The sequence below is a fragment of the Oncorhynchus mykiss genome, chromosome 12 (assembly GCF_013265735.2).
Source record: "Oncorhynchus mykiss isolate Arlee chromosome 12, USDA_OmykA_1.1, whole genome shotgun sequence".
Taxonomy (NCBI): Eukaryota; Metazoa; Chordata; class Actinopteri; order Salmoniformes; family Salmonidae; genus Oncorhynchus; species Oncorhynchus mykiss.
In genome coordinates this window covers 58847605-58991783 of record NC_048576.1, presented here as the reverse complement: position 1 = coordinate 58991783, position 144179 = coordinate 58847605, and the positions used below count along the sequence as shown (strand labels likewise).

Sequence of the window (144179 nt, the reverse complement as noted above, 5' to 3'; positions counted from 1 at the left end):
TTATCGCCTCTAAAATGTAAATTAAACACTATAAAGAGTTTATATAATGTGTGATTACATACCTATTTGAAGGTTTGTGTTGAATTGGAATTGGGTTTTTAGGACGGTCCTAAAGTGATATTCAGAAGTAAACAGTTTTTTTGAGAGTTGTGATCGCTTGCAGTGATGACGCAAAATATGACTAGGTATCCCCCCGTTACCCCCGTCACTGTCCATTTCTTGTTTTTAAACGATGAGAGAAGTGCTATACCTGGTGGAGAGAGATTGTAAGACAGAAATAGTTGCTTTATGCGTGCTGTACGCTACGGCATGACACGTCACGATGTAACGGAGGGTCAGTTTTTTCAACTTTTCTCCAAAACTATAGAGCCATTACCATGTCGATCAACGCTTAAATAGAAACGTAGTTCATACCCCTGATTTTGACATCAACACAGTCACTACAGTCCCATTAGTTTTCTTTGCAGCCTCGTTTGAATGTCGCGGTTGCGCACATTTGTATGGAATGGGGTGAGTTTACGTTAGGGATCAATACAATTAGTGGGGTGGTTCAAATGTGAATTGTTGTGTATTTTGTTGTAGGTGGTACAGAATCTGATTCCACCAGCATGTGCTTCCAACCCCTAGCTCTGCACAAGTTGATGGTAAGTTGGCAAACATATTCACAAGCTGATGGCTAAAATAGCTAAATTTACAGTAGGTATGGCATAAACATGAACTATGTAGTGTTTGTTTGGAATTGTCTTACAGATGGTTAGAGGTAGCCTGGGGACCACAGAGTACCTTCCAGACCATGTAATCAATTTAGTCTACCCCATTTCTCTTTTTAGCCTTTCTCTATGTAAAACTCAGGTTATATGGAGTCCTTCCACAGTGCCCTGCTCAAAAATACCCCAAAGCAGCTCCATTTTGTTTACACGAGCATGAAGGAGGGGACACACCTTGCGGCTATGGAGCACAACAATATTGTGGGACAGAAACCAGCAAGGGACACTGAATGGTATAAAATCAAGACTACAACAATAATCACAACCACCTCATTCTTCTCTCTGCAGATTCTCAAAACAGAATACAGACATGCCTACAAAAATCCCCTGCCAAGGGCTACTATTGATACAAATGATCTGTAAAGGTCAATGGGCTGGGTTGTGCTTAGAGACAGTAAATGTATTGTGTACGAGAGCGATTCAGAAGTGTCACTTCTTCGCAATCTCCCCTACTGACGTCTGAAGACTTTTCAGCCCTTCTGCAGCCACCAGCCCATTCACTTCGTTGACTGATCTTTCCTCTCAAAAGCTTTACCCACAAAACGTGTAAAATGCAAACACCACAACCACGTCTTTCCAGTACCAGCCAATCTTCTGCACGAGGTCCAAACAGCTGGTGGTTAAGAAGGTCTATGAACCCTACACCACTTCCTGCAGAATCTTATCCAGCTGGCCATACACTGCAGATAGGACAAGACCATTTGCCACAAGCAAAGAGCAGCTTTCCCAGCCAGGGATGGCAAACACCATTGCCAGTGTACTGCAACCGGATAAAGGACAGTTAAATAAATATGGATATTTTCTATCAATCTTTGAAATTTGTCTGCCTTTATGGATTCACAGAATATATTTATATAAGCTGTACAGGCCTCTGTAGCTTCAAACAGATGTTAGACATTCAGATACAGCGCATTCGGAAAGTATTCAGACCCCTTGACTTTTTACACATTTTGTTATGTTACAGCTTTATTCTAAAATGGATTAAATAAAACATTTTCCTCATCAATCATCACACAATAGCTATAATGACGGAGCAAAACAGGTTTTTAGAAATGTTTGCTAATTTAGAAAATATATATATTATAATAATACCTTATTTACATACGAATTCATACCCTTTGCTATGAGCATGGAAATTGAGCTCAGGTCCATCCTGTTTCCATTGATGTTTCTACAACTTGATTGGAGTCCACCTGTGGTAAATTCAATTGATTGGACATGATTTGGAAAGCCACACACCTGTCTATATAAGGTTCCACAGTTGAAAGTGTATGTCAGAGCAAAAACCAAGCCATGAGGTCGAAGGAATTGTCCGTAGAGCACAGAGACAGTATTGTGTCGAGGCACAGATCTGGGGAGGGGTACCAAAACATTCTGCAGAATTGAAGGTCTCCAAGAACACAGTGGCCTCCATCGTCCTTAAATGGAAGAAGTTTGGAACCACCAAGACTCATCCTAGAGCTGGCCGCCCAGCCAAACTGAGCCATCAGGGGAGAAGGGCCTTGGTCAGGGAGGTGACCAAGAACCCGATGGTCACCCTGAAAGAGCTCCAGAGTTCCTCTGTAGAGATGGGGGAACCTTCCAGAAGGACAACCATCTCTGCAGCAATCCACCAATCAGGCCTTTATGGTAGGTTGGCCAGACGGAAGGCACTCAGTAAAAGGCACATGACAGCCAGCTTGGAGTTTTCCCAAAGGCACCTAAAGACTCTGACCATGAGAATCAAGATTCTCTGGTCTGATGAAACCAAATTTGTAACACATTATATGTTGTAATTCATAACGTGTTGTACAAATTGCAACGATGTTACAATGAAACAGTCAGAGGTCACCAAGTGCAACACAGCTTCAGTGTGTAAATCAGCTAGAAAGATGTGTTGGCATCGAGTAATTGTCACTGGCCCCCTCCCAGTTAGGGGGAGTGATGAGCTCCACAGCAGTCTCACAACTCAATCGCTGGTTGAAAACTGTTTTCTGCCCCTCCCAAAAGATAGAATTTGTAGATAATTGGCCCTCTTTCTGGGACTCACCCACAAACAGGACCAAGCCTGGCCTGTTGAGGAGTGACGGACTCCATCCTAGCTGGAGGGGTGCTCTCATCTTATCTACGAACATAGACAGGGCTCTAACTCCCCTAGCTCCACAATGAGATAGGGTGCACGCATCCCGCAAAACATTTATGATAGCAAATTTTAATTTACAAAAAAAACCTGCGTTTTCGTCTTTTGAGCTTTAGTCATGAAATCTATGCAGCCTACTCAATCACTTTTTATTGCATTGTTTACAGGCCTCCTGGGCCATATACAGCTTTCCTCACTGAGTTCCCTGAATTCCTATCGGACCTTGTAGTCATGGTAGATAATATTAATATTTTTGGTGACTTTAATATTCACATAGAAAAGTCCACAGACCCACTCCAAAAGGCTTTTGGAGTCATTATCAACTCAGTGGGTTTTGTCCAACATGTCTCCGGACCTACTCACTGCCACAGTCATACTCTGGACCTAGTTTTGTCCCCGTGGAATAAATGTTGTGGATCTTAATGTTTTTCCTCGTAATCCTGGACTATCGGACCACCATTTTATTACGTTTGCAATCGCAACAAGTAATCTGTTCAGACCCCAACCAAGGATCATCAAAAGTCGTGCTATAAATTCTCGGACAACACAAATATTCCTAGATGCCCTTCCAGACTCCATCCGCCTACCCAAGGACGTCAGAAACAAAAATCAGTTAACCACCTAACTGAGGAACACTATTTAACCTTGCACAATACTCTAGATTGCAGTCGCACCCCTAAAAACAAAAAACCTTTGTCATAAGAAACTAGCTCCCTAGTATACAGAAAATACCCGAGCTCTGAAGCAAGCTAACAGAAAATTGGAACGGAAATGGCGCTACACCAAACTGGTGTTTTCTTCCGACTAGCTTGGAAAGACCGTACCGTGCAGAATCGAAGAGCCCTCACTGCTGCTCGAACATCCAATAGAATCATGACTAGAACCAAACATTTTGATCATATTATTATATCATATATCATACTCCAGTGCTAGCCTCTCAACACTGGCTTCCTGTTAAGGCAAGGGCTGATTTCAAGGTTTTACTGCTAACCTACAAAGCATTACAATGGCTTGCTCCTACCTATCTTTCCGATTTGGTCTTGCCGTACATACCTACACGTACGCTATGGTCACAAGACACAGGCCTCCTAATTGTCCCTGGAATTTCTAAGCAAACAGCTGGAAGCAGGGCTTTCTCCTATAGAGCTCCATTTTTATGGAATGGTCTGCCTACCCATGTAGGTAGACCGGTCTCAACCTTTAATTATATATTGAAGACTTATCTCTTCAGTAGGTCCTAAGATTGAGTGTAGTCTGGCCTAGGAGTGTGAAGGTGAACGGAAAGGCGCTGGAGCAACAAACCACCCTGCCTGGCCGGTTCCCCTCTCTCCACTGGGATTCTCTACCTCTAACCCTATTACAGGGGCTGAGTCACTGGCTTACTGGTGCTCTTCCATTCCATCCCTAGGAGGGGTGCGTCACTTGAGTGGGTTGAGTCACTGACGTGATCTTCCTGTCTGGGTTGGCGCCCCCCTTGGCTTGTGCTGTGGCGGAGATCTTTGTTGGCTATACCCGGCCTTGTCTCAGGATGGTAAGTTGGTGGTTGAAGATATCCCTCTAGTGTTGTGGGGGCTGTGCTTTGGTAAAGTGGGTGGGGTTATATCCTGCCTGTTTGGCCCTGTCTGGGGGTATTGTCGGATGGGGCCACAGTGTCTCCCGACCCCTCCTGTCTCAGCCTCCAGTATTTATGCTGCAGTAGTTTGCATTGGGGGGCTAGGGTCAGTCTGTTATATCTGGAGTATTTGTCTTATCCGGTGTCCTGTGTGAATTTAAGTATGCTCTTTCTTTCTTTCTTTCTTTCTTTCTTTCTTTCTTTCTTTCTTTCTTTCTTTCTTTCTCTCTTTCTTTCTTTCTTTCTCTCTTTCTTTCTTTCTTTCTCTCTTTCTTTCTCTCTCTCGGAGGACCTGAGCCCTAGGGCCATGCCTCAGGACTACCTGGCCTGATGACTCCTTGCTGTCTCCAGTCCACCTGGCCGTGCTGCTGCTCCAGTTTTGTTCTTCCTGCGGCTATGGAACCCTGACCTGTTCCCCGGACGTGCTACCTGTCCCAGACCTGCTGTTTTCAACTCTCTAGAGACAGCAGGAGCGGTAGAGATACTCTGAATGATTGGCTATGAAAAGCCAACTGACATTTACTCCTGAGGTGCTGACCTGTTGCACCCTCGACAACCACTGTGATTATTATTATTTGACCCTGCTGGTCATCTATGAACATTTGAAAATCTTGGCCATGTTCTGTTATAATCTCCACTCGGCACAGCCAGAAGAGGACTGGCCACCCCTCATAGCCTGGTTCCTCTCTAGGTTTCTTCCTAGGTTCTGGCCTTTCTAGGGAGTCTAGTTTTTCCCAGCCACCGTGCTTCTACACCTGCATTGCTTACTATTTGGGGTTTTAGGCTGGGTTTCTGTCCAGCACTTTGTGACAACAGCTGATGTAAAAAGGGCTTTACAGTGCATTGCGAAAGTATTCGGCCCCCTTGAACTTTGCGACCTTTTGCCACATTTCAGGCTTCAAACATAAAGATATAAAACTGTATTTTTTTGTGAAGAATCAACAACAAGTGGGACACAATCATGAAGTGGAACGACATTTATTGGATATTTCAAACTTTTTTAACAAATCAAAAACTGAAAAATTGGGCGTGCAAAATTATTCAGCCCCCTTAAGTTAATACTTTGTAGCGCCACCTTTTGCTGCGATTACAGCTGTAAGTCGCTTGGGGTATGTCTCTATCAGTTTTGCACATCGAGAGACTGACAATTTTTCCCATTCCTCCTTGAAAAACAGCTCGAGCTCAGTGAGGTTGGATGGAGAGCATTTGTGAACAGCAGTTTTCAGTTCTTTCCACAGATTCTCGATTGGATTCAGGTCTGGACTTTGACTTGGCCATTCTAACACCTGGATATGTTTATTTTTGAACCATTCCATTGTAGATTTTGCTTTATGTTTTGGATCATTGTCTTGTTGGAAGACAAATCTCCGTCCCAGTCTCAGGTCTTTTGCAGACTCCATCAGGTTTTCTTCCAGAATGGTCCTGTATTTGGCTCCATCCATCTTCCCATCAGTTTTAACCATCTTCCCTGTCCCTGCTGAAGAAAAGCAGGCCCAAACCATGATGCTGCCACCACCATGTTTGACAGTGGGGATGGTGTGTTCAGCTGTGTTGCTTTTACGCCAAACATAACGTTTTGCATTGTTGCCAAAAAGTTCCATTTTGGTTTCATCTGACCAGAGCACCTTCTTCCACATGTTTTGTGTGTCTCCCAGGTGGCTTGTGGCAAACTTTAAACAACACTTTTTATGGATATCTTTAAGAAATGGCTTTCTTCTTGCCACTCTTCCAGAAAGGCCAGATTTGTGCAATATACGACTGATTGTTGTCCTATGGACAGAGTCTCCCACCTCAGCTGTAGATCTCTGCAGTTCATCCAGAGTGATCATGGGCCTCTTGGCTGCATCTCTGATCAGTCTTCTCCTTGTATGAGCTGAAAGTTTAGAGGGACGGCCAGGTCTTGGTAGATTTGCAGTGGTCTGATACTCCTTCCATTTCAATATTATCGCTTGCACAGTGCTCCTTGGGATGTTTAAAGCTTGGGAAATCTTTTTGTATCCAAATCCGGCTTTAAACTTCTTCACAACAGTATCTCGGACCTGCCTGGTGTGTTCCTTGTTCTTCATGATGCTCTCTGCGCTTTTAACGGACCTCTGAGACTATCACAGTGCAGGTGCATTTATACGGAGACTTGATTACACACAGGTGGATTGTATTTATCATCATTAGTCATTTAGGTCAACATTGGATCATTCAGAGATCCTCACTGAACTTCTGGAGAGAGTTTGCTGCACTGAAAGTAAAGGGGCTGAATAATTTTGCACGCCCAATTTTTCAGTTTTTGATTTGTTAAAAAAGTTTGAAATATCCAATAAATGTCGTTCCACTTCATGATTGTGTCCCACTTGTTGTTGATTCTTCACAAAAACATACAGTTTTATATCTTTATGTTTGAAGCCTGAAATGTGGCAAAAGGTCGCAAAGTTCAAGGGGGCCGAATACTTTCACAAGGCACTGTATAATATTAAATGTTATGATTATTTATTTGTGTTGTTCCAAATGTCTGAATAAAAATGACAGTTAGTGCAAAATGGTGCTTATTTTTGTTGGGGGGGGGGGGTTGCCCAGGGAGACATACAAACTAGAACTGCCACTGCCTGGAGGGGGGTGGAGACAGGCAAGACAGGTGAAACAGATCAGGGTGTGACAGTGTTGAGGAATTAAAAACACTCGGCATCAAACCAGTTCCTAATACAAAGAAACAGCAACATCATAGGCCTAATATTATTTCAGGTTAAAGTATGGCTTGTTTGTTGATAAACAAATGTTTGTTTTCCAGTTCTGCAGCCTGTACTCCATCTTCTGTAGAATCATCCGATTAATACAGTAAATGGTCCTACTTGAATGCTCCTGTTCTCTTGTTCTTGGGCAAGACCTGTACCTGACTTCTGATTAGCTGGTTTCCACCATGTAAGAGGTTGCTCAACTAAGATTATACAATCCTAAACCATAGACTGTTAAAAATATGGAGGAAGCCATCTGACATCACCCCATTGTTTTCTATGAGAATGCTCAGTGGCGCATTTGATGATCAGGAAGTGTTATTTCAGTATCGCCATCTTGCTACATGGAGGAATTTTCGGAAACATTGCATGAGCAGTTTGAGCTACTCTAGGAAGTTACGTTGTAGGCTAGCTCAGTGCTGCCCTCTCTCATGGAGTATCTCAAACTGAAGGCCGACCGAGGTACTGCAGTCAACCATTAGCATCTAAATGATCCTTATAACTTCGTCTCTGTGTGATTTTAGAGTAATTGGTTCAAGGACATGCGTCCTGGTAAAATAGAAACAATTATTTGTACCATAATTGTGTTCAATATATATATATATATATAAATATCCACGAACACTGACCATCAAGATCGCCATTTCCCCATTCACTATAATGGGGTATCCTGTTTTCTGGAAACAAAGCCTAGGCTGTTCAGTTTTTTAAATTTAACATCCTAAATCATGCAATGGACAGACAGTTAGGGCTGTTGGAGTAATTGTACTACTGAGGTCACGAGTCATGAAGGCAGTCAAATTCTACCTGACAATTTAGTCACGGTAAATAAGCTTATCCAAGTTCTGATGCTGCTGATGGTCATTAGTAGCCAACCAAACTTGCTAACTGCCTGGTACTCAGCACTCTATTGTCCATCTAATCACTCTGACATCAATGCAAATGTAATCAAAAATCTAATCAAACACTTATTGAGAGCCCATGAGCTCATGTTGCGTAACATTTCTATAGGCAATGCAATTGCGTGAGTGATGGCCTCTATTAAAAAGTGGGGGATCCCATCAGCTTTCTATAGGCTAGGCCTATTGTATTTTTTTCTCAACTTTCCTAATATTAAGCACATTGCTTATCTTTACAACAGGAGTATAGCCCACCTGGCTGGCATGAAATTGAACCATGGGAAACGCGTGCTCCATTTGTTATTTAAGTGCATAGGTGACATGTATTTATTCTCATGCCCCTGTTTTGAGACAGGTGCATGATAATGGTCTTCTGAATGATTCCCAGCATAAGGCAAGATGCAATTCCTTTACAAAAAAAACGTTTTCTAATCATAGTCGCACACCTCATGTAGCCTAGCCCATTGGGCCTATATGTTTTGATAAGGTTTGTATCACAACTAAAGTGGCCAAAAAACTTCTTAAAACTAAGCACATTAATCAGCTTTACAAGGGGTGTAGAGCCTAACTTGCATACATAAGCAGCGTGTGAGTTTAAAGTTCACCATAAAAATGCACCTTTTTAAATAAAGCATGTTGATGCTAGAGGTTGTCATAATTTGGGATCTATCATATCCATGACTGTCCCAGACTATGTTTGGAATATTTATTTATTGCACAGAATAGAATAGGTCAGCTTTTGTACTATGGGGGAGAGTAGATCGACATAGGCTAGTGCTTTGCTGTTCGTTAGGCCTACTTATCTTGTTGAAAAAAAAAAATGTTAATATGGACAGTTCTTCCAATATCTTCAATATGCACCTCGGAATTGGATAAGGACACATGCAGTTGTGTCCGCGATGTGTCTGTCTTTACTTGTAGCCTGTGAGAAAGACCCGTGAGCCAGGTGAGTGAGAGGCACTGAGCAGGCAGCACAACGGCCACTGGACGCAAAAGGCCTGGATGTTTTTAAGGGTGCATTACGGCCACACAAAGGGGATGCCGCTGGCAAATTTGAGGCATTAGTCAAATTGTGAATGAGAGAATGATGAAGTGTACAGCCTGCACTGTACAACAAAGCTTTCAAGCAACAAAGCTTTCAAGTATCACTTTCAAGCAACTTTTTTCAAATCATCATTAGAGTCGAATCATGCAGCCTTACAATGTATTAAAAATCAAAACATATAGCCCAACGTTTGTGGAACAACTAAAGTTACATTAATAACTCTAAATTAAGCATATAGGAGTACCTATTCCTTTGTTAACCGCTCAACACAGAATAGCAGCAGGTGTGCACTCCCTCAAATCTTTTGGAGAAAATGTCCTTTCTATTTTATTCAGCTTTGTTCAATTGTATTCGTCATAATATAAAATAATGCCACAGAATTCATTCTTAGAAAATCTTTATCTGCTAAATGAACTAATGTACCCCACAGCCATTTGGCATAGCCACATCAGGACCTAACATAAGGACAACTCAGAGTATGCGATTCTCTTCTTCTTAAATAAACTACATTTTCTTCATATCATGTTTCTTCAGACCTGACCAAAATAATGAATGTATTTATTGTCAAGGTGTAGGCTATATTACATGGATTTATTAGACTTTTTAAAATGTAGATGTTCCAAAGGTCTGCATCAGTGGAAGCCAGAATGTGTTAATGTTATTTGCTAGACAATCACCGGCTGAACATTTTTTTGTGAACACCGCAGCCCTAGCCACCGTCTTTAATTAATGTATTTTTTGTTTTTAAAAATCTAGGTTACTCATTTCAAACAGGTTTCAAAGCATACACGTTAGTTTCAAATGCTACCACGTGATCAATGACGTCCGAAGCTTCGTTTGATCATATGGTTTTTCAAACAGTGTGTGGCAAAATGCGAGATCCCAACTGATTCAGCTGTGGTGCCGGTGCTTTCTTTAATGGGAAGAAGGCTGCTGAGGGGAGGACGACTCAAAATAATGGCTGGAACGACGCAAACGGAATTGCATCAAAGACATGGAAACCATGTGTTTGATGTATTTGATAGCATTCCCCTGATTCCGCTCCAGCCATTATCACGAGCCCGTCCTACCCAATTAAGATGCCACCAACCTCCTGTGGTATCGCTCTCTATTGACATGATTGGTTGACGGTAGGTGGGGATGGGAGATCCTGTATAAACACAGACTCACTTCCTTGACAGCGTACTACACAACAGCTCTGTGAAGCGCAAGAAGTATGAATGCTCTGACTTCAGATGAGGCCAAATCACAGTAAAATGCTGTACGGCAACTGCAGACTCAGATTGACCATGCAGAGCCTTTTATGCTTGATCTGGCAATGCTGTCCTGGAGGCTCAGTATGGAGGGTGTGACTCAATTGTGGTGCTTCCGGGAGCTTGTGGAGGCCAAATCGAGCTCCGCACCGTATCGCCATGCGCCTCCCAAATATTTAACAATGTGAAAATGTCATGGCTTTACAAGCTTCTGATAGGCTAATTGACATAATTTTAGTCAATTGGAGGTGTACTTGTGGATGTATTTCAAGGCCTACCTTCAAACTCAGTGCCTCTTTGATAAAATCAAAAGAAATCAGTCAAGACCTCGGAAAAAAAATTGTAGACCTCCACATGTCTGGTTCATTCTTGGGAGAAATTTCCAAATGCCTGAAGGTACCACATTCATCTGTACAAACAGTAGTACGCAAGTATAAACACCATGGGACCACGCTGCCGTCATACCACTCAAGAAGGAGACGTGTTCTGTCTCCTAGAGATGAACGTACTTTGGTGCTAAAAGGGTTAATCCCAGAACAACAGCAAAGGACCTTGAAGATGCTGGAAGAAACAGGTACAAAAGTATCTATATCCACAGTAAAACGAGTCCTATATCAACATAACCTGAAAGGCCGCTCAGCAAGAAAGAAGTCACTGCTAAAAACCACCATAACAAAAGCCAGACTACGGTTTGCAACTGCACATGGGGACAAAGATCGTACTTTTTGAAGAAATGTCCTCTGGTCTGATGAAAAAAAAATAGAACTGTTTGGCCATAATGACCATCATTATGTTTGGAGGAAAAAGGGGGAAGCTTACAAGCAGAAGAACACCATCCCATCGTGAAACACGGGGGTGGCAGCATCATGTTGTGGGGTGCTTTGCTGCAGGAGGGACTGCTGCACTTCACAAAAAAGATGGTATCATGAGGGAGGAAAATTATGTGGATATATTGAAGCAACATCTCAAGACAACCGTCAGAAAGTTAAAGCTTGGTAGTAAATGGGTCTTCTAAATGGACAATGACTCCAAAGTTGTGGCAAAATGGCTTAAGGACAACAAAATCAAGGTATTGGAGTGGCCATCACAAAGCCCCGACCTCAATCCAATATAACATTTGTGGGAAGAACTGAAAAAGCGTGTGCGAGCAAGGAGGCCTACAAACCGGACTCAGTTACACCAACTCTGTCAGGAGGAATGGGCCAAAATTCACCCAATTTATTGTGGGACGCTTGTGGAAGGCTACCCGAAACGTTTGACCCAAGTTAAACAATTTAAAGGCAATGCTAACAAATACTAATTGCGTGTATGTAAACTTCTGACCCACTGAGAATGTGATGAAATAAATAAAAGCTGAAATAATTCATTCTCTCTACTATTATTCTGACATTTCACATTCTTAAAATAAAGTGGTGATCCTAACTGACCTAAGACAGAGAATTTTTACTAGGATTAAATGTCAGAAATGGTGAAAAACTGAGTTTAAATGTATTTGGCTTAGGTGTATGTAAACTTCCGACTTCAACTGTATCTGAAGCATTCTATCTAAACCCTAAAAGTGTTATTTTACTACGGTACTGACAGTGATCATGATATTGCTCTCCATCATGTTTGTATTCATACATGGTGAGCTACGGTGCAACCGCCCTCATTCAGGTTGGCTGGTCCCAGCTCGACTGGTCATCTATCACTCACCCTTGGAATAGCCTTCCAAGGCAGTCATGGTATCCATTGAGGGAACACATTTTTGGATGGGCTTAATGTGTGTATATACTGTAGATTGTTTCCATACGGTACCCTTTTCAAGCCCAGTGACTCGTTCTGGTCTCAAAACAGCTTCCATTTCAGCACTGACCCGTCAATCATGGTGTGCCCACTTCAAACAAGTTTTGGTAGAAATGTGTAGTATTGGCAATTATTAGTCATATCACTGTCCACCTAGAGGAAAGGGACTGACAAAAGAGAATGTTGTCCAAAAATATAAGAAAAAGTAATCTGATGCCTAATCCAATCTGAACATAATCCAATATGTTACAAGTAGGTGCAAATTCAGTCAAAAAAGACAGAGTCATAAAACCTACATCTGTAAGTGATGAATTTGAATGTTTGTGATTACTAGTCTGTGGGACTCCTGGTAATTGAAAATGTTAGTTATTTAGATGTACCATTGATCTCCATCAAAGAGAAAACACATTTCACTGTGACAATCAGCATACTGCCATGCTTTTCATATAAGTATTATGGAATTTGGCTACGTGTTTCATAGTTACCTGTGAAAAGATGAGCCTCTATGTATGAATATTTAATCAGATACTGAAGGGTTTATATTATGAATTATAATTTGAATGTCAAGCCTGCACATGTAAGTCTGACATAATTTTATCTGATTTAACCATGCTTTAAATCATGAGATGTTAATTTTATAATTTCTCTCCATCTGCATAGCGTGGCAATGATTATAATGTGCCCACTTCTCTTTCTTTCCAATCTCTTTATTGAAATGTAGATTATTTGTGTTTTGGCCTTGGTTAGATAGAATAAAGGCCTCTTTCTCTGTGTGCATAAAATTGCCTTTCAGACACCACCACCCCCCTCATCATCCCCCTCCACCCACCTCAACCCACTTCCTGTCCCCTTCTATCTTCCCACTTTCTCCATTTGTAGGGACAATGCTGTGTGTTGTGTATGTGTGGCTGCCTGAATTCGAACCCTACTGTGGACCAAACTGGACCGCCCCGCCAAAAGCCCACATTCCAAAATTGCAATGTGTTGCACTGCCTACACTCAAACCCTATAGAGGTTCAAACAAAGTGGCAATGCTGTTGTGTATGTGTGTGGCTGCCACACCGATCACGAAAAACCTCATCCGGAGGGTTTTCAGTGGTTAGCTTTGCCCACGGTTGTCTGCATGTGAACAATCCCGATGCTGTGTTTTAACGTTTAGAAATGTAAATAATTATGGCTTGCAAAATGGTTTTCAAAACATATGCTGATATGTCCCTTATTTTTCATATCAGCGAGAAAGATACTTACTGTAGCAGGTTTGCACAGATCCATACGCTGTGTGTGCCTCCAGTTGATAAACTGCACTTCCTCCCCAGGATGCTGCTGAAGGGTGGACAGCTCATAATAATGGCTGGAATGAAGTATATGGAATGGCATCAAACACATGGAAACCACTTGTTTGATACCATTCCATTTATTGCGTTCCAGCCATTACTATGAGCCCGTCCTCCCCAATTTAGTGCCCTAACAGGTGTTCGGTGCCCTAATCTATGGACTTCACATGAATGGGCAGTTGTGCAGCCATGGGTGGGCCTGGGGAGCCATGCCCAGCCAATCAGTATGAGTTTTTCCCCACAAAAGGACTTTATTACAGACAGAAAGAGCCCTCCCAGACAATCCCGCAGGTGAAGAAGCCTGATGTAGAGGTCCTGGGCTCTCGTGATTACACGTGGTCTGCAGTTGTGAGGCCGGTCGGATGTACTGCCAAATTCTCTACAACAATGTTAGAGGCAGCTTATAGTAAAGAACTGACATCCAATTTTCTGGCAACAGCTCTGTTGGACATTTCTGCAGTCAGCATGCAAATTGCACGCTCCCTCAAAATGTAACACATCTGTGGCGTTGTGTGACAATTGCACATTTTAGAGTGGCCTTTTATTGTCTCCAGCACAAGGTGCATCTGTGTAATGATCATGCTGTTTAATCAGCTTCTTGATATGCCAAACCGGTCAGGTAGATGGATTATCTTGGCAAAGAAGAAATTTAGTCAGCCACCAATTGTGCAAGTTCTCCCACTTAAAAAGATGAGAGGCCTGTAATTTTTGTCATAGGTACGCTTCAACTATGACAGACAAAATGAGAGAAAAAACCCAGAAAACCACATTGTAGGATTTTTAATGAATTGATTTGCAAATTAAGGTGGAAAATAAGTATTTGGTCACCTACAAACAAGCAAGATTTCTGGCACTCACAGACCTGTAACTTCTTCTTTAATAAGAGGCTCCTCTGTCCTCCACTCATCATCTGTATTAATGGCACCTGTCTGAACTTGTTATCAGTATAAAAGACACCTGTACACAACCTCAAACAGTCACACTCCAAACTCCACTATGGCCAAGACCAAAGAGCTGTCAAAGGACACCAGAAACAAAATTGTAGACCTGCACCAGGCTGGGAAGACTGAATCTGCAATAGGTAAGCAGCTTGGTTTGAAGAAATCAACTGTGGGAGCAATTATTAGGAAATGGAAGACATGCAAGACCATTGATAATCTCCCTCGATCTGGGGCTCCACGCAAGATCTCAACCCGTGGGGTCAAAATGATCACAAGAACAGTGAGCAAAAATCCCAGAACCACACGGGGGGACTTAGTGAATGACCTGCAGAGAGCTGGGACCAAAGTAACAAAGCCTACCATCAGCAAGGGCATTGAAGATGAAACGTGGCTGGGTCTTTCAGCATGACAATGATCCCAAACACACCGCCCGGGCAACGAAGGAGTGGCTTCGTAAGAAGCATTTCAAGGTCCTGGAGGGGCCTAGCCAATCTCCAGATCTCAACCCCATAGAAAATCTTTGGAGGGAGTTGAAAGTCCGTGTTGCCCAGCAACAGCCCCAAAACATCACTGCTCTAGAGGAGATCTGCATGGAGGAATGGACCCAAAATACCGGCAACAGTGTGTGAAAACCTTGAAGACTTACAGAAAACATTTGACCTGTCATTGCCAACAAAGGGTATATAACAAAGTATTGAGATAAACTTTTGTTATTGACCAAATACTTATTTTCCACCATAATTTGCAAATAAATTCATTAAAAATCATACAATGTGATTTTCTGGATTTTTTCATTTTGTCTGTCATAGTTGAAGTGTACCTATGATGAAAATTACAGGCCTCATCTTTTTAAGTGGGAGAACTTGCACAATTGGTGGCTGACTAAATACTTTTTTTGCCCCACTGTATGGCTGTACGGAAACACTAACCCTATAAAAGGTGTGCAGTAATTTAACCTTATGTTTTTTGAAAAGTATTTGTCGCTGATATGAAAACCTTACCACAAGTTTAACGTTCAGAACTAGCATCGGGGCTCATAAAACTCCCCTGACCAGAATATACTATTATCAATAGGTGCTAAAGGTAGTAAGGGTCTATGAATGGGTTATTAAATGACTTCTATACAGTGGAACAAACTAAGCAATAGTGCTGTGTATGTGTGTGACTGCCTGCCCTCGACCCCTTCAATGGACTTCTCTGCCAAAAGCCCGGCCACATTCCAGAGCTGAAGAAGTCCCGTGGGGATACTGGCATGAGCTCTGAGGATGACGACCAATGGGTGTTGGACTTGTTCAGAGGTCCAGCCTACCACCATGCCTGGCTCCAGCTATGAGCATCCTCTCATGGAAGAAAAACATGCGTTCTCTTCCACTGGAAATTTGCATTTGACTCATCTAAACCATTCCCATAGGGAAGATAGGCTGACACTGATGAACATTTGGGTTAATGAAAAAAAAATGGGAGCTTGTGTGAAATCACAAAATAGGTCACTCAGAAAATGTGGCTATCAATCACATTATCTAGTACCAATAGATAATTTGTCTGGCTACCCAAAAATCCTTGCTCCGGCCAAACACTACGCTCACGGACGCTAGTTTCTTCTCCGAGTCTGGATCGGGTACCTCCCTGAAGATTTTTATAATGGGAATCAATTATAATAGAAAAAATGATGGGTTGGGCCAGAGCAAGATCACATGAAAATTAGTAATGGGCTTTGATACTCTTGATTGGTTAAAGATGATCCACTCGCTGATTTCTTTGTTTTGTACAACACCCCTCATTTTGACGTCACCACAAACAACTTCAATGATGGCAGTCTGACTAATGTATCAAACGATAGAGCAGCAGAATAATTCCGTTTTGAGTCATCAGGCAAATAGATAGCCTATAATAACAGGCACACAAATGAAACCATCATTAAAAGACCCACTAATGAAGTAGAAAATAACTAGAAAGGAATACTTGTCAAATCTTCATGCTCTCAAAGATGTATCACAAATAAGACTTAATGACTTCAGAATATCTAGTTATCCACAGGATATCAGTCTGCTTCAAACAATGTTGACTTGTGATTCATATTTGATGAAGACTGAGAAATTGCCAGTTGGCTTAACTTCTGCTTTAATCCAAATTGTACTGAGAATACAAATAAAGCAAATAAGAGACAAGACATTTTAATCTCAATGGTTTATGCCAGAGCAATAAAAATTATAATTTCTAGGATTCTCATACATTATTTACTGCTGCTCTTACATTGCAGCATTTCATTGTGTGACATCAAAAGCAATTTGTTCTCATGCACCACTGCTCTGAAATGCCAACTGAGATAATTGAAGTTAGTCATTCGACGTTAGCCATATTTGTCCGGTAACATTGAAAATGTTGGCACTGATGATTACAGTCATTGCGGTTGTATTGATTCATGTGTGGGCAGTAGCAGCAATTTCATTCGTCAAATAACAGTGAAAATCTGCTCTACTCAATAAAGGGCAAATAGTTAACTGACAAAAGCTTTCAACAGCTCAAGGTCTCAGAGTAATATCCTGGTTGATGGTTACCTCATCGCTTGCAATGACCGTTTCTAATCTCATATGAAAATATATGTACTTAATTAGGGTCAGTTACTTCTTCTATACTGTAATGTTATCACTACTTGGTTTGCCAAGTGAATTATCCTTCGCAGAACAGGCACTATATAATTCTGTCTGAATTAATCTACACCTAATGCACTCAACACGAGGAATAAATGACATCTTGCCAATTTAATGGTTTCTACCATTCTAGATGTACTAAAAACGGTGATAAATGAAAAACATTAGTGAACTGGATGTCTTCCATGTAAACTTTTCCAATAAGCAGAAGATACACGAGAGGTGACAGCCAAAACGTCTGCTACTGTACAGTAATGTGAGCAAACGCTTTTCAAGGGGGAGATCCAAAGAGTAGGGCCAGTGAGTGACTTATTTTCCTTGAAAAAAATATTTAGTTACATAACGAATTTGATATGTTTGGCGATATGCAAGGTCTTCTTTAAGGTTGGTTTTCACTGTGCAGTTAGCTAGCATGGCTGAGTGAGTGGATTAGAGGGGAGGGGGTGAGTGGGAACAGAGCGGGTCTTTTTACCCCTCAGACGTCCGTCATCTCGTCCTCCATGTCATCCCCCTCGGCCTCCCCCCCCTCCTCCTCCTCCTCCTCCTCCTCGTCCGACGTCAGATCCAACTCATCCATCTGAGACACACATTTTGGACACGAGCAGATGAACAGGTAGTTATCCCTGGGAAGAGAATAACGATGTTACATAAGTCACACGGCTGCGTGTCTCGTTCTGGACAAAGATTGCCTTGGCGAGAGAGCAAAAGGAAGAATAAAGAATATAATGCAGACTGATAAAATACATTTGCGTCAATCTGCGAGCTCCTCAAAAATAAATGCCATGATTCAACACGGTAAACTTACTGTTTATGTAAGCGTAATACAATGTGGGTCTGAATAGGAAGAGGAAGCGAGACACCCTACTCGCTGTTTTGTTCTGGTTCATTGAAAGTCAATGAACTAAGTAGAACAGACTTAGCTGCTATTGCATTGGTGTCTATGGGGGAGACAACCAGTTAAAGGTCTAATGCAGACATTTTAATCTCAATATCAAATCATTTCTGGGTAACAATTAAGTACGTTACTGTGATTGTTATAAATTTAAACCGTTGAAAAGAAGCAAAAAGAGCAATTTCTTAAGCAAGAATTTAGCTAGGACTGTCTGGGAGGGTCTGAGTTGGGAGGTGAAAACTGAAAACTAGCTCTTATTGGCAGAGGTTTAGAACTCTTTGGTATTGGTCTACTAACAAACCAATATCACCAGGCAGGCCAAAACGCCATCCCACAAAAACAGGCTGACATTTCCAAAGAGCTCTTATACCAAAGGGGCATTATCATAATTTTCAACATTTCAAAGTATTATTCCAACTTCAGTGTGGGAATATATAATACATGGCGAAAAGTATGTGGACACCTGCTCGTCGAACATCTTATTCCATAATCATGGACATTCATATGGAGTTGGTCCCCCCATCGATTCTATAACAGCCTCCACTCTTCTGGGAAGGCTTTAATGTTGGGCACTGATGTTGGGTGATGAGGCCTGGCTCGCAGTCAGCGTTCCAATACATCCCAAAGGTGTTTGATGGGGTTGAGAGTTCTTCCACACAGATCTCGACAAACCATTTCTGCGTGGACCTCACTTTGTGCTCGGGGGCATTGTCATGCTGAAACAAGAAAGGGCCTTCCTCAAACTAGTGCCACAAAGTTGGAAGCCCAGAATCGTCTAGAATGTCATTGTATGCTGTAGCATTAAGATATCCCTTCAGGGGCCTAGCACAAACCATGAAAAACAGCCCCAAACGATTGTTCCTCCTCCACCAAACTTTACAGTTGGCACTATGCATTCGGGCAGGTAGTGTTCTCCTGGCATACGCCAAACCCAGATTCGTCCGTCGGAATGCCAGATGGTGAAGCGTGACTCATCACTCCAGAGAACGCATTTCCACTGCTCCAGAGTCCAATAGGGATGAGCTTTACACCACTCCAGCCGACGCTTGGCATTGCGCATGGTGATCTTAGGTTTGTGTGCGGCTGCTCGACCATGGAAACCCCTTTCATGGCGCTCCCGACGAACAGTTCTTGTGCTGACGTTGCTTCCTGAGGCAGCTTGGAACTCGGTAGAGTGTTGCAACCGAGGACAGATGATTTTTACACGCAAATCGCTTCAGCAATCGGTGGTCCCGTTTTGTGAGCTTGTGTGGCCTACCACTTTGCGGTCGTGCCATTGTTGCTCCTAGATGTTTCCACTTGAAAATAATAGCACTTACAGTTGACCGGGGCAGCTCTAGCAGGGCAGAAATTTGACGGACTGACTTGTTGGAAAGGTGGCATCTTATGACGGTACCAAGTTGAAAGTCACTGAGCTCTTCAATAAGGCCATTCTACTGCCAATGTTTGTCTATGAATATTGCATGGCTGTGTGCTCGGTTTTATACACCTGTCAAAATGGCCGAATCCACTCATTTGAAGGGGTGTACACATACTTTTGTATACAAAGCACAGGAAATGTTTGACTTTTCTTTTTTCAACGGTAAACCACCAGAGTGAACCATCTTAATTTATCCACCATCTTTGGTTCTCATTTTCTGAGAAAAGAGACCGAGAGCAGTCTTTGTTCATGCTTCACTACCTTCAGTTTCTGGGAGTTGCAGATTTTCAAGGTGAAGTGCCTTTGAACATGAATCCAAAATGGGTTCCCACAGAGCAAACCAGCCCTGGGTTTAAGGGGGTAAAAATCAGTACCGGAGCATAGGTAGGCACCGGAATAACTGCCAGAACTCCTTGGCTGTGCTGGCCCAGGACTGCCCATTATTGCCTGGGAGGGTGGCCATTGATCTTGACTGAACTAGGAACAGTTTGAGTCTGTCAAAAGGATTGGTACACAGGGGATTTCAGTTGTTTACCTCAGGATTTTGTGTCTGCTATGACGGCTCCTGTCACACTGACAGCAGTCCAAGTAACTGATACCGATCTCCTGGAGATGTGAGGAAACAGAGTTTAACATGTTAGCAGATGAGGACATTCACATCAAAAGAACCCCCATTACAGTTACTATATAGGGATTCATTTACACAACAATGACAGTTAGCCACTTCAAACTACTAGAGTTATTGTTCAAGTTTTGTTACTTTATCTGGTTGTTTCATGTTTATTCAGCAGCAGGCGCCAAATCTTGTCACTATCCTGTCATGGTCATTAGAACGACACTAAAAGCGCTCACATTTTTTGCCAGAATTCAATCGGCTGGCAAAACATTTCTCTGGCCCCTTCTGACGCTTCTGTAACGGGCAGATGCACTTCTCAATCTCTCTGACAGCCTTGACACAACCGCTCTAATCCTTAAAGCCTCAGACCCCTAATACCGGCTGACAACAGAGCAAGCCAGGATGTTCTGTCCCATCTATCCACGGCCAGAATTTATCATCACCCCCCCCCCTCTTCTGACCTCTCCAGGGCTGATGTCACTTAGGGCACTGAGATGAAGCAAGAAGTTGTTGCTCGGGAAAGATGCCGCCGCATTCGGAATGCAGCTATGGTTACCTAGAGAGTAGACAAAATAATCAAACATTCAAACTTTTGACCAGTGAAAAAATGTATTTCTAGTTAATTTAATTGATTCTGTATGTTGAGCAAGTTTGAGGATTCTGGGAGCTGGGGTTAGAAACCATCCGATAGTGACGACTCACATGCGCTTTGCAGTAGGAAGAGCCCGGAACCCTCGCAGTTCAGAAAGTCACCGGTCTCTGCGGAGACAAATCTAATTCAGCTCTGACCTCCATTGTCAGTAGAGGAGATTCATTCCATATTAGTAACGATTTCAAATATGCCTGAGTCAAGCCACCCCAATTCAGAGGCACCAAGTATTATTTACTATCTTTCATAAAAATGTGAGCTGTACAAAGCCTCTGAAGAACTTTCTTGGTAATGTAGGTTTAGACTCAAATCTATTTATCAGACAGTTTTCTGCAGTATTCCTCAAACGGTACAGATGTCACAGGAAACGGCACTGTATTTGAGTGTAGGGAGGGAATTGTGACCTTTCTCGACATCCTTGTATAGTTGGTCAATGAAGGAATCCAATTGCTCCCTCTGCTGGCTAGTCAGCGCCAAAGCATCACATGCATGAACCCATTGGCTGAGAGAACTAGATAACGAGACATAAGAAAACAATGTCAGCACTTTAAATTGAATAATATTCAGACTAATGGCACAGTGCATTATTTATGAGTTGGAGATTTAGAGATGAACTTTACCTGGTACCTATACCCTGTCCATTGGTCCCCACAAGGGAGAAGAGGGAACGAAATCCCTCAGGTGTAAACCACTGTAACATGCAAGGACACACCTTATAGCATAAACTATCTGCATCATAATCACACATGTCCATAAGAAATTGTTCAATCAAAGACATTATTTTACAGTCTTGTCTACTGGAAGCGAAGAAGTAGCTAAGTACCAGCTCGAAAAACATGTACAGTCGTGGCCAAAAGTTTTGAGAATGACACAAATATTAATTTTCACGAAGTCTGCTGCCTCGGTTTGTATGACGGCAATTTGCATATACTCAAGAATGTTATGAAGAGTGATCAGATGAATTGCAAAGTCCCTCTTTGCCATGTAAATGAACTGAATCCCCCAAAAACATTTCCACTGCATTTCAGCCCTGCCACAAAAGGACCAGCTGACATCATGTCATTGATTCTCTCGTTAACACAGGTGTGAGTGTTGACGAGGACAAGGCTGGAGATCACTCTGTGATGCTGATTGAGTTGGAATAACAGACTGGAAACTTCAAAAGGAGGGTGGTGCTTGGAATCATTGTTCTTCCTCTGTCAATCATGGTTACCTGCAAGGAAACATGTGCTGTCATCATTGCTTTGCACAAAAGGGCTTCACAGGCAAGGATATTGCTGCCAGTAAGATTGCACATAAATCAACCATTTATCAGATCATCAAGAACTTCAAGGAGAGCGGTTCAATTGTTGTGAAGAAGGCTTCAGGGCACCCAAGAAAGTCCAGCAAGCGCCAGGACCGTCTCCTAAAGTTGATTCAGCTGCGGGATCAGGGCACCACCAGTACAGAGCTTGCTCAGGAATGGCAGCAGGCAGGTGTGAGTGCATCTGCACACACAGTTGAGGCGAAGACTTTTGGAGGATGGCCTGGTGTCAAGAAGGGCAGCAAAGAAGCCACTTCTCTCCAGGAAAAACATCAGGGACCGACTGATATTCTGCAAAAGGTACATGGATTGGACTGCTGAGGACTGGGGTAAAGTCATTTTCTCTGATGAATCCCCTTTACGATTATTTGGGGCTTCCGGAAAAAAGCTTGTCCGGAGAAGACAAGGTGAGTGCTACCATCAGTCCTGTGCCATGCCAACAGTAAAGCATCCTGAGACCATTCATGTGTGGGGTTGCTTCTCAGCCAAGGGAGTGGGCTCACTCACAATTTTTCCTAAGAACACAGCCATGAATAAAGAATGGTACCAACACATCCTCCGAGAGCAACTTCTCCCAACCATCCAGGAACAGTTTGGTGACGAACAATGCATTTTCCAGCATGAAGGAGCACCTTTCAATAAGGCAAAAGTGATAACTAAGTGGCTCAGGGAACAAAACATCGATATTTGGCCAGGAAACTCCCCAGACCTTAATCCCATTGAGAACGTGTGGTCAATCCTCAAGAGGTGGGTGGACAAACAAAAACCCACAAATTCTGACAAACTCCAAGCATTGATTATGCAAGAATGGGCTGCCATCAGTGGCCCAGAAGTCAATTGACAGCATACCAGGGTAGATTGCAGAGGTCTTGAAAAAGAAGGGTCAACACTGCAAATATTGACTCTGCATCAACTTCATATAATTGTCAATAAAAGCCTTTGACACTTATTATAATTGTAATTGTAATTATACTTCAGTATTCAATAGTAACATCTGACAAAAATATCTAAAGACACTGAGGCAGCAGACTTTGTGAAAATTTATATTTGTGTCATTCTCAAAACTTTTGGCCACGACTTTATGTCTATTAATAAATTGGTTGTGAAAGGGAAAATGGTGCCACACTCACCCGATTGAGATGATCGTCGTAAAGTGCCGTTGTAAACAGGGTTCGTAGTACGGTCAACTGCCCCTACAAACCCAATACAATATGTCAAAATGAAGGTAACAGTCATTAAGTAACCGTTTTAAAATCTATTCCAATGGTGACTCAAAGGTAATACTGACCACATTTTTTTTTAAACCAAATTTGAAGCTCAAAACCTGGTTTCCTCAATTCTTCTCAAAGCACATTGGAGGAGTGTTCCAAGGTCCTTTCCTCAGACCTCCAATGAGCCTTAAGGGGAATTTAGGAAACAAGGATGGGGGAAGCAAGGATTTAACAGCTTGTAGCTAACCTTTTTAGACACAGCCATTATCTCTATGCTTACCTGGAACTTCTCTCCCAGCAGCTTATGTGCAATCTCCTCCTCCTCGTTGGCCGCACGGCTGCAGAATTGAGAGAACAGCTTCTGCCAGTGCCCTTTGTCCTGGGCCTGCATGACACAAATGATTCAAACATTATTATTATTATTATTATTATTATTATGTTTGAGAAATACATATTATGCACAGGTATGCAAAGAATATAGGTTTATTATATCAAACTGACAGGTTAAATGCTTCTCCAGGCATTGTGAAGATCTTTCAATCTCCAAAAACCTTAATCTCAAAACTAACATTCACCACAAAGACAGAATGCAAATACAAAGTGCAACCCACTTTGGAACTGGAGAAGCTCAACAAAAAAAGGCTGAGGCAGAGGAGGCTCACCTGTTTGACAGTGGCCACCATCCTGGCCATGAGCATGATGCTGGAGGTCTCAGGAGGGTAGTGCATGCTCCTAGAGGACAGATAAGGGACAATGTCAATTCATACTGCAGCAATCACAGACAAAATATTACTGGGGCTGGATCTGAAAAAGTTACTAGCTGTCAAATCCTTGCTTTCTCGTCCTCATTTACACAAATCTAATTGAAAGCAAGGGAGTTGCAAGGGAGGGTGCTTTGAGAGGGAGGTGAGGAATTAGAGGAAATGAGGAAGCAAGGATTTGACAGCTAGTAAAAATATTAAATCCAGCCCAAGAAAAATATGGGCCCCATCTAGTGGTATTCAATTAAACAGAAAATCCATCTCTCACCTCCAGGCATCCTTTAGTTTGCTGATGGGGTGGTTTGGGTCCTCTTGGGAGGTGCCTAGGCACAGGGCCCGATGGTACTGGTCTGCCGCAGCCTGCCGACACTCGTTGCTACAGTACATCACCTGCAGGGGGAAACAAAGTCTCACTGAAACCCAAAACGAGACACTGGACTAGATTGGAGGAAGTAGCTACAGCATATCAACACATCTCCATGTGGCATTGGGCAGGTACATCTCATTTAAGTGGCTTCTAATCCTTAATCTTTACTGATCTGAAAACACAGGCAAAGTAGGAATCTTCCATATTGCTTTCCAATACAATGTATGTTTTTATTTGTATTTTTTAGGGGGTAGATCAGCTTGAATATTGACTATTAATAGAACCCACAATCTATGTCATTGTCTTCATAATTTCCAATCCCCCGTATGTTTTATAATTTCCCCTTTATTATTATTCCCCTAATTGGAGTAATCTAATGGACAACCATACTTAGGCCTCTACTTAAAGCTTATACATAAAATATACATTCACAGAATATTAGACATTAGTTATCTTTTTTTTGTACCACCCTTCTGATACCCTCAAATCCTCCCATCAATCTCATTCCCAAATATTTTTTAAAGTTCTGAACCTTTCTATTCTCATAGAAAAAAATGTAAGATTAACATTTTTACTAAGAGTATTATTAGATTGATTGATTGACTATGGCTTTTCAAGTCACCCAGCAGTGCTATTTGCAGTGCCATCTCCAGGTAAATATTGTAAATCTTAAGCCATTTCTGAACCTGTGACCAAAAACACGCTACATGTGGACAGTACCAAAACAAGTGATCTAATGATTCTGTATCCCCACAGCAAAATCAACAGAGCTGGGATGGATGTTTCCCCCACATACATAACATTTTAATGGTTGCAAGAATTTAGCTAAATAATTTAAATGGGACAACTATACGTTTTGAATCCATCAGTTCATAAACCATGTGCCATGGAATCAGGAACATTGAAAATCTCATCCCAACTATTTTGCAACCTTTATGGCGCAGCTGTCCATTTTTTGGTCCTTAAATGAAACTGGTATATTTATTTTTTCTTTAACCAATTTTGGTCTAATGGAGGGCCGACAGACAAGTTCCTTACTTTCTCCCCCATCCCGTGGTAATGCTGCAATCAGTTGGCTGTAATTTTGAATAAAGCAGACATTTCCGTATATTAATGTTAGCCGTATGTGTGACATAAGTTGCATTTATGATATCATTAACAAAGATTAGATAATTATGATTTTTCCAAAAATAAAATACATATTTTTTGTATCAATTAGTATAGGAGTTTAACCATAATACAGTGCCTTGCGAAAGTATTCGGCCCCCTTGAACTTTGCGACCTTTTGCCACATTTCAGGCTTCAAACATAAAGATATAAAACTGTATTTTTTTGTGAAGAATCAACAACAAGTGGGACACAATCATGAAGTGGAACAACATTTATTGGATATTTCAAACTTTTTTAACAAATCAAAAACTGAAAAATTGTCCGTGCAAAATTATTCAGCCCCTTTACTTTCAGTGCAGCAAACTCTCTCCAGAAGTTCAGTGAGGATCTCTGAATGATCCAATGTTGACCTAAATGACTAATGATGATAAATACAATCCACCTGTGTGTAATCAAGTCTCCGTATAAATGCACCTGCACTGTGATAGTCTCAGAGGTCCGTTAAAAGCACAGAGAGCATCATGAAGAACAAGGAACACACCAGGCAGGTCCGAGATATTGTTGTGAAGAAGTTTAAAGCCCGATTTGGATACAAAAATATTTCCCAAGCTTTAAACACCCCAAGGAGCACTGTGCAAGCGATAATATTGAAATGGAAGGAGTATCAGACCACTGCAAATCTACCAAGACCTGGCCGTCCCTCTAAACTTTCAGCTCATACAAGGAGAAGACTGATCAGAGATGCAGCCAAGAGGCCCATGATCACTCTGGATGAACTGCAGAGATCTACAGCTGAGGTGGGAGACTCTGTTGTCCTATGGACAATCAGTCGTATATTGCACAAATCTGGCCTTTATGGAAGAGTGGCAAGAAGAAAGCCATTTCTTAAAAGATATCCATAAAAAGTGTCATTTAAAGTTTGCCACAAGCCACCTGGGAGACACACCAAACATGTGGAAGAAGGTGCTCTGGTCAGATGAAACCAAAATTGAACTTTTTGGCAACAATGCAAAACGTTATGTTTGGCGTAAAAGCAACACAGCTGAACACACCATCCCCACTGTCAAACATGGTGGTGGCAGCATCATGGTTTGGGCCTGCTTTTCTTCAGCAGGGACAGGGAAGATGGTTAAAATTGATGGGAAGATGGATGGAGCCAAATACAGGACCATTCTGGAAGAAAACCTGATGGCGTCTGCAAAAGACCTGAGACTGGGACGGAGATTTGTCTTCCAACAAGACAATGATCCAAAACATAAAGCAAAATCTACAATGGAATGGTTCAAAAATAAACATATCCAGGTGTTAGAATGGCCAAGTCAAAGTCCAGACCTGAATCCAATCGAGAATCTGTGGAAAGAACTGAAAACTGCTGTTGACAAATGTTCTCCATCCAACCTCACTGAGCTCGAGCTGTTTTGCAAGGAGGAATGGGAAAAAATGTCAGTCTCTCGATGTGCAAAACTGATAGAGACATACCCCAAACGACTTACAGCTGTAATCGCAGCAAAAGGTGGCGCTACAAAGTATTAACTTAAGGGGGCTGAATAATTTTGCACGCCCAATTTTTCAGTTTTTGCTTTGTTAAAAAAGTTTGAAATATCCAATAAATGTCGTTCCACTTCATGATTGTGTCCCACTTGTTGTTGATTCTTCACAAAAAAATACAGTTTTATATCTTTATGTTTGATGCCTGAAATGTGGCAAAAGGTCGCAAAGTTCAAGGGGGCCGAATACTTTCGCAAGGCACTGTATGTGTTGTAATATTTGTTTTGTCTTTTAAGGTAGATTAAACTGAAATTGCAACCAGCTTTCCATGGCTTGTTTCAAAAATAGGGATATTCTAGAGATTATTTCATTTTCAAATAACCGAAAGTGAAAGGTGTTGTAATCTGACTAAAAGGAAAAAAGCCTTTTTTGAACGCGGGATGAGCTATTCTTACTAATCTGCTGAAAAACCAGTTCAGATTGAAGTACAACTTTTGTATGACTGAAGCCTTTAGTGAAAGGTTCAATGCTTTAATATTTACATTTCAGCCCTCTGAATTCATATGAATTATATAAATAGGCACGTTTAATTATGTCTGGCTTGCCATTAAAAATAAAGTTGAATATTCTTTGCTCATACAATTTTTAAAAAACAAGTCGTTCAGTGTATCCAGGGCCATGAGTAAGTACGTAAACTGGGATATGACTAAATAATTAATCAGGGTGATTTTTCCACAAATAGACCTTTTCATGGCACAATATATCTAATTTTGCTAACTTTCTATTAAAATGCATTGTGGTGAAAACAAAAAGTCTATATACAGTGAGTGCAAATGAGGTAAGATAAGGGAGTTAAAGGCAATAAATATGTGGAAAAAGAAATTACAATATAGCAATTAAACACTGGAATGGTACGTGTTTTTTAATAGATATGCTGATAGTGGACAACATTGTTTCACTCGTCTTGACAGTTTAATACTTTGAGAAGTAGCCATTATTTACTTGTTTACAACTGGAGTTACTATACATAACTTTAACCCATTGTATAAGAGATCCTCCAAAATTAAGATACTCCATTTATACATAAATCCTAGTTGTACTTTTCAAAATGAACACCAGGCCCGGTTTCCCCGATTTTTCATAGTGTTCTATTGTTTCCAGTACTTCTCTTATATTATCTCCTCTGTATCGTCCATGTAAAAAAAACTTGTCTGACAATTAGTTTTTTGAAAAATTTTATTCTATGCATTTTGCTAGAATTTTTGCAACACAACAGTGAAGTGTAAAGGGCATCCAGTTTTTTAGGTGGGCTGGATTTACCACCTGGGTCCGGTTTCAGTAATAGTGAAATCAGACCTTCTTGCTGAGTATTCAATAGTCTACCATTTTTATAGAAGTGATCAAAACATGCTAATAATGGAAAAAGGTTTGATGTACCTCAACTGGTATGCCATCCAGCCCTGGAGTTTTACTGGACTTAAAGGCTTTAATTGCATCAAGAAGTTCCTCCTCTGTAATTTGGCCTTCACATGAGTCTTTCTGTACATCTTAATTTTACGCTATTAATAGAAAAAACATCCTTACAATTAAACTTCAGTTTGCGAAGATGCAGGAGACAAACGAAAATATATGCTAAAACCCACTTTCAAAAATGGGTTACAATGTGTTTTTCGATCAGTACTGTCCAGTCCTTAATTGGCAGTGCAGATGAGGAGGACTTGTGAGAGGCACACACCTGGCATTGTGGGCAAGCTTGGTGCAGCTCTGGATGCACTTTGCACAGCTCGGGGTGGGGTAGACTGAGGTCAGGGATGCCACTGAGTCTACGGGCATTATCCTCGGCTGTCTCCAGAGCACGCAAGCAAAACTCACAGGCTGGAGAAGAGACAGGGATGGATGATAAATGAGACAACTAAGGGTCATGTCACTAAATATTAAAGACCATTCAAAAGACTCAAAATGTGAGGTTTCCCCCTTGACCTTGGTTAATCTAAAAAGCAAAGCATGCTGGAACATTTTTGCTCCACGATTTTAGGAAGGAGGATGTGTTCAGTCTGTCAATCACCTAAATCTTGAACCTATAACACCTCACCTTTGTACTTGTACAGGGAATTCCACAAGAACTGGGCAGAGACAAGAGGGCGCTCAATAAAAATTGTGTCTCCTTTCTTGATGGCCTTCTTGGCGAATAATCCCTTGCCCTAAAATAAAAACCAAATGTTTAGATATAAAAAGCATTGTCAATTTCAGTAATATGCACCTACCCATACTTTATCCACACAAAGTGTATCCTATTGACTCAGAACAGGCTAGCCGTTGCACTTTATTAGCCCCCCAAAAGGTATCTCTGTGCATACCTAGATAGCTAACGTTTCAAGATGCTAGTTGTTTAAATAGACAAAAAGCTTAGCTAGTTTTAAAAGGAATCAGATAGCAATCCATGTGGCATGACGGTAGTGACTGTAATTGGTGATTAACGTAATTTGCTAGCTAACTACAATAAGCCATTGTAACAGTATACCTTCCCGTCCCTCTCCTCGCCCCTACCTGGGCTCGTACCAGGGAACTTCTGCACACATCTACAGCAGCCACCCTCAAAGCATCGTTACCCATCGCTCCACAAATGCCGCGGCCCTTGCTGAGCAAGGGGAGTGACGTCACCAATTGAAACGCTATTTGCGCGCACCCCGCTAACTAGCTAGCTATTTCACATCGGTTACACCATGATGAATCTAAAACATTAACACAGCTAGCAAGTAACTACGTAGCTATAGCCTGCCAGAAAACGTCAACAAAATGACAACAAATTCTGTCCTGCGAATAATTTTTTGATTTGCCCAGCCAGTCTACAGATTGACAGCATGCGTGCCAATGAATTTGGCATCAAAACGGTGCTAGATCCGATAAACTTGAAATTAGCCTTTTCAAAATAATCATTGTCTGCACATTACCTTAATCTTGTCAATAAATCGGACTTCCACACAACTGCTAACTTTAGTGGGGTCGACGCAGAGCGAAAACATGTCATCTTGGGGGGCAGCCATCTTCACAACAACCTTCGACCTTTCAACTCGGACGTTTTTAGAAGAGTCTACCCGTAGGCATTTAGTGGCCTCTAGCGGTTGATTTAGCTAGTATTTTTCTTGTATACAGATTGACTACAATTAGTGCCTTGCAAAATTCTGACATGATTTTATCTTCGATGAAATGTAATGAATCATATCATGAACGCCAAACTTTTTCCAATATTTTACAGCACCTGATAAATGAATGAATTATGCGGAAGCTGACCCTCATTGTCACGCAAAGGTAAATGGCTCACTGTCAAACATACATGCATTTGACAGAAGACAAATAAAAGTTTATATATTTTAGAATATTACTAAACATTTTGATATGCAATTGAATCATAGATAAAATTTAGTACATTTTGAGTAGCAGAAAATACATAGAATAGAATCCTTAATTGAAACAATAAAGTGGTCACCCTACCTCTGATTTGGTTAAAAGCTGAGTGATGATGCGTCTGGAAAAATATCACCACTTTCAAATTCATAGACAAAGCTATTGATGCAAGGACTGACCATCCATGATATACCAATTATAGTTTTAACCGTGTTGAGGCTACACAGTATTTGTTTACATTGTTTACAAACATTGGAGTAAAATAATCTTATATTTTGGGTTCTGATGGGGTACATTTGAACTAAACTAATGAGGCATTTATAAGTTATATTCTTCAAGAATTAATGGATATATATATAATTAAGTTAAGTCCAAAAATGAATTTAGCAACTAAAGATTCCAGTTATAAATACAGTGCATTGCGAAAGTATTCGGCCCCCTTGAACTTTGCGACCTTTTGCCAGATTTCAGGCTTCAAACATAAAGATATAAAACTGTATTTGTTTGTGAAGAATCAACAACAAGTGGGACAGAATCATGAAGTGGAACGACATTTATTGGATATTTCAAACTTTTTTAACAAATCAAAAACTGAAAAATTGGGCGTGCAAAATTATTCAGCCCCCTTAAGTTAATAATTTGTAGCGCCACCTTTTGCTGCGATTACAGCTGTAAGTCGCTTGGGATATGTCTCTATCAGTTTTGCACATCGAGAGACTGACATTTTTTCCCATTCCTCCTTGCAAAACAGCTCGAGCTCAGTGAGGTTGGATGGAGAGCATTTGTGAACAGCAGTTTTCAGTTCTTTCCACAGATTCTCGATTGGATTCAGGTCTGGACTTTGACTTGGCCATTCTAACACCTGGATATGTTTATTTTTGAACCATTCCATTGTAGATTTTGCTTTATGTTTTGGATCATTGTCTTGTTGGAAGACAAATCTCCGTCCCAGTCTCAGGTCTTTTGCAGAATCCATCAGGTTTTCTTTGAGAATGGTCCTGTATTTGGCTCCATCCATCTTCCCATCAATTTGAACCATCTTCCCTGTCCCTACTGAAGAAAAGCAGGCCCAAACCATGATGCTGCCACCACCATGTTTGACAGTGGGGATGGTGTGTTCAGGGTGATGAGCTGTGTTGCTTTTACGCCAAAAAGTTCAATTTTGGTTTCATCTGACCAGAGTACCTTCTTCCACATGTTTGGTGTGTCTCCCAGGTGGCTTGAGGCAAACTTTAAACAACACTTTTTATGGATATCTTTAAGAAATGGCTTTCTTCTTGCCACTCTTCCATAAAGGCCAGATTTGTGCAATATACGACTGATTGTTGTCCTATGGACAGAGTCTCCCACCTCAGCTGTAGATCTCTGCAGTTCATCCAGAGTGATCATGGGCCTCTTGGCTGCATCTCTGATCAGTCTTCTCCTTGTATGAGCTGAAAGTTTAGAGGGACGGCCAGGTCTTGGTAGATTTGCAGTGGTCTGATACTCCTTCCATTTCAATATTATCGCTTGCACAGTGCTCCTTGGGATGTTTAAAGCTTGGGAAATCTTTTTGTATCCAAATCCGGCTTTAAACTTCTTCACAACAGTATCTCGGACTTGCCTGGTGTGTTCCTTGTTCTTCATGATGCTCTCTGCGCTTTTAACGGACCTCTGAGACTATCACAGTGCAGGTGCATTTATACGGAGACTTGATTACACACAGGTGGATTGTATTTATCATCATTAGTCATTTAGGTCAACATTGGATCATTCAGAGATCCTCACTGAACTTCTGGAGTTTGCTGCACTGAAAGTAAAGGGGCTGAATAATTTTGCACGCCCAATTTTTCAGTTTTTGATTTGTTAAAAAAGTTAGAAATATCCAATAAATGTCCTTCCACTTCATTATTGTGTCCCACTTGTTGTTGATTCTTCACAAAAAAATACAGTTTTATATCTTTATGTTTGAAGCCTGAAATCTGGCAAAAGGTCGCAAAGTTCAAGGGGGCCGAATACTTTCGCAAGGCACTGTATGTAGAGAAGGTAATGGATAACACATTGGTTAGTACAATATATTCTGGCAATATTATATGCACACAAAAACATTGTACTGTGCAATATAACTGTGCACCAGTCATATAACTTCTTCAATCAGTCAATACTGTATTGTACCCTTTCTCATGCAATTATCATCGGGAAAGGAATGTACAAAAATATAAAACGTAGAATAGAAAACTTTATTTTTAGCAACCATGGTCCACAAACCGACTTCCTCTAGAATGTCCTAGAATGGACCTAGTCAAGAAACAGACCTAGGCTGCATCCCGATTCTCCACCCTTCTCCCCAAGTGTGCACTTGCACATTCCCCATAATAGTGGTGGAATCTTACACCAATCCAGTGCTTTTAAATCCATGATGGTGCACACCTAGGGACGAGGGTGGAGAACTGGGATTCAACCATAGCCTGTGGTACGGGGTGTAGAGGCTAGGGGCCGTTTCTGGACAGGGGCATCTTTGTAATCTTTACATCAGACTCAAGTAGCCTACAGAATAGCCTAGCCTGCTCTTTCACATTATACAGTGCTTTCATAAAGTATTCACACCCCTAGACTATTTCCACATGTTGTTATGTTAAAACCTGAATTTAAAATGGATTCAATTGAGAATATGTTTACAGACAATATATTTTTCCATGAACACAGAATTAAATAGAACAGTAGAATGGAGATGATTACAGGATGCCCATCTTTTGTTATACAGTGACTTCAGAAAGTATTCACACCCCTTGACTTTTTCCACATTTTGTGTCACTGGCCTACACACACTATAACGTCAATGTGGAATGTTTTTAGAGTTTTTTTTACAAATTCATTATAAATGAAAATCTGAAATGTCTTGAGTCAATAAGTATTCAACCCCTTTGTTATGGCAAGCGTAAATAGGTTCAGGAGAAAATATTTGCTAAACAAGTTACATAATAAAGTTGCATTGGCTCACTCTGTGTGCAAGAATAGTGTTTAACATGATTTTGAGTGACTACCTCCTCTTTGTACCCCACACATACAGATAATTGTAAGGTCCCTCAGCCGAGCAGTGAATTTCAAATACAGATTCAAACACCAGGGAGGTTTTCCAATGCCTCAAAATAAGGGTACCTATTGGTAGATGGGTACAACAACAAAAAGCTAACATTGAATATCCCTTTGAGCATGGTGAACTTAATAATTACACTTTGGATGGTGTATCAATACACCCAGTTACTACAAAGATACAGGCATCCTTCCTAACTAAGTTGCCGGAGAGGAAGGAAATCGCTCAGGTATTACACCATGAGGCCAGCCAATGGTGACTTGAAAACAGTTACAGAGTTTAATGGCTGTGATAGGAGAAATGGAGGATGGATCAACAACCTTTTAGCAGGACAATAACCTAAAACACAAGGCCAAATATACACTGGAGTTGCTTACCAAGAAAGCATTGAATGTTCCTGAGTGGCCTACTTCCAGTTTTTACTTAATTACGCTTGAAAATCTATGGCTAGACTTAAATGGATGTTTAGCAATGATCAACAACCAACTTGACAGAGCTTGAAGAATTTTAAAAATAATGTATAAATATTGTACAATCCAGGTGTGCAAAGCTCGTAGAGACTTACAGCTGTAATCACTCCCATAGGTGATTCTAACATGTGATTGACTCAGGGGTGTGAATACTTATGTAAATTAGATATTTCTGTATTGTGTGTAGATGGGTGAGAGAGAAAACAAATCTATCTAATCCATTTTGAATTCAGGCTGTAACAAAACAATGTGGAATAGGTCAAGGGGTATGTAACACTCTGTCAGGATCTATCACTCAACACTGATTCATGGGATTGTAAAACTATTTTAGATTGTATCTTTTACTTAAACATATTTTTTTTTAAACTTCAGGTCAACAATAAAAACATCTCATAAAAATTTAAACAATTGGGTTGATCAGCATGACCAATTGCGAAATAGCTGGTATGGTATGGGCATTACATTATAAAGTTCCATCATAACATATTACAACATATTACATATGACAACAATATTGTTCTGTTAACCTCCCTCAATCCTTACTGATTTGCATAATTTTCACATTCCATGGAATGTGTTGTATTAAAACCATTGATTAAGACAGTACATTATCTATGCAACACTATTTTAATGCAGCAAAAAGTGCCTGGAGCTGTTACCATGCTATGGGAGACAGAGATCCAGGGTGAAGTTTCCCCCAGGTTCAGATCTGGGATAAGCTTCTCCTCCCCAATCCATTAGTGGGAAAATACAAAACTGAGCCAAGATCAGCGTCTAGGGGCAACTTCACCCTACACCAGAGAGAGACCTGGAGTGTCCGTTACAGCCAGTCAAAAAGGAGGCTAATTTGCACCTCTGTTCAGTGCCCTGTCCTCTACTCTCTCCTCGGGGGCCAGTCATCACAGTCCCTTGTTGTAGGTCACCACCTTGCAATCGGTTGCCATTGCGATCTCCGGCTCAAGCTGAGACACCTCTATCTGTTGAAGTTGAACCAGAGAAACATGTAAACACACAATACCCCTACCAACCGTCTGCAACACCTAATAGCCTGTCACAGTACCTCTAAATCCAGAACCTTTATCGTTCGTTCTTAATTACAAGAGAGACAAGTGAAGTGTGTCTGAGGTTAATTCCTCCCAGCTGTCCAGCCAGCCTCCAGGGATAGCAGCAGCAGTGGTACCTGAGACATCTGTGGGAATAGGCTGATGGCCAGGGGCAGGGAGAGGCTGAAGGTAGCCAGACACACCAGGCTGTGGATGGGCAGCAACAGCCTCCGATTCATCTGCAGCAATGGAAGTCTAACAGACAAGAAGGGAAGCACACATTTATTGAGTACAATCTCAACACTAATACAACATTTCTTACACATGATTACAAAATGATTACACCTCCACCCTTCCAAAAAATGAAATGCCACAGAATGTTAATATGGTGAAAACATTGTCCTATCCAGGACCCTATTTTTCAGGCTTTAGGTATTGGGATGACCATAACTCAACTGACACTATTCTGATATTAATGAAGGGACTAGACAAGGCAGTACACTAAATATTTCTGACCCATCTGACTTACTTTTCTAGGTAGGACATAATGATGGGAGGAAGGACAAATATTGGCATCGGGAGGACCACTCTGGTAAAGGCTGTCTCCATAATTGCCTGGGGGAAAGAACAATATTGTGCACATGCTTCAATTCAAAATATTGCAATATGTTGGATTAAATTCCCCCTCCCATGAGGTTTGAAGGATGCAGCATATGGACATATGAGGAAAAACACATAAATATGTTTATGTTTACTAATAATACATTTTAAAATAAACCTGTTCTTACTTTATTGAACCTCATATGAAGAATCATACTGACTTCAGTCACAGACAGACTATTCAGAAACTGATTCTCCACACATTAAAAATACACATTTTGCATCGAATATAAAATGTCGACATTTTGCAGACAAAATATTTTGCCAGGAACAGAGAACTAAATAGAACACTAGAATGGACATGATTACAAGATGGCCATCTTGGTCAGGGTATCTTTCATTCTAAATACTGATTGAATATGCTAAAACAATGAATTTGATATACAGTGCTTTCGGAAAGTATTCACGCACCTTGACTTTTCCACATTTTGTGTTACTGCCTGAATTTAAAATTGTCTGGCCTATACACAATACCCCATAATGTCAAAGTGGAATTATGTTTTCAGAATTTTGAGGGACAATTTTAAAGGTCCCTCAGTCGAGCAGTGAATGTTAAACACAGGTTGAATCTGTGTTTACAAAGACCAGGGAGGTTTTCCAATGCCTCGCAAAGAAGGGCACCCATTGGTAGATGGGTCAAAATAAAAAAGCAGACATTGAATATCCCTTTGAGAACGGTGAAGTTATTCATTACACTTTGAATTGTGTATTAATACACCCAGTCACTACAAAGATACAGGTGTCCTTCCTCACTCAGTTGCTGGAGAGGAAGGAAACCGCTCAGTGATTTCACAATGAGGCCAATGGTGACTTTAAAACAGTTTAATGGCCATGATAGGAGAAAACAGAATGGATAAACAACATTGTAGTTACAACACAATACTAACTTAAATGACAGAGTGAAAAGAAGGAAGCCTGCACAGAATACAAAATATTCAAAAAACATGCATCCTGTTTGCAATAAGGCACTAAAGTAAAACTGCAACAAATGTGGCAAAGAAAGTAACTTTATGTCCTGAATACAAAGTGTTATGTTTGGGGCAAATCCAACACATCGCTGAGTACCACTCTTCACATTTTAAAGCATGTTGGTGGCTGCATCATGTTATGGGTATGCTTGTCATCGAGTTTTTAAAAATAAAAATACATGGAATAGAGCTAGGGGAAATCCTAGAGGAAAACCTGTTTCAGTCTGCTTTCCCACAAACACTTGGAGATAAATTTACCTTTGAGCAGGACAATAACCTACAACACAAGGCCAAATATACAATGGAGTTGGTTACCAAGACAATATGGAATGTTCCTGAGTGGCCTAGTTACAGTCTTGACTTAAATCGTCTTGAAAATCTATGGCAAGACTTGAAAATGGCTGTCTATTAATGATCAACAACCAACTTGACAGAGCTTAAAGATTTTTTTTAAGAATAATGTACAAATATTGTCATAGTAGGGGCACCCCCTGAAAAATCTCAATTAAAAAAATATATTAATAAAAATATACAGTACCAGTCAACATTTTGGGCACACCTACTCATTCAAGGTTTTTTCTTTATTTGAACTATTTTCTACATTGTAGAATAACAGTGAAGACATTAAAACTATGAAATAACACATGCAATCATGTAGTAAGCATAAAAAGTGTTAAACAAATCAAAATATATTTGAGATTCTTCAAAATAGCCACCCTTTGCCTTGAAGACAGCTTTGAACACTCTTGGCATTCTCTCAACCACCTTCATGAGGTAGTCACCTGAAATGGATTTCAATTAACAGGTGTGCCTTCTTAATGCATTTCAGCCAATCAGTTGTGTTGTGACAAGGTAGGGTTGGTATACAGAAGATAGCCCTATTTGGTAAAAGACCAAGTCCATATTAGGAGCTGTTCTTGCCATAATTATTATTCTACAATGTAGAAAATAGTAAAAATAAAGAAAAATACTTGAATGAGTAGGTGTGTCAAAACTTTTGACTGATGCTGTATATTAGCGGACCGATTTAGCCGTTATTTTTCTGGCTTTAACACAACAAAATGTGGAATAAGTCAAGAGGTATGCATACTTTCGGAAGGCACTGTATCTGCACAGTATGTTTGATAGCTAGCGAGTGGAATGACTCCATTCATTTTCTCTCTGTGGCCAGGAAGGAAACAGTATTTTTATAAAGGCTTGTGCGAGAGGTCTCACTGATGACCAGCCACTCACATGTTTGGCAGCAATCTTTGAGGAGCCCAATATGTTCCCATTTTCGTCCAGCACGTTGACGCCCTCCGACAACTCATTGTGCCTCATGAGGCCCACGTTGCAAATGTTGGCACTGGCTGAGTAAGCAGAGAATACTGGTTGTGACAGTGGCAATGTCTGACATTCAGCTGAGATTGAGACCTACCCATTTGAATACTCTAAAAACGTATCTTTCCTTCCTCCCATTCTTGAAGTAATCACTGATCTGACACTACTAGACAACTAGAATAGTCAGATAGGTGCAGTGAAATGTTGATTTTTTTACAGGGTCAGCCATAGTAGTATGGAGCCCCTGGAGCAAATTGGGGTTAAGTGCCTTGCTCACAGGCACATCCGATTTTTCACCTTGTCAGCTCCAGATTTTGAACCACTGACTTTTCGGTTACTGGCCTGACGCTCTAACCGCTAGGCTACCTGCCGCCGACTACTTTAGGGATGGCAGGAAGGAAGGATGCATTTTAAGAGTATTCCAACAGGGCCAATGTATCTATTTCATCTTGATTTGTTTGGAGTATTCTGCTTCAGCATGTGAGGTCTATAGACAGGCCCTTAGTAAGCACATAGGTTTCATATTTACAACTGGGGAGAGCTTATAGTACAACCTTGACAATATTGAACAGAGATCTATGTAGTAGGAGGGTAGCTATTAGCTAGACATTGCTAATCATACAAAGCTTATAGAGAAGAAACCGGCAGCAAAGCTCTGCCTCCTCTGACACCAAATGTTTTGCAGCTCTTGTTAAAGGTGATTGATGCATTTATAGCAAAGCTCTATTAACAAAAAGGAGAAGACCTACATACAGGACAGACGGAGAATGAACCCAAAAGTAAACGCAATGCAGCCTATTCATTTGCACCTGTAGCTCATATTACTTTGTGACAAACTGATTTTAAATCAAGTCTAGATGTTCACATTAATACTATATTAATGTGTTTTTATTCAAATGATTTACGAATACTTACCCACAGCTGGGAAAGGGATGAGTCTCTGTATTATCATTCGGGTCGCTGGACTCAACCTGTTGGCTTTCTGAATCAGTACATTCAGTCCTACCTGAACAACACAGCACAAAGTTTAGGATACACTCTAAAACCACAGGAGGCTGCTGAGGGGAGGGCGGCTCATAATAATGGCTGGAATGGAATGGTATCAAACACATGGAAACCATGTATTTGATGTGTTCCATACTATTCCATTCATTCCGTTTCAGCCATCACTATGAGCCTGTCCTCCCCAATTAAGGTGCTATTGGCCGCCTGTGCTCTAAACCCATTTAACACGTTACATATAGCAGAAATAGGCCGAACAGAATCGCTGAAACTGAATATTCATTCCCATACATGTATAATAATCATCAACTGACCGCAAGAGAGACAGCACTGGTCACAGCTCCGAAGTAACCTTGAAGAAACGTGGATGTCGGTGTAGGCTAATATGAACAACAACACGAATGACTTAGTATCTCACAGCCTCTTACGTAAGGCTAACATTGGCTAAAATCACTCTCTTGAATACCAAAACCTTGAATGGAAAATGTACACTTTGACATCAGTCACATGTTCAAAACACTTTCTATACAGTACATCTGGGTGAGAATCAAGCCGTCTGGTGAGAATCAAGCCGTAAATAATATAGATGATCCTCTCATACACTACCTTGGTAGCATCATACACTACCTTAGTAGCATTGCGGTTTGAGTAGTTGACACAGGCATTGTGACTCTGGTTAAGCCACTGAAAGGAGAAAAAAAAAAGAAAAAAAAAGAAAAAAAAAACATTCTGTGAAATTCAATTACATCACTTTACCTCACTGGGAAGGAGAGCGTATCCAATGTGGATATTAACAACATGGGACCGTTATTGCTGAAAAGGTTGCTTGTAATGTCTTTACCTGCCAGAAAATGGTGGATACCACAGTCTGATTTGGAAGAAGAAGGCCCACAACCTAGATTAGGCCAGACAGGGAGACAATAGTGCAACTGCTCTAGTCTTGCAAGGTCTCCAGAATGACTGCTTCCCTCAAAACCAAAAAGTCAGTACAACCAACAGTGTATTATTAAACAAGTGACCATACCAGATGTTACACGTATTTACAGACACTAATCATCTTCAGGACAAAGTTGAATATTGTATCCATAGATACATATGAAATACAGTAATAATTTCATATAAGACTTACAATTGGTGTTCCAAATGGGACATAACCTGTTTAGATGCAAAAAAAGATATAAAATCAGGGTAAAAATTACCATTAACAAAATAAAAGTCACTCTGGTGAAAATCTTCACTTGGAAGTCATACCTGACATTCGAAAAGGCATGAAAATCTTCTCTCCTGTGTCAGGATGAATGATGGCCTACATTCAGATATGAGAAAGAGTGTGACATCATCATCATGCTTCCAAGAGGAGAGGGAAAATGTATGTATGGCAACACATACAGTTGAAGTTGGAAGTTTACATGCACTTAGGTTGGAGTTATTAAAAGTTTTTTTTTAAACCACTCCACAAATTTCTTATTAACAAACTATAGTTTTGGCAAGTCGGTTAGGACATCTACTTTGTGCATGACACAAGTAATTTTTCCAACAATTGTTTACAGACAGATTATTTCACTTATAATTAATTGTATCACAATTCCAGTGTGTCAGAAGTTTAGATCCATAAGTTGACTGTGCCTTTAAACAGCTTGAAAAATTCCAGAAAATGATGTCATGGTTTTAGAAGGTTCTGATAAATGATGTCAATTAGCCTGAGTCAATTGGAGGTGTACCTGTGGATGTAATTCAAGGCCTACCTTCAAACTCAGTGCCTCTTTGCTTGACATCATGGGAAAATCAAAAGAAATCAGCCAAGACCTCAGAAAAAAATGGTAGACCTCCACAAGTCTGGTTCATCCTTGGGATCAATTTCCAAACGCCTGAAGGTACCACATTCATCTGTACAAACAATAGTACGCAAGTATAAGCACCATGGGACCATGCCGCCATCATACCACTCAGTCTCCTAGAGATGAATGTACTTTGGTGCAAAAAGGGAAAATCAATCCCAGAACAACATCAAAGGACCTTGTGAAGATTCTGGAGGAAACAGGTACAAAAGTATCTATATGAGGACAAAGATCATACTTTTTCAAGAAATGTCCTCTGGTCTGATGAAACAAAAATATAACTGTTTGGCCATAATGATCATCGTTATGTTTGGAGGAAAAAGGGGGAAGCTTGCCAGCCAAAGAACACCATCACAACTGTGAAGCACAGTGGTGGCAGCATCATGTTGTGGGGGTGCTTTGCTGCAGGAGGGACTGGTGCACTTCACAAAATAGATGGCAACATGAGGGAGGAATATTATGTGGATATACTGAAGCAACATCTCAAGACATCAGTCAGGAAGCTAAAGCTTGGTCACAAATGGGTCTTCCAAATGGACAATGACCCCAAGCACACTTACAAAGTTGTGGCAAAATGGCTTAAGGACAACAAAGTCAAGGTATTCGAGTGGCCATCACAAAGCCCTGACCTCAATCCAATAGAACATGTGTGGGCAGAACTGAAAAAGTGTGTACGAGCAAGGAGGCCTTTACAAACCTGACTCAGTTACACCAGCTCTGTCAGGAGGAATGGGCCAAAATTCACCCAACTTATTGTGGGACGCTTGTGGAAGGCTACCCGAAATGTTTGACTCAAGTTAAACAATTTAAAGGCAATGCTACCAAATACTAAATGAGTGTATGTAAACTTCTGACTCACTGGGAATGTGATGAAATAAATAAAAGCTGAAAAAAATAATTATTACTATTATTCTGACATTTCACATTCTTAAAATAAAGTGGTGATCCTAACTGACCTAAGACAGGGAATTTTACTAGGGTTAAATGTCAGGATTTGTGAAGGTGTATGTAAACTTCCAACTTCCAACTTCAACTGTACATGGGGTCATGTATGAACAGACGTGTGCCACAACTTACCTGCGTGACCTTTTGGGCTTCCCATAGCTAAATAGTAAAAAAAACCCAGCTATGTCAGTTCAGCGCAGTGAGGGGAAATGCTGGGCAGCTGAATGTATGGAGTGTGTTACAGCTACACATTGAAAGTGTCATAAACATTATGCTTAAAATAAAATAACATTTTGGAAAAGTATATATTCTGTAACACTGACAAAGGAATTTCTGAAAAACAAAAAGCTAACCTGTAGATCAGAAACTCCAGGTGGTAGTTTTCCGTGTTTAAATTCATCCAGGAGCTTAATGCATTCTGTCAATCGTCTCTGGAGAGATAAGTAATTTGAGTCAACAAGATAATTAATAATAGGTAGGTTTCGAGTTAATGTGTTATCTCATAGAAGGAAATCGGGCATCTTTAGCCCAGTGGGCCTGTCCCAAAATTATTTTGGGCAGAATTAACAATGGGCTAACAATGGGGCCTTTGAGGGAAAAATGGGCTGGTGTATGAGAAATTTGTAGGTCAATTTCTGTTCCTAGTCCGACCCTGTGTTATCTGATTTGATTCCAGATCTAAAGTATTGGACGGTATTCTCCTGTTGCCACCATTCCCAAGTCTCATATACAAGTCTGGTCTCTTACAAAAACCAATTGCTGAAGTAGTAAAACAGTATGTGGATTGATGTTTTCGACTGTACCTTACCTCAGACACAAAGAGTGTGCTGGGGTCAATGATCTCTACAAAGTGTTTCAGCCGGCCAAGAAATGAACTCTGGAAAAGACAAAGCAAGTAGTTAATTCTTGATGAGCTAATGCAATACCAAATCTTAACACCCCATCTCTCTGTAAATAGGTAGCACACTTGTATGTGAGGGGGAATGAATGAGGGGGAAATCAGGAGAAAGAGGGAGAGAACATCTTCAATGGCTATGTACGTTATCAGTGGTGCACAGAGTGGGTGAGACCTCGCAGGAAAAAATTCAAACCACCCAATTCATTCCTTTATTGTATACCATTAACGATAGTAACTAAATTACTTGTGCACATCTTCAATAATCCAGTCCCACTCTAAACAAAATATAACTTTTAAGGCTCATTGAAGCCTTCATAAATCCTTCATAAGGCAAATATGGATGCCTCAGAAATCCTCCATAAGCAAATCACATGTTATGTGAAGGGTGACAAAAAGTTTATGCAACATTTTCCAAATTTCTATCAACCTTTACGTAGTATTATATTACTTACAAATGCTTTGTGAAGCTATGTAGGGCTTATGAATACTTTATGAATGCCTTAATACATTTTAGTCAGTATAGTATAGATTTTAGTATAGTCAGATGATCTTTAATAACGTGTTGTTTGTGGGTACCCAAATTCAACATTTAAATAACGAATCAACGTCTCAATTTCAAATGATGTGGATTGAAGGTAAGTGGTCAAACTGCTAACTGTTGTTTAGAGTTAAATTACTTGAAAATATTTGAGGGATACAAAGTAAGACAGAACAGATGTGTGGGTTGACTCTTAAGACACAGTGCACTTGAGCATGTTTTCGTCACCCCTCTTTCGCAGAGTCCTTCTTACTTGTTTACATTCATGCCTAGTGTCTCTTGGTATCTTTCCAATGTATAACTCTTATTCAGTGGTGTAAATTACTTAAGTAAAAACACTTTAAAATACTACTTCATTAATTTTTTGGGGTATCTGTACTTTACTTTTTATATTTGACAACTTTTACTTCACTACGTTCCTCCTATACATTTTCCCTGACACCCAAAAGTACTCGTTACATTTTGAATGGCTAGCAGCACAGGAATATTGTCAAATTCATGCACTTATCAAGAGAACATCCATGGTCATCCCTATTACCTTTAATCTGGCGGACTCCATGAACACAAATGCTTAGTTTTTTGGCAAATTATGTTGGAGTGTGAACCTGGCTATTCATAAATAAATGAAAACAAGAAAATGGTGCAGTCTGGTTTGCTTAATATAGGGAATTTTAAATGATTTATACTCACTCTCAATACTTAAGTATATTTTAGCTATTACATTTACTTTTGATACTTAAGTATATTTAAAACCAAATACCTTGAGACTTTTACTCAAGTAGTATTTTACTGGGTGACTTTCACTTTTACTTGAGTAATTCTCAATTAAGGCATCTTTACTTTTACTCAAGTATGACAGTTTGGATACTTTTTTCACCACTGCTCTTATTTTATATTTATTTTTAGAATGAGACATACACTACCGTTCAAAAGTTTGGGGTCACTTAGAAATGTCCGTGTTTTTGAAAGAAAAGCACATTTTATGTACATTAAAATAACATCAAATTGATCAGAAATACAGTGTAGACATTGTTAATGTTGTAAATGACTATTGTAGTTGGAAACGGCAGATTTTTTATGGAATATCTACATAGGTGTACAGAGGACCATTATCAGCAACCATTTCTCCTGTGTTCCAAAGGCACATTGTGTTAGCAAATCCAAGTTTATCATTTTAAAAGGCTAATTGATCATTAGAAAACCCTTTGGCAATTATGTTAGCACATCTGAAAACTGTTGTTCTGATTAAAGAAGCAATAAAACGGGCCTTCTTTAGTCTAGTTGAGTATCTGGAGCATCAGCATTTGTGTGTTCGATTACAGGCTCAAAACGGCCAGAAACAAAGAACTTTCTTCTGAAACTTGTCAGTCTATTCTTGTTCTGAGAAATGAAGGCTATTCCAAATTGACAAGAAACTGAAGATCAGGTACCGGCAGAGTTCCTCTGTCCAGTGTGTGTTCTTTATCCCCATCTTAATCTTTTCTTTTTATAGGCCAGTCTGAGATATGTATTTTTCTTTGCAACTCTGCCTAGAAGGCCAGCATCCCGTAGTTGCCTCTTCACTTCATTGAGGACTTGTGAGGCGTCTGTTTCTCAAACCACTCCACTTTCTATTCTGGTTAACGTCAGTTTGCTCTGTTCTGTGAAGGGAGTAGTATACAGCGTTGTACGAGATCTTCAGTTTCTTGGCAATTTCTCACATGGAATAGCCTTCATATATTAAATACACACACATAGAGTGGCAAGAAAAAGTATGTGAACCCTTTGGAAATTTCAAAGTGTAAATTACTAACTTCAGAAGCCTTTTTCATCCTCAAATACACTACAAGTTATCCATCAACAGGGTGATCAAATTAAGATGCCACCTCTGTACACATGGGCTGTGAAGACATTTATATATGGGTTGTGAGGACACTGAATAACAAAATGATACACATATTATGCAGAAGTCCAGGTTCTTACCACTGTATATATAAAAATCCTTGTCTAACTGTTCTGAACTTTAATGTATTTGTACATTTATGTGGGCCCCAGGAAGAGTAGCTGCTGCATGTGCAGTAGCTAATGGGGATCCTAATGAACTAAACTAAACTTGGTGGTTTTTCCCTTCCCCTTACTAGATGGGCCCGACCATACATTGTGAGCCAACAGTTTGAAAAGGCCTGATGGCAGTGCTTGCCAAGATTAAATTTGGCAAACCAGATGGACTGAAACATGGCAGCTTCAATCAGATGCCTTCAAGCCATGCATCACTTATGAAAGGCAGGAGACAAAAGGCAAGACAGGAGAGTTCGTCCCTCCATATTCATTATCTTTCCTACATTCAGTTTTAATTGAAAACAGACTCCTCCACCTCTAATGCCATGTAATTGTGAAGAATGCAGTAGCTACCGTTCTGTAAGTCTGTGTATCCTTTGGTTATTCAGTGTCCTCACAGCCCATATATAAATGTCTTCACAGCTCATGTGTACAGAGGTGGGATCTTAATTTGATCACCCTGTTGCTGGATAACTTGTGGTGTATTTGAGGATGAAAAAGGCTTCTGAAGTTAATAATTTACACTTTGAAATTTCAGACTTGATTTTACCTTACGAAAAATGTATCAACCCCTACAAAACTGTCCATTAATTATAACCCACAAATTAATTCTAATTTCCTGTTGATGCAGGATTGTTTTTCTGCTGTAGCAAACTGGCTCAAATTAAGTTCCTGCATCTGCAGCGCTGCAGTAGCTCCAGTTTTGTCTGGGAGAAGAGCACAGGCTCCATGTGAGAAGACTGTTTTAATTATGCATGTGCTTCAGTTCTCCAGAGAATACACAACACACAGCTAGCAGAGATGTATCACGGGCAGCAGCAAAAGGAGTCAGTGAGATTCAAGACCTGGCCTAATTTTAACTGGTGTGATGCAACGAACTGAACATTTTACTGCATATGCCTTTTTTTTACCGTAAGCCAACCTGTGCTGAAGATTTTTGGGCCACAAAATATGGACGGATGCTCTATTCGTGAAACAATGAAACCTTCCATCACCCATTGATAAATGCAGCGTTTGACATCATATGACTGGAGGCTTGTAATGATAAAAATCAAAATTGCTATTGCAGGATGATTCAATGTTTCACATGAACAAAATTATTTTGGTTAGGCAATTGCATCAGAGGTTGCGAAATGAAGGTCTAAATACACTTAAGCCTCTTGGAGCTGTGAGAAGAGACTCACAATAGCCTGTGTAAATTACTATCTTTTCAAGTATCAAGTTCATTAGTCTTATGTACGGGATACACATGGTATACATCGTCCTACGGAATTCTTACTTGCAGGTTCCTTCCCGACAATGCAACAATAAGAAATAAGAAAACAAAGTAATGGCTCAGTAGAATAAACATTTTAGCATAGGTATAATAAAGGAAGGCACAATTTTGTCCAATATTTACACATGTTTTGTGAAAGGGGGGATTGTGTGTGTGTGTGTGTGTGTAACGGTTTTCTTTAGGTGAAGGAGAGGCGGACCAAAATGCAGCGTGGTGGTTATTCATGATTCTTTAATCCAAGAAAACTATACATGAATAAACTAACAAAAACAATAAACGTGAGAAAACCTAAACAGCCTATCTGGTGACAACAAACACAAAGACAGGAACAATCACCCACGAAACACTCAAAGAATATGGCTGCCTAAATATGGTTCCCAATCAGAGACAACGATAAACACCTGCCTCTGATTGAGAACCACTCCAGACAGCTATAGACTTACCTAGAAAACCCCACTAAGCCACAATCACAATACGTACGAAAAAACCCCAAGACAAAACACACCACATACAAAACTCATGTCACACCCTGGCCTGACCAAATTAATAAAGAAAACACAAAATACTAAGACCAGGGCGTAACAGAACCCCCCCCCCCCCCGCCAGTCAGCGGTGCGGACTCCCGACCGCACAACTAAACCCATAGGGGAGGGTCCGGGTGGGCGTCTGTCCATGGTGGCGGCTCCGGCGTGGGACGTGAACCCCACTCTCCAACAAAGTCTTAGTCCCTTTGCCTTGCGTCCTTAGATAGGCGATCCTCGCCGCCGACCTTGGCCTAGTAGTCCTCACCAAGGGCCCCACTGGACTGAGGGGTAGCTCGGGACTGAGGGGTAGCTCGGGACTGAGGGGTAGCTCGGCACTGAGAGGAAGCTCAGCACTGAGAGGAAGCTCAGGCAGGTAGTTGGCTATGGCAGATCCTGGCTGGCTGGCAGTTCTGGCAGATCCTGGCTGACTGGCGGATCCTGGCTGAATGGCGGATCCTGGCTGAATAGCGGATCTGGAAGATCCTGGCTGACTGGCAGCTCTGGCTGCTCCATGCTGACTGGCAGCTCTGGCTGCTCCATGCTGACTGGCAGCTCTGGCTGCTCCATGCTGACTGGCTGCTCCATGCTGACTGGCGGCTCTGGCTGCTCCATGCTGACTGGCGGCTCTGGCTGCTCCATGCTGACTGGCGGCTCTGGCTGCTCCATGCTGACTGGCGGCTCTGGCTGCTCCATGCTGACTGGCGGCTCTGGCTGCTCCATGCTGACTGGCGGCTCTGGCTGCTCCATGCTGACTGGCAGCTCTGGCTGCTCCATGCTGACTGGCTGCTCCATGCTGACTGGCGGCTCTGGCTGCTCCATGCTGACTGGCGGCTCTGGCTGCTCCATGCTGACTGGCGGCTCTGGCTGCTCCATGCTGACTGGCGGCTCTGGCTGCTCCATGCTGACTGGCGGCTCTGGCTGCTCCATGCTGACTGGCGGCTCTGGCGGCTCCATGCAGACTGGCAGCTCTGGCGGCTCCTTGCAGACTGGCAGCTCTGGCGGCTCTTGCAGACTGGCAGCTCTGGCGGGCATCCTGCAGACTGGCAGCTCTGGCAGCTCCTTGCAGACTGGCAGCTCCTTGCAGACTGGCAGCTCCTTGCAGACTGGCAGCTCCTTGCAGACTGGCAGCTCTGGACAGGCGGGAGACTCCAGCAGCGCTGTAGAGGCGGAAGGCTCTGGCGGCGCTAAACAGGCGGGAGACTCCGGCAGCACTGGAGAGGAGGAAGGCTCCGACTGCGCTGAACAGGCGGGAGACTCCGGCAGCGCTGGAGAGGAGGAAGGCTCTGGCAGCGCTGGACAGGCGAGGCGCACTGTAGGCCTGATGCGTGGTGCTGGCACTGGTGGTACAGGGCCGAGAACATGCACAGGAAGCCTGGTGCGGGGAGCTGCCACCGGAGGGCTGATGCGTGGAGGTGGTACTGGATAGACCGGACCGTGCAGGCGCACTGGAGCTCTTGAGCACCGAGCCTGCCCAACCTTACCTGGTTGAATACTCCCGGTCGCCCTGCCAGTGCGGCGAGGTGGAATAGCCCGCACTGGGCTATGCAGGCGAACCGGGGACACCGAGCGCAAGGCTGGTGCCATGTAAGCCGGCCCAAGGAGACGCACTGGGGACCAGATGCGTAGAGCCGGCTTCATGGCACTTGGCTCGATGCTCACTCTAGCCCGGCTGATACGCGGAGCTGGAATGTACCGCACCGGGCTATGCACCCGCACTGGAGACACCGTGCGCACCACAGCATAACACGGTGCCTGCCCAGTCTCTCTAGCCCCCCGGTAAGCACAGGAAGTTTGCGCAGGTCTCCTACCTGGCGTAGCCATACTCCCTGTGAGCCCCCCCCCAACAAATTTTTGGGGCTGACTCCCGGGCTTCCTTCCACGCCGCCGTGTTCGTTTCTCCAACTCCATTCTCCTATAACCTTCCTCGCACTGCTCCAGCGAATCCCAGGCGGGCTCCGGCACTCTCCCTGGGTCGACCACCCACCTGTCTATTTCCTCCCAAGTAGTATAGTCCATATTCTTGCCGTCCAAAACGTCCTCCCATGTCCATTCCTCCTTTCGCTGCTCCTGCTGCCGCTGCCTGTCACCACGCCGCTTGGTCCTGTTGTGGTGGGTGATTCTGTAACGGTTTTCTTGTGGTGAAGGAGAGTCGGACCAAAATGCAGCGTGGTTTTTATTCATGGTTCTTTAATGAAGAAACTACACAAAACTAACAAAAATAACAAAACAATAATCATGAGAAAACCTAACAGCCTATCTGGTGACAGGAACAATCACCCACGAAACACTCAAAGAATATGGCTGCCTAAATATGGTTCCCAATCAGAGACAACGATAAACACCTGCCTCTGATTGAGAACCACTCCAGACAGGCATAGACTATGCTAGATAACCATACTAAGCCACAAACCCAATACCTAACAAAAACCCCAAGACAAAACACACCACATAAATAAACCCATGTCACACCCTGGCCTGACCAAAATAATAAAGAAAACACAAAATACTAAGACCAGGGCTTGACAGTGTGTATCATAGTGCTGAGTGATTGGTGTTTTTTGAAGTCGATTCGGTGTCGGTTGGTTTTTGATCTCGCTACTTTTTTTCAACATTAAATGCACTAAGTCCCGTGATGGTAGTGACTGCCCATTACTGCTTATCACTTATTAACTCCAGTTTAATTTATTCACAGTACTTTAAAATATTTAAATTGTGTATATTACATTTGTTTTATTTGATGACTTTATTATCTAATTCCAAGTCATCATCTCTATAGAGCTGCTAGCTATGCTGTCTGACAAAAATCACAATTTTAGTAGTTCTTCAATGTAAATAAGGCATACTTTTATGACTGCTGAATACCATCTATTAATCACATAGATAATGTATTTTCAGGTAAAGATACTTCATGAAGCAAATACTCTCTAACCACTTATTATACCTCAGTGTCTATCCCTCTCGATCACGCATTCTGTCTCTTTTACATAGCAGGCGTAAAAGAAACACAGAACGGACAAGTAGACACGCAATGGATTATGGTCATTGTAATTAATTACCACATTTTCTGTGCAAAAATATGTAGAATATAGGCCTATTGGAATCTACAACTCCCTACTACATCACACAGTTCTGGTTTGATCTGATATATCTCTAGAGAAGCTTTCCAATTGACATTTTGGTTAATAGCACTAGTGTTGCGCGTGTGTGTGTGTGTGTGTGTGTGTGTGTGTGTGTGTGTGTGTGTGTTATGCAGGGTTGGGTAGGTTACGTTCTAAATGTAATCTTCTACAGTTATTAATTACCTGTCCAAAACTGTAATCAGTAATAACTTGTAATCTGATTACTTTCAGGTACTTTTAGATCACTTTCCCCTTATGAGGCTCAGGTTAGTAGCTGGCACAGCCACAAAGTCATACTATTTGATTTTAAACCTAACCTTAACCACACTGCTAACCCCAATGCCTAACTATAACCTTAAATTAATACCAAAAATACTTTTACAATATAGCTTATTTTGATTTTGCAGTTGGCCCAACTAACAGAAATCGCTCAGTTCTGCCTTTATCATGGAGGACTGATTGGGCTCATTGCTTTGAGTTGAAAAATAAATGCTGCTCTCTGAATGGCATGCTTGAACACCGAAAAAGTGCTATTTGCACATGAAAAACAAAATGGTAATTTTCCATTAAGAAAATAAAAAGCCCCACTCCTGGTCTTCTTAAAATTAAAAGTGTTTTTGACAGCATGGAACTCAAACTTTCATTCCATAGCCTGGGATCCGGACTATGCAGCTGTTGCAACAGCGTATTTTTCACTGGCTGTCCACCGGAGGCATATTCATTACTCTGCTTCTGATGCAAAACATTTCTTAAACAGAAGCAAACGGAATGAAACGAGAAGGGACCTACCTGAATTTGTTCAATAGAAACTCTTGTTTTGCTCTTCTTGCTTCCGTGTGATTCTTAAACTGTAAACGGTTTCTCTAATAAATATACCCCTGGTCGCAAAAACAATGATTGATGGGCAGCTTAAAAACTTCTTCAATTCAACCAATTGGGTTAAAATACACATACATTTGTGAACAGCAATCCACAACAACCACTATGAGAGCAGCAGTGTGATTCACATCAATGTGCTATGTAGTCTAGATATCAATAATAAGAGATATCAGTATCGTCCGTCCGTCCGTTGGTTACGTACCACGGCTGTAGTCCTTATCTCCAAACGTTTATTCAAGTAGGATTATCTTTGGATGCCGACAGCGGTCGCACCATTGGAATACAAAGCTTTTGGACTGTAGCCTACAAAAGCCTAATCCTTGTCTTTTCCCGCGATCCATTAAACACATTTGGTGCGTCGTCATAGTGGTCTTTGATTTGTGGTTAGACTCGCTCAGGCAGAACAAACTTAAAACATGCGCCTTTTTTTAAAATGCTGATTGGAATGTCATTGAGAAAACAGAAAGGTGTCCCCAAAATAATTCTGAATTTAAAAGTTATCCTCAAAGTAATAATCTAGTTTTTCAAAAATATCTGTAATCTGATTACAATATTTTAGCTGGTAATGAATTGCAGTTAGTTTTCTTTGTAATCCGTTACACCCTAACCCTGGTGCTGAGGTGCGGAAAGTCAGTGCAAGTGGTCATTCTAGTGGCTTGTAAATGGAAACTGTCTCTGAGCATGTTGGCATCAGACCTCATGAGCCGATACAGTCTGCCCAATGGTAAGGGAGTGAATAGCTCATGGCTGGGGTGTGTGGGTCCTTGATGCTGCAGGCCTTTCTCAGGCACCATTTCGAGTAGATGTCCTGGATGGGTGGGAGCACAGTCCCAGTGATGTACACAGATGTCTTCACCACCCACTGGAGGGCCATGTGGCTGTGGATGGAGCAATTCCCGTATCAGGCCGTGATGCAACTGGTCAGAACCCTCTATATTTTGAAGAGGTAGTATTTGGAGAGGACTGGGTGGCATTCCGATTTTCTTCAGCTGGATGTAGAGACGCAGTTGCACCCTCTTGACAAGAGTGGTGGTGTTGTTGGTCCATGTCAAGTCCTCGTGAGGTGGACGCCAAGGAACATAAAACTGCTGACTCTCTCTACTGCAGTCCCGTTGATGTGGATCGGGGCATGTTACCTCCTCTGCTTCCTGAAGTCAACAATCAACTCCTTGGTTTTGCTGAAGTTGAGGGAGAGGTTGTTGTCCTGGCACCACAATGCCAGTTCACATACCTTCCCCTATAAGCTGACTCATCGTTGTTGGTTATCAGGCCTACAACCATGGTGTCATCAGCAAACTTGATGGAGTTGTGTCATTCAAAACGACTCAGTTGTGGGTGAACAAAGGGTACAGCATGGAGATAACAATAGTGTTGAATGCTGAACTGTAGTCAATAAACAGCATTCTCACATACAGTGCATTCCGAAAGTATTCAGACTAGGGATGCACAATATATCGGGTGAGCATATCGGAATCGGCCGATATTAGTGGTACGCGCAATGTCCAACCTCAAAATATAAAATCAGTCAATTGAAATAAATTCATTAGGGCCTAATCTATGGATTTCACATGACTGGGCAGGGGCACAGCCATGAGTGGTCCAGGGAAGGGCATAGTCTGTCTAAAGGTAGACAGACCATTAATCTGGCACACATTGCAACAGGATGACCCAGATTCTTAGGAGCTGAACTATCTGATGTTTGCCTGGCTATCCAAACTCCTTGCTCAAGCCGAACACTACGCAACGCCCATGGAGGATAGTTTCTTCTTCGCAATGAGTCTGGATTGTCCCAATCGGTATTAGATAGAACGTTGAGGTCCCGCTTCCTATGGTGAAAACAACCGGTGGTTACCCCATTGGCTACGTGTAGCCTAATTGGACACCGGGTCCCCACATTTCCCATGCAGAATAGCCTGAAGCCACAGGGCTCTTCTTGCTGGCTCTATTTCCCTATGTGGGAGCATTGCGAACCATAGGTCGGGATTTTTGACCTGGTTACATTGAACAAGACAGCAGCTTTTCGGTATGTTTTGTTATTTCTGTGTAACAAAAAATCTACAGAGAAGTTGGCTCTTTTACAATGCAAGTCAATGGGAAAGAATGTTTGCTTTCTCCAATTTGGGGGAGTAGTCAAGGGGAATTCCTTCTTATGACCTGAATGCCTCCCTGACGATTTCTAGAATGCAAACACATTCTAACCGTTCTGATTGGTCCCAGCAATCGGTGGGTTGGGCCAGAGCCAGAACACAAATGGGTAAAGCGTCATTTAAAAATGTAATTAGCTTTGATAATCTGATTGGTTACAGATTATTCAATCACTGATGACTTTGTTTTGTACAACACCCCTCACCTCAAACATAGCGCAGCAGAATCATTTAGTTTGGGTCATTAGAAGAGGCATATTTAAATGGTTGGAAGTAGGGATGCACGATATATCGGTGAACATATCGGAATCGGAAGATATTAGCTAAAAATGCCAACATCAGTATCGATGTCTAGTTTAACGCCGATGTGGAAAACTGATGTCAAAGCTGACGTGTATACATATATAACGTGGGTACATGAAGTAATGACGCCACGTAAAATTTTGCGCTATAAATGCAACACAGCATTCCTAAACAAGCCTGCAATGTCTGCTATTTGGATCGAGCAGTCAACAAGTCGAGCAGTCATTTGAAAGAGTAACAAAATTTCAGCGAGACAACTCAAAGGCGAAATCCATTAAAGCCAAGATAATGGAATTCATTGCCCTTGACAATTAACCGTTCTCTGTCGTGGGTGATGTTGGCTTTCGCCGACTGGTTGAGCATCGGTACACACTACCAAGTGTTCTATTTTTCAGATGTTGCCCTACCAGAGGTACACAGTAATAGCATCACTGCTATTAGCTTCACGACATACATACTATGGAACGCCATTTAGTTCTTTGCGTGTCAAAAAAAGATACAGTAGCACTGGCAAAGCTGTACAAAAAAAGTCTGCAAACAAGCAAACACCGGCCACGAACGATGTGTTTATAATACCACGTTGGTAATAAAGTATAATTTGTTCGACCGCAACTTCTGAGGTAGCTAGCTTTAGCAACTTAACCCTGTTGCCCAAAGCTAACGTTATAAGCAGCCGGCTAGCTTCATCTGGCTAATGAGGCGTGGCCGGACCATGTCATGTGTTGTGAAGCTAGCCACAAAAAGGATTAGGCACAATAGTGGAATTTGCGGTTTTCCGTCAAAATAAAAGTACATAATTGACAGTGATGCAAATGAATACAAATAGTAAAATTATGCCATACTTTTATTTTGAAGGCTAACTGCAAAGTCCACTGTTGTGGCTAATCCTTATTGTGGCTAGCTTCACATAGATGGGTCCGACCATTAATCAAATAAAAACTGAATTATAAATTTGAGTTATTTTAGACGATGACACATAGTTAGCTAGCTAACTTTAGCTACTGAAACAGATTGTCGTTTTGCTATGTTTTTGGGGAAGAACATTGTTTGCATCCATGAGCTAGCTAGCTTTTTTTATGACCAGCACTGTAGGTGCGCGAGACATCATAGCATACGTATCGATGAATCGTTGTGACATATGAAATACAAGTGATAGTTATTACACATTGATTACACTACGTAAAAAAATGTAGGAATGAGTTAAATTATTATGTGACGTGCCGTCATATTCAGGTCCTGATTGGTCAACAAGCTTATTTGACAAGTCAAATAGTGTTAAAGAGTATATTTTTTGACACGCAAAGACCCAAACGCCGTTCCATAGAAATCCTGGTTGAGAATGAAACAACTGAACAACTGATCAACGAAACAGCACAGCAAGTAAGTGAAAAAAAAAAAATTTTGATGATGTTTTACTGGTAATGGGAACATACGTAAATGCCAACAAAATAGGTTTTTGGTCATTGTGGTGTGTGTAATCTTTATTTAACTAGGCAAGTTGGTTACGAACAAAAAGCCCATTTCAGACGACGCTGGGCCAATTGTGCGCCGCCCTATGGGAATCACGGCCGGATGTGATACAGCTTGGATTCGAACCAGGGACTGTAGTGACGCCTCTTGTGTGTTAACTATTTAAACTGTATTAGAATGCTTAAAAAGCCACTAAAATGTTAAATATCAATTAGCTTTATCGGTATCAGGTTTTTTTTGGCAAGGAAAATAAGTATTGGCCAAAAATGTCATATTGGTGCATCACTAGTTGGAAGGAACACATTGTTTTTAAACAAAGTGATGAGGCCTACATAAATTCTTACTTGTCACTTTTTTATCCCTCATGAAGGTTTCAGATTATGCCGAGAGATAAAAAGGCGCAAAGAGATAAAAATAATCCGGATGTCACATAAAAAGTCATAATAAAGCTATTCAATTATATTTAGGCTGTTCTATATGCCTATTCAGTGCAGTCTACTCAAGTGTAATAAAGAACCTGAAAAAAATCTAGAACATTTTGCCAATTTTTCTTTAAGTAAGACTAATGCTGATTTACAGATCAGGCACGCAAAACGCCATTATTAGGACCATAGGATGTTCGCAAAGTATTTTAGCCTCAGCATTTAGCTACAGTGGGGCGGCCAACCCCGCTATCATCTCCGAAACACATCCCCACCCCTCGTTTTCGCTACTTGTTAATTTCAAGAAAGTAGGATACTTTCTTGCATTTGCGCAGAACATAAACAGTATGGCACTACAAAGATTTTACAAACATGTATCGATCGGACATCAGAGGCAACTTTTGTACAAAGTCACAAGCAGCGAGCATAATGATGTGATCGCAGGCAGAGGTCGGATCTATAGTGTTTTTTGTGCACTCGTAGAGATACCAAACAATGGGAATAATGATACAAAAAAGTCAAAAAATATGCTTTACCTGATCATATCGAGGTTTTCCAAGCTGGAATGCAGGACAGGCTGCAGATTCCGCCATGAGAACGGATAAGTATTTGTTTATAAATAAAGTCAGTCATGAAACGGGATTTTTAAGTAGTGAACTGGCTATACTCCGTGAAACTAGAGAAGCAATTAATCGCAATGTTATTTGGGAGGTGTAGTTTCTGTCATCTCCAGTTACACAGCGAAAGTTATACAAGATGACTACACATACCAAATAATTGATCAGTTGAAAATAGGTTGCATAACTGTTTTTGTGTTATGGCAGAGAGGAAGAGGCGAAGCGAGAGGTTTTACTTCACCCAAAATCTGTCCATGAAAATAAGGGACACACTCTTTCCACTGCATTTCGCCTGGTGTGCAAGGACTGCACGGCGTGCGTCCACGTTGCGTCCACGTTCAACCAAGAACCCTCGATGTGTAACGTAAACTCGTACATCGCCTTGGTCCGTACAATTGCCCTTCTTTTAGCTCCCCAAAAACGTAATACCTCCAGATCAACTGTAATGTCAATACCATTGTAAAGCACAATTTCTCCCCTTTCCAACATAATCAATTACATGACCTAAACGCTGCCCGTTTCTGCATAATTCAAGCAGGCAATGAGCCCTGTTGGGTCTTTTTTTTAAATGGCGGGTGGGGAAGCGAAACTAATGCGTGACAGTGAGAAGGAGAGATGGTTGTGTGGGAAAAAATGCTTTTTTTCACTGGATTTGTCCAACTTATCACCTTATCGCCTCTAAAATGTAAATAAAACACTATAAAGAGTTTATATAATGTGTCATTACATACCCATTTGAAGGTTGTCTCAAATTTGAATTGGGTTTTTAGGGTGGTGCTAAAGTGATCTTAGAAGTAAACAGCGGCTTTGAGAATGATGATCTCATTTAATGATGACGCAAAAAATTACTAGGTATCCCCCCTTACCCCCGTCACTGTCCATTTTTTAGTTTTTAAAGGATGATAGAAGTGCTACACCTGGAGGATAGAGACTGTAAGACAGAAATAGTTGCTTTATGCGTGTTGTACGTTATGACATGACACGTCAAGATGTAACGGAGGGTCAGTTTTTTAAACTTTTCTCCAATACTATAGAGCCATTACCATGTTGATCAACGCTTGAATAGAAACCTAGTTCACACCCCTGATTTTGACATCAACACAGTCACTACAGTCCCATTAGTTTTCTTTGTAGCCTCATTTGAATGTTGCGGTTGCGCACATTTGTACGGAATGGGGTGAGTTTACATTAATGTCTAGCAAACCAAAAATACCAATTCCGCTATCAAGCCAATATACTAGTTTACCTGAATGAAATAGGCCAAAATTAAACTGATTAAACTAGATTGAATCTCATTTAACATGCAATAATACCTATAGGCTACTGTCAATCACTGACTGAGATTAATTACACTAAATGTCCAAAAGTATGTGGACATCTGCTCGTCGAATATCTCATTCCAAAATCATGGGCATTAATATAGAGTTGGTCTCCCGTTTGCTGCTATAACAGCCTCTTCTGTGAAGGCTTTCCACTAGATGTTGGAATATTGCTACGGGGACTTGCTTCCATTCAGCCACGAGCATTAGTGAGGTTGGGCGATTGGCCTGGCTTGCAGTCTGTGTTCCAATTCATCCAGAATGTGTTCAATGGGGTTGAGGTCAGGACTCTGTACAGGCCAGTCAAGCTCTCACACACCGATCTCGACAAACCATTTCTGTATGGACCTAGCTTTGTGCACAGGGGCGTTGTCATGCTGAAACAGGGAAGGGCCTTCCCCAAACTTTTGCCACAAAGTTGGAAGCACAGAATCGTCTAGAATGTCATTGTATGCTGTAGCTTTAAGAACTTCACTGGAACTAAGGGGCCTAGTCCTGAAAAACTGCCCCAGATCATTGTTCCTCCTCCATCAAACTTTACATTTGGCACTATGCATTCTGGCAGGTAGCGTTCTCCTGGCATACGGCAAACCCAGATTCATCCGTCGGACTGCCAGATGGTGAAGCATGATTCATCACTCCAGAGAAGTGTTTTCACTGCTCCAGAGTCCAATGGCGGCAAGCATTACTCCACTCCAGTCTACGCTTGGCATGGAAACTTATTTCATGAAACTCCCGACGAACAGTTTCTGTTCTTGTGCTGACATTGCCTCTGTGCTGACGTGGCTTCCAGAGACAGTTTGGAACTTGGTAGTGAGTGTTGCAACTGAGGACAAACGATTTTTACACGCTACGAGCTTCAGCACTTGGTGGTCCCGTTCTGTGAGCTTGTGTGGACTACCTCTTCGAGCCATTGTTGTTCCTAGATGTTTCCACTTCATAATAACACCGCTTACAGTTGACCGAGGCAGCTCTATAAGGGCAGAAATTTGAATAACTGACTTGTTGGAAAGGTGGTATCCTATGACAGTGGCACATTGAAAGTCACTGAGCTCTACAGTAAGGTAATTTTTATTGTGTTTTTAGTTAACTAGGCAAGTCAGTTAAGAACAAATTCATATTTTCAATGAAAGCCTACCAGGGAACGGTGGGTTAACTGCCTTGTTCAGGGACAGAATGACAGATTTTTACCTTGTCAGCTCGGGGATTCGAGCCAGCAATCTTTCGGTTACTGGCCCAATGCTCTAACCACTAGGCTATCTGCCATTCTACTGTCAATTTTTGTCTATGGTAATTGCAAGGCTGAGTGCTCCATTTTATACACCTGTCAGCAACGGGTGTGGCTGAAATAGCCAAATCCACTAATTTAACGGAGTGTCCACATACTTTTCTATATATAGTGTATTTGTGTTTAGATGAACAAGATCAGAGCTACCCTTTCCCGCTAGCTTTAGAGTGACTGTGATGTACTCTAAACTATAAAAAATGCTAACCAATCCTCCAGGTCAGTATGATCAATGATTATGCCTAATATGCTTTATATTACTTTGCATGAATGACACAGTATCTCTCAAATTTAAACAATAAGAAATTCCAATACAAAATCATTTGTTTAGCTTCTTTCTATACTGTTGCTGCATGAAATAGCAAACAGAACGTGAATTAGAAGATGACATTTGTTTACTTAATCTTTGTTTACTTCATCTTACTGACGTCGGCAACCCAAGTGATTTTTTTTGGGCCCCCCAAAACATTTTTGTGAAAAAAATATAATTTTGTGATTATTGTTTTTGGTAAAAGAAAGACTGTAAAATCCCCAGAAATTCAGCTAAAAACTAGTTTAATTTCGGAAATCTGTTCCGAAGTATTCCCAAGAATTTAAAAAAGAGAGATTTGTGATTGTTCCTCAATGTAATCAAGGTAAGAAAATGATTGTTATAATCATGTTCTGGCCCGCTGACCATCAGCTTGGCCAAAAAGTGTCAGCAGCTGAATCTAGTTGCCTACCCCTGTTCTACACTGCACCAATGCCTCCATCTTGGCACTCCCCCCACATTGTAAAAAATATTTAGGAAGCTATAGAAATGCATTCATAAATGTCTACCTTTCTTTTGTCACGTTTATTCTATTACAGACACTTAATGCATACTTTTTTATTATATTGTGTGAGCTAAACATAAACATTTCAAATAAAAAAATATATTTGAAAAAATCCTTAAAGTAGCAAGTACTAATGTTACTGTCCTCACTATAACAACCAAAATATTTAAATACATGTAGTGTTGTCCTTGAAACATTTAAATGAAATGCTGTAGAATTCCATTCATTCCTATGGAGGACTGCTTTTCTGAGCAGTACCAATAAGGCTTCAAAGCCTCTCATTGCATGCTATAATCTATTCCCACGTGATGGATTCGACTTCCGCTTTACTTCCCTACTGCAACGCGCTGGTGGGAAACTTACCAGAGTCAATTATTTGAAAGACTCAATTTATAAAGACGGGGTGGGTCGGGGGACACTGTGGCTCTGTCCGACGATACCCCCGGACATGGCCAACAAGGCACGATATAACCCCACCCATTTTTCCAAAGCACAGTGGTGTGGGGGCTGTGCTTTTGCGATGTGTGTATGTGGCACCGTGAGAGGCATGGGCATAGGTGTGGCTGAAGGACTCCCAGTGCAGTGTCATGGACAGAGCCACCCTCCTCAGCACAGGAAACAGGTGTGCTCACTTCAGCACCACGGACAGCAGCACTGTGGAAGGCTGCACTACTTTCAGCACCAAGCCAGCTGACGACAGTGCCACAGCGCTGCTCACCCAACACACCTGCTAATTGCTAATCAGGACACCAAGGCATTCCTTTATCAACGGACTAGCACAGAGTGCTGGCTGGAGCACATTCAAGTGGAGCAGTTAGGAAGACACAGCGTGCCTCGTCTCCCACAGACTCCTCAGAAAGAGAGTTATGGACACGCCGACGCAAGAGACTACTGGTGGCTGTCATCTTTAACCACTCTCTTTCCTGAATGGCTTGTGGACTAGAACGCCAGAGACACTAAAAGTAAAAGAATCTGAAACTTGACCTTTTTTGTTGTTGTAGTTTGGCACACACTGCTCTTCCTGCCAGTGAATTTTTTAAAATTATGTTTGCAAGCTTACAACAAAATGTACTAAACTTGCGACGGGTGAATCAAAACTATATTCGCAGATGTCGAATCTGTGCGCTCAGTTTTGACTCAGCCAAAAATGCTGTAGTTTGAAAAAAGCTACACAAGCTCTGGTGGAGAGTTTTTTTTTTTTTCTGACAAATTCGGAGAGGTGTTGAGTAGCAGCAGTGTGTGTGTGTGTGTGTGTGTGTGTGTGTGTGTGTATATGTGTGTGGAGTCAGCATAAATGTATATGCATTTTATGTGTGAGTGAGTGTCTGTGGGCCCTGTGAGTGTGCATAGTGACAGTGCAAATATTGAAATAAAAGGTAAATAAATATACAAGCTAAACTTGTTAGCTATTTATCAGTCGTATTGCTTGGGGGGAGAAGCTGTTCATGAGCCTGTTGGTGTTAGACTTGACGCACCGGTACCTCTTGCTGTGCGGCAGCAGAGAAAATAGTCGGTGGATTGAGTGGTTGGGGTCTTTAAGGATTTTCTGGGCCTTCTTTTCACACCGCCTAATATAGAGGTCCTGGATTGCAGGAAGCTCGGCCCCAGTGATGTACTGGTTGTCCGCACAACCCTCCTTATCACCATGCAATTGAGGGCGGTGTTATTGCCATACCAAGCAGTGATGAAACCAGTCAATATGCTCATGGTACAGCATGCCAAACTTTTTCAACCTCCTGAGAGGGAATAGGCACTGTTGCGCTTCACGACTGTAGGTGTGTGTGGACCATTTTAAATCTAGTGATTTGGACACCAAGAACTTCAAGCTGGTTATCTGCTCCACTGCCGATGTGGATGCAGTTGCAGAGGGAGGTGTTCAGACCCAGAGTCCTAAGCTTGGTGACAAGCTTGGAGGGGATAATGGTGTTGAATGTTGAGCTGTAGTCAATGAACAGCATTCTCACATAGGTATTCCTCCTATCTAGGTGGGTGAGAGCAGTGAGGAGGGCAATTGAAATTGCTTCATCTATGGCTCTGTTGGGGCGGTATGCAAATTGGAGTGGTTCTAGGCTGGCTGGGATGGTGGAGTTAATGTGTGCCATAACCAGCCTCTCAACGCACTTAATGATTACAGAAGTGAGTGCTACAGGGCGGTAATCATTGTGGCATGAAGCCAGAGTTCTTACAAACAGGGATGATTGTGGTCATTTTGAAACAGAGAGGTTGAAAACTACTGTGATTATGCCAGGCCAGCTGTTCTGTTCATGCACTGAGAACGTGCCCTGGAATACTGTCGGGCCCCATGACCTGATTAAAGATCGTTCTCACATCAGCCTTGGACAGCGAGCTCACCTAGTCCTCTAGGACGGTGATGGCCCTCACACCTGGTTCAATGTTGTTGATATCAAGGTGTGCATAAAATGCATCTGTTAGAGAGGCATCGTTAGGCAGATCAGAGTTGGGTCTTCCTTTGTAATCAGTAATGGACTGTAGCACCTGCGGCGGGCGTCGGAGCCTGTGTAATAAATTCAGCAAAAAAAGAAAAGTCCCTTTTTCAGGACCCTGTCTTTCAAATATAATGTGTAAAAATCCAAATACCTTCACAGATCATCATTGTAAAGGGTTTAACACTGTTTCCCATGCTTGGTCAATGAACCATAAACAATTAATGAACATGAACCAGTGGAACGGTCATTAAGACACTAACAGCTTACAGACGGTAGGCAATTAAGGTCACAGTTATGAAAACTTAGGACACTAAAGAGGCCTTTCTACAGACTCTGAAAAACACCAAATGAAACATGCCCAGGATCCTTGCTCATCTGCGTGAACGTGCCTTAGGCATGCTGCAAGGAGACATGAGGACTGCAGATGTGGTCAGGGCAATAAATTGCAATGTCAGTACTGTGAGATGCCTAAGACAGAGCTACAGGGAGACAGGATGGACAGCTGATTGTCCTCGCAGTGGCAGACCACGTGTAACAACACCTGCACAGGATCGGTACATCCAAACATCACACCTGCGGGATAGGTTCAGGATGGCAACAACAACTGCCCGAGTTACACCAGGAACCCACAATCCCTCCATCAGTGCTTAGATTCTCTGCAATAGGCTGAGAGAGGATGGACTGAGGGCGTGTAGGCCTGTTGTAAGGTAGGTCCTCACCAGACACCACCGGCAACAACGTCGCCTATGGGCACAAACCTATCGATGCTGGACCAGACAGGACTGGCAAAAAGTGCTCTTCACTGACGAGTCACGGTTTTGTCTCACCAGGGGTGATGGTTGGATTTGCGTTTATCGTCGAAGGAATGAGCGTTACACCAAGGCCTGTACTCTGGAGCAGGATCGATTTGGAGGTGGAGGGTCCATCATGGTCTGGGGCGGTGTGTCACAGCATCATCGAACTGAGCTTGTCATTGCAGGCAATCTCAACGCTGTGCGTTACAGGGAAGACATCCTCCTCCATCATGTGGTACCCTTCCTTCAGGCTCATCCTGACATGACCCTCCAGCATGACAATGCCACCAGCCATACTGCTCGTTCTGTGCGTGATTTCCTGCAAGGCAGGAATGTGAGTGTTCTGCCATGGCCAGAGAAGAGCCCGGATCTCAATCCCATTGAGCATGTCTGGGACTTGTTGGATCAGAGGGTGAGGGCTAGGGCCATTTCCCCAGAAATGTCTGGGAACTTGCAGGTGGCTTGGTGGAAGAGTGGGGTAACATCTCACAGCAAGAACTGGCAAATCTGGTGCAGTCTTTGAGGAGATGCACTGCAGTACTTAATGCAGCTGGTGGCCACGCCAGATGCTGACTGTTACTTTTGAATTTGAACCCCCTTTGTTCAGGGACACATTATTAAATTTCTGTTAGTCACATGTCTGTGGAACTTGTTCAGTTTATGTCTCCGTTGTTTAATCTTATGTTCACACACATATTTACACATGTTAAATTTGCCGAAAATAAACGCAGTTGACAGTGTGAGGACGTTTCTTTTTTTGCTGAGTTTATGATTCCACCTTATTCCCATAGTGTCCTTTTGCTCATTTGATTACTCTGTAGAGGTTATAGCGGGCCTTGTACTTATTCCTGTCTTTGGCCATAGTATCAGGGTTGTCTTCTGTAACTCTGTGTGCGGTAGCCCTGCTCTTTAGTTTAGCACCAACCTCAGTGTTATTCCGGGGCTTTTGACTTGGGAAGCAGCGAACCCTCACCGTGGGTACAATGTTATAATGAAGCCGGTGACAGAGGTGGTTAGCTCGTTGACATTATCGGCGGAGTCTCAAAACAATATTCCAATCAGCGCTAGCAAAGCAGTCCTGTAGCATACCCTCTGATTCTGTTGACCATTTCTCAATGGAGCGAATCACGGGTGCTTATTGTTTCAGCTTCTGCTTGTAAATAAGAAACAATAAGTAGGGAGTCATGATCTAATTTGCTGAATGGCAGATGAGGTATGCTTGCTTATAAGTAGAATAGCAGTGGTCTAGAACTTTATTGCACCTAGAGGCATTGGAGACATGTTGATGGAAGCTGGGAATCATGTGTCTTTGTGACGTGAAATTAAAATCGTCGGCAACAATAAAGGCAGCCTCTGGGTATGAGGTTTCCTGCTTGTTTATAGCCTGGTACAGTTTGTTAAGAGGCAGCTTATTTTTATCATCCTGAGGTGGAATGTATACAGCAGACACATTAACAGCTGAAAACTTCCTCAGGAGGTAGAAGGGTCCTCATTTGACCATCAGATATTCCAAGACAGGGGAAAAGTGGCTTGATACTTCCACCGCCCTGAAATTAGCACACCAGTTGGAGTTAATGAAGACGCAAACCCCTGGAGGGCCATACGTCAATACATCATCAGCCTCAATACGCTATCATTAAAACATTTTCATTAAATCAATTTTAATCCAAACTAAAGTTTTGTTGCTAAGGATTCCATGACACGGTTAGTCTTTACGGCTGGGACTGCAAGTTTGTGTTCATTTTTGTGTGTGGATTCCGCGAGTGCTAGCTGGCTGTACTACAGACACCTGTCGTCATCGTGGGAAAGACTCATTGTTATGTTTTCGTAAAACAACTGGTTACAGTAAAGAGCCAATCTGGACACGAAGGAGATCCTGAGGGAAATCAACAAGTACCAACAGCTTTACGCAATGGAGGAACAACATACTCCTTCATGGAACGATCCGACCACCTCACAAAATAATTTTAACCCGACAAAAAAAAAAGAAAAGATTCATCTACAGGCACGGATGATTTACTTACCATTGAGGTAGAGGCTAGTGCTCTGGCTGGAATCCATGCAACACTGGAAAGGTTGTGTGAGGAGTGAAATTCTCACGCTCCAAAGAGAAAACAAGACAATCACATTCAAGGTAAAAATTCACGATTCCAACATGGACCGTCTACTCAGGGAATACAGGGTGATGAAGGAGTCGCTACTAGACATACAAAATCGTAGCATGCATGAAAATATTTTTTTTCTGGGATTTCTGAAGACGCATCCAATAATCCAGTGGGCGTGGTCAGAGAATTCATGCAATTCGCCTTGAAACTTCCTATAGAGACTGTAAACAAGGTGGCTTTCCACCGAGTACACAGACTTGGAGCTCAGAGCAACAAGACCAAGGGTCCCCAACTGATCATCGCAAAATTTGAAGACTACCAAAAAAAGGAGCTGATCAAAAGCAGAGGAAGGGAGCTTAAAGGGACCAAATTTGGTCTCAATGACAAATTTCCAAGGGAGATAAAATAAACTTTGTAAGAGAATGTATCCGGTACAAAGACAACAAAGGAAGGATGGTAGGCGTGCCGTTATCATTGTGGACTAACTCTTTATAGATGGACAGCTATTCCGAGACAGCTCCATAACACTGTGGCTGTACTAAATTCTACAGGCACTTCAGTTTACGGAGGAAAAAAGAAGGTATGGGAACTGTAAAATGGTCTGAACATTATGAAGTGGATATGAACACACACATACTCAATTACATGCTTGCTTACACATACGGACTTATACATACAGTGGGGCAAAAAAGTATTTAGTCAGCCACCAATTGTGCAAGTTCTCCCACTTAAAAAGATGAGAGAGGCCTGTAATTTTCATCATAGGTACACTTCAACTATGACAGACAAAATGAGAAGAAAAATCCAGAAAATCACATTGTAGGATTTTTTATGAATTTATTTGCAAATTATGGTGGAAAATAAGTATTTGGTCAATAACAAAAGTTTATCTCAATACTTCGTTATATACCCTTTGTTGGCAATGACAGAGGTCAAACATTTTCTGTAAGTCTTCACAAGGTTTTCACACACTGTTGCTGGTATTTTGGCCCATTCCTCCATGCAGATCTCCTCTAGAGCAGTGATGTTTTGGGGCTGTTGCTGGGCAACATGGACTTTCAACTCCCTCCAAAGATTTTCTATGGGGTTGAGATCTGGAGACTGGCTAGGCCACTCCAGGACCTTGAAATACTTCTTACGAAGCCACTCCTTCGTTGCCCGGGCGGTGTGTTTGGGATCATTGTCATGCTGAAAGACCCAGCCACGTTTCATCTTCAATGCCCTTGCTGATGGAAGGAGGTTTTCACTCAAAATCTCACGATACATGGCCCCATTCATTCTTTCCTTTACACGGATCAGTCGTCCTGGTCCCTTTGCAGAAAAACAGCTCCAAAGCATGATGTTTCCACCCCCATGCTTCACAGTAGGTATGGTGTTCTTTGGATGCAACTCAGCATTCTTTGTCCTCCAAACACGATGAGTTGAGTTTTTACCAAAAAGTTATATTTTGGTTTCATTTGACCATTTCCCAATCTTCTTCTGGATCATCCAAATGCTCTCTAGCAAACTTCAGACTGGCCTGGACATGTACTGTCTTAAGCAGGGGGACACGTCTGGCACTGCAGGATATGAGTCCCTGGCGGCGTAGTGTGTTACTGATGGTAGGCTTTGTTACTTTGGTCCCAGCTCTCTGCAGGTCATTCACTAGGTCCCCCCGTGTGGTTCTGGGATTTTTGCTCACTGTTCTTGTGATCATTTTGACCCCACGGGGTGAGATCTTGCGTGGAGCCCCAGATCGAGGGAGATTATCAGTGGTCTTGTATGTCTTCCATTTCCTAATAATTGCTCCCACAGTTGATTTCTTCAAACCAAGCTGCTTACCTATTGCAGATTCAGTCTTCCCAGCCTGGTGCAGGTCTACAATTTTGTTTCCGGTGTCCTTTGACAGCTCTTTGGTCTTGGCCATAGTGGAGTTTGGAGTGTGACTGTTTGAGGTTGTGGACAGGTGTCTTTTATACTGATAACAAGTTCAAACAGGTGCCATTAATACAGGTAAGGAGTGGAGGACAGAGGAGCCTCTTAAAGAAGAAGTTACAGGTCTGTGAGAGCCAGAAATCTTGCTTGTTTGTAGGTGACCAAATACTTATTTTCCACCATAATTTGCTAATAAATTCATTAAAAATCCTACAATGTGATTTTTTGTCATTTTTCTGTCATAGTTGAAGTGTACCTATGATGAAAATTACAGGCCTCTCTCATCTTTTTAAGTGGGAGAACTTGCACAATTGGTGGCTGACTAAATACTTTTTTTCCCCCACTGTACACACACACACCTGATCTCGCTCTCCTCTCGCACTCTCTTTTTCTCTCTTTTCTCTTCTCCCTCTCTATTGTTGAACTGTTTTATTAATGTGTTTATTGTTTGTCTATCTTTTTTATGTATTTGTCTATACGTTTATACACTGCTCAAAAAAATAAAGGGAACACTTAAATAACACAATGTAACTCCAAGTCAATCACACTTCTGTGAAATCAAACTGTCCACTTAGGAAGCAACACTGATTGACAATAAATTTCACATGCTGTTGTGCAAATGGAATAGACAACAGGTGGAAATTATAGGCAATTAGCAAGACACCCCCAATAAAGGAGTGGTTCTGCAGGTGGTGACCACAGACCACTTCTCAGTTCCTATGCTTCCTGGCTGATGTTTTGGTCACTTTTGAATGCTGGCGGTGCTTTCACTCTAGTGCTAGCATGAGACGGAGTCTACAACCCACACAAGTGGCTCAGGTAGTGCAGCTCATCCAGGATGGCACATAGATGCGAGCTGTGGCAAGAAGGTTTGCTGTGTCTGTCAGCGTAGTGTCCAGAGCATGGAGGCGCTACCAGGAGACAGGCCAGTACATCAGGAGACGTAGAAGAGGCCGTGGGAGGGCAACAACCCAGCAGCAGGACCGCTACCTCCACCTTTGTGCAAGGAGGAGCAGGAGGAGCACTGCCAGAGCAGTGCCACTGCCAGTGCATGTGTCTGCTCAAACGGTCAGAAACAGACTCCGTGAGGGTGGGGGTTGTGCTTACAGCCCAACACCATGCATTTGCCAGAGAACGCCAAGATTGGCAAATCTGTGCGCTTCACAGATGAAAGCAGGTTCACACTGAGCACATGTGACAGACGTGACAGAGTCTAGAGACGCCGTGGAGAACGTTCTGCTGCCTGCAACATCCTCCAGCATGACCGGTTTGGCGGTGGGTCAGTCATGGTGTGGGGTGGCATTTCTTTGGGGGGCCTCCATGTGCTCGCCAGAGGTAGCCTGACTGCCATTAGGTACCGAGATGAGATCCTCAGACCCCTTGTGAGACGATATGCTGGTGGGGTTGGCCCTGGGTTCCTCCTAATGCAAGACAATGCTAGACCTCATGTGGCTGGAGTGTGTCAGCAGTTCCTGCAAGAGGAAGGCATTGATGCTATGGACTGGCCCGCCCGTTCCACAGACCTTAATCCAATTGAGCACATCTGGGACATCATGTCTCGCTCCATCCACCAACGCCACGTTGCACCACAGACTGTCCAGGAGTTGGCGGATGCTTTAGTCCAGGTCTGGGAGGAGATACCTCAGTAGACCATCCGCCACCTCATCTGGAGCATGCCCAGGCGTTGTAGGGAGGTCATACAGGCACGTGGAGGCCCCACACACTACTGAGCCTTGTTTTAAGGACATTACATCAAAGTTGGATCAGCCTGTAGTGTAGTTTTCCACTTTAATTTTGAGTGTGACTCCAAATCCAGACCTCCATGGGTTGATAAATTTGATTTCCATTGATAATTTTTGTGTGATTTTGTTGTCAGCACATTCAACTATGTAAAGAAAAAAGTATTTAATAAGAATATTTCATTCATTCAGATCTAGGATGTGTTATTTTAGTGTTCCCTTTATTTTTTGAGCAGTGTATAAAACAACGCAAGACTTCGTGCTTTTCTGCTAAAATGATTATATAGAAATCTTGCCACCAACAAAATGTTGAATATTTGGGGCATGAAATCATCGAAGCTCTGCAGATTTTGTTGTGAGGATACAGAATCAATAGACCATTTATTTTGGTATTGCCCTCAGGTAGCCTGTTTCTGGTTGCAGGTTCAGCCATGACTGAAAATACATAGCATTGATCTAAAATTGACCCTAACAATAGTACTGTTAGGAGATCTGGAGAGACCTGGTCAGTCAATTACTAATATACTAATACTCTTAGTAAAAGTATTTATCTTCAACTCGCAATCTGTGGATTCTATTCGATCCGATAGATTGAAATTGTACATTAAACATCACAGTATAGTTGAAAGATATGTGTTGCGTAGAAACCCGAAGTGGGTGGCCAGCAGAGATAGATGGGATGGGATGAAGGAAGCTGAGGGGTTGGTATGTGGAATTGGAGACAAGTGTAAGAGAGAGAATGATTGTCAAAGATAAAAGATAAAAATAATAATAATTTAAAGTCAAAATAAATCATAATCAAAAGTACATTTGAATGACACTAAGTGGCAGTGTTTTTACAACTAATGCCGGTTTGCCTGAGGCTGATGCCGTGCAGGTGTTTGTACACATGCATATACACACACACTCATTCAAATAAACACATAGAAGAACACACATATACATGTAATAGTGCCAGACAGGCACTCAAACATATACAATTGTCATTGCTGTTATGATTTTAGTTGTCCTTGTCATGACGTTCGTGGGTAAGGTTTATGACCCCCGCCTTAAATACCTTTCTCTCGTCCCTCTCTCTTGACTCTACAGAGGGACTCTTGAATAGCCTTTGTTAAACAGAGAGTCTGGGACATCAAACAAGTGGAGGGAAAGGAACCATATTTCGGTAATAGAACCAGTTGATAATATGCGTTGGTACTTAATGAATATGATGTATGTTCGGTTGTCATCTGAGACATTATGACTGATGTATCTGGGAAAGTCTACACAGTATAGTTATCAGATTCACATGGAATTGTTGTGCAATTCAAATGTATAAATATACAATTATTGGTGAAAAGATTCAATGTAATTTTAGCTTCCAAATGAGAGATTTGGGTTTTCATAAGGTTAGGGCTCTGCTCAATCATTGGCCGCCCCTGTGAAGAGACATGGGCTATAAACTATGAAACACACCCTTCTCCCTCCACTATATAAAAGCCCTTGACGAAAATGTAACCTCCTGTACATTAGGATGACGGTCCGATGTCAGAAGGGTTCAGATAATAACTGTTCCAGGTACATTAGGATGACGATCCGATGTCAGAAGGATTCAGATAATAACTATAGAACGAAGCCAACCTCTGTGTGAGCTTTGGTTGCGAATGGTATGAACTTTGAACTCTTATTCACTACAGAAGTGATACCTCCTAGCCGTTGAGTTAGCAGAGACTGCTGTAAACGTGGGCTAGGAGAGAACAGACAGAGTATGCCGTCTACCACACAACGATGACACTACAACGTTTCCCTTATCCACCAGAGACACTCTTCAAAGGACTCTGTTGGGCAACACGGCCTTCCATCTACCACCACCAGCGCAGCTCAGAGTAAATATTTATTCCATTTTCCTTTTCCAAATGGGCAGTAATTTAGATTGCATAAGATTCTGTATTTACGATAGAGTAGCTGCCTACGGCCCGATTGAGACATTGCTTCTCCCTTTGTTCTTCAGTCTTCCCGCTCTTTCACTCAAACCCAGCCCCCTTTTCATTGTGTAACAAGTTGTCATATCTGTTCCGTCCGCTAGGGATGTTTTCCTTTATGACATAATTTGTAATCAAGGTATGATTAATTCTGTGTATATGTAATTCTGTGTGTAGTTAGGTATTTAGTAAATAAATAATTAAACCCAATTTTCCATTGCTGATTCAACTTGTTAGCCAGGGTTCGTGAAGATAACCAAGAATTTACAACTTTCAGATGAGATTGAAATAAGGTGACAATTAATATTGACTGCTATTGATGTAAATATTACTAGGCCTTTTAAGAGTTTATTCGGAAGATAACAGCTCTATAAATATTATTTAGTGGTGCCCATACTTTCTAGTTAATTACATTTACATGATTAGCTCAATCAGGTAATATTAATTACAGAGAAAGGATTTTATAGAATAGCATGTCATATCACTTAATCCGGCATACCCAAAGACACGACATCCTTGATGTCCTTTGTTTTAAATGTATTCTTTTTTAATTTTATTTTTTTGCATTGTTGTTTGCTGTTTTCTTCTGTCTTTTCCTTTTTTCTCTTTAGTTCATTCTCTTGGTTGTTGGTGCATTGGGGGGTCCTTGGGGTTGGGGAATAGAATTAATTGTATTTTTTATTTTATATTTTCTTCCTGGGGGGACTGTGGGAGGGGTCTCGAATGGTTGAGGGACAGCTATTGAGGAACTGTGAGGGAATCTTGGAGGGTTCGGGTTCACGAAAATGTCAGTGAAGACACTTGCCAGTTGGTCAGCGTATGCTTGCAGTACACGTCCTGGTAATCTGTCTAGCCCTGCGGCCTTGTGAATGTTGACCTGTTTAAAGGTCTTACTCACATCTGCTGCGGAGAGCGTGTTCACACAGTCGTCTGGAACAGCTTGTACTCTCATGCATGTTTCAGTGTTATTTGCCTCTAAGCGAGCTTAGAAGTAGTTTAACTCGTCTGGTACGCTCGTGTCACTTGACAGCTCTTGGCTCTGCTTCCCTTTTGTAGTCTGTAATGGTTTTCAAGCCCTGCCACATCTGCCAGTGTAGTACGATTTGATCTTAGTCCTGTATTGACACTTTGTTACAGTGGGATTTCTTAGAAGCTTCCGGGTTAGAGTCCCGCTCCTTCAAAGCGGAAGCTCTAGCCTTTAGCTCAGTGCGGACGTTGCCTGTAATCCATGGCTTCTGGTTGGGGTATGTTCGTACGGTCACTGTGTGGACAACATCATCGATGCACTTACTGATGAACCACTGAATTATGGTAGATTAGCCAAATGGAGGGAGAGCCTTGTACGCGTCTCTGTGTGTGGAGTAAAGGTGGCCAATAGGCGTGCCACCTCTGGATGAGCGTTTTCCTGTTTGCTTACGGCAGAATACAGCTCATTGAGTGCAGTCGTAGTGCCAGCATCGGTCTGTGTTGTGATGTAGACAGCTACGAAAAATACAGATGAAAACTTTCTAGGTAGATAGTTTGGTCTACAGCTCATCATGAGATACTCTACCTCAGGCGAGCAAAACCTTGAGACTTCCTTAGATATCGTGCACCAGCTCTTGTTTACATATATGCATAGTCCGCCACCCCTTGTCTTACCTGATGCCGCTGTTCTATCCTACCGATACAGCGTATAACCAGCTGTATGTTGATAATTTATTTATATGTTTTTATTGAACCTTTATTTAACTAGGCAACGTCATCGTTCAGCCATGACTCCATGAAGCATAAGATATTACAGTTTTTAATATTCCATTGGCGGTTTAATCTTCCTCATAGGTCGTCCATTTTATTTTCCAATTATTGTTCGTTAGCTAGTAGAATGGAAGGTAGGGGGGTTTATTCGATTGCCTACAAATTCTCAGAAGGAAGCTCAACCTCCGTCCTCTCTTTCTCCATCGTCTCTTCATGCATATGACAGGGATTTGGGCCTGTTCCCGGGAAAGCAGTATGTCGTTCACATCGGGATCATCGGACTCGTTAAAGGAAAAAAAGCTTCTGCCAGTTCGTGGTGAGTAATCGCTGTTCTGATGTCCAGAAGTTATTTTTGGTCGTAAGAGACGGTAGCAGCAACATTATTTAAAAAATAAGTTCAAAAATAAGTTACAAACCACGCAAAAAAACAAACATAAAAACACAATTGGTTAGGAGCAAGTAAAACGTCAGTCATCTTCTCCGGCGCCGTCAGTCAAAGGATCTCCTGTCTCTTCTATAAATGTTATATCCTTGTATTGCTACTGCTGTATCATGAATTATCTAAGTGAGTCTCAGAAATGGCTAATATATGAATGTTATCTGATGTTAGCAAGTAATTGATTTCATTAACCTTATTTCTAAGGCTACATATATTAATATGGGCTATTTTCAGCCCTTTCCTGTGTACTTTATCAGAGATTATCACAATATGGCAAAGAGCAAACAAAGCAAGAGAAAACATATACATTCAGCAGTGCATTAATCAGTTGGTGTGTGTGTGTGTGTGTGTGTGTGTGTGTGTGTGTGTGTGTGTGTGTGTGTGTGTGTGTGTGTGTGTGTGTGTGTGTGTGTGTGTGTGTGTGTGTGTGTGTGTGTGTGTGTGTGTGTGTGTGCGTTGCGGGGTTGACACTCACTTATCCCTTCCAGGCTTTTGGGATGGATGGTGAACAATGAGCATGTCATAGCAGATGTAATCAATGTCTTCACACAGCTTTAATGGCTGGGATAAGTTCTTTCTTCTGGCGCACAGCTTCAGGATAGATGGCTCTTTCCAGAACAGCTACCTTGTCCTTGAACCTCAGGAACTTGACCATTATCGGCCTGGGCCTGTCACCTGTCACCTGGGCCGGTGTTAGGTTTTCCAGTCTTGTGGGCGTGCTCCACCTCAATCTTCCTGTGGTCCATCTTCAGTTTCTCCAAGATTATTTCCCTCACTTTGGCCTCAGACTCTGTCCAGGCCTCGTGGAGATTCTGCAATTCTGTCCACAACCATGTTCCGCCTTGATTGTCCCTCGAGATAATCTGATTTCTCTGTCATTGTTATCATGGATTCACATACAGAACTGATATCCTCTCTCAATGATTGCTACGCCAAGCAGCTCCTCAGACCCGGCCTTGTTCGGCAGGATAACTGGACAGATAGTAGAGGTCCCAGCAACTGATGCTAAGTTGCTATTTAGCGAAAATGCTAAACATGAGATTTGAACTCACAACCTTTGGGTTGATAGACGTTCATATTATACAAACACCCATGCATCCACCCCCCTAAATAACCATCTGTCTTATGTAACCATATCAAACGTAACATTATACACATTTTGTTGTTCTGAATTTACATTTACTATGTTATGTTGTCTATGAGACCAGGCTGCAACTATAGGTAGCCTACACTGTGCTCATAAGGCTGTGCTGAGCGCGCTCCCTCCCAGTCCCTGGGTACTCAGCTTAAAAAGCTTGTGATATTGTTTCAGTTTTTAGGGACAAAAAAATGTATAATTTTGTTTAGAATTATTGTTTTCAAGTTAGTTCAAAACTATATTCTAGGCTGTACATTGCAGTGAATAGCCTATGCCATTTGAATAACCTCCCAAAAGCCTGCCTGATTGGGCAACCATTTGGGTCATTGATTGGGTTTTTCTCAACTGTTTAGCCCATTATTTTGGCAGTTACCTGTACATGTAATTACTGGGGGGGGGGGGGGGGGGGGTGAATAACATTATATCCCATAGAGCTTTTCCTGCCGAGTTTGGATGGAAGTGATGGAAACAAAAATGGAAGTCAAAGGGCATGGGGTAAAACAGCATGCAGATTCCTACTGTACGTTCATTCTGATAATGTGCTCAAACCAAAATGGAACAAGGGGAGTGGAAATCAATACTAAGCAGACATAGCAGTGCCCTGCACTGCCATTAGAAAGAAGATGTCTGCAATACTTAATTGTCAGCATAATATTATACTGTCAGCAATCAGCATTCCTTTCATTATATATGGGCTGTGAAAACAAGGGCAACTTGGATTTTCACAATATTTAGACTACTCATGCATAAGGACTTGTACAAGTATAATGTAAACAAGTTTGAGGATAAAAAAAATTCTGAATCATTTGATAAGCAATTGTCTTTATTTCACATGTTACAGTGCTTAGGTCATGAATAGCATTTTAATTATAGTACTGTATTGACGTACTGCACTAAATAATACCATAATACAATGTCATATAAAAAATGATTAGCCCCCAAAAATATCTGTAATTGTATTCATTCTCTTTTCAAATTAAACCAAAATGTGAAAATATACCTAACTTAGCATAAATCAATGCCTTTGAATTCATTTTGGAGTACCTACCTTTATCACATGAACATTTGTCACTTTATTCTTTGCACACACTTCATCAATGAATAGTAAATTATATCAAAGCCGAGGATATTTCAACTTGCATACATTCTCAAATTCATGTTGAGAGAAAGGTGTCATGTTGCAAAATGAATTATTATTATTTTTCTTAAATAGGAGAAAAAAAAATCATTAGCGCTTGTTAGTTTTGGCTTTTCATACAGCAGCATCGTATAAGAAATCATTGTTCTCTTACCAAATGTTTATCTATTTTTCACATGGTTTACCTATATATTCTTTTCACATATATATATATATTTATAATCATTTACAAAATATGACACTAGCTCAAGTTAATCTTTCTCCACTTTAACAAATTTGAGTTCAGCGGAATTTCCTTCAAAGCAGTCTATTTAAGACATCTGTCTTCATGCATTTTCATTTTTATATATTTTTTATAATAATTTACACAATATGACACTAGCTGAAGCTCACATTTCTCCATGTAAACAAATTTAAGTTCAGTGGAATTCTCCTCGGGTCAGTCTGTTTTTGAGTCTTATGCCAAATAATGACAGTATTTACCACGATGAAGACAATTTGGGTCATTATTATACTAATTCAAAAACTTCAATGTTTTCTGAATTTTATGCAATGTCATATCACGTAAGAACAATTTATACCACTGAATATTACATTTACTGTACACTTTATGAATAGGAAGACATTTTCTATTTCTTCATCAATGCACATTTATAAGAATTCTTGCAGTACATTTGATAAAAGCTGTCACTCTCCTTATCCTAAGTAGCGAGTGTAAAGCACTAGCAAGCATGCACATGGGTAATATTGTGTCTATATCAACAGGGCAGGGTATCAGCAGTGAAACCTGGATGGTTGTGAGATTTAGTAATTGCTTCGGGATGTGTTGGACTACACCTGACCCTGGAACATTGGTAACCAACCCTGGTCCGCAAGAACTACTTGGATGTGCAGGCTTTTGTTTCATGCCTTGCACTATAACACCTGATTGGCTAAACAACTGACCACCAAATCTAGTTAAATGCACTATTATAGGGACTGAGCTGGAACAATTGTCTGCTCATCCTAGGAGCTCTCCAGGAAGAGGTTTGATGGTGACCATGGCCCTATATTATACTGATTATATGTGCACACACTAGCACTAGTGGTCACTTGTGCCGGGAGCGCACTTGGAGGAGTGTGGGTGTCTGCTCCATGATCTGCACCAGCAGCTTGTCGATGTAGTCCTCTAGGTCGCGCACCTGTGCCTTGATCTTCTTCAGCTCCGCCTCGTGTTTCTCCAGCATTGCCGCCTGCTGGTCGGAGGCCACCTGCTGCTTCTCCATATCCATCTCCTGCTGCAGCAGAAGGGAAATCAGCTCCATGTTTGTCAGCTGCTCGTACTGGGCAGAGCTGTCTGCTAACGATTCCTGAGAAGACAAACACAGGCCCTGTATGAATACTTTGAGAATTCGTCATTCATTCATATCTTGAAGTAATCACTGTTCTGGATCTGTGACATAGAATGTGGAAAAACAGATTAACAAGAGGAGGGACACAATTAATAAAATATATTGCTGTCAGGTAATAGAACATGACCAAAACCTTTTCCATAGAATTGAACTGCCCAGTTTTCCCAAAGTAGATAATGTATCATTATGTAAATTCATGGACTTTTTATCCTTTACTATATTCAATGATTCATTTGTAATGTGTGGATACTGTTTCTATACTGAACAAATAGAAACGCAGCATGTAAAGTGTTAGTTGCATATTTAATGAGCTGAAATAAAATGTTCTATACGCACAAAAAGCTCAAATGTTGTGCACAAATTTGTTTACATGATGTAAACGTTGTGAACAAAGTGCCCCATGGTGGCCGTGTTTTTTAAAATATATTTTTTATTTATTTCACCTTAATTTAACCAGGTAGGCCAGTTGAGAACAAGGTCTCATTTACAACTGCGACCTGACCAAGATAAAGCAAAGCAGTGCGACAAAAACAACAACAGAGTTACACATGGGATGAAACGTACAGTCAATAATGGGTTATGGTATGGGCAGGCATAAACTACGGACAACGAACACAATTGCATTATATCAATGGCAATTTGAATGCACAGAGATCGTGCCATACATCTGCAGCCATCACCTCATGTTTCAGCATGATAATGCACGGCCCCATATCACAAGGATCTGTAAACAATTCCTGGAAGCAGAAAATGTATTTTTCCATGGCCTGCATACTCACCAGGCATGTCACCCATTGGGATGCTCTGGATCGACGTGTACGACAGCGTGTTTCAGTTCCCATCAATATCCAGAAACTTCGCACAACATTCCACAGGCTGCAATCAACATCCTGACCAACTCTATGCAAAGGAGATGTGTCGCGCTGCATGAGGCAAATGGTTGCCACACCAGATACTGACTGGTTTTCTGATCCACGCCCCTACCCTGTTTTTTTAAAGGGATCTGTAACCAACAGATGCATACAGTGGTTGCTCCACTAAAAGTTTTGCGATTATGTTGCGCGACTTTGAGGTCATTTGTGGTTTAGTACGGTACCCTGTGTCACCACTTCATTGCTCCAGACCAGCGCAGGGGGGAGTTAGAGCACTGATTATGCTTTTGGGTCCTACTGAGTCTCTAACTGTCAATGAATGGGTGACAAAAACCTAAATAGGAACTGATAATTGTGCACGACTTCAGTATTACTTACTAAAACCTATAACTGATTGTTACACTAAGGTTTTTATTTTATTTTGTTTGGATTATTTTGCTCTTACTGTAGTACTGTAGCCCAGTCCCGACCTGTCACATTGTACAGTGCCTGAGTGGCGCAATGGTCGAAGACACTGCAAACTGTGTTGCTACAGATGCTGGTTCAATACCCGTGCTGTCCTCGACCGTGCTGTGACGACTGCAGGTTTTTGGTTTCTCTTCCTCTAAAAACAGAAATAAATCATTCTAAATAACAAACTGGCTTTATTTACAAATTAGCAACAATGTCTCACCCCCGTGTTCAAGAATGGCCTTTTCTCGCTCATTTTATGTTATTTGAAAATGAAATCATCTCCAAAATATTATTGTTTAAACAAAGCAATTATTATTATTAATTAATTTTGAATTACATAAAAGCCCCTTGGATATTCTCACAGATATATTATTAACCCTGTTATTAGCACTAGCCCAGTCCCGACCTGTCACATTGTACAGTGCCTGAGTGGCGCAATGGTCGAAGACACTGCAAACTGTGTTGCTACAGATGCTGGTTCAATACCCGTGCTGTCCTCGACCGTGCTGTGACGACTGCAGGTTTTTGGTTTCTCTTCCTCTAAAAACAGAAATAAATCATTCTAAATAACAAACTGGCTTTATTTACAAATTAGCAACAATGTCTCACCCCCGTGTTCAAGAATGGCCTTTTCTCGCTCATTTTATGTTATTTGAAAATGAAATCATCTCCAAAATATTATTGTTTAAACAAAGCAATTATTATTATTAATTAATTTTGAATTACATAAAAGCCCCTTGGATATTCTCACAGATATATTATTAACCCTGTTATTAGCAGGACAATTGTTTATGGTTCCCGAGTGGTGCACAATGGGATTGCCTTGCAGTTCTCCAGCTGTATCCACTGAAAGTGCGCAAGGTTCAAGCTACGAGGGCAGGGGGCACAGGGTGGGCCGCAGAGCCGCGCACAGAAGACCGACCTAGCCCATGGGGAAGGGAGGAGGAGGAAGGGGGGTTGACACCCACCCCGCCACGCTGCCAACACTTTAAGGGGAATTGCACTAATAATGGCGCTGACTAGGGAAACATTCCTGCTGTTCTTAATACCAGTCTGCACGTTCAAACTAAAACAATGTAACTAATAATGGCATTTTTATGCTTTCGTTAATAAAATAATGATAAAAAATCATTTTTCAAAATGCCAATGTTTATTTAGTTATGGGTCCATAACGAATTACTACAGAAATATCCTCCAATCCTCTATATGTAATTATTGGCGGAGAGTCACGTCATATTTTTCGATGTACTGTTGGCCTACCGTAGGCGACATGAGTCTCACTAATGTTGAGTAATGTGCTGTTAAAGTGGTGTAGGTCTTATTTATTTAAAGAGCATATTGAAGTTAGAAGCAATAGGATTTGAAGCATTAGGCTACAACTATTTTAGCACCGTTTCGCACTGCTCTGAGACAAGCATGGGGACTGGTCTTGATAAATCAATGAGATTTTTATTTTCACTGAATCTCCATTTTGGTATTGATTAGCCAACACTTATGGTGTAGAACTGTTATGCTCTTAGTGTAACCTTTATTTAACTAGGCAAGTCAGTTAAGAACAAATTCTTATTTACAAGGACAGCCTATTCCTTCCTCCCTGTCAGGGAATTGAACCCCTTGGAAAAGAAACCATAATATCAATCAAATTAATTTAGCAAAATGTCCTAATATCAGTCCCATATACTATGTTCTTACAAAAAAAGGTTTGAAATTATCTAGTACAGCCACTATTGAAGGCTATCAAATGCTTCTCAAAGATGCCCTCTGGTGGTCAAACTAGCACTAACTAGCATTAACGGTAACAGTGGTTGACACTTAAATAACATGCCATACAATTCTGCGGCACAATGCAAGCTGTGCCGCAGTACACAGCAACTTTTAAAGGACGAACCACTGTATCTGTATTCCCTGTTGTGAAATCCATAGATAAGGACCTAATGAATGAATTTCAATTGACTGGTTTCCTTATATGAACTGTAACTCAGTAAAAAAAAGAAAGAAATTGTTGCATGCTGCATTTATATTTTTGTTCAGTACATAAACAGGTTCCCTTGTGGGACCACAATTGCTTTGCAGCATGTTCAGAATTTATTTCAAAAGCGAATCAGTATACCGAATAAACTAAATATATACCGAATAAACTAAATATCATGAATAGTGTTGTGTTTGCATTGGCTCAAATATGCTATACAGCCAGCCAGGAATATCTGTAGGTGAGGATGGGGGAGAGTGACTAATCAATTGCTTCATCCAGGAGATAGGTTTCATCTGAGCAGGGGTTCAAAATCATCAGTAAAATAGAAAAAAATATTTAAAAAGCTCATAAAATGTTATAAATCCAGCACATGTCTACACAATAAGTGCAGGGTAACGTCTATGAAAGTGTGGTAGCGTCAGCCAGCCCTAAGCCAGATAACATTATTATAACAACAACATGTTATGGGACAGAGAGAAAAAAAGTGCAGTTTTATAGCTAATCTTATGCTATTTACACATTTTGCCATGAGGCTGAGAGAAAAGTTAAAGAAAATTTCCTGTAATAAAAAATAAATATCATGTTAATTATGTATTTGTTAAAAGTCCCAGGATTGAGACCAGGAAAACAGATCATATGTTTCCTGTAAAACAGGAGAAAATATGAGACAAGAGAAAGTTGGTTGGTTTCAGGAAAAGCTCTCATTCGTGTCAAGGGTCAATTATCTGGTTTATTACAATTGCTTTGAAGAATAATATAAATTCACAGTTGTCATTATCAATAGAAAAATATATATTTTAAAAATGCATTAAGATACAGTTGAAGTCGTAAGTTTACATACAACTTAGCCAATTACATTTAAACTCAGTTTTTCACAATTCCTGACATTTAATTTGAGTACAAATGATCTGTTTTAGGTCAGTTAGGATCACCACTTTATTTTAAGAATGTGAAATATCTGTATAATAGTGGAGAGAATGATTTATATCAGCTTTTCTTTCTTTCATCAAAATCCCAGTGGGTCAGAAGTTTACATACACTCAATTAGTATTTGGTAGCATTAACTTTAAAGTGTTTAACTTGGGTCAAATGTTTCGGGAAGCCTTCCACAAGCTTCCCACAATAAGTTGGGTGAAATTTGGCCCATTTCTCCTAACAGAGCTTGTGTAACTGTGTCAGGTTTGTAGGCCTCCTTGCTCGCACACGCTTTTTCAGTTCTGCCCACACATTTTCTATAGGATTGAGGTCAGGGCTTTGTGATGGTCACTCCAATACCTTGACTTTGTTGTCCTTAATCCATTTTGCCACAACTTTAGAAGTATGCTTGAGGTCATTTTCCATTTGGAAGACCCATTTGTGACCAAGACTGATGTCTTGAGATGTTGCTTCAATATATCCACATAATTTTCCTGCCTCATGCCATCTATTTTGTGAAGTGCACCAGTCCCTCCTGCAGCAAAGCACCCCCACAACATGATGCTGCCACCACCGTGCTTCACGGTTGGGATGGTGTTCTTCAGCTTGCAAACATAATGATGGTCATTATGGCCAAACAGTTCTATTTTTGCTTCATCAGATCAGAGGACATTTTTCCAAAAAGTACGATATTTGTCCCCATGTGCAATTGCAAATCGTAGACTGTTTTTTTATGGTGGTTATGGAGCAGGGACTTCTTCCTTGCTGAGCGGCCTTTCAGGTTATGTCGATATAGGACTCGTTTTACTGTGGATATAGATACTTTTGTACCTGTTTTCTCCAGCATCTTCACAAGGTCTTTTGCTGTTGTTCTGGGATTGATTTGCACTTTTCGCACCAAAGTACGTTCATCTCTAGGCGACAGAACGCGTCTCCTTCCTGAGCGGTATGACAGCTGTGCAGTACCATGGTGTTTATACTTGCATACTATTGTTTGTACAGATGAACGTGGTACCTTCAGGCATTTAGAAATTGCTCCCAAGGATGAACCAGACTTGTGGAGCTCAACAATTTTTTCCTGAGGTCTTAGCTGATTTCTTTTGATTTTCTCATGATGTCAAGTAAAGAGGCACTGAGTTTGAAGGTACACCTCCAATTGATTCAAATGATGTCAATTAGCCTATCATAAGCTTCTAAAGCCATGACATAATTTTCTGGAATTTTCCAAGCTGTTTAAAGGCACAGTCAACTTAGTGTATGTAAACTTCTAACACATTGGAATTGTGATACAGCTAATATTAAGTGAAATAATCAGTCTGGTAAGAATTGTTGGAAAAATGACTTGTGTCATGCACAAAATAGATGTTCTAACAGACTTGCCAAAACTATAGTTTGTTAACAAGAAATTTGTGGAGTGGTTGAAAAACGAGTTTTAATGACTCCAACCTAAGTGTATGTAAACTTCCTACTTCAACTGTACTTCATATCCTATGTTCAATTACATTAACAGTACATAAACTCAGCAAAAAAAGAAACGTCGTCTCACTGTCAACTGCATTTATTTTCAGCAAACTTAACATGTGTAAATATTTGTATGAACATAAGATTCAACAACTGAGACATAAACTGAACAAGTTCCACAGACAAGTGACAAACAGAAATGTAATAATGTGTTCCTGAACAAAGGGGGGGTCAAAATCAAAAGTAACAGTCAGTATCTGGTGTGGCCACCAGCTGCATTAAGTACTGCAGTCCATCTCCTCCTCATGGACTGCACAAGATTTTCCAGTTCTTGCTGGGAGATGTTACCCCACTCTTCCACCAAGGCACCTGCAAGGTCCCGGACATTTCTGGGGGGAATGGCCCTAGCCCTCACCCTCCGATCCAACAGGTCCCAGACGTGCTCAATTGGATTGAGATCCAGACTCTTCGCTGACTTTGGCAGAACACTGACATTCCTGTCTTGCAAGAAATCACGCACAGAACGAGCAGTATGGCTGGTGGCATTGTCATGCTGCAGGGTCATGTCAGGATGAGCCTGCAGAAAGGGTACCACATGAGGGAGGAGGATGTCTTCTCTGTAATGCACAGTGTTGATATTGCCTGCAATGACAACAAGCTCAGTCCGATGATGCTGTGACACACCGCCCCAGACCATGATGGAGCCTCCACCTCCAAATCGATCCCACTCCAGAGTACAGGCCTCAGTGTAATGTGCATTCCTTCAGCGATAAACGCAAATCCAACCTTCACACCTGGTGAGACAAGACCGCGACTAGTCAGTGAAGAGCACTTTTTGCCAGTCCTGTCTGATCCAGCGACGGTGGGTTTGTGCCCATAGGCGACGTTGTTGCCGGTGATGTCTGGTGAGGACCTGCCTTACAACAGGCCTACAAGCCTTCAGTCCAGCCTCTCCCAGCCTATTACGGACAGTTTGAGCACTGATGGAGGAATTGTGCATTCATACACTGTGTTTTTGCATTATTTAAACCAAATTGAACATGTTTCATTATTTATTTGACACAAAATGTATGTTGTTTATGTATTATATAAAATGTAAATAAAAGTGTTCATTGTTCATTCAGTAATGCTGTAATTGTCATTATTACAAATATATACAGTGCCTTGCGAAAGTATTCGGCCCCCTTGAACTTTGCGACCTTTTGCCACATTTCAGGCTTCAAACATAAAGATATAAAACTGTATTTTTTTGTGAAGAATCAACAACAAGTGGGACACAATCATGAAGTGGAACGACATTTATTGGATATTTCAAACTTTTTTAACAAATCAAAAACTGAAAAAAAACTGTCTTTTGCAGACACCATCAGGTTTTCTTCCAGAATGGTCCTGTATTTGTCTCCATCCATCTTCCCATCAATTTGAACCATCTTCCCTGTCCCTGCTGAAGAAAAGCAGGCCCAAACCATGATGCTGCCACCACCATGTTTGACAGTGGGGATGGTGTGTTCAGCTGTGTTGCTTTTACGCCAAACATAACGTTTTGCATTGTTGCCAAAATTTCAATTTTGGTTTCATCTGACCAGAGCACCTTCTTCCACATGTTTGGTGTGTCTCCCAGGTGGCTTGTGGCAAACTTTAAACAACACTTTTTATGGATATCTTTAAGAAATGGCTTTCTTCTTGCCACTCTTCCATAAAGGCCAGATTTGTGCAATATACGACTGATTGTTGTCCTATAGACAGAGTCTCCTACCTCAGCTGTAGATCTCTGCAGTTCATCCAGAGTGATCATGGGCCTCTTGGCTGCATCTCTGATCAGTCTTCTCCTTGTATGAGCTGAAAGTTTAGAGGGACGGCCAGGTCTTGGTAGATTTGCAGTGGTCTGATACTCCTTCCATTTCAATATTATCGCTTGCACAGTGCTCCTTGGGATGTTTAAAGCTTGGGAAATCTTTTTGTATCCAAATCCGGCTTTAAACTTCTTCACAACAGTATCTCGGACCTGCCTGGTGTGTTTCTTGTTCTTCATGATGCTCTCTGCGCTTTTAACGGACCTCTGAGACTATCACAGTGCATGTGCATTTATACGGAGACATGATTACACACAGGTGGATTGTATTTATCATCATTAGTCATTTAGGTCAACATTGGATCATTCAGAGATCCTCACTGAACTTCTGGAGAGAGTTTGCTGCACTGAAAGTAAAGGGGCTGAATAATTTTGCACGCCCAATTGTTCAGTTTTTGATTTGTTAAAAAAGTTTGAAATATCCAATAAATGTCGTTCCACTTCATAATTGTGTCCCACTTGTTGTTGATTCTTCACAAAAAATACAGTTTTATATCTTTATGTTTGAAGCCTGAAATGTGGCAAAAGGTCGCAAAGTTCAAGGGGGCCGAATACTTTCGCAAGGCACTGTATATATAAATATATATAAAAATCGTCCGATTAATCGGTATCGGCTCTTTTTGGTTCTCAAATAATCTGTATTTGTATTGGCGCTGAAAGATCTAAATCGTTCAACCTCTACTCTAAAGTAATCCGAATTTTGCTGGTCTGCAAAACCCCGCCCATCATTAGGATATTTCCCAGCATGCTCTATTGCAGTTAGATTTAAAAAAAAATGTTTCTGTCAATATCTGTGTTTTTGCATGTACATTGATTGACAGTTTCACTGGCCCCGTGGTCTCAGCAAAGTATACTGTAGGTGTGAGCAAGGTATAGCTAATCTCATACTTTTCATTTTGCTATGAGGCTGAGAGAAAATGTTGCTGGTTTGAAGCGAATTTCCTGCAATTCTACACATATTACCATGGGGCAGAGAGAAAAATGTGCAATTTTAAAGCTAATCTCATGCTATTCTACACATTTTGCCATGACGCTGAGAGAAAAGACCCCCATGGGTCCCCCGGCCTGCAGGGTATGTGGTACTCCAGTGTTGATAAATAACATACATTTTTATAAACTAATCCAATCTAGTTGGATTTATTGCACCCGTTACTGAAATGGTTGTTCCAGTTTAAATGGTTTAGGTAGTCTAATTCATTCATTTTTCTAACCCTGCAAGTCATTCTGAATGCAGATTGTGGGAATCCACTCTGGCTGAATTCCAATAGGATTTAAACATCAGTTTGCAAGCCCGCATAATGGGACTTGATGCTGGTTTTGCTTTAGCTTATGCTGGTCACCAGTATCCAAAACAGAGCAAAGGCTGGTCACCAGCAAAAGCACAGTGAAGGCTACTCCCCAGCAATACAGCAAATGCCAATCATCATAAAAAACACAACTTAGGCTGGTATGCCAGCATAACCAGCCAGACCATTCTGGTCAGACCAACTTGACCAGCTAGACCATGCTGGTCTGCCAGAAGAACCAGTTAGAGCATGCTGGTCAGACCAGCTTGACTAGCATCATACTGACCATCATGAACCAGCATAAACCAGCATATAGCAGCTTTAAATTTATGCTGGTCTATTCTGTTTTTTTCTGCAGTGATAGTTTGGCTGCGTTTAGACAGACAGCCCAATTCAGCTATTTTTTTCACTAATTGGTATTTTGACCAATCAGATATGTCTGAAAAAGAGTTGACGTGAAAAGATCTGATGTGATTGGTCAAAAGACCCATTAGTGGAAAAATATTTGAATTGGGCAGAGTTTGTGGCCTTTTTTATACCTCAATCTTCTTCTCAGTCTCAGCCACGGCCAGTGTCTGCTGGGCAGAGCGGCCTGGGTGGATGGAAGACTTGAGCTTCTCCAGAACTGACCGGCACTCTTTCTTCTCCCCCTGACTGGCTGTGGTGGTCAAGGGCTTCACTGGGTGGGGGCTGCAGAGGAAACACCACCATCAAAGGTTCACTGCATTGGATTATGTGTACATATACATTTTCACATGAAAATCAGTACAGTACAATATGAGGCACTGGCATTGTATGTGGGAATATTCATAACAATGCTCTGGCTTGGGTTTAGAATTTTCAGTATATAATGCAGACCTCAAATCAGTCCTCTAAATGATAACAAAATGTGTTTAGCATCAGGTTTCAGCAAGAGAGTGTAAAAAGAGCTCATGTTGTCTGATTTGTGTATATCACAGAGCAGGTATGCCGTATCAGGTAATGACAGGCTCCAGAGTGAAGTTTCCCCTAGGTACAGATCTAGGAACAGCTTTCCCTCCCCAATCCTAACCTTAACCATTAGTGGGGGAAATCAGCGTATAAAGGCAACTTCATCCTACACCTAATGAGAGAGTGAAGGAAGGCACTTCCATTTGGCTTTAATTTACGCTGTCAGAATGACAGCATAGAGAGCTAAAGCCGTTGTTGAATCAAGGTTAGGCTGAGATTCTCATTATGATGACTTTGATTGTGGTTGTGGACTCCTTGATGTGATGGGACAGTCAGCAACACAAATGTTTGACACATAAATTAACAACACAGAAGTGAGATGAGCAACATAAAAGATTAAGCAATTCACAAAACAATGCACTGTCGCAAACAATGGGTTTGCATGGGCAGGTGGTACTGGCAGGGGAGATGTACTGATTAATTTAGAGAACCCCTCTTAAGGAAGCTACTTGAATAGATTAAATCAAAGCAACCAAATCGATGTATTTTGTTTGGAAAAATTAGAATACAGTCTAACAATATATAGATTTTCAAGTTATGCCAGCAGTTGAGCTATGTCTAACTATTTAATCCCATTGTTGACTACAACCTGGCAACCCAATTTGGTAACTCAAACTGGCAACCCAACCTGGTATTTTAATTTTCTCAAGAGGAGTTTGAGTGGGTACACTCTGCAGCGCTTAAGTGTGAGGAGAAGTCTCACCTGCTCTCCTGTCGGGGCAGGCTGCTAGCTGGCTGTGTCTCCTCAGGCAAAAGTGTGTGCCGTGCATCGACCAAGGGCTGGGCAGTGGTGTAGGAGGAAGAGGAGGAGAAGAAGGAAGAGGTGTAGGGGGCCACAGCCAAGGTGGCACTGGCTCCGGTACTGGGCCTCACGGTCGGGGGGTGATGTATGGAGGGGGGGACAGGGGTGGGGGGCAGCTTAGCCTGGCCATTAGTTTCAGTTGCCAGGGAGGGGGTAGCAGAGGAGGGGTTGGAAGCACAGGGGTTGGAAGCATGCACTGTGGTGCCAGGCCTTAACCTGGCACTCATGGGGCTTCTCACGTTCGGGGCTACTTTGGCGTGGAGGTCTTCAAAGCTGATCGCCCCAGCATATTTGGATGAGGAATGTTCCGTTAAGCAGTTTTCTTTTGGAATTGACTGAGTGGAACTATGTGTGTGTATTTTTTGCGAGGACACAAATAATGTGGCTGCCTTGAGCGTTGTCTCTCTATTCGGTGACAAAGGTGAGGAAAAAGGAGATTTGGTGGGTTGATATGAGAACGGTCCTTCAATGCTCTCTGAGATTATTTGCCCAGAAGACCGTGATTGGTGAAGAGGGCTCTCACCTAATCCTTTGCCAGGGCTATTTGCATCACTGTTGCCGTGGAGCTCCCGTATCATTCCCTTGAGACTTCTGTGAGAACTAGTGCCCCTTGGTGAAGACTCACTGACAGGATTGGTTCGTTTGGCCAGAGGCTGACTCACTTCCTGTTTATTGCGTACAACTTCCTGTTGCATTTCCATCTGGGACGAAACTGGAAAAGATCTAACATGACATAAAGGGTCTAGTTTTGAACTGTCTATCTTTGATTTTGTAATGTTGCCATTTCTATCCATTGGAGATTGAGTGTCTTTTAATTCTACAGTCTCTCTCTCTATGTTAAGACTGTCAGGCTTAAAAATGCTAATGCTCTTCATATTGCTTGCAGAATCTCTGCGTGATGTATTCAATTCACATCCTCCATCTAGACAATTGTCTTGACAAAGCGAGGAGACTTCTGGTAAGTTCACTATTACAGCAGAGTTGACGTCTATAGTACTAGTCTTCTGAACAATTAGCATATCTTCTGCATATAGCATCATCTGCTCATGAGATAATGCTATGGGAGTATCTTGTGGAGGTTGAGGACAAATGCCACCTAAACTTTTGAGGGTATGCACTGTCATCATGTCAGATGGAGATGGGGAAGCATCAGAAGCAGAGTCAATAAAACAAAAATCTGAGTCACTTTTGTTTTTATTAAGGTCTTCTAAGGTTAGCGGAGGTGATTCATAATTGTTGTTTCTGGACTTGGTGGGCTTATCTGGGTGAATTGAGAACGAGTCCGTTGTTAGGTCTGGTGGAGTTGAAGCAATGTCTAGAGTCTTAAGACCTGATTTAGAGTGTTTTGGGCAAGACTTAGTCAGTAGATCGGCAACAGTCCTTTCACTATTAAGAAGCATTACTGGCAGAGATAAGTCTTTGAGTTCAGAATGTGAAGTGTTCTTTACAATAGCATATTTTCTTACAGTGGGACTGGCGTCCGTCGTATCCTCTGAAGCCAACGATATTATTGAATCTGTTGCATCTGGCCATAGGTCCTGCTCAGTAAATATAATTTTATCATCTTCATCTCGTAATGGTTCATAGTCAAACTTCTTGAACTCATCTTCAGACTTGAATGGAGATGGAGACTCTGGAGACATGTTGGCATAATGTTGTGAGTGTACGGTATGAAAGTCCAACAGGTCACTACTGACAAGGTCTTTGCCTGGGCTTGGGTACAGGTGGGGACTTGGTGTGTGTCTCTTGTGCCCCCATTCTCTTGTGTGCTGTAGGGAAGCTGCGCCTGTTTGTGACAGGAGACAGGCCTCTTTCTGCACCGCCAGTTCCTGACCCCTGTGCAACCAGCTGTCAGAAGGTCTCTCGTTCACCAGAGTCCGTATTATGGGCCTCCGTGGAGGCAATCGTGGAGGCTCTTCTTCTTCACTCATCCTCATCTCCTCAATGGGTGGAATAGTGTAACTCTCATATGGAGGAGTGCTTCTTACTTGGGCTTGCCTTGAGGTTGCTATTGAAGGGTGATTGGTAGGAGAGCCCTTTGGCGAATTCAGTCTGCTGGAGGCAAAGGCATCAAAGGACTCATCCCATTCTCCTCCCCCACTCTCTGATATGGAGCGAGACGTAAACGGATTGGGGGGGCTAGCCGTCGCTGGTGTCGGAAGTAAGGCAGGGAGGGACGTCTGCCTGGCTACAGGCTTGGGCTGGTCTCGCCATATGGCGGCCATTTCAATTTGCACGGCGGGATCGTGGGTGGGACTGGTGACGCTAGGCAAAGCTGTGGAATGACAGAGGGGTGTGACGGGGGAGCAGGTAGCAAAAGGGGGGGACTTCTGGCCCTCTTCTGCAATGAGGTCCTCAAAAAAGGGGTTACACTGCATACGCGGGAGGAAGGGGTTGAAGGGAGAGATGGGGTCAGGGGTCAGAGAGAGAGAGGGAGTGAAGGGGTTAGTTGGATGGGCACTGTCGGGCGAGGAATGGCCAGTGAAAGAAGCAGAGGGAGACGAGCACTGGAGGGGAATGGGGGAGCGAGGGGGGAGAGGAGGCGGGGTGTCTGATTCGCTTTCTACCTTAGGAGAAACTTCCAGCCTGTGGAGGGAAGGCACAAGCAGTCCTCTTTGTTAATTCTGTGCCAGCTGGCCCATTTTAAAATATGGGTTCCCTTTGTCTAACACAGAGAGAAAAAGGCAACCCAGCCAACTACTGTCTATTCGAGGACTATCTTGTGAATATGCCAACAAAATGTAAACAATAATGGGTTATGGAAAACAGCAACAGGAGTTTACTACAAAAAGCAAAAATGCATTTAGCAAATTACTGAAGCAAGGTGAAGAGCAAGATGTACTGAGTTTGGTATTTCAGGAATTACTGTCAGATTATAGACAGTACCGTAATTGCTGGACTATTAAGCGCACCTGAATATAAACCGCACCCACTGAATTATTAAAAAATATGTATTTTGTACATAAATAAGCCGCACATGTCTATAAGCTGCAGGTGCCTACCGGTACATTGAAACAAATGAACTTGGTCACTATCTTCCTCCTCCTGTGCACTGAAACCACTGAAGTCATCTCCTTCGGTGTCGGAGTTGAATAGCCTCAGAATTGCTTCATCCGATGTTGGATCGTTTTCATTGTCGCTCTCGTCACTTTCATCCGGAAGCAAATACCCCGCTGAGCTCATGCTGCAACCTTCAACACGCAGCAGTCCAGCCTTTCGAAACCCGTTGATGATAGTGGATTTTTTGACAATGCTCTACGCTGTCAGGGCCCACTGGCAGACTTGACCATAAGTTGCTCTTCGCATGCAGCCCGTTTTAGTGAAGGATTTCTCCCCACTTGTCATCCAAGCCTCCCACTGAACAAGGAGCACCACCTTAAATGCACGATTTACACTGATGTCGAGTGGCTGCAAATACTTTGGGCCATCTGCTTTTCTTCCCTCTGAAAGCTTTTGTTGTCTTTTTGCAGTGAGTCAGTTCTTCACGCTGCTGTTTCCAACGTCTTACCGCACTGGACGCCTCGCGGCGCCCATCTCGACTCATTAAGGCCAAGCTCCCGTGCAGCAGCTCTATTTCCTTTTCCAACAGCCAGATCGATCGCCTTCAACTTGAAAGCTGCATCATATGCATTTCTCCGTGTCTTTGCCATGATGAGGGTGACAAAATTACTACCGTAATCAGAATGATGGGAAGTTTGAGCGCGCTCGATTTACGTCACATTATGTGACGGTGCTCAGTTTTTTGGTGGCATGAATCTTGTGAAAGCGGGAAAAATCCATAAAATAGCCGCATCATTGTATAAACCGCGAGGTTCAAAGCGTGGGAATAAAGTAGCGGCTTATAGTCCGGAAATTACGGTAATACTGCAGGATGATCTAATAGCAAGAACAGGTGATTAGTGTACTAATCCAGTATTCATAAAGAATCTGAGATTAGGAGTGCTGATCTAGGACCAGTTTAGCCTTTTAGATCATAATGAATGAAGTTACATGGGGTGGGGGTCAGCACTGCTATTCCAAGACATTATGAATACTGGCCCAGATGATTAGTGCACATCTAAATCAATGTTCCACAACATACCAAACCTAAGTTCAGGTAGATCCTCTGGCATTAGTACTTGAGAACCCCAAGCGATTTTAAGAGTGAAATATACATATGCCAAAATGTCCTTTCCAACTCCAGTCACATAGACTCTTTGAGTCTTTGATTTTCTTTTGATTGGAAGTACAGTACATTTTTATACAAATGGCCTAGATGTCAACTATTATGCTGTGTTATGAGGACAGTATGACCATTAAATTATGGCCTATATGAGATTGCTGTAAAATGGTGGATGAACTTGCCACATTTCCGTTTTAAAGGAACAGGGGGCAGCATAGACACTGAAAACAAGGAAATCAAAACCTTCCATGATGTAGATGTCTATTGTGTGCTTTCGATGGAAGGCAAAACTGTATGAAGCCCTGGAGAATGGAGCCACAGAGCTGAAATGATCCTCCACTCACCTTGGCTTGTTCTGGGAGTCACTGGAGCCAAACCAGCCTCGCAGTCTCCCCTCAGGGGGAGGAGAACCCTGGCTCAGCTCGGACTTGGCAGGTAGAGAATCACTCCTCCCTCCGGAGAATAATGTTTTTCTGAGCTTCTTCCCTTTGTCTGCTGAGTCCACCGTGGTAGTAGAAGACAGCATCGGGGCTGCTGCCTGCACTGGCCGACCCCCCACCCGAGCACTTTGAAACTGGGAGACTGGAGGTTCGGCCTCCTTCTCCTCATCCTTCTCGTCTTTCTTTACCTTGTCGAAGGACCAGCGCCGGCCCTCGCCGGCAGAACCCTTGTCCTCGCTCCGCTTTGTGAGGTTCTGCAGCGAACGAGAGAGAGGGGAGCACTTTTCGAGCAGGACCAGCTTGGATGGAAGGGTGCTTGAGCCCTTGGGACCCACCGGTTCAGATCCATAGACGTGGCTTCCGTTGATGCACAGAGAGGATTGGGAGAGAGTCATACCGTGACCCTTGAGGGACTCCACAGCAGGACAGGGCCGGGGAATGGCAGTCGTGGTGATCCTACTTGCCTCGTCGCTGAAGGCTCGCTTGTGGGTCAGTATCTTTGGGGAAGACTGTGTGGTGGTAAGCACTGTTTGGAGGGGGAAAAAGTATAATAATAACCTCTATTCCAAAACAATTCCTTAAAATGCATAAGCATGCCATATCCTTGAGATATAGTAAATGCTTTTTCCATGTTTGTTAAACAGTCTGTCAGCATATCATTTAAATACAGTTCATGAATTACTGTGCATATTACAGACATTTAGGGCAATTTCGAAAGAAAATGAAACCCGTGGACAAAAATAGAGCAAATATTTGATCTAAAACACAGAGGAAATCTGCAGGCTTACCTTTTTTAGCTAGGTCTGTATCTCCGTGGTGGGTGTCTTTGACTTTGCTGCTGTAGATGGGGGAGCTGGGGGGGTCCACCAGGAGGCCTAGACCCAGAGAAGGGGGACAGTGGCTTTCACTGGTCGTGGACGACACGCTGCTTTCTGAGGCCAGCGACGAACACGACCATGTGTCAGAAGACCTCCGCAGCTTTCCCTTACCCAGGAAAAAATCCTTCACCTTGCTCCGCTTCTCCTCGGCTACCTCTACCTCCCCGGGGTCCTCTCCCCCTCCGCTCCCCTCCCCGAATGGCTGCCCCAGGGAACTCGACAGGGCGGCGAAGCGTCCCGGCACAATAGCCGAGGAGGACTCCATGTCGTCCCTCTTCCTCCCCGTCACGCGGTCCTTGAGTTTGCCGAAGGTAGAGCGCGGCTTGTCCTTCATGGTAAGGTCGAACATGCTGGCTGTCATGTTGTTGCGCGTGAACTGGACCGTTACCTGTATCTCGCCACGCTCCTTCTCCTTCCGGCTGGCCTTGGAGTTGAGTTTGAGCCATCTGGAGCCACAGAGAGAGAAGACTGTCAGGTGTCAAACATCCCCAGGGCTCCTCACATGCGTGTGACCAACATTATTTTATATAAAGGTCTATAAAAGAGAGCATATGGCCTCCCATTTGTTTCATGCAGCGTAAACACCATTCAACGCATACTTTCACTGTTAAGGGATACATTTAAACACAAAGTACAGACCGAAAGTGACATGATTTAACTGACCACATTGGAGACAAACAAAACAAAAAACACCACTGAAAGAAAATAACAAAACATTCACTTTTTTGCCTGACAGCCAGTCAGCATATTGCGTAATGTGGCAGTAGCCAATTCAAAGAGGGGAGGGTGTTACATTTTTTATTTGACCATCGTGTTTCTCCAAGTTCGATAACAAACTGTTTCTTTAGCATCCGGGAACTAATTCCACATTCCTGGGGTTCCTCCCACCCACCACTCCTGTTGGCTGGGACGTGCTGAAGGGTCCACCTAGGAAATCCTTTCACTGCGACCCTTCCCAGGCCCCTTCTGAGAAGACTTGAAACCATGTATTCTGGAGCCAAAACAAAGCTGCTACTCAATTGCAGTTTCACTGCATAGAGAGAGCTGGAAGAACAGTGGGCACACAATTAAAGACAGATGTGTGGTGTTGCTTTTCTCTACTACTATACTCAGAGCTGTTGACTATGGACATTGTTTGCATACTACCGAAATTCCCCTTTGAATATCTCCACCTGTTACCTCTACTGTAACTTCCGCTACATGTCTCAGAATGTGGCAGATGTTGGGAGCAATGCATAGCAGTCTGAAGGGCAGATGTTTCAGGTGCATATTGCATCACAACCGATGGCGGGCACAAGACAAAAACCCCAGTGTACAAAACATTAAGAACACCTGCTCTTTCCATGACATGCACTGACCAGGCGAAAGCTATGATCCCTTATTGATGTCACTTGTTAAATCCACTTTAATCAGTGTAGATGAAGGGAAGGAGACTGGTTAAAGGATTTTTAAGCCTTGAGACAATTGCGACGTGTATTGTGTATGTGTGCCATTCAGAGGGTGAGTGGGCAAGACAAAATATTTAAGTGCCTTTTGAAGTGGGTATGGTAGTACGCTAGGTGCCAGGCGCACCGGTTTGTGTCAAGAACCGCAATGCTAATGGGGTTTTCACGCTAAACAGTTTCCTGTGTGTATTCGAGATTCGTCCACCACCCAAAGGACATCCAGCCAACTTGACACAACTGTGGGAATCATTGGACTCAACATGGGCCGGTATTCCTGTGGGGGGGTGTAATTCAATAGTAGGAAGGTGTTCTTAATGTGTTGTACACTCAGTGTGTAGTAGGGTCTAAGCTATAACATATGCCCGAATATGAAGAAAAAAAACATATATAATTGACATTAAAAGGTTTAAGAAAATGTCAACTATTTAATAATCAAAACATATTTTTCAAGAAATCATAAAATAGTTTGACAATCCTGTTTGTAAGTGATATCAAACTCAACCGTTTATCTTTTCCAGTGATAAAGACATGGATGTCTCATGGTATGGTGGGCAATGTTCCCTCTAAGCTGTGCATGGGTGCGCAGTAGCCCCGAGACTCAGCACAGAAGAAATATCAACCCACAGAAGCACAAGATTGAATTTCACTCAACTTTCAAGAGCAGTGGTCACCAACCGGTCGATCTCCAAAGCATTCCTAGATGATCGCCAAACATTTCTGTAAAAAACCCAACAATAAAGCCTTATGTTCCTACTTTTTTTGTATTTGTCTCGGGCTGTTGGCGGTAGGTGCACCCGATGAGCGCCGGGTAGGCGACCTGTTGCCATTTTGAACCATTTCACGTCTGAAGGTACAAACTCTGCCTTCCCGACGGGCCCAGAGAGCAAATCAAGTGCACTATAGGCCTATTGCTGGCCAATCGGATGGCTCAGATCAGTAGATGCTGCTGAGGGGAGGATGACTCATAATAATGGCTGGAACGAAGCAAATAGAATGGCTTCGAAAACATGGAAACCATGTGTTTGATGTATTTGATACCATTCCACTAATTACGCTCCCGCCATTACCAATTAAGGTGCCACCAACCTCCTGTGGCCTTTTGGTCAGTGTCAGTGGAAGAAAGGGGGATGTTGAGAGGCGGATCCTCAGTTTGATGCTCTCTCTCGCCACTGAGACTGACCATCAGATGCAGTCACCATCAGCCCAATAACATAAAAGTAAAAAGCTAATTATTTAAATGTATGCTCACTCAGCTGTGCCTCACAAGTAATACAACAATGGATCTATTACCGGTGTGATCATATAGCCTACCTCAAATGTTTAAATATAAATGGCCAGAACAACAATGCATCGGCAGGGCAATTCAAGCAAATCCAATTTGCGGTGATAATGTATTGGGCCTATAACTTACTGCACAAACCTCACTGCTACAGTACTGCTTTTAATAGGTTAATCTTGCATATGCTTAAGTTTTTTAAGTCATGTTAAAAAAAATCTGAGCGGTAGATCTTGGCTTGCAATTTGACTCAGAAAGTAAGTGTCCACTGTTCTAGAGTTTTCCCTGTTAACACCATCAAAATGTCCCTTTAATGTGGCAATTGTGATTGAATCAACGCAATATTGGCCACTTTCAATGCAGCATACTCTACACATACTCTACACATACCTGTGCAGAATAAACAATCAGAGCTGCAGTAGGCCTATATGCAAATAGACCATTGCCATATATGGATCTGTGGCATTTACTTGGAACTGGACTGGGTTTACAGCATGAGTGTTTGTGAGATGCGCTTGTTTTGAGATCAAAGTTAGAGCTGCATGTAGCCACGTGTGCATATTTTGTTCATATCCTTTGCTAGTTAGTGTGTTATAGAAAATTTGTAGTCAGCAATAGGGGAGTGATTGCTTGCTACAAGAGCACAAAATGTGTACATTTCTAGACATCTTTGAAAAGTGTGTCAGCTAAAAAGCGTTTATTTGTCTTTAAGGGGCAGTGTTGTATTTTAAGCAGGCTTGAATAAGCTAATTAGCTAATAAGTAGAGAGTAGCATAATTTGTCTAATTCTCTGTAATAATGGCATGGGAATAATAATGCATTTTATTTGCATCAAACAACACAACAACATTTTCAGTCACCTCCTTGTCTGAAGGACAAGTGAATAAACAGGTTAACGTCGAGCCCTGCATGTTTTTTCAAGTCTCGTGGAATGTAGGCCTACATTAAACACCACACATTGGCTGCTAATGTAGGCTGAATGATAGAACAGCTATTTCCATGTTAAAATGTCAAGGGATGCTTTTTCTCCAAAGGTTTTTGATGGTAGTCCACTCTGGTAGGCCTACATTATGATCAAATAGACAGAGTAGCCTACTTGGCCACTTTTAAAACTGTAGGTACACCCTCAGTGGTACACCCTCAGTGTTCACAGTAAACGCGTGCTGGAAATTGTACCGAAATTTCACAAAGTTCAAGTTTGCGCTCAGCAGACCTGAAATTTGCTCACTGCCGCAATATCCAGGTGCAATATCCAGAAAACACTTGCCATTTCCTGGTTGCTAAAATTCTAATAGTTTGCCTAATTTCAGTTTATGTGACAAAACAAGCAATGCATAGTGTAGAGAATCATTGTACCATCTAAACCGTTGTGAAATACAGTAACAGTCAAAAGTTTGGACACACCTTCTCATTCAAGGGTTTGTCTTTATTTTTACAATTTTCTACATTGTAGAATAATAGTGAAGACATAACTATGAAATAACACATATGGAATCATGTAGTAACCAAAAAAGTGTTAAACAAATCAAAATATATTTTAATATATTTTATTCTTCATTCTTCATTCTTTGTTATCTCCGGCCATAAATTCCTGGCGGAGACTCTCTCCACCTGGTCATGCAGAGAGAGAGACCACACAGTGAACAAAGGATTTCACTTGGCCGAACTCCTAAATCCCCAAAATGGAAGAATTAAACAATATGTCCATTTGGAGAATGTGTAAACGGTCGGTTGAGAAGCCAGCTACGACCCGGTCCGTTTTGTTTCATGTTTGTCACCTCATGAAAGACACTACAGCCACATTACCCTAACTCTGTTTATACAGGTGCCGCAATTATGAGGTTTGCATCTAATTCTTGTATAAAATGAATGAGTAAAGATGAAAATATTTCTGAAATGATGTAATGTGAGGTTAACCTTTCATTTGAGAGAATTGTATTCCCGGTAAAGTTTAACTAGTCAGTGGCCACACCCCCGTGAGCACAGACAGGATCAGGCATCATGGAACCACCCTTTTCTATTGTTAGGAATAAATCCCACTCCTGAGGAAATTCACATCAGACCATGCAAGGCTGCAATGGTTGTTGAATTCCTAACCATACCACGTGGAGCATTAGCTACATGGCTGGAAATTGTTAAACTCTGAGACTATAGATCCCTACAGAATAAGAGAAAATCTTAGATACTAATTACTAGACTGCAGCTAGAAATGATGTAAACCTAGGATGCGACTACCGACAACCGCCGAAACATCTATCTATGAGAAAGGTTCTGAATGGTACTCTGAAGTATCCATTCTAACCACGAAATACTTTGATCTTCGGGGAAACGCAACCAGAGAGACTCTGATGAACTTTCCAGCAGACAGACCGGATTCCAACAGAGAAGACAACAATGACATACGGGCGTAATTCCAACATACTCGAATGAACAGCCGTTCATGTGCGAAGGATTAGCTCTTCAATGTATATAATTAGACTGTGTGTAATGAATCCATTCGTCTTTCCCGCACCTTTATCAGTCCACACCCCCTTTCCTTTGTATACCAAGCTGTCATATCGATTTAGCCCACTTGGTGATCTTCCCTATTATTGTTAGTAACCAATATCTATTGTTGTTTGTTATGCATTTCTGTGATTATTTAGTTAGTTAGTAAATAAATTATTTGGTGTATGGATGATTCATGGTGGGCTGGGTTCGTGCAGATAACCAAGAATTCTACGACGTTTGAAATGAGACTGACATAAGGTAAAGAATAATTCACTAATAGAAGATATTAAAATATCTGAAGAGTTATATTCTGAAAATTCTAACTTTGTAATCTGAAAATTTTCCGTGGTGCCCCAACTTCTTAGTTAATTACATTTACATGAATAGTTTAATCACGTAATAATAATTACAGAGAATTGATTTGATAAAATAACAGTCTTCACCTTTAATGATACTAAAGACACTACAGGGTGGTATACAGAAGATAGCCCTATTTGGTAAAAGACCAAGTCCATATTATGGCAAGAACAGCTCAAATAAGCAAAAGAGAAATGACAGTCCATTATTACTTTAAGACATGAAGGTCAGTCAATCTGGAAAATGTCAAGAACTTTGAAAGTTTCTTCAAGTGCAGTCGCAAAAACCATCAAGCGCTAGGATGAAACTGGCTCTCATGAGGACCGCCACAGGAAAGGAAGACCCAGAGTTACCTCTGCTGCAGAGAATAAGTTCCTTAGAGTTACCAGCCTCAGAAATTGCAGCCCAAATAAATGCTTCACAGAGTTCAAGTAACAGGCACATCTCAACATCAACTGTTCAGAGGAGACTGTAGGAATCAGGCCTTCATGGTTGAATTGCTGCAAAGAAACCACTACTAAAAGACACCAATAAGAAGAAGCGACTGAAGTGGGCCATTAGACCGGTGGAAATCTGTCTTTTGGTCCAAATTTGAGATTTTTGGTTCCAACCAAAAACGTATGTGAACAGATGAACGCCGCATGTGTGGTTCCCACCGTGAAGCATGGAGGAGAAGGTGTGATGGTGTGGGGGTGTTTTGCTGGTGACACTGTCGGTGACTTAATTAGAATTCATGATACATTTAACCAGCATGGCTATCCATGCTGGTTAAGTTAAAAAGCTTATTTCTCTTAAATTGTGTGCACACATTTCTTTACATCCATGTTAGTGAGCATTTCTCATTTGCCAAGATAATCCATCCACCTGACAGGTGTGTAATATCAAGAAGCTAATTAAACGACATGCTCATTACACAGGTGCACCTTGTACTGGGGACACTAGGCCACTAAAATGTGCAGTTTTGTCATACAACACAATGCCACCAATGTCTCAAGTTTTGAAGGAGAGTGAAATTGGAATGCTGACTGCAGAGCTGTTGCCAGATAATTGAATGTACATTTCTCTACCATAAGCTGCCTCCAAACTCCTATTAGATAACTTGGCAGTGCGTCCAACCGGCCTCACAACCATGTGCATGGCATTGTGTGAGCAAGAGGTTTGCTGATGTCAACATTGTGAACAGAGTGCCCCATGGTGGTGGTAGGGTTATAGTATGGGCAGGCATAAGATGCGGACAACGAACACAATTGTATTTTATCGATGGCAATTTGAATGCATAGAGAGGCCGTGATGAGATCCTGAGGTCCATTGTCGTGCCATTCATCCGCAATCATCACCTCATATGTCAGCATGAAAATGCACAGCCCCATGTTGCAAGGGAGAATTCCTGGAAGCAGAATTCCTGGAAGCAGAAAATGTCCCAGTTCTTCCATGACCTGCATACTCGCCAGACATGTCACCCATTGAGCAGGTTTGGGATGCTCTGGATCAACGTGTACGATAGTGTGTTCCAGTTCCCGCCAATATCCAGCAACTTCGCACAGCCATTGAAGAGGAGGTGGGACAATATTCCACAGGCCACAATCAACAGCCTGATCAACTCTATGCGAAGGAGATATCACGCTGCACACCAGATACTGACAGGTTTTCTGATACACGGCCCTAACTTTTTTAAAGGTATACAGATGCATGTCTTTATTCCCAGTTATGTAAAATCCATAGTTTAAGGCCTAATTAATTTATTTCAATTGATTGATTTCCTTATATGAACTCAGTAAAATCTTAGAAATTGTTGCATGTTGCATTTATATTTTTGTTCATTGTAATTACCTCTTAAGCTACTTTGCAACTTCTTAGCATGTTAGCTAACCTAAATCCTAACCTTAACCCTAACACCTAGCTAATGTTAGCCACCTAGCTACCTAACTATGTTAGGCACAACAAATTGGAATTCGAAACATATCATACATTTTTTTAATTCTTAATATATTGCAGTTTGTAACATATCTTACGAATTGCAATTCGTAAAAATATACAAAATGGATGGAGATCCAAAAATTAATACATACCATAAGAAATGTAACATATCACACTAATTGGAGTGTCCCTGATTTAGATTTACTATGTTACATCTACACCTGAGTTCAGGCTGATATGCATACTGGTCTGTTCTTGCTTACAGCCAACCTGTTTCTTCTGTGACAACCTGGTCGCAGAACATTTTATATTATTCTGCACATAAATCCACAACACCCCATTTAGTATGATATGTTATGTTCATATGGTATGTATTAATTTCTGGATGTCCATCATCAATTTCATACGATATGTTCCGAATTAAAATTCGTATGATATGTTCCTAATTTGTAAAACGTACAATATGTTACGAACTAGCCAAACATATGTTATGAATTCCAATTTGTTGTGGCTAAAGTTAGATAGGTGGCTAATGCTAATGTTAGCTAGATGGTTAACGTTAGCTAAGCTAGGGTTAAGTTTAGGAGTTAGGTTAAATGTTTGAGTTTGGGGTTAGTGTTAGCTACAGCATTTTAGGTTAGCTAAAATGCTATGTAGTTGCAAAGTAGCTAAAAAGTAGTAATTAGTTGCAGGTTATTAATTAGCTAAAATGTTAAAGTTGTCCTTGGTGCGATTCAAACATGCAACCTTTGGGGTGGAAACTCAGAATACTTGACAACGAGGACTCTGAGTCAGCTAATATAAACCTCTATAAGTCCGGAACAGTACTTGTACAGGGTAACCCCAAACAGTTTCAGCTGGACTTTCACCAAATTAAAGAATTAGCCCAGCAGGAGAAGCTCTCCCTTGATAAAGATACCCCCACCCCGAGCGGGTCAGACCAGACCTCTTCATTATGTAACCCCACAGGCGAGCAACCCCCAGCGGAGAGTCAACCTCCCAGCACAGATTACCACTCCCTCATTGAAATGAAGAACAAATTCACCCAGCTGGAGGTAAGGCAGGTGGAGCTGGAACAGCAGGTGATTACACTTCAGTCAGCACAGACCCAGACAACAGTCCAGCACAACAACACCCCCTTAACCAGACCCAGAATGCTGGAGGTGGAGAGAGACATATCTGCACTCTGGACAGTGGTGAGACAACTTCAACACAAGAAAGAGCATTATCAGGAGAAGAACAGAGCACAAGAGGAGAGGATCAGACTGCTGGTGGAGGAGAGGTTGAGGGGGATGGAGGTGAGGGGGGACGGAGGAGAGGTTGAGGGGGACGGCGTGTGACAGAGAACAACCCACTAGAGAGGTGGCCACCCCCACAGAGAAGCCAGCAGAACAGCCCACCTCAGCACCCGACAAAAGTCTCGACACCATAGCACACACCACACCCTGACCATAGAGTCGACATCACAGCAGAACAGACAAATAAAGAACCCCAAGCCCAGCGGCTCTCACCCCCTCTGAGCACCCCCCCTGTCAGCCACCCTGATAGCCCTTCTGACAACCCCCCCACACCCACTGAGGACAAACACAAGACACAGATTATACTACTTATGGACTCAAATGGGAAATATATAGAAGAAAAACAACTTTTTCCCAAACACGCTCTCAAACGTATCCCCAACACTTCACACAGGAGCAACAGATCAATAGACACCCCACCCAGACCAGCGGGACACCCTCCCAGACCTGCAGGACCCCCCCTTGGACCTACGCCAAGAGGAATTACATCCAGACCACAGCACCCCCAGACACATCCTCACCCCCACCCCAACCAATCAACACCCCCCCACGTCAACCATGCCCACACCCCATTTAGGCCCCCTCAGATCAGACCTATGCCACTCCTGCCCACCCCATGCACCCCACCCCCGCAAAGAGGGCCTCAACATGGAAGCCACTCATACGCCCAGGTAGTGAGCGGGCAAACAGTCCCAACCCCCACTCTCACACTCGCCCAAGCCAATGGCATGTACCAGATGCTCAGCAGGCTCTGCTCACACTTACTGGCCTGAGGCCAAACCACGACCAACAACATTGGACACTCTATGGAACAAAAATCCTTCACTATATCATCCTGGAATATCCAAGGCCTGAGGTCATCTGCCTTTGGCCTAAAGAGCAGGAACCCGGACTTCACCAAAGAAATCGGTAATATTGTCATCCTGCAAGAAACCTGGTATAGAGGAGACAGACCCACTGGTTGCCCTCTAGGTTACAGAGAGCTGGTAGTCCCATCCACCAAACTACCAGGTGTGAAACAGGGAAGGGACTCAGGGGGTATGCTAATTTGGTATAGAGCAGACCTAACTCACTCCATTAAATTAATCAAAACAGGAACATTCTACATTTGGCTAGAAATTCAAAAAGGAAATTATCCTAACAGAGAAAAATGTCCTCCTCTGTGCTACCTATATCCCCCACTAGAATCCCCATACTTTAATGAAGACAGCTTCTCCATCCTGGAGGGGGAAATCAAATAATTTCCAGGCCCAGGGACATGTACTAGTCTGTGGCGACCTAAATGCCAGAACCGGACAAGAACCTGACACCCTCAGCACACAGGGGGACAAACACCTGCCTGGAGGTGACAGCATTCCCTCCCACATATGCCCCCCTAGGCACAACTATGACAACACAACCAACAAAAACAGGTCACAACTCCTGCAGCTCTGTCGCACGCTGGGTATGTACATAGTCAATGGTAGGCTTCGAGGGGACTCCTATGGTAGGTACACCTATAGCTCATCTCTTGGCAGTAGTACTGTAGACTACTTTATCACTGACCTCAACCCAGAGTCTCTCAGAGTGTTCACAGTCAGACCACTGACACCCCTATCAGACCACAGCAAAATCACAGTCTACTTAAACAGAGCAATACTCAATCATGAGGCATCAAAGCCAAAGGAACTGAGTAACATTAAGAAATGCTATAGATGGAAGGAATGCATTTTGGAATCCTACCAAAAAACAATTAGGCAACAACAAATTCAATCCCTTTTAGACAATTTCCTGGGTAAAACATTCACCTGTAATAGTGAAGGTGTAAACTTGGCAGTAGAAAATCTTAACAGTATATTTGACCTCTCAGCTTCCCTATCAAATCTAAAAATCTCAAATAGAAAACCGAAGAAAATTAACAATAATGACAAATAGTTTGATGAAGAATGCAAAAATCTAAGAAAGAAATTGAGAAACCTGTCCAACCAAAAACAGAGACCCGGAAAACCTGAGTCTACGCCTTCACTATGGTGAATCACTAAAACAATACAGAAATACACTACGGAAAAAGAAGGAACAGCATGTCAGAAATCAGCTCAATGCAATTGAAGAATCCATAGACTAACCACTTCTGGGAAAATTGGAAAACACTAAACAAACAAGAAGAATTATCTATTTATTATCTATGTATGGGTAAACCACTTCTCCAATCTTTTTGGCTGTATAACAATGAATAAAGAGCAAAAACATATACATGATCAAATACAGATCTTAGAATCAACTATTAAAGACTACAGGAACCCACTGGATTCTCCAATTACATTGAATGAGTTACAGGACAAAATAAAAACCCTCCAACCCAAAAAGGCCTGTGGTGTTGATGGTATCCTCAATGAAATTATCAAATATACAGACAACAAATTCCAATTGGCATCTTCCCCAATATTTGGAACCAAGGACTGATCAACCCAATCCACAAAAGTGGAGACAAATTTGACCCCAATAACTACCGTGGAATATGTGTCAACAGTAACCTTGGGAAAATCCTCTGCATTATCATTAACAGCAGACTCGTACATTTCCTCAATGAAAACAATGTACTGAGCAAATGTCAAATTGGCTTTTTACCAAATTACCGTACAACAGACCATGTATTCACCCTGCACACCCTAATTGACAACCAAACAAACCAAAACAAAGGCAAAGTCTTCTCATGATTTGTTGATTTCAAAAAAGCCTTCGACTCAATTTGGCATGAGGGTCTGCTATACAAACTGATGGAAAGTGGTGTTGGGGGTAAAACATACGACATTATAGAATCCATGTAAACAAACAACAAGTGTGCGGTTAAAATTGGCAAAAAACACACATTTCTTCACACAGGGTCGTGGGGTTAGACAGGGATGCAGCTTAAGGCCCACCCTCTTCAACATACAGTGCCTTGCGAAAGTAAGCCCCCTTGAACTTTGCGACCTTTTGCCACATTTCAGGCTTCAAACATAAAGATATAAAACTGTATTCTCTTGTGAAGAATCAACAACAAGTGGGACACAATCATGAAGTGGAACGACATTTATTGGATATTTCAAACGTTTTTAACAAATCAAAAACTGAAAAATTGGGCGTGCAAAATTATTCAGCCCCCTTACTTTGTAGCGCCACCTTTTGCTGCGATTACAGCTGTAAGTCGCTTGGGGTATGTCTCTATCAGTTTTGCACATCGAGAGACTGAGTTTTTTTCCCATTCCTCCTTGCAAAACAGCTCGAGCTCAGTGAGGTTGGATGGAGAGCATTTGTGAACAGCAGTTTTCAGTTCTTTCCACAGATTCTCGATTGGATTCAGGTCTGGACTTTGACTTGGCCATTCTAACACCTGGATATGTTTATTTTTGAACCATTCCATTGTAGATTTTGCTTTATGTTTTGCATCATTGTCTTGTTGGAAGACAAATCTCCGTCCCAGTCTCAGGTCTTTTGCAGACTCCATCAGGTTTTCTTCCAGAATGGTCCTGTATTTGGCTCCATCCATCTTCCCATCAATTTTAACCATCTTCCCTGTCCCTGCTGAAGAAAAGCAGGCCCAAACCATGATGCTGCCACCACCATGTTTGACAGTGGGGATGGTGTGTTCAGCTGTGTTGCTTTTAAGCCAAACATAACGTTTTGCATTGTTGCCAAAAAGTTCAATTTTGGTTTCATCTGACCAGAGCACCTTCTTCCACATGTTTGGTGTGTCTCCCAGGTGGCTTGTGGCAAACTTTAAACAACACTTTTTATGGATATCTTTAAGAAATGGCTTTCTTCTTGCCACTCTTCCATAAAGGCCAGATTTGTGCAATATACGACTGATTGTTGTCCTATGGACAGAGTCTCCCACCTCAGCTGTGGATCTCTGCAGTTCATCCAGAGTGATCATGGGCCTCTTGGCTGCATCTCTGATCAGTCTTCTCCTTGTATGAGCTGAAGGGTTAGAGGGACGGCCAGGTCTTGGTAGATTTGCAGTGGTCTGATACTCCTTCCATTTCAATATTATCGCTTGCACAGTGCTCCTTGGGATGTTTAAAGCTTGGGAAATCTTTTTGTATCCAAATCCGGCTTTAAACTTCTTCACAACAGTATCTCGGACCTGCCTGGTGTGTTCCTTGTTCTTCATGATGCTCTCTGCGTTTTTAACGGACCTCTGAGACTATCACAGTGCAGGTGCATTTATACGGAGACTTGATTACACACAGGTGGATTGTATTTATCATTAGTCATTTAGGTCAACATTGGATCATTCAGAGATCCTCACTGAACTTTTGGAGCGAGTTTGTTGCACTGAAAGTAAAGGGGCTGAATAATTTTGCACGCCCAATTTTTCAGTTTTTGATTTGTTAAAAACTTTTGAAATATCCAATAAATGTCGTTCCACTTCATGATTGTGTCCCACTTGTTGTTGATTCTTCACAAAAAAATACAGTTTTATATCTTTATGTTTGAAGCCTGAAATGTGGCAAAAGGTCACAAAGTTCAAGGGGGCCGAATACTTTCGCAAGGCACTGTATATATCAACGAATTGGCGCGAGCACTAGAAAAGTCTGCAGCACCCGGCCTCACCCTGCTAGAAACCGAAGTCAAATGTCTGCTGTTTGATGATGATCTGGTGCTTCTGTCACCAACCAAGGAGGGCCTACAGCAGCACCTAGATCTTATGCACAGATTCTGTCAGACCTGGGCCCTGACAGTAAATCTCAGTAAGACCAAAATAATGGTGTTCCAAAAAAGGTCCAGTCACCAGGACCACAAATATAAATTCCATCTAGACACTGTTGCCCTAGAGCACACAAAAAACTATACATACCTTGGCCTAAACATCAGCGCCACAGGTAACTTCCACAAAGCTGTGAACGATCTGAGACACAAGGCAAGAAGGGCATTCTATGCCATCAAAAGGAACAAATTTCAACATACCAATTAGGATTTGGCTAAAAAATACTTGAATCAGTCATAGAGCCCATTGCCCTTTATGGTTGTGAGGTCTGGGGTCCGCTCACCAACCAAGACTTCACAAAATGGGACAAACACCAAATTGAGACTCTGCACGCAGGATTCTGCAAAAATATCCTCCGTGTACAACGTAGAACACCAAATAATGCATGCAGAGCAGAATTAGGCCGATACCAGCTAATTATCAAAATCCAGAAAAGAGCTGTTAAATTCTATAACCACCTAAAAGGAAGCGATTCCCAAACCTTCCATAACAAAGCCATCACCTACAGAGAGATGAACCTGGAGAAGAGTCCCCTAAGCAAGCTGGTCCTGGGGCTCTGTTCACAAACACAAACACACCCTACAGAGCCCCAGGACAACAGTACAATTAGACCCAACCAAATCATGAGAAAACAAAAAGATAATTACTTGACACATTGGAAAGAATTAACAAAAAAACAGAGCAAACTAGAATGCTATTTGGCCCAACACAGAGAGGACACAGCGGCAGAATACCTGACCACTGTGACTGACCCAAAATTAAGGAAAGCTTTGACTATGTACAGACTCAGTGAGCATAGCCTTGCTATTGAGAAAGGCTGCCGTAGGCAGACATGGCTCTCAAGAGAAGACAGGCTATGTGCTCACTGCCCACTGTCACGAACCGGCTCAAAGCCCGTAACAAAGGGAGACAACGTGGAGATAAGGAGTAACAAAATATATATTTATTAACTAAAGCAACTAAGGAAAATATACAATGATGTGTGTAATCAGTAATGTAAGTGAGTGTTTTGCATGCATGAATGTGATAATGCAGGGTGTTGAAAGATGCTAAAGCAAACAAACAAAAAGCCACCAAGAACCACAACACAATCTACAAAGGTGTCTGCATGGAGAGAGTCTCCTCCATGAATGTGGAAGAGGTCTATTTATCCTGGGACACACCTGGCCCAGGTGTTTCCCATGTAGCTGACGACCCTCCCAACTCCGCCCACCGGCATCCTAATGAGGAAACAAGAACAAAGAGAAAATACGGCAGACAGAGTGGGAGGGTCGTCACACCACAAAATGAGGTGGAAACTGAGCTGCACTTTCTAACCTCCTGCCCAATGTATGACCATATTAGAGAGACATATTTCCCTCAGATTACACAGATCCACAAATAATCACATTTTGATAAACTCCCATATCTACTGGGTGAAATTCCACAGTGGGCCATCACAGCAGCAAGATTTGTGACCTGTTGCCACGAGAAAAGGGCAACCAGTGAAGAACAAACACCATTGTAAATACAACCCATATTTATCCTTATTTATTTTATCTTGTGTCCTTTAACCATTTGTACATTGTTAAAACACTGTATATATATATATAATATGACATTTGTAATGTCTTTATTGTTTTGAAACTTCTCTATGTGTAATGTTTACTGTTAATTTTTATTGTTTATTTCACTTTATATATTCACTTTATATATTATCTACCTCACTTGCTTTGGCAATGTTAACATATGTTTCCCATGCCAATAAAGCCCTTGAAATGAAATGAAATGAAAGGGCAAGCCAATGACGCCTGCATCTTGCAACAAGAATCACTCATTTGTGATCTAAACTAGGTTATGGTACACGAGAAGAGATCAACATCCGACGAGCTTCTCCTTCACGTCTCTATGGATTAAAATGATTTTTTTTTACAGTAGGCTATGTGCTATGATTATTGGGATTATGGGCATGCAGCCTAGAAAAACCATGTCCTTGCTTGAGGCATAGGCCCTATGGTTCAGTTCTAGACAATCTTGTATCTATACCAATTCTATGGTATTTTCAAATAAGGGGTTACCTACTGATCATAGCATGCTTGTACTAGAGACTCCATCTGACCTTAAAGCTTTATCTGAATTTCTATCTAAGTATGGTAAATCTGAACTATTAATTCTGGGTGATTTTTTAAATATTAATTGGAGGACGCCAGTGTCAGATTTGCTCTGAGCTAAACCCATCTCAGCTGATAACTGAGCCTACACGGCCAAATCCTAAAGATCCATCGAAATATACCGAGTGATCTTATTTTGACAATAATCCAGATAAATACACTATATATTGTCACGAACCGGCTCAATGTTCGTAACAAAAAGGGGGACAACGTGGAGATGAGGAATATCAAAATATATTTATTAACTAAAGTAAACTAAATACAATTAACAATGGTGTGTGTGTGTGTAGTCAGCAGTGTAAGTGAGTGTTTGCGTGCATAAATGTGATAATGAGGGGTGTAGAAAGGTGCCAACGCAAACAAACAGGCCACAAAAATGCCACAACCAAAATCTATCAGTATCTGCATGGAGAGTCTCCTCAATGAATGGGGAAGAGGTGTATTTATTCCGGGACACACCCGAGCCCATACCGGTCACACAAACAAATTGACCCAGCTTCTGCGTCCCAAATTGATGACGGGGTCACGTGTTCACACTTCCACTTGCCCTAGCCAACCTCGTCCTCCCCAGACCTCAGCAACCTTTGCACACAGGAAGCAACCTTTAAGAGGAAAGAAGAAAATGAGACCAGAAGGGAACAGAAAGGAGAAATAGAACAATACCAAACACAAAATAAAATCACGTGGATATTCAGGAACAGGGCGCACGAGAGAGCACATCAGTCCCCCGGATGTGCCGCACATCAAGATGGAATGTTTGTCAAAATAAACACCATCTCATTATCCTCTGGTTAGGACACATCATGGACCTCAAAAAGGTGAGAGGGTTATGGTTGGTGTAGACAACAATAGGTACTACTCCCGACCCGACATACACCTCAAAGTGTTGTAGCGCCAATATGAGTGCTAGTGCTTCTTTTTCAATGACAGAGTAATTCAACTGATAATGGTTAAACTTTTTGGAAAAGAAACTAACAGACCTTTCAACACCAGACTCATCTGCTAGCAGCAAAAACGGCACCTGCCCCCACATGACTAGCATCCTGCAAGATAAATGACAAATCCACACAAGGAGCAGCCAGCACCGGAGTTGAGGTAAGCAACCTCTTTGCATCTTCAAAAGTATGTTGACAACGAGAAGACCATACGTAAACAGCCTTAGCTTTCAGCATATGGGTCAATGGAGTGTTCCTACAAAAACTACAGTAATAACCAATCATTCCCAAGAAACGCATCAGTTCCTTTTTAGTAGTTGGTGGTGGAAAAGCATCAATAGCTACCACCTTAGCCCGAACAGGACGCACTTCACCCTGCTTAACCACCTTTCCAAGGTATGTAACGGTCACCTGAGCAAACTCACATTTAGGCAGATTGATCGTAAGGCGACCCGCAGCTAGGCGGTCAAACAAGGCTTGAATACGGGACAGATGTTCCTCCCAAGTATCTGGATACATCACTACATCATCCAGATAAACAGCGCACCCGGCCAGACCGGAGACAACCCTGTTCATAAAGTCGCTGAAAAGTGGCAGGTGCATTACGCAGGCCGAAACTCATAACCAAATATGAGTATAGACCAGAGGGTGTAGTAATGGCAGAGATTTCACGTGCCCTACTCATCAATATCGTGTTCTATTAAGTGTGTAGGTGTATCAGAAAACAAACCTGGAAATCTCTGAATCAGACCGACCATCTCTTCCCACCAATCAACAGGTAGATGAGCGAGAAGGTTGTCTAAAATATCCAGTGACTCTGAATTTTTCTATCTACCCTGCAGTATGCAATGGTCGGGACCAGGAACATCTTCCTCCTCATGCACCTAGCATGACAAGAAACTAGCGAAATATCGGTATCGGCCAAAATAACAAGTCCTCTGTAGACTCCCACTGTTCAGCCTCAGAGGAACGTGCATAATAGGGTTTTAACAGGGTTTTAACAAATTTACGTGGCACAGTTGGTGTGCTTTTCCCCGTTCTGGAGTGGCAACTACATAGTTTTGCTCAGTCCACTGGCGCACAACCGTATATGGACCTTGAATCTTGGCTTGAAAAGGAGAACCAACAATTGGCAGCAGAGTAGGAACCTGATCAACTGGACTAAAGTGACGAGGCTCAGTTTGCCGATCAGTTTGCCAAATATGTCCTTCGTCCTCTCCTGTGAAGATGATAGCTTCTCTTTAACCATTTCACCGGCGGCGTACCAGCTGTCGCCGGAAATTACACACATAAGATAACAGGGACTGAGGGGGCTCGGGAGACTACCAGTCATCCTGGAGAACAGATAAGGTGTGTGGAGTTCTATGTCCAAACCCAAGGTCATTTGGACTGAAACCTGTGCTCTCCTGTGAAACCTCCCTAGCGGCTAACAGTAACCAAGACAATCCCTCCTCCCAATCCTTATCCATCTGAGTACAATAAGCTCTCAACAAAGACTTAAGTGTTTGACGGAAACAATCCAGCACTCCTTGACTTTGCACATGATAGGCGCTAGACAAATTGTGTTTAACTTCTTGGTGACAGGGTATTTTGAGGTCACTCTCTTTTCAATGAGTTTTCATTTGGGAATCCAGATTTCCAAGGGACCTTCTTGCCGCTTCCACTGGATGTCAACAGTCTTTAGAAATTGGTTGAGGTTTTTCCTTTGTGTAATGCAGAAGTAGCCCTGTTCAGAACGAGGGTCACTTCAATTGTACTGTTAGATAGAGGTGCATGACCAGAAAGCTAGCTACAGTTTGTTTTCCTCCTGTATTGAACACAGATCATCCCATCTTCAATTTTATTGATTATTTACGTTCAAATACCTAAAGTTGTATTACAAAAGTAGTTTGAAATGTTTTGGCAAAGTTTACAGGGAACTTTTGAGATATTTTGTAGTCACGTTGCTTAAATTGGAACCTGTGTTTTCCTGGATCAAACGCGCCAAATAAATGGACATTTTGGATATATATCGACGGAATTAATCGAACAAAATGACCATTTGTGATGTTTATGGGACATATTGGAGTGCCAACAAAAGAACCTCGTCAAAGGTAAGGCATGAATTATATTTGTTGTTGGCTGGATTTACGCTAGCGTCCCACATATCCCAGAGAGGTTAATATGGAGCTGTTGGAGAACCTGAGCAAACAGATTAGAGGTGAAATTAGATCCTTGATCACTCTGAATGACCTTAGGGATTCCAAACAGTGAGATAAACTGAGTCAAAGCTTTTAGCACAGACTTAGTCATGATAGACCGGAGAGGATAGGCAGCAGGAAACCTAGTGGTCTGACACATCAGTGAACAGGTAACTACTACCTTTTTTAGAACGAGGCAGAGGACCAACACAGTCAATAATCAGATACTCAAAAGGTTGGCTGAGTACAGGAATAGGAAACAGTGGTACCGGCTTAATAGCTTGATTAGGGTTACCAGTTAATTGACAGGTGTGACAAGTTGATGAACTCAGAAACATCCCTCTTTAACCTAGGCCAAAAGAAATGTCTTAATATGCAGTTGTAGGTTTTCCTCACACCCATATGTCCAGCAACATTGTTGTGGGAAGTTGTCAACACCATCTCACAAAGCTTAACTGGTACAACCTGACTAATTGCCTCCCCCTCCCTTAGCCGGTGCAGTGACCAGGTCGCCATGGCTCATAGAACACGTCACTGCACACGCAGAGCACACCTCTGGGAAACTCTGCACACTCTCATCAGGAATCCCTACAAATGACGGCTTAGCGGAAATCACAAGAGATGGAAACACGACAGGCCATACACGCTCACCAGCCAAGTTAATCCCAAGGGTAACGTCAATACCCTCAAATAGGCAACGAAGGACGCACCCCCACAACAATCTCACCTTTCACCAGTCCACAATCCAACGTAAGTTCATGCAATTTAACCAGGCAAGTCAGTTAAGAACAAATTCTTATTTACAACAACAGCCTAGGAACAGTGGGCAGAACGACAGATTTGTACCTTGTCAGCTCGGGGGTTTGAACTTGCAACCTACTAGTCCAACGCTCTAACTACTAGGCTACCCTGCCGCCCAATGGAACTGTTAGAATGGAACTGTTAGAATGGAACTGACAGAGTGTTCAAACCTATTCCCCTAATTAGAACACTATTCCCCGAATCAGTCTCAGCAGAGAAGGGTAACACAGACTCCAACACAAACGATTCAGAGGCACCTGTGTCTCTCAGGATCTTCACTGGCACTAGGTCCTTACTTCCTAACAGACACAAAACTCTACGTAATGAAAGGTAAATAGTCTGCGTCAACATGGACTTTCACATGCCCCTGGGCATGAGACACTGTGTCAGGAGTGAACTGATGTGGACCAGGCGCAGCTAACGCCATTGGCTTAGATCTGAATTTACCCCTAGCCCTGAGAACCAGACATTAGTTTTTCTAATGACCCGAACCTTGACAGAAGTGACACTCTTGACCAAAATCAACTTTACCACGGTTGTCAGGCTCAACCCTAGTTGAATGAAACTCTGCCCGTCAACCAAAGTATCTCGGTGAGCGAGGCCCAAATCTCTCCAAACGCCCCCACTCACTCCGAATGCAGGGCTCTACAAAGACACTTTTGTGAGTCAAAACATACTCGTCCGACAAAACCGCAGCTTCAGCGACAGTCTTTACTTTTCGTTCGTTAATGTACGTGGCTATATGATCAGGGATTGTGTCCTTAAATTGCTCTAGCATAATCAGATCACACAGCCCTTGGAAAGTTATAACTGCAGAGGCAGAACACCAGCGATTAAACTGTGAAGATAACTCTCGTGGAAACTAAACATGAGTCTGTTTATTATCCCTTTCTAAAGTTCTAAATCATTGGCGGTAAGCCTCAGGGACCAATTCGTAAATCTGTAACACAGCCATTTTAACCTACACTAAAGAGCTGAATATGCTTCCTGCTCTTTACCAGTCAACACACACTGCAACATTAAAGTGAGGTCAGAATCAGGCCAACTCCTAGCGCCAGCAACACGCTCAAACAACAACAAAAAATGTCTCAGGGTCCTGCTCATTAAATTTAGGCAACAACCGTAAGTTCCCAACAATATCAAATGTGTCCGGGGCACGACCAAAAAAGGAACGAACCCTAGGTAAATCTGGGTCACCTTCCCAGAGTAAACTCTACCCTGAGAGCTTTCCTTCCCTAACCAGCTCTAGCCTCTTGCTGCAGCTTGATTTTAGCACGCTCCAAATCCTGTTTAAATTCCAATTCCTTTTCATACTTTACACGGTCATGCTCTAGCTGTAACAGAAGCAGTTTTTTCTGCTGTTCAAAAAGAAAACTACTAGGACTAACAGATGGAGCGGCCATTGTAATGTTACGGGGAGACGGCGAGTCCTCAGGAGATGCTGCCCCAGTGATAACTTCAAGAATACCACTCTCCATCAGATTGGCCTTCAATATTAACCTAATATAATTTTTGGGATGTTTATCACTACTTTAAACCTTGTAGTGTTCAGCAATCAACAACAGCTGTTCTTTAGTACATCATTCTAACAGTTCCTCTGATGGAAAGAGAATGAACTCATCTACATTAGACGCCATAGTCAGAAGTTTAAAAAAATATATATATCTTGCTCTTCCCCTCTGCTGAACACACCAGACCACAAGAAAAAAGACAATCACACTGGGCACCACAGAAGAGAGATGAGATAATATATGGAGCTTCCCCAAATCCTACAGTAATTAACCCTAGTCTTCGTGCAGATATCGGGTGGGTAATTACGCACCGTAGCCACCCAGCACAGCCAGAAGAGGACTGGCCACCCCTCATAGCCTGGTTCGTCTCTAGGTTTCTTCTAGGCTGGGTTTCTGTACAGCACTTTGAGATATCAGCTGATGTAAGAAGGTCTTTATAAATGAATTTGATTGATTTTGATTTGACTGGTCTGCACAGGGCACTGACCTCAACCCCATTGACCACCTTGAATTGGAATGCTGACTGTGAGCCAGACCTAATCACCCAACATCAGTGCCCGACCTCACTAATGCTCTTGTGGCTGAATGGATGCAAGTCACGCAGGATTGTTCAAACATCTTGTGGAAAGCCTTCCCAGAAGAGTGGAGGCTGTTGCAGATGCAAAGGGGGGACCAGTTCCATGATTTTGGAATGAGGTCTTTGACGAGCAGGTGTCCACATACTTTAGGTCATGTAGTGTATGTTTCTAGTGGGGTTTTCACCCCTGGATTGTAGTGACCAGTTGTCTGTGTCAGAGAAGTGAAAAGGCATACATCTATGCCTCGTGTCATCACTAAGAGGGACTTTACATTTTTTTGGTGAACAAGCACACTTTTTTTCATGCCCCCCTTCAAAACCAGTAACACAGACTTAGGCCCGAATTGTCAATATTTTAGCCAACTGAGGAATCAATGTGTAAGACTGATCAAAAAGGCTAAATGTGATTATTATGTAACCACTCTTTCTGATTGTAAGGGGTTTTGTGTATATTGTGTATATTTATGTTTGTCTGTGCAAAATGTGTTGTGCTGTATTTGATTTGTTTTATATTGTTTATCATATGGTATATTGGATTTCATATGGATGTTATGAAATTGTATATGCAGGGCTCACTTGTAAAAGAGAAAATGATCTCAATGGTGACTCCCTGATTAAATAAAAGGTAAATAATAATAATAAATAAAAAAAGATAACTTCTGAGATGTTATGAAAATATACTGAACAAAAATATAAATGCAACATGCAACAATTTCAAAGACTTTTCATATAAGGAAAGGACTTCGCAGCCAGGTCCACCCACTGGGGAGTCAGGCCCAGCCAAGCAGAATACATTTTTTCCCCCACAAAAGGGCTTCATAACAGTTGTGAGGCCGGTTGGACGTGCTGTCGAATTCTCTAAAACAACATTGGAAACTGCTTATGGTAGAGAAATTAACATTCAATTATCTGGCAACAGCTCTGGTAGACATTCATGCAGTCCACATGCCAATTGCATGCTCCCTCAAAACTTGACACATCTGTGGCATTGTGTTGTGTGACAAAACTGCACATTTTAAAGTGGCCTTTTATTGTCCTCAGCACAAGGTGCACCTGTGTAATGATCGCACTGTTTAATCTGCTTCTTGATATGCCACACCTGTCTGGTGGATGCATTATCTTGGCAAATGAGAAATGCTCATTAATAGGAATGTAAACAAATTTGTGCACACAAAATTACTTGAATGAAATATGTTTTATGAAAGATGGAACCAACACTTTACATGTTGCATTTATATTTTTGTTCAGTGTAGTTCAACTATGCACCAGTAATCCAGGGGTGGCCCGGCCCACTGATCTTCACCGTAAATAAACGCCCAGTTCTTCTCATACTTGTCTGAATTCCCCACCCTACCAACATACCATAGTTTGGCCTACAAATGTTACTGTCAATCACGTCAAATTAATGGCAATAAAAGGCTATAATTCGTGGGATATGATCATTTAGCCTAGGCCTGCATGTAGCCTAATCAGTGGAAATAGAATTCCTCATCACTAGCATATTAAATTAGTAAGTGAAAATAACCTACTCATCTCTAGGACACATTCCATCTTGAAATATTTTATCCAGGGGGACGATTGCTTGACCAAGAAACACGTCAAGTCCGATAAGCACCCGGTGCATGACGGTGAGGACCAAGTCGCCGCTCCCTGAAGGAAATGCACTGCGACCCCCAGCCTCCAGTATTCCGGGGAGAAGTTCGAAACAACATTCCTCATTCCACTCTGGCACAGTCGCCTTTTCGACCAAACCGGTGGTGTATTTATCCTTCCCAACCTGAATGATGGTGTAAACATAACGGCTCCCGTGCTTGCCCTTCGTCCGCAAACCCCTTGCACGAAGGACAGTGACATTCACATGTGTAGGCACCCATCTCTGGTCATCGTTCAACTCTATAAGTGACATCATTTTAAATTCCGTTGCCTGGAGTGGGGAAGCGTGAATGCTAAAAAGTCCTAAATAGACATCCTTTGCCACTGCGTTTTTGGAACCTGTCCCACTGGTTTGCGCATCTGATGACGATGCTATCCAATGTCTTCGCCTCGCCCTTGCGCCTGGATCGCCCGTTACTTGGGCTACTATGTTTGACTGCTCAAACAGATGCAGGACCTCTGCAGAATTTCTCCAAAATGCTCAAGCAGGTCACCGACGTCAGTTTGTGGAAATGCTGGATATGCCGCGCTTGAAGCACTCGCATATCATTGTTCTGCTTTGGTCAGTCCTCATCGCATTACTAGTTTACTATCTGAAAAGTCATTGTGCTCCTGCGGCCCGGCCCGCCCTCCCTAACAAAAGAGCCCCGCATACAGTACGAATACCGCAAAATGAAAGAGAAACACGCCCCTCCCTACCTACATGGTGGAATGAGATAGCTAAACTAGAACTATCAAAATCATTATTGTGACTGTGAGACTACTATTTTACAATCATCTATGCAATTACAATATGAGTTTTGCATTGTCGATATCGCAAAAATTGGATAAAAAAGATCCCACCCAATCATGTTGTCCTAGTCTTGCGGGAAAGCAACTCTGGGCGACTGCGCAATGTAGACTAGATATTATAACGTCCCATACAGAAACTGTTATAACCTGAAAACAAGTGCTTAAAAATTGGGTTTTGACTGTTTTGCAACATCAAGATGACACATGTGCAATCATGTAAATAAATATCTGGAGGATTAGAGTTTATAGATTAAAGGCCCCCACCAGAGGGCAATGCCACCCTATTTCGACGTAACTCCTGGCCTATAGCATAAATTGTCCTTCAGGTTCCACCTCTGAAGGATGATGCTGGCTGCTAATACATATTCACGAATTGAGGATGTGAACATTGTGGGTGATTTCCATGTGTAGTGGCGAAATAACCGCTGTCAGTAAATGTCAGTATAGGTTGCTAGCATGCTAACCTTATTTAGCTAACTGATGTTATCTGTTGTTGCTACATAGCGCAGGGAAAACGTAGCCACAGATGGATATGGGAAACTTGTATCTTTGACATTGCCATCCATCTATTGTTATCTCCAACGTTTTGGAATTTTCCATAAATTGTGGCTGCGAATCCGCCATAGAAATAGAAAGAATAATATGAAGCTCAGAGCATTTCGTATTATTCTGTATATAAATCCGATACTCTCCATTTATTATGATATCTTAAAAGCTTCTTATGGTAAGTATTAATTTGTGGATGTCCATCGGCCATTTCTTATGATATGTTTTTAATTACAATTTGTGGTGGCTAACGTTAGCTAAGTGGCTAATGTTAATGTTAGCTAGTTGGCTAACATTAGTTTGGATAGGGGTTAGGAATTAAGGTTAAGGTTTAGGAGTTAGTTAGCTAACATGCTAAAAAGTAGTTAAAAGTAGTAAGTACTTAAAAATTGCTATTCAGCGAAAATGCTAAAGCCCACCTAGCAAAATGTTGTTGAAAAGACGAATATGCCCCACGTCCACTCTACATTCAGATTCACAAATCCCTCAATGTGTTACAGACACAATCTCAAATATTTGTCTATGAACAATTATACTAAGCAAGCTGGTCCTGGGACTCTGTTCACAAACACAAACAGACCCCACAGAGCCCCAGGACAGCAACACGATTAGACCTAACCAAATCATGAGAAAACAAAAAGAGAATTACTTGACACATTGGAAAGAATGAACAAAAAAACAGCAAACTAGAATGTTATTTGGCCCTAAATAGAGAGTACACAGTGGCAGAATACCAGACCACTGTGACTGACCCAAACTCAACAATCATACATTACCCCAACATTTACACAGCATTTATTTACAAAATTCAAGTGCTAATTGTCATTATTCCACTACTGAAGCATGACACATATTTGAAATAACCAGCGTGACAAAATATACATTTATTATTATGCCATGCCTCAACCTTAAGTTAATTATTGCAAATACATACAGTATTAACAAAGGGGTTTCTATTCTGTTTTGATATTTAATATTAACAGAATTCTTCAACAAGATGGGACTACATTTTTTTTATTGAACCTTTATTTAATTAGGCAAGTCATTTAAGAACAAATTCTTATTTACAATGACGGCCTATCGGGGAACAGTGGGTTAACTGCCTTGTTCAGGGGCAGAACAACAGATTTTTACCTCATCAGCTCGGGGATTCGATCCAGCAACATTTCGGACACTGGCCCAACGCTCTACCTGTCGCCCCATGTAGCCTACAATTCCCAGCTCAGTTGTTTTCATTTTTTTTTTTCATTTCTCAAATGAGGTGGACAGGTCAGAAAATAGTGTGAACAGCTCTGGTCGTGTGACACAATACAAACTAACATGGTCCAAGCACACCATGACAGTCGTGAAGAGGGCACGACAAAACCTATTCCCCCTCAGGAGACTGAAAAGATTTTGCATGGGTCCTCAGATCCTCAAAAGGTTCTACAGTTGGGGATGTTCCTGAGCGTAGCTCCTGTACCTCTGCATCACTCAGTAGTCCCACACTATGCTGCTGCTGCAGAGGGGGTCGGCCCAAGCGTGGCACATCGCTCGCAGCACCTGGACACACACACACACAGTCACACACACAATCAACAACATATATCATCACAACACTAAATATGTTGTTGTACACTCACCTGTATAAGTAGTGGTCTCTCCCTGTCCTGAGCCAGGTACCCTAGAAGAATCCTCAAAACACCCGTCTGGGAATGAAGTTAAACACTTCAGCTATAACAGAGGCTTATTCAATCCCAACAATGATAGATTGAATCGACGCATAGTACAGAATGAATGACTGCCCAGTTCAACGTCAGTTCACAGTCTCACCTCATTCTTGTATTGGAGCAGCAGCAGTTTATGGGCAACGACAAACCGGGCCTTTTTGTTCTTCAACACCAGGTTCCCCATCACCCTGGACCTCTGTCAGACCTAGAGGAAGAAATAACACTTACATTATGAGAGAAAAAGATTGGACAAAGACGCAGACCGTTTGACACCTTTTTATAACCTCAAGCGATCTCACCTTCCCTTACATGTTGGCAGCCTTCACTGGCAGCCCAGTGAGCACTCTCCAGCCAGAACTCCAGGGACATTCTCCAGCAGCTTCTAGCACACCCTCTGCCACACCATGTCTGAGTGCGTGCAGGAGGAGAAGTGAGGGGCCAGCACATTAATCCTGCAAGGAAGAGATACACAATTGTGTAACTCTTCTGATGAATGGAAAAGTGTTGCAGTTGACAATGATCCATGCAGGATGAAAACATGTTGAATGCCGCCTTGCTTACCACTGAACACAAGCCTTCCCCAGTGTATGGGCCACTAAAGTCACGGAGCAGTCTTTTCCATCAGGTAACAACATTGTGCATTTGCAGTGAGTGACACACAATAACATACACGTTTTATGTAGACAGTTTAAGGGAAAACAGCCATACATAGGCTATTAATCAGAACGTACTATATTGAATTAAATAATTTGTATCTTCTGCATGGACATACAAACCTCAGAGCCTAAGACGTTCTCTAGCCAGCGCATTCTAAGGATGTTTATAAAAGCTAATTAAATGCTTAGTCCAATGGTTTTTCATCACAAATCTGTTGGTTACCACTCACCTGTGATGGTCTATAATGTGAACATTACAAATGCTCTAGGATCCAACAACGCCTTTATTTCCTGTGTAGGTTCCAGATTTTTGGAGTCAAACAGAAGGTCATGCTCCTATTCTACCAGGCTGTTATAAAGAGCATTCTATGGTATTTCAGCTTGGTTTGGCAACTTGTCAGTTACCTTAAAATCACAAATCAATCGCCTGGTCCAGACAGCCATACAGATGATGGGAGTGAGGTAGCACCCGTCACTGTAGTCTGTTTTTGAATAAACAATCAAACACTACAAGAAAATAATTTCCCCTCCCATGTACTCCACCCAGAGTTTCAGTTCACAGTCTCACCTCATTCTTGTATTGGAGCAGCAGCAGTTTATGGGCAACGACAAACCGGGCCTTTTTGTTCTTCAACACCAGGTTCCCCATCACCCTGGACCTCTGTCAGACCTAGAGGAAGAAATAACACTTACATTATGAGAGAAAAAGATTGGACAAAGACGCAGACCGTTTGACACCTTTTTATAACCTCAAGCGATCTCACCTTCCCTTACATGTTGGCAGCCTTCACTGGCAGCCCAGTGAGCACTTCCCCAGCTTCTCCCCTCAGGCAGACGCAACAGGGTTCCTCAGTGTAAGCTGAACAGATATAAGCCCTCCTTCATCCCCCTGTCAGTATGTAGGTGGAGACCATGTGCAATGTGATATACCCTGTATGTAGGTCTGATTAAATCATCTGTGATTTGGTGACCTATGTATGATATGATGAAAGAGCGCATTTTAATGTGAGATATTAATCTAACAAAGTACAGCCCAAGCATAATAGCATTTGGAGTATACATGAGGAGGTACTGTAGTTCTTGAGATGGCAGTAATTTAGGTAATATGTACATGTAGGTAGTTATTAAAGTGACTATGCATAGATAATAAAGACGAGGGGGGGGGGGGGGGGTAATGCAAATAGTCTGGGTAGCCATTTGATTAGATGTTCAGGAGTCTTATGGCTTGGGGGTAGAAGCTCTTGGACCTAGACTTGGTGCTTTGGTACCGCTTGCCATGCGGTAGCAGAGAGAACAGTCAATGACTAGGGTGGCTGGAGTCTTTGATAATTTTTAGGGCCTTTCTCTGACACCGCCTGGTATAGAGGTCCTGGATGGTAGGAAGCTTGATGTAAAGCCTGATGTGATGTACTGGGCCGTACCCACTACCCTTTGTAGCGCCTTGCGGTCGGAGGCCGAGCAGTTGACATACCAGGCAGTGATGCAACCAGTCATGATGGTGCAGCTGTAGAATCTTTTGAGGATCTGAGGACCCATGCCAAATCTTTTTAGTCTCCTGAGGGGGAATAGGCTTTGTCGTGCCTTCTTCACGACTGTCTTGGTGTGCTTGGTGCAGACCGCACCACCCTCTGGAGAGCCTTGCGGTTGAGGGCGGTGCAGTTCGTACCAGGCTGTGATACAGACCGACAGGATACTCTCAAATGTGCATCTGTTAAAGTTTGTCAAGGTTTTTGGTGACAAGCCAAATTTCTTCAGCCTCCTGAGGTTGAAGATGCGCTGTTGTGCCTTCTTCCCCACACTGTCTGTGTAGGTGGACCATTTCAGTTTGTCTGTGATGTGTACGCCGAGGAACTTACAACTTTCTACCTTCTCCACTGCTGTCCCTTCGATGTGGATAGGAGGGTGCTCTCTCTGCAGTTTCTTGAAGTCCACGATCATCTCCTTTGTTTTGTAGACATTGAGTGAGAGGTTGTTTTCCTGACACCACACTCTTGAGTGCCCTCACCTCCTCCCTGTCGGTGATCAGGCCTACCACTGGCAAACTTAACGATGGTGTTGGAGTCATGCCTGGCCATGCAGTCATGAGTGAACAGGGAGAACAGGAGGGGACTGAGCATGCACCCCTGAGGGGCCTCTGTTGAGGATCAGCGTGGCGGATGTGTTGTTACCTACCCTTACCACCTGGGGGCGGCCCATCAGGAAGTCCAGGATCCAATTATAGAGGGAGGTGTTTAGTCCCAGGGTACTTAGCTTAGTGATGAGCTTTGAGGGCACTATGGTGTTGAACGCTGAGCTGTCGTCAATGAACAGCATTCTCACGTAGGTGTTCCTTTTGTCCAGGTCTGAAAGGGCAGTGTGGATTTCAATAGAGATTGCATCATCTGTGGATCTGTTGAGGCGGTATGCAAATTGGAGTGGGTCTAGGGTTTCTGGGATAAGGGTGTTGATGTGAGCCATGACCAGCCTTTCAAATCACTTCATGGCTACAGACGTGAGTGCTACGGGTCAGTAGTCATTTAGGTAAGTTACCTTAGTGTTCTTGGGCACAGGGACTATGGTGGTCTGCTTGAAACATGTTGGTATTACAGACTCAGTTGAAAATGTCAGTGAAGACACTTGCTAGTTGGTCAGCGCATGCTCGGAGTACACATCCTGGGAATCCGTTGGGCCCTTCAGCCTTGTGAATGTTGACCTGTATAAAGGTCTTACTCACATGAGCTACAGAGAGCATGATCACACAGTCGTCTGGAACAGCTGATGCTCTCATGCATGTTTCAATGTTACTTGCCTCAAAGCGAACATAGAAGTAATTTAGCTCGTCTGGTAGGCTTGTGTCACTGGTCAGCTCGTGGCTGTGCTTCCCTTTTGTAGTCTGTAATAGTATGCAAGCTCTGCCACATCTAACGAGTGTCGGAGTCAGTATAGTACGATTCAATCTTAGTCCTGTATTAACACTTTGCCTGTTTGATGGTTCTTCTGAGAGCATAGCGAGATTTATTATAAGCTTCCGGGTTAGAGTCCCACTGATTGAAAGGGGCAGCTCTACCCTTTAGCTCAGTGAGGATTTTTATTATTTTTATTTAAACAGGTAGGCTGGTTGAGAACAAGTTCTCATTTGCAACTGCGACCTGGCCAAGATAAAGCAAAGCAGTTTGACACATACAACAACATAGAGTTACACACATAAAACAACATAGAATAAACAACCATACAATCTATAATACTGTAGGAAAATCTATATACAGCATGTGCAAATGAGGTAGGATAAGAGAGGTAAGGCAATAAATAGGCCATGGTGGCAAAGTAATTACAATGTAGCAATTAAACACTGGAATGGTAGGATGTGCAGAATGTGCAAGTTGAGATACTGGGGTGCAAAGGAGAAAGATAAATGCAGTATGGGGATGAGGTAGATTGAATGGGCTATTTACAGATGAGCTATGTACAGGTGCAGTGATCTCTGACAGCTGGTGCTTAAAGCTAGTGAGGAAGGTAAGAGTCTCCAGCTTCAGAGATTTTTTTAAGGTTCGTTCCAGTCATTGGCAGTAGAGAAGTGGAAGGAGAGACGGCCAAAGGAAGAATTGGCTTTGGGGGTGACCAGTGAGATATACCTGCTGGAGCGCGTGCTAAGGGTGGGTGCTGCTATGGTGACCAGTGAGCTGGGATAAGGCGGGGCTTTTACCTAGCAGAGACTTGTAGATGACCTGGAGCCAGTGGGTTTGGTGACGAGTATGAAGCGAGGGCCAGCCAACAAGAGCATACAGGTCGCAGTGGTGGGTAGTATATGGGGCTTTAGTGACAAAATGGATGGCACTGTGATAGACTGCATCCAATTTGTTGAGTAGAGTGTTGGAGGGTATTGTGTAAATGACATCGCCGAAGTCGAGGATCGATAGGATGGTCAGTTTTCCGAGGGTATGTTTGGCAGCATGAGTGAAGGATGCTTTGTTGCGAAATAGGAAGCCGATTCTAGATTTAATTTTGGATTGGAGATGTTTAATGTGAGTGGAAGGAGAGTTTGCAGTCTAACCAGACACCTAGGTATTTGCAGTTGTCCACATATTCTAAGTCAGAACCGTCCAGAGTAGTGATGCTGGACAGGCGGGCAGGTGCGGGCAGCGATCGGTTGAAGAGCATGCATTTAGTTTTACTTGCATTTAAGAGCAGTTGGAGGCCACGGAAGGAGAGTTGTATGGCATTGAAATTCATCTGGAGGTTAGTTAACACAGTGTTCAAAGAAGGGCCAGAGGTATACAGAATGGTCTCGTCTGCGTAGAGGTGGATCACAGAATCACCAGCAGCGAGAGCGACATCATTGATGAGAGAAGAGAGTCGGCCCTGGAATTTAACCCTGTGGCACCCACATAGAGACTGCCAGAGGTCCGGACAACAGGCCCTCTGATTTGACACACTGAACTCTATTGGAGAAGTAGTTGGTGAACCAAGCCAGGCAATCATTTGAGAAACCAAGGCTGTTGAGTGATCAATGTTGTGATTGACAGAGTCAAAAGCCTTAGCCAGGTCGATGAATACGGCTGCACATTAATGTCTCTTATCGATGGCGGTTATGATATCGTTTAGGACCTTGAGTGTGGCTGAGGTGCACCCATGACCAGCTCTGAAACCAGATTACATAGCGGAGAAGGTACGGTGAGATTCGATCGGTAATCTGTTTGTTAACTTGGCTTTCAAAGACCTTAGAAAGGCAGGGTAGAATAGATATAGATCTGTAGTAGTTTGGATCTAGAGTGTCTCCACCTTTGAAGAGGGGGATGACCACGGCAGCTACGGGAATCTCAGACGATACGAAAGAGAAGTTGAACAGGCTAGTGATAGGGGTTGCAACAATTCCGGCAGATAATTTTAGAAAGAGAGGGTCCAGATTGTCTAGCCTGGCTGATTTGTAGGGTCCAGATGTTGCAGCTCTTTCAGAACATCAGCTATCTGGATTTGGGTGAAGGAGAAGTGGGGGAGGTTTGGGTGAGTTGCTGTGGGGAGCGCAGGGCTGTTGACAGGGGTAGGGGAAGCCAGGTGGAAAGCATGGCCAGCCGTAGAAAATAGAAATTAGAAATTCTCAATTATTGTGGATTTATCGGTAGTGACTGTGTTTCCTGGCCTCAGTGCAGTGGGCAGCTCGGAGGAGGTGCTCTTATTCTCCATGGACTTTACAGTGTCCCAGAACTTTTTTGAGTTTGTACTACAGGATGCAAATTTCTGTTTGAAAAAGCTAGCCTTAGCTTTCCTAACTGCCTGTGCATATTGGTTCCTAACTTCCCTAAAAAGTTGCATATCATGGGGGCTATTCGATTCTAATGCAGAACGCCACAGGATGTGGCGTGCTGGTCAAGGGCAGACAGGACTGGAATGAACCAAGGGCTATATCTATTCCTGGTTCTACTTTTTTGACAGCATGCTTATTTAAGATGGTCACTTTTAAATAATAACCAGGCATCCTCTACTGACGGGATGAGGTCAACATCATTCCAGGATACCCCGGCCAGGTCGATTAGAAAGGCCTGTTCGCTGAAGTTTTTTAGGGAGCTTTTGACAGTGATGAGATGTGGTTGTTTGACCGCAGACCCATTACGGATGCAGGCAATGAGGCAGTGATCGCTGAGATCTTGGTTGAAAACAGCAGAGCTTTATTTGGAGGGTGAGTTAGTTAGGATGATATCTATGAGGGTGCCCGTGTTTACGGATTTAGGGTTGTATCTGGTAGGTTCATAGATAATTTGTGTGAGATTGAGGGCATCAAGCTTAGATTGTAGGATCGCCGGGGTGTTAAGCATGTCCCAGTTTAGGTCACCTAGCAGCACGAACTCAGAAGATAGATGGCAGGGAATCAATTCACATATGGTGTCCAGGGCACAGCTGGGGGCAGGGGGTGGTCTATAGCAAGCGGTGAGAGACTTGTTTCTGGAAAGATACATTTTTAGAAGTAGAAGCTCGAATTGTTTTGGTACAGACCTGGATAGTAAGATAGAACTCTGCAGGCTATCTCTGCAGTAGATTGCAACACCGCCCCCTTTGGCAGTTCTATCTTGCCAGAAAATGTTATAGTTAGGGATGGAAATTTCAGGGATTTTGGTGGTTTTCCGAAGCCAGGATTCAGACACGGCTAAGACATCCGGGTTGGCAGAATGTGCTAAAGCAGTGAATAAAGCAAACTTAGGGAGTAGGCTTCTAATGTTAACATGCATGAAACCAAGGATTTTACTGTTACAGAAGTCAACAAATGAGAGCACCTGGGAGTAGGAGTGGAGCTAGGCACTGCAGGTCCTGGATCAACCTCTACATCACCAGAGGAACAGAGGAGAAGTAGGATAAGGGTACGGCTAAAGGCTATAAGAACTGGCCGTCTAGCACGTTCGGAACCGAGAGTAAAGGGAGCAGGATTCTGGGCACAATAGTATAGATTCAAGGTATAATGTACAGACAAAGGTATGGTAGGAAGAGAGTACATTGGAGGTAAATCAAGGCATTGAGTAATGATGAGAGAGATATAGTCTCTAGAGACGTTTAAACCAGGTGATGTCATCGCATATGTGTGAGGTGGAACAACATGGTTGGTTAAGGCATATTGAGCAGGGCTAGAGGCTCTACAGTGAAATAAGACAGTAATCACTAACCAGGACAGTGATGGACAAGGCATATTGATATTAGAGAGAGGCATGTGTAGCCAAGTGATCATATGGGTCCAGTGGGTGGTTGGGCTGGCTGGGGACACGGCGATTCAGACAGTTAGCAGGCCGAGGCTAGCAAGCTAGCAGTTAGCAGGCTGGGGCTAGCAAGCTAGCATAAGGGCCTTAGATGGAGGAAAGTCTGTTTTTGCCTCCTCGTGCGGTGACGTCGATAGACCAGTCGTGGAATTAGTAGGGGTTCCAAGTAGCAGAGGGGTTCAAGTCCAATTGGCAAAATGGGTATAGTGGTCCAAGAAACTGGCCGATGGATCAGCTAACAGTTCAATATGCTCTAGATAGCCAGCAGGCCGCGGTTAGCAGAATGGGCTTTCAGGGGACGTAGCGCCTGAGGGGCCTGCTGGGATCCTTGGGCAGATTATTGTCGGTATTCCAATCGTGAAGGATCAGCGGGGTTTTGTGCCCCGTACCGGCAGTAGAAGGGGTTCGGATATTGTAGCCAAGTAGGGGACTGGTGGGGACGAGACAGGACAAAGACGTCTGACTGCTACGCCATCTTGGATTGAACATGTTGCCTGTAATCCATGGCTTCAGGTTGGGGTATGTATATACAGTCACTGTGGGGACGACGTCATCGATGCACTTATTGATGAAGCCAGTGACTGATGTAGTATACTCAATGCCATCGAATGAATCACGGAACATATTCCCGACTGTGCTAGCAAATCACTCCTGTAGCTTAGTATCTGCTTCATCTGACCACTTTTTTATTGACCGAGTCACTGGTGCTTCCTGCTTTAGTTTTTGCTTGTAAGCAGGGATCAGGAGAAAATAATTATGGTCAGATTTACCAAATGGAGGGCGAGCGAGAGCTTTGTACGTGTCTCTGTGTGTAGAGTAAAGGTGATCTAGAGTTTTTTTCCCCTCTGGTTGCACATTTAACATGCTGGTAGAAATTAGGTAAAATTGATTTAAGTTTCCCTGCATTAAAGTCCACCGGCACTAGAAGCTCCGCCTTTGGATGAGCGTTTTCCTGTTTGCTTATGGTTTGGTAAGATTACCCACTCACCGTCGGATCCTTACAAGGCACCAGGCCTACGTCCCCGATATCTTCGTCTCTTTCTCCTGCGAATGACAGGGATGAGGGCCTTGTCGGGTGTCTGGAGTAAATCCTTTGCGTCCTTCTCGTTAAAGAAAAAAATATTATTTCAGTACGGGGTGTGTAATCGCTGTCCTGATATCTAGAAGCTCTTTTCGGTCATAAGAGACTTGTGGCTGAAACAGTATGTACAAAATAAGTTACAAATAACGTGAAAAAACACACAATGGCACAATTGGTTTGGGGGACTGCAAAAACAGCAGCCATCTCCTCCAGCGCTATTATCAAAGCAGGGGATGTAAAGCCATAATACCATAATGTCAAAAGCCACACGTAAGTCTAACAAAACAGCTCTCGTTTTATCATCAATTTCTCTCAGACAATCATCAGTCATTTGTGTAAGTGCTGTGCTTGTTGAATGTCCTTCCCTATAAGTGTGCTGAAAGTCTGTTGTCAATTTGTTTACAGTAAAATTGCATTGTATCTGGTCAAACACATTTTGGTCAAACACATTTTTTTCCAAAAGTTGGTTGGTAACAGGCTGATTGGTCAGCCAACGCGACTCTAACCAGAGCATAACGGACCTATCTATTATTTTATTTTTATTTTTCACCCCCGGATTCCCATCGCAAACGGAACATTTGAGCTCCTGGGCTACAATATCCAGACCCACGACCGGTCCATTGATGTCACCGCATGAAGAGGAATAAACAGACTCCCCCCATCGCGACGTCCCCAAAGGCTAACTCTCTAGCCCTTGCTATCTCCTTGCTTGCAAATTCGGCCTGCTAACTGCTAGCTTGTTTAGCCCGGTCCGCTAACTGCTACCGTGTTTAGCACCGTCTACTAACTGTTAGCTTGTTAGCACAGGCCTGCTAACCATCTGAATCGCCGCGTCCCAAACACTCACTGAACCCATATTTACTTTCTATCCCTTTTCGATTTTTAATTTGTTTATACCTTCCGGTAACCTGCCTCACCCAATGTGATACGGAACCGCTATTATCTTTACATTTTTAGAACACACTCAAGAACCTTCAGAAGCTAACCAGCTAACTGGCTACAAGCTAGTTAGTCATTGTTAGTTTTCTAACCTGGATAACACTCGCCAGTCCAGCTTCCCTGCCCCATCCACCGCTGCCCCTTGGACACTGATCACTTGGCTACATAGCTGATGCAGGCTGGACTGTCCATTAATTCACGGTAATCCATTCTGCTTGTTTATGTTTTATCTGTCGGCCCCAGCCGCACTTAGGCTCTGTGTGTAGTTAATCCGACCCTCTCTGCCTAATCAATCGCCATTCTACCTGCTGTTGTTGTGCTAGCTGATTAGCTGTTGTTGTCTCACCTACTGTTTTAGCTAGCTCTCCCAATTCAACACCTGTGATTACTGTATGCCTTGCTGTATGTCTCTCTCAAATGTCAATATGCCTTGTATACTGTTGTGCAGGTTAGTTATCATTGTTTTAGTTTACAATGGAGCCCCTAGTTCCACTCTTTATACCCCTGATACCTCCTTTGTCCCACCCCCCACACATGCGGTGACCTCACCCATTACAACCAGCATGTCCAGAGATACAACCTCTCTCATCATCACCCAGTGCCTGGGCTTACCTCCGCTGTACCCGCACCCCACCATACCCCTGTTTGCGCATTATGCCCTGAATATATTCTACCATGCCCAGAAACCTGCTCCTCTTATTCTCTGTCCCCAACGCCCTAGGCGACCAGTTTTGATAGCCTTCAGCCGCACCCTCATACTACTCCTTCTCTGTTCCGCGGGTGATGTGGAGGTAAACCCAGGCCCTGCATGTCCCCAGGCACCCTCATTTGTTGACTTCTGTGATCGAAAAAGCCTTGGTTTCATGCATGTCAACATCAGAAGCCTCCTCCCTAAGTGTGTCTTACTCACTGCTCTAGCACACTCTGCTAACCCTGATGTCCTTGCCGTGTCTGAATCCTGGCTCAGGAAGGCCACCAAAAATTCTGAGATTTCCATACCCAACTATAACATCTTCCGTCAAGATAGAACTGCCAAAGGGGGAGGAGTTGCAGTCTACTGCAGAGATAGCCTGCAAAGTAATGTCATACTCTCCAGGTCCATACCCAAACAGTTCGAACTACTAATTTTGAAAATTACTCTCTCCAGAAATAAGTCTCTCACTGTTGCCGCCTGCTACCGACCCCCCTCAGCTCCCAGCTGTGCCCTGGACACCATTTGTGAATTGATCGCCCCCCATCTAGCTTCAGAGTTTGTTCTGTTAGGTGACCTAAACTGGGATATGCTTAACACCCCGGCAGTCCTACAATCTAAGCTAGATGCCCTCAATCTCACTCAAATCATCAAGGAACCCACCAGGTACAACCCTAACTCTGTAAACAAGGGCACCCTCATTGACGTCATCCTGACCAACTGGCCCTCCAAATACACCTCCGCTGTCTACAACCAGGATCTCAGCGATCACTGCCTCATTGCCTGTATCCGCTACGGAGCCGCAGTCAAACGACCACCCCTCATCACTGTCAAACGCTCCCTAAAACACTTCTGTGAGCAGGCCTTTCTAATCGACCTGGCCCGGGTATCCTGGAAGGACATTGACCTCATCCCGTCAGTTGAGGATGCCTGGTCTTTCTTTAAAAGTAACTTCCTCACCATTTTAGATAAGCATGCTCCGTTCAAAAAATGCAGAACTAAGAACAGATATAGCCCCTGGTTCACTCCAGACCTGACTGCCCTCGACCAGCACAAAAACATCCTGTGGCGGACTGCGCTAACATCGAATAGTCCCCGCGATATGCAACTGTTCAGGGAAGTCAGGAACCAATACACACAGTCAGTCAGGAAAGCTAAAGCCAACTTCTTCAGGCAGAAGTTTGCATCCTGTAGCTCCAACTCCAAAAAGTTCTGGGACACTGTGAAGTCCATGGAGAACAAGAGCACCTCCTCCCAGCTGCCCACTGCACTGAGACTAGGTAACATGGTCACCGCCGATAAATCCATGATTATCGAAAACTTCAACAAGCATTTCTCAACGGCTGGCCATGCCTTCCGCCTGGCTACTCCAACCTCGGACAACAGCTCCCCCCCCCCGCAGCTACTCGCCCAAGCCTCTCCAGGTTCTCCTTTACCCAAATCCAGATAGCAGATGTCCTGAAAGAGCTGCAAAACCTGGACCCGTACAAATCAGCTGGGCTGGACAATCTGGACCCTCTATTCCTGAAACTATCCGCCGCCATTGTCGCAACCCCTATTACCAGCCTGTTCAACCTCTCTTTCATATCGTCTGAGATCCCCAAGGATTGGAAAGCTGCCGCAGTCATCCCCCTCTTCAAAGGGGGCGACACCCTGGACCCAAACTGTTACAGACCTATATCCATCCTGCCCTGCCTATCTAAGGTCTTCGAAAGCCAAGTCAACAAACAGGTCACTGACCATCTTGAATCCCACCGTACCTTCTCCGCTGTGCAATCTGGTTTCCGAGCCGGTCACGGGTGTACCTCAGCCACGCTCAAGGTACTAAACGATATCATAACCGCCATCGATAAAAGACAGTACTGTGCAGCCGTCTTCATAGACCTTGCCAAGGCTTTCGACTCAGTAGCCTCGGTTTTTCGGATGACTGCCTTGCCTGGTTCACCAATTACTTTGCAGACAGAGTTCAGTGTGTCAAATCGGAGGGCATGCTGTCCGGTCCTCTGGCAGTCTCTATGGGGGTGCCACAGGGTTCAATTCTCGGGCCGACTCTTTTCTCTGTATATATCAATGATGTTTCTCATGCTGCGGGCGATTCCCTGATCCACCTCTACGCAGACGACACCATTCTATATACTTCCGGCCCGTCCTTGGACACTGTGCTATCTAACCTCCAAACGAGCTTCAATGCCATACAGCACTCCTTCCGTGGCCTCCAACTGCTCTTAAACGCTAGTAAAACCAAATGCATGCTTTTCAACCGTTCGCTGCCTGCACCCGCACGCCTGACCAGCATCACCACCCTGGATGGTTCCGACCTTGAATATGTGGACATCTATAAGTACCTAGGTGTCTGGCTAGACTCTAAACTCTCCTTCCAGACCCATATCAAACATCTCCAATCGAAAATCAAATCAAGAGTCGGCTTTCTATTCCGCAACAAAGCCTCCTTCACTCACGCCGCCAAACTTACCCTAGTAAAACTGACTATCCTACCGATCCTCGACTTCGGCGACGTCATCTACAAAATTGCTTCCAACACTCTACTCAGCAAACTGGATGCAGTTTATCACAGTGCCATCCGTTTTGTCACTAAAGCACCTTATACCACCCACCACTGCGACTTGTATGCTCTAGTCGGCTGGCCCTCGCTACATATTCGTCGCCAGACCCACTGGCTCCAGGTCATCTACAAGTCCATGCTAGGTAAAGCTCCGCCTTATCTCAGTTCACTGGTTACGATGGCAACACCCATCCGTAGCACGCGCTCCAGCAGGTGTATCTCACTGATCATCCCTAAAGCCAACACCTCATTTGGCCGCCTTTCGTTCCAGTTCTCTGCTGCCTGTGACTGGAACGAATTGCAAAAATCGCTGAAGTTGGAGACTTTTATCTCCCTCACCAACTTCAAACATCTGCTATCTGAGCAGCTAACCGATCGCTGCAGCTGTACATAGTCTATTGGTAAATAGCCCACCCATTTTCACCTACCTCATCCCCATACTGTTTTTATTTATTTATTTTTATTTTTCTGCTCTTTTGCACACCAATATCTCTACCTGTACATAACCATCTGATCATTTATCACTCCAGTGTTAATCTGCATAATTGTAATTATTTGCCTACCTTCTCATGCCTTTTGCACACAATGTATATATAGACTCCCCTTTTTTCTACTGTGTTATTGACTTGTTAATTGTTTACTCCATGTGTAACTCTGTGTTGTCTGTTCACACTGCTATGCCTTATCTTGGCCAGGTCGCAGTTGCAAATGAGAACTTGTTCTCAACTAGCCTACCTGGTTAAATAAAGGTGAAATAAAAAATAAAAAAATAAAAATTTGAGCCAGTAAAGGGGGCTTTACTATTCTTGGGTAGCTAAATTACTTTTGCTTCCCTCCAGGCCTGATGGTGCACACTTTCTATGAGGCTTTGATTGAAGATATGGCAAATATGAGTAGAATTATCATCCGCTATTAACCTCCGAAAATGTCCATCCAAGTTGTCAGACACTGGTGGCTTGTCATTGTTGATAGACAACAGTAATTTTTTCATTGCTTCCACACTCACTTTATGTAATTCAAAATTACAATGCTTGTCTTCTAAAATTTAATACGTTATACTTGTGTAGTGTCAGAGTTTGTTGCTGGCATCTCATGCCAAGGTTTGCTAATCTTGCCAATGAACAAAATAATTGAAGTAATAGTCAATACCAGTGGGTTTTGTGATGAATGAGCCATCTGATTCAACAAATGGCGGAGCTGAGTTTGCCTTTTTTCCCAAAGTTTCATTTGTATTCCAAAGCTATTTACTATCATTCTTTATATCATACAGTGTCTTGCAAAAGTATTCATCCCCCGTGGCGTTTTTATGCGGGTGTCGGCTATCAACGGTTAACACTTGATCTGATTGAATCTAGGCCTTACACTCATTCAGGCTATTTTACAGTGCTTGCAAAAGTATTCATCCCACTTGGCATTTTTGCTATTTTGTTGCATTACAACCTGTAATTTAAATGGATTTTTATTTGGATTTCATGTAATGGACGTACACAAAATAGTCCAAATTGGTGACGTGAAATGAACAAAAATAACTTGTAACACGCACATAGCTGCAGTAGGTCAGGGTGGCAGTAGGTCAGAACTGTCTCAGCCTGACCAGCATAGCTAGAACATCCGCGTAGTTCCTGAGGACGGTCCTCTCTGCAACGTACCTTCTGATTGTGGTGTGTCCCTCTGTGCGTGCCAGCTCATATTCCTCCCTTTCTGTGTCAGCTCCACCTCTTAAATACTGACGCTCCTCTCCGGCAGAGACCAGAGGCCGCCCACACACACGACTGTTCTTCGTACAACGCAGCGTGATACACTTCACCAGGGCCTGTTCTGAAGGGCGATCCTGTCCCCCTGTGTGACAGGCCTCTGTACGACTCTGTTCCACCACTCTCTCACGTTGAACGTCTTATGATGTAGACTGATCCCTCTGAAATTGAAAAAACTAAAACACTAAGTAAGTGTTAATGGAAGGGGATGCAAATAGCCTGGCTACCCTATATTAATCATGGTTTTATGGGAGGACCGGTGCTGACCTAGTCTAATTAATTGTAGGCTTTATGTGGCTAGTAACCCTAGAGCGGTATCCGAATACTTATACTAACCACACTAACCTTTCTATTTGTGACCTAACCTATTGTGGAGGCCAGATCATCTGATGCAGCACTCCATCATTCTCCTTGGTCAAATAGACCTTACACAGCCTGGAAGGGTGTTTTGGGTCATTGTCCTGTTGAAAAACAAATGATAGTCCCACTAAGCACAAACCAGATGGGATGGCATATTGATGCAGAATGCTGTAGTAGCCATGCTGATTAAGTGTTTCTTGAATTCTAAATAAATCACAGACAGTGTGGTGGTTAATTTATTTACTATCAAATGAGGAGAGACAAACTTATCACACAAGTCAGAGTTATACTTAAACTAAATCTTTATTCACTTATTAATAAGGGAGCAGGTCAATACAACACACACATATAAAGTGAATCTATTGAGTGCTCTATGTTAATGATAGCTGGTCGACATTGAGAGCCCCAAGACAAAGATACAAAGGTATTTTATAGCCAAGATACACCCCTTTCAGTCTACATGCCAAACAACAGATGTATGGAATGGGTCACAAGGTTAAGATGTGTATGAAAGATACTTATAATTCACAGCAGACAGTATCTTCTGTAAAAAAAATATCATTGTGTAGAGACCAGGGTCTGGCCCTGAAGTCATCTCTCCTTGGTACCTCATAGAACAGAAACATTAACTCATGCTATGGAATGCAGTCTCTTTAGGTTTTATCACCCAACAGACATCAAAAATCTCCTGTCAGTGTTAAATCTCCCAGAGGCCCACTTGCAGTTCACACAGACACAATAGAGTTATAAGAACCCTCTATTATGTTGCATAAAACAATCATTTGATGCAATAAAATAATTATAACATAATCTTGTAATTTCTCTCACATTCCCCCACGGACCGACCCTGGCGCGCATGACCCATCACATCACTGAATAGTTTGCTGATCTGTTCCTCGGAAGGCGACCACCAGTCAGGAGGCACAGTGCATTCGGATAAACTCTGAGGAGTAAAACAGAGACAAGTAAATATTTGTTAAGATGAGTTTTTATTTTTTTATTTTTTAATGAATAATCAACAATGAAAACAATGAGATTTTGCAAACATCTGTTCACACATCTCTTTGGGAGTGTACATGTTGCTGTAGTAAACATACTGTACCTTTATTAGCATACCAAGTTGCCCTTTAACCCTAAAAGCGTCCCAAGGGGTCAAAAATGTCAGAAATTCAAAACACTTTTTTATCCTTTTGAAATGTTAGGACTTTGTCAATAAACTTGTTGCCAACAAACTAGAAACATTTACCATAATTTCTGTTTTGATATGGAGGAATCTATCTTTGGATAATAGTCGTGTAACCTTGTAACTCAAAATTCTATATTTTATATTAGAGTTGTGTCTGATGTTCACACACATACAGTTGAAGTGGGAAGTTTACATACACCTTAGCCAACTACATTTAAACTCAGTTTTTCACAATTCCTGACATTTAATCCTAGTAAAAATTCCCTGTCTTAAGTCAGTTAGGATCACCACTTTATTTTAAAAATGTGAAATGTCACAATATTAGTAGAGAGCTTTCATTTCTTTCATCACAATCCCAGTGGGTCAGAAGTTTACATACACTCAATTAGTATTTGGTAGCATTGCCTTTAAATTGTTTAACTTGGGTCAAACGTTTCGGGTAGCCTTCCACAAGCTTCCCACAATAAGTGGGAATTTTGGCCCATTCCTCCTGACAGAGCTGGTGTAACTGAGTCAGGTTTGTAGGCCTCCTTGCACACGCTTTTTTAGTTTTGCCCACAAACTTTCTATATGATTGAGGTCAGGGCTTTGTGATGGCCACTCCAATACCTTGAATTTGTTGTCCTTAAGCCATTTTGCCACAACTGGAAGTACACTTGCGGTCATTGTCCATTTGGAAGACCCATTTATGACCAAGCTTTAACTTCCTGACTGATGTCTTGAGATGTTGCTTCAATATATCCACATAAGTTTCCTACCTCATGATGCCATCTATTTTGTGAAGTGCACCAGTCCCTTCTGCAGCAAAGCACCCCCACAACATGATGCTGCCACTCCCGTGCTTCACGGTTGGGATGGTGTTCTTCGGCTTGCAAGCCTCCCCCTTTTTCCTCTAAACATAACGATGGTCATTATGGACAAACAGTTCTATTTTTGTTTCATCAGACCAGAGGACATTTCTCCAAAATGTACGATCGTTGTCCCCATGTGCAGTTGCAAACCATAGTCTGGCTTTTTTATGCGGTTTTGGAGCTGTGGGTTCTTCCTTGTTGAGCGGCCTTTCAGGTTATGTCGATATAGGACTAGTTTTACTGTGGATATAGAGACTTTTGTACCTGTTTCCTCCAGCATCTCCACAAGGTCCTTTGCTTTTGTTCTGGGATTGATTTGCACTTTTCGCACCAAAGTACGTTTATCTCTAAGAGACAGAACGCGTCTCCTTCCTAAGCGTTATGACGGCTGAGTGGTCCCATGGTGTTTATACTTCCGTACTATTGTTTGTACAGATGAACGTGGTACCTTCAGGCGTTTGGAAATTGCTCCCAAGGATAAGCCAGACTTGTTGAGGTCTACAATTTTTTCCTCAGGTCTTGACTGATTTCTTTTGATTTTCCCATGATGTCAAGCAAAGATGCACTGAGTGAGTTTGATGGTAGGCCTTGAAACACATCCACAGGTACACCTCCAATTGACTCAAATTATCTCAATTAGCCTATCAGATGCTTCTAAAGCCATAACATCATTTTCTGGAATTTTACAAGCTGTTTCAAGGCACAGCAACTTAGTGTATTTAAACTTCTGACCCACTGGAATTGTGATACAGTGATTATAAGTGAAATAATCTGTCTGTAAACAATTGTTGGAAAAATGACTTGTGTCATGCACAAACTAGATGTCCTAACTGATTTGCCAAAACTATTGTTGAAAATGTTGTTTTAATGACTCCAACCTAAGTGTATTTAAACTTCCGACTTCAACTGTATTTGCCCTCTCTTTGACTACAATGTTCCCACCTGATCTTGCCTACCTTCCGGCTTTGTGGACAAAGACTGCCATTGTTAGGGCGGAGACATGAGCATTTCGTCATTATATCCACAATCTCTGCCTAATATCGCCCAATATTGGTGGCCTTCTTAGGTCGTATCGGTATGTCAGATTAGCTCAATCGCCAGTTTCTCCGCCTCTGAGTATCACAGAAACACCATTTTTTAAATGAATAACAGACAAATGTTCATAACAAGTGGCTATGGATGAAATTGATTTTAAGAAATCTGTTCAAAACATGAAAAATACAACATCAAATTTCACTAGAATTGTGTGATTTTATTTATGTGTACGTAAATAAATATTATGCTTATTTTGGCTAATTTAAACCATTTAATTGTGTAACAAAAGGTTAATAAAATAAAAAGTGTCACTGCTTAACAGACATTGTCTCTGCAATTATTACTAATTTGGGGTAAAAAACAACAACATCCTGTTGGCGCTTTTAGGGTTAATACAGATGTAGGACCTTAATCTGTTCACCTGTTGCAGTAGAACTTTCCTGCAGTGCATGACATTTTAAACTTGTACTATATTTGAGGTTTAAAAAGGCTTTTGAAGTTAGTAATTTCCACTTTGAAATTTCTGATTTGATTTTCCCTTATGAAAATTGTATGAACCCCTACAAAAATGTAGTCCACATAATAATTCACATTTCCTGTTGGTTCAGGATTATTTTCCTGCTGTAGCAAACTGGCTCAAATTAAGATCCTATATCTGTACCATGCCTGTTGCTTTAGTACACATCTCTTTAGTAGGATACATGTTGCTTTAGTACACCTCTTCAGTAGAAATAACACCAGTACCTCTGAGGCAGGTAACTTTGACAGGGTTTTGAGGGGCTGTCTCTCCGGTCCAGGCTCTCCTGAGTGAACCGAGCGCTTCCTTTTGCCCAAGCCGCACGAGTACTTGAGCTCATCCGTGGTGAAGACAGGCAGTCCTTCTTGGACGAGTTCACAGCCTCGTCCCACTGCTTGTTGGTGAAGAAGAGGGGGTAGTTCCCCAGGAGCTGTTTACTGCCCTGAGGAGGGGTACGGAGAACGGAAGAGGATGACAAGAGGCTAGTAAAGGGAGGACGGTGCATAATGTCTCGAATGGGTTGAACGGAATGGTATCAAACCATGTGTTTGATTCCATTCCATTTCTTATCCCATTTAAAGTGCCACCATCCAGTACTGGTGAGAATGGTACAACTTAGTTATGAGCTCTGAGTACGCTGCCATAGAGCCATCAGGTTAGGGTTCAATTCCATTTCAGTTCAGCTAATTGAGGAAGTCAACTGAAATGTATTATCCATTTTTTTCCTCGTTGAAAGGCAATGAAAGGAAAAGGAAAATTAGAATTGGATTACAGTTGACTTCCTGAATTGAATACATTTAAATGGAATTGACCCCAACCCTAATACCCTAACAGGGTAATGAAAAGTGCATTCATGCTTACAAAGTGCAGATATTCACGCGTTAGAACAAGGTCGTTAACTTCATGCTCAATGTGTAATGGAGAACTATGATATTTTTCCATTTCTCAATTAAATCAATAGCATTATTTGTGTTACACATCTGATATATACAGTGCCTTGCGAAAGTATTCGGCCCCCTTGAACTTTGCGACCTTTTGCCACATTTCAGGCTTCAAACATAAAGATATAAAACTGTATTTTTTTGTGAAGAATCAACAACAAGTGGAACACAATCATGAAGTGGAACGACATTTATTGGATATTTCAAACTTTTTTAACAAATCAAAAACTGAAAAATTGGGCGTGCAAAATTATTCAGCCCCTTTCAGTGCAGCAAACTCTCTCCAGAAGTCCAGTGAGGATCTCTGAATGATCCAATGTTGACCTAAATGACTAATGATGATAAATACAATCCACCTGTGTGTAATCAAGTCTCCGTATAAATGCACCTGCACTGTGATAGTCTCAGAGGTCCGTTAAAAGCGCAGAGAGCATCATGAAGAACAAGGAACACACCAGGCAGGTCCGAGATACTGTTGTGAAGAAGTTTAAAGCCGGATTTGGATACAAAAAGATTTACCAAGCTTTAAACATTCCAAGGAGCACTGTGCAAGCGATAATATTGAAATGGAAGGAGTATCAGACCACTGCAAATCGACCAAGACCTGGCCGTCCCTCTAAACTTTCAGCTCATACAAGGAGAAGACTGATCAGAGATGCAGCCAAGAGGCCCATGATCACTCTGGATGAACTGCAGAGATCTACAGCTGAGGTGGGAGACTCTGTCCATAGGACAACAATCAGTCGTATATTGCACAAATCTGGCCTTTATGGAAGAGTGGCAAGAAGAAAGCCATTTCTTAAAGATATCCATAAAAAGTGTTGTTTAAAGTTTGCCACAAGCCACCTGGGAGACACACCAAACATGTGGAAGAAGGTGCTCTGGTCAGATGAAACCAAAATTGAACTGTTTGGCAACAATGCAAAACGTTATGTTTGGCATAAAAGCAACACAGCTCATCACCCTGAACACACCATCCCCACTGTCAAACATGGTGGTGGCAGCATCATGGCTTGGGCCTGCTTTTCTTCAGCAGGGACAAGGAAGATGGTTAAAATTGATGGGAAGATGGATGGAGCCAAATACAGGACCATTCTGGAAGAAAACCTGATGGAGTCTGCAAAAGACCTGAGACTGGGACGGAGATTTGTCTTCCAACAAGACAATGATCCAAAACATAAAGCAAAATCTACAATGGAATGGTTCAAAAATAAACATATCCAGGTGTTAGAATGGCCAAGTTAAAGTCCAGACCTGAATCCAATCGAGAATCTGTGGAAAGAACTGAAAACTGCTGTTCACAAATGCTCTCCATCCAACCTCACTGAGCTCGAGCTGTTTTGCAAGGAGGAATGGGAAAAAAATTCAGTTCAGTCTCTCGATGTGCAAAACTGATAGAGACATACCCCAAGCGACTTACAGCTGTAATCGCAGCAAAAGGTGGCGCTACAAAGTATTAACTTAAGGGGGCTGAATAATTTTGCACGCCCAATTTTTCAGTTTTTGATTTGTTAAAAAAGTTTGAAATATCCAATAAATGTCGTTCCACTTCATGATTGTGTCCCACTTGTTGTTGATTCTTCACAAGAGAATACAGTTTTATATCTTTATGTTTGAAGCCTGAAATGTGGCAAAAGGTTGCAAAGTTCAAGGGGGCCGAATACTTTCGCAAGGCACTGTATATTTTCAAATAACGTAAAACGAGTGTGAAAAAGGCCATTCTTGAACATGGGGTGAGACATTGTTACTAATTTGTAAATAAAGCCAGTTTGTTATTTAGAATCATTTCTTTCTGTTTTTAGAGGGAGAGAAACCAAAAACCTACAGTCATCTCATGGGTCTCCCAGGTAAGGCCACAGTATTGAACCAGCATCTGTAACAACACAGCTTGTACTGCTATGCAGTGTCTTAAACCATTGCGCCACTCAGGCACTGTATAACATGAGTGGTCGGAAGAGGGCTCTTGGGCAGCAAATTGAGCACATTGTCTCACTTAAGTTAAGACTGACGTGGTGCTTATTTCGTATCCACATACCAAGTCACCATCTCACATGAATCTGCATAAATTGTAGAAATTGCCATTACTGTGCTCTATTATCCCGAAAGCCCCGTACTGTACCTGGTATGTTGTCCAGCTTGTTGCGCAGCTCTTCATTCTCCTTCTGCAGACACAGCATCTCCTGCTCCAGCTCCACACAGCGAGGGCAGCAGCTCTCCTCTTCCTCCTCCGGCAGGGTGGACGAGGGGTGGCCATAGGACTCCGAAGGGGCTGGGGAGCTCCAGCCCCCAAGGTTATTGCTGGGTGACACCCTAAACTCGGCCGATGGGACTCGCTCTCCCTCGAGGCCCAGGTCCGGGTGGGGCTGCTGGGGCCCGGTGAACAGGTAGCTCTGGAGGGACTTTGTGAAGATGTGCAGGAATGCGTATGTTTGTTTTTGGCTCCAGTGACTGTGCTGTGCTTCATCATCAGGATCAACGGTGGAGCTCTCCCTGGGCTGTGGCTTGCCCAGGTTGGGGCAGTGACCCACTTGACCCGCGTCTGGCTTTGACTCCCCCCCAGGCCTAGAGAGGCAGCTTTCCTCCTGCTTGATGTGGGTGGTAACGGAGGAGGGCAGAGGATCTTGGGGCTCCACGAACCGGCCATCGTTGAGGAGAGTGAGTACACGGCTACACTCCTGTGCGAAAGCATCCAAGATGAGACGGTTTTCTAGAAGCAGAGGAGTCAAGACACAATGATAGCCAAGGCATTCAATATGACATTCAAGTCAATCAGTATATTTTGGCATCAACTTTTTGAGCACATTTCTACATTTCCACTGTCCTGAATTACTTGTCCTGATTTACTTGTCCTGAATTACTTGTCCTGTTTCACTTGGCATTGAATTGATGGATCAAAAAAGATCAGCATCGACTAGATCGGTTGTTTATCATACTACTGTAGGATTGCTTGAGTTTTATCCCTTTCTCAGGCACCTCTACTTGACTCTCAGATTCTGTATAAAGGTGTCACAGTGCAACATCCTGTTGAAGCCTGTCTGTTTCCGGTCGTGGGGGGCATCGTTACTAAATGGTTCTGTCAACCATTTGAGCTGTGCTACACTGGTTTCTGCATCGCTGCTCTGGCTTCCTCATCACCCACGTTCTCCCACTCTCTATCTGGCTTTTCCTCTTTCAAATGTTCTACCATCTTTTACAATAGTGCAGGGTCCCTCTATTCAATTGCACTCTTGTAAAGGAAGATGAGTCAGACCTCAATGTCTAGGCCTGTACTTGTCTATTTCTTGCCATTGCTGCCTCTGGTTCCTATTTGCGGCTTAAAGGCCTAATGCAGTCAAAAACATATATTTTTTTCTGTGTTTTATATATATTTCCACACTATGCGGTTGGAATTAGTTGATAGACCAATAAGAAAGTTCCAAACCTCTATGCCAATAACAGTTAGTTTTCAATTTTCTCCTCTCCCCTCAGACCACTCCCTGACGGTCCTAGAGAAATTGTTGCTTGACAAAATAGGTCTTGCTAAGAAGATATTTGTTGTTTATTTTTTATTTGAAAATACTGGGGCCATACTTGAGAACATAAGCAAGCATTGAAAGTCCAATGGGTTCTCATGCACAAAATGCCAATGAAAAGTGTAGATTAAAATTCATGTGAGAGAACGCTAAATTGTAGCTGGTCTCATCAGATAACATGGCACACGTTAGCCCTATGCTAACCTCAACAGATGGTACTGATTATATCCAGGCACAACTTCTTCATTGGCCTATAAAAGATCTTCGACTTCATATCTACCAACCAATGGCATTTCTTAAAATAGGTCAATCCCAAGGTTTTTTGTTTATTAGTTTCACACGCATCCATGTGCTTTTATGGGGAAAAATAAGTTTCTTGTATATTGTAAAAAAAAAAAAGAAAAGAAAAGTAGGACCTTATAGATTTGGCAAATAGCAGTCAGGCTATCATTGTCAACCTTGCTTCTCAGTGGCACACACTGCTAAAGCAGATGACTCACAGCTGATACTGCACTTTAACCTTTTAACACAAACTTTTTTTTTTCTTCTTTTTTTTGGTTGCCTACCTCCCTTATCTCACCTCATTTGCTCACATTGTATATAGACTTATTTTTCTACTGTATTATTGACTGTATGTTTGTTTTACTCCATGTGTAACTCTGTGATGTTGTATGTGTCGAACTGCTTTGCTTTATCTTGGCCAGGTCACAATTGTAAATGAGAACTTGTTCTCAACTAGCCTACCTGATTAAATAAAGGTGAAAAATAAATACAAATAAAGGGTTCAAGTCTACCTGGCTACCCGGATTATTTCTTGCTAAGAAGCTATTTTTATTCCTTTTTCACCATTTTAATTGAAAGCAATCACTTACTTGTTACCCAGAAATGATTTGATATTGAGATAAAAACGGCTACATTGGACCTTTTTAGTGTTGGGTTGCTGTTGAGAACTTTTGACAAATGCATTTGATTTTATGTAAGCTGATGTCCTCCCCCTCCTCCTCCTGAGGTTTGTAAGAATATTTTAAAGATAAGCACAACGCAGAGGATGAGAGGACTAGCATAAACGATCAATGGAAATAATGTTTTTTCTGTAATATCAATGGGTCAGAGACATGGGAGGAATTTCAGTCCGGGACTCATAGCTACATGGCAAGTTTTCATTGGACCAAATTGTTTATGCATTGAATCTGAAATAGGATACTTGTTATTTGGCTATTGGTCCAGTTTTATTGCAAGGAATTGTAATTGGTCATCCACAGGCTAGGGCTGGGTTATAAAACTACATCCTGTCCCTTTGTTCTGTGGAGAGAATCATTGAGGACAGGGGAGCATGAACATCTACCTCACCGCATGATGTGTCATCTTTGAATTTACCTATTTTCCTCCCCCTTGCTTTGGGGTCTGTGTTATTGAAGAATGACATCAACTGCTAACATTTGGTGCCGTGACCCGGGTAAATTGGTCTGAACAACAACAAGAAAAAACAAATCAAATCTGTTGATCCAGAAGGAAGAGAGAAGGCTGAGCGCAATCCACTTTGGGAGTCAACTCTTAATCTCCTAATTGATGGCAGAAGTGCTGGGTGAGTGTAGACCCAATATCATTTTAAAAGAACCAAATCAGGGTAAAATTTGTGCATGCAATGAGTGATATGTATCTGTGATGTATAAGGTTCAAGTCCATTGTTCTCTATTATAGGGATTTAAGTCCTCTATTAAAAGGTTAGAGTCCTTTCTTTTTGTGAAACCTTCTTGTTGCATAGAAGGGAGTTGCTAATTGAGTAGCAATCTTTACACATGTGGTTAATGTATGCCTTCAACAAGCTTTTTGAAGTGAACATACATTTTTATTGGTAACCAGGCTCTACATAAACAATTTGTGTTCTAGAAGAGGTTTGAGTCCTCAAAAGGGATATATTTTGGGGTTAAATAAATATATAAATATATAAACATAGAAATATATAATATACAACTTTTTAGTTAATATAATGCCATTGTTAAGTGGGAAAATCACTCTGGAAAAGGGTGGAACAGCTCCTCCGGTTGTGAGCATGAAAGATATTTAAAATTCACTGTCTAGTGATATGAAGAACCATTTCAAAGTATAGGCAAGAGATAATAAAGAAATATTGTCATTGTTGACAAAGGTGGAATATGGAATCTGTCTGACATACAAAAAGCTTGGGGAAAAATACAGAGAATGTCTAATTCCTTGACAAAGACTCTTTGTCTTTAACTGTTTTAGCCGAAGTAAGAAAAAAGGATGAGAAATTATCTCTAGAGAATAAAAGGTAGTAAAGACAAACCTTCAGTGACAGTAATTACACATACAGTGGGGCAAAAAACTATTTAGTCAGCCATCAATTGTGCAAGTTCTCCCTTCTTCACAAGGTTTTCACACACTGTTGCTGGTATTTTGGCCCATTCCTCCATGCAGATCTCCTCTAGAACAGTGATGTTTCGGGGCTGTTGCTGGGCAACACAGACTTTCACTCCCTCCAAAGATTTTCTATGGGCTTGAGATCTGGAGACTGGCTTAGGCCACTCCAGGACCTTGAAATGCTTCTTACGAAATTCTGTTCCGAAAACACTAGACGACCAGTTCTTATAGCCTTTAGCCGTACCCTTATCCTACTCCTCCTCTGTTCCCCTGGTGATGTAGAGGTTAACCCAGGCCCTGCAGCCGCTAGCTCTACTCCCATTCCCCAGGCGCTCTAATTTGTTGACTTCTGTAACAGTAAAAGTCTTGGTTTCATGCACGGTAACATTAGAAGCCTCCTCCCTAAATTTGTTATATTCACTGC

At 42.3% G+C, this 144179-nt stretch overlaps 3 protein-coding genes and 1 pseudogene across 5 annotated transcripts; all 4 read right to left on the bottom strand.

The window, feature by feature from the left end:
* Positions 1-16647: 16647 nt before the first annotated feature.
* On the bottom strand, positions 16648-30017 carry LOC110537870 (SET and MYND domain-containing protein 5). Its single transcript, XM_021624305.2, has 13 exons — positions 29898-30017; positions 29039-29147; positions 28682-28821; positions 24250-24371; positions 23883-23952; positions 23501-23605; positions 23140-23202; positions 21327-21397; positions 21111-21217; positions 20760-20816; positions 20519-20613; positions 19977-20047; positions 16648-17752 (listed from the first exon to the last, which is right to left on the bottom strand). The coding sequence occupies exons 1-13, from the start codon at positions 29988-29990 to the stop codon at positions 17605-17607; spliced, it is 1251 nt and encodes a 416-aa protein (XP_021479980.2). The 5' UTR covers positions 29991-30017; the 3' UTR covers positions 16648-17604.
* A 2532-nt stretch (positions 30018-32549) lies between these two features.
* On the bottom strand, positions 32550-56254 carry LOC110537868 (sideroflexin-5). 2 transcript variants are annotated; one of them, XM_021624301.2, is made up of 14 exons: positions 55817-56254; positions 42479-42547; positions 42024-42101; positions 41803-41829; positions 40139-40193; positions 40017-40042; positions 39729-39782; positions 39494-39571; positions 39202-39267; positions 38801-38891; positions 37799-37914; positions 35467-35552; positions 35075-35192; positions 32550-34871 (listed from the first exon to the last, which is right to left on the bottom strand). In XM_021624301.2, exons 1-14 carry the CDS (start codon positions 55871-55873, stop codon positions 34794-34796), a joined length of 999 nt encoding a protein of 332 aa, XP_021479976.1. In that variant the 5' UTR covers positions 55874-56254; the 3' UTR covers positions 32550-34793. The 2 variants fall into 2 exon arrangements, with proteins under 2 accessions (XP_021479976.1, XP_021479977.1); XM_021624302.2 differs by having other exon boundaries at positions 34656-34871; positions 39515-39571; positions 55817-56249.
* An 18120-nt stretch (positions 56255-74374) lies between these two features.
* On the bottom strand, positions 74375-116383 carry LOC110537867 (rab11 family-interacting protein 5). 2 transcript variants are annotated; one of them, XM_021624299.2, is made up of 6 exons: positions 115398-116383; positions 92113-92648; positions 91229-91850; positions 86624-89308; positions 85470-85620; positions 74375-76077 (listed from the first exon to the last, which is right to left on the bottom strand). In XM_021624299.2, exons 1-6 carry the CDS (start codon positions 115775-115777, stop codon positions 75817-75819), a joined length of 4635 nt encoding a protein of 1544 aa, XP_021479974.2. In that variant the 5' UTR covers positions 115778-116383; the 3' UTR covers positions 74375-75816. The 2 variants fall into 2 exon arrangements, with proteins under 2 accessions (XP_021479974.2, XP_021479975.1); XM_021624300.2 differs by lacking the exon at positions 86624-89308 and having other exon boundaries at positions 74376-76077.
* Positions 116384-118332: 1949 nt separating this feature from the next.
* Positions 118333-141048, bottom strand: LOC110538920 (annotated as a pseudogene).
* Positions 141049-144179: the final 3131 nt, after the last annotated feature.

What these genes read in the sequence shown, in the direction of transcription:
- LOC110537868 (XM_021624301.2), bottom strand. Translation starts at nt 55,873, where the DNA reads ATGGCGGAATCTGCAGCCTGTCCTGCATTCCAGCTTGGAAAACCTCGA. An exon ending in CAAAGATTGCTGCCAAACAT is followed by an intron (nt 35,553 to 37,798) that starts GTGAGTGGCTGG and finishes TCTTTCCCCCAG; the next exon opens with GCAATTATGGAGACAGCCTT. An exon ending in TATTCCCACAGATGTCTCAG is followed by an intron (nt 34,872 to 35,074) that starts GTACCACTGCTG and finishes CAACTTCAACAG; the next exon opens with ATAGAGGTGTCTCAGCTTGA.
- LOC110537870 (XM_021624305.2), bottom strand. Translation starts at nt 29,990, where the DNA reads ATGGCTGCCCCCCAAGATGACATGTTTTCGCTCTGCGTCGACCCCACT. An exon ending in GGACAGGGTATAGGTACCAG is followed by an intron (nt 21,218 to 21,326) that starts GTAAAGTTCATC and finishes CTCGTTATCTAG; the next exon opens with TTCTCTCAGCCAATGGGTTC. An exon ending in AGCAGACACAAAATCCTGAG is followed by an intron (nt 17,753 to 19,976) that starts GTAAACAACTGA and finishes TTCTCTTCCCAG; the next exon opens with GGATAACTACCTGTTCATCT.
- LOC110537867 (XM_021624299.2), bottom strand. Translation starts at nt 115,777, where the DNA reads ATGATGTCACTTATAGAGTTGAACGATGACCAGAGATGGGTGCCTACA. An exon ending in TACAGACCTAGCTAAAAAAG is followed by an intron (nt 91,851 to 92,112) that starts GTAAGCCTGCAG and finishes CCCTCCAAACAG; the next exon opens with TGCTTACCACCACACAGTCT. An exon ending in GACTCCCAGAACAAGCCAAG is followed by an intron (nt 89,309 to 91,228) that starts GTGAGTGGAGGA and finishes TTCCCTCCACAG; the next exon opens with GCTGGAAGTTTCTCCTAAGG.